Source organism: Triturus cristatus, chromosome 4_2 (assembly GCF_964204655.1).
Source record: "Triturus cristatus chromosome 4_2, aTriCri1.1, whole genome shotgun sequence".
Taxonomy (NCBI): Eukaryota; Metazoa; Chordata; class Amphibia; order Caudata; family Salamandridae; genus Triturus; species Triturus cristatus.
The window spans coordinates 80,961,563-81,084,059 of record NC_140586.1 but is presented as its reverse complement, the minus strand read 5'-3'; the positions used below and the strand labels follow the sequence as shown (position 1 = coordinate 81,084,059).

The 122,497-nt window shown below is 45.9% G+C and overlaps 1 protein-coding gene and 1 long non-coding RNA gene across 2 annotated transcripts; both read right to left on the bottom strand.

Annotated features, from left to right (window-relative positions):
* Positions 1–1,343: 1,343 nt before the first annotated feature.
* FARSA (phenylalanyl-tRNA synthetase subunit alpha) lies at positions 1,344–59,276 on the bottom strand. The gene is made up of 13 exons (XM_085600629.1): positions 58,970–59,276; positions 40,684–40,821; positions 32,909–33,007; positions 31,373–31,491; positions 28,306–28,398; positions 26,918–27,046; positions 26,353–26,468; positions 26,121–26,205; positions 21,034–21,133; positions 18,133–18,301; positions 10,609–10,686; positions 2,716–2,830; positions 1,344–1,588 (listed from the first exon to the last, which is right to left on the bottom strand). The coding sequence occupies exons 1-13, from the start codon at positions 59,114–59,116 to the stop codon at positions 1,483–1,485; spliced, it is 1,494 nt and encodes a 497-aa protein (XP_085456755.1). The 5' UTR covers positions 59,117–59,276; the 3' UTR covers positions 1,344–1,482.
* A 15,526-nt stretch (positions 59,277–74,802) lies between these two features.
* Positions 74,803–77,847, bottom strand: LOC146833033 (uncharacterized). The gene is made up of 3 exons (XR_014960498.1): positions 77,779–77,847; positions 76,513–76,762; positions 74,803–75,552 (listed from the first exon to the last, which is right to left on the bottom strand). It is a non-coding gene; the product is annotated as an uncharacterized LOC146833033 (long non-coding RNA).
* Between the last annotated feature and the right edge of the window lie 44,650 nt (positions 77,848–122,497).

The following is a 122,497-nucleotide window of genomic DNA, read 5'->3' as shown; positions in this document are numbered from 1 at the left end:
ACTCTATAATAGGAGTGTTGGGCATATCAAAAACTGTGAAGGGCTGTCCTCACACACCTTCAAGTATCATGCTTCATCATTGGCAGCCCTGGCTCTCTAAAAACTCGGTTTGATAGAGGGCGGGCCAGCACCTGGAGACAGGGAGGCACTTCTAATCAATAAAGTGCGGTGCCATGAATATAGTGAGTGAAAAACCAATGTAGTACTCCAAATCACATTTAATCGTAGGGTGCATTACTTGGTATTAAAATGCTGGAATGTGGGAATTAGGGAAACTATTACCCCATCACCACTGTTTTCGTCAACATTTTTCTGCCTGTGGCTCTATTGAGTCCGCGGCATTCTTCAGAACGCAAGTCGGGCTCCTACTTTTGTTAATATGACACTAGATATTATCTCTTTGCTAGAGCGGCCTGTGTCTGTCTCTATCCTATGGTTGCAGTTCTGAGATACCCCAACATAGGGTCTTTAATGCCCCATGGGAGGAGAGCTGAGGGACCCCTGTAGTCACACTTGCTTCAAGGTGCGTCCCTCGCCATACACCTATGCATGTCCACTCCTGCTCCTCAACGGGGCACATTGTCGGGGAGCAGGAGCGGACGTACATAGGGGCAGTACTGTGCTTTTAAAGAGCCAATGTAAAAGAGTGTCAAAGGGCACAAATAGGTGAAATGGACACACACTGAGGGGCAGAGTGCACAGAGCAGTGCAGGTAACAGTATGAGGCTTCACATGTCTGTAGGCCCTGCTACAAGTATAAATATGCACGAGTAATGGGATTCCTACTCCAAACCCATACATCAACGATCATAAAAGGCTGCAGACAGTACTATGCACTAGAGAAAGAAAAAACTGCAAAAAATTGCAAATACAGAGAGCATACAGCAGTTGAGGTAACACACATTTTTGGAGAGATGAGCTCTCTCTTGCACCCAGGTGTAATCTTACCATTTGCACCACTCACTGTTTCTTTGCCACTGCAAGCAAATTCTGGCAGGCGATGAAGCAAGATTCACCCAGGTCTGCTGGGAGAAGGCTGAATGGGGCAATTTACATCGAATCCTGCAAGAACAACTCCCTTGGACCAGCCCTGTGACTTGTGAACACAGATTCCACATATGGTTTTTGGTTGCTACCAAGGTGGCGGTCCCAATGACCGGAATATAGTATTGGAAAATGCGGGAAGGAAAACTGTGATACAAGTTACAAAGCAAATACAAAAAACAAAAACAACAAAAAAAGACTAGAGTTTTATGCATGGGAGGGCAACCTCAAGTATTCGTAGAGTGTATCAGGTCCGAGAATCAGCTACTAGCAAATGGACAAGAGGAATTCACAGGAGATGATAGCAAAATTTTATTAGGAATAGGAAAGCCATCTGTGAAAGATAGATTGTTCCGGCTGAATAAATAATGTCTGTAGCTCATGGGGTTCACTGCGTGCAGGATGGGGTACACCGGGTGACCATGATACTTGTGGGTGCTATGTGTCCAGGCGACATATGGGGCTGTCGTAGACCATCTGCAGGTTGACCTTGTGACCCACCAGCTCCCGGATGTTGTTGATGCCATATTTGATCATCGTGGGCCTGCAAGAGAAGAGATCAGTTAGAGACAGGCAGAAGACTACCAGAGGAGAAACCTCTTCCTGCAAGTGAGCAGAGACACATGATGTTAGGGAAGCTGCTGCTCCTGGATACACTGCAGCATCCCAGCACTTGGGCACGGCTCCACAAGCGCACCATAACCCCGGCCACTAGTATTCCTTTTCAGTCGTCTTCTAGAACCAACACTGTATACTCAACAGCACCTTGATCTTCCCAGGCCTTCAATGAAGGGACACTTTTAATGAGGTTTCTCTCATTTCTAGCCTGCAGCATGCACTTGTTCTTTCAGTTCTGGGACTCCCCACCAACAATTAAACCCACATGGAGCCACCTCTACAATCCATGTTCTTGTGAGGGACCTGGCACCAAAGTAGTATTAAAACCCTTTATCGCATGAAGCATGCAAAGGGGTTTTACAGCTACCGAGCACTTTAACGTCCCCTATAAAAGGTCTGAACTAGTCAGCCCTATGGACATAAGGGAAAAAGCAGACCAGCCTCTCTGCAGGGGTTTTATTTACCCACAGGTTGGTACTGCTAGGAGGTCAGCAGACGTGGTCAAGAATTATTTCTTAGAACCTTTCTCAAGCCTGCCAGTCTTCCAATAGCAATGACAAGTTTGCAAATGTATAACATTACAATGCATGTTTTTACCACGCATGGTAAGTATTTATATTGCAAGTAAAACATTTATATTCTTTTAGTTTAATATTTTTAATTTACTCCCAATCTACCTTTATTACTAACCACCACCCCTAAATGTAATATTTAATTATTTCCTAAGATTAACTCCCTGTATGAATTGTAATTATATATATACACACATATATACACACACACACACACACACACACACACACACACACACACCCCCCAAGCATACATACACAGAGACACACACAGACACACTGCCTGCCAGGGCAAAAATCCGTATCCCAAAGGAAACAATGGTAAAGGCATGATGGTAAAGAAAGGCATGCATGGAAAAGGCGGTTTCCTCCATACGGTAGGATTCTGGGAGACTGGGCATCGTCCTGGGAAGCCTTTGGTGTAGAGTGGTGTGAAAATATAAGGAGGCAATTGGCAGGAAGGAGCATCATTCCAACTTACCTTTCTAGGGACAAACCCCATGCGATCACAGACACCCCCTCTGGTAGGCCCATGGGCAGCAGCAACTCTGGCCGGAAGACACCCGAATTACCAACCTCCACCCACTTGCGTAGTCCTGCCAGGAAGAGAGGAAACAGAACAGGTCAGAATATCTGGAGAACGAGAGTACTTCCATTAATAGGAAATAACCAGAAAAAAACTCAAATGGCTAGTGTGGGTTGAAGTGCAGTTTAAAGGTATAATCTTTCTTAAGTCCCGATATCCTGTAATGTTTAGTGTCACTTTTAAAATGTTTAGAATATTTTAAAGCAGAACCTTCTGTATATGATTTTCTACAGTCCACTGATTTGCAAGGATCCAGGTCTACTTTTCAAAAGGAAGGGGCGTGGAACTGATGGTATGTTTGCAGAGTGATGTCAGCCTGGTTTCTGCACACCTAAAATGCCATTCTGTTCAGTCATTCCAACAGGAAGTAACGAACTGTGGTATCTCTTCAGCAACATGACGTCAGATTGTCACATCCCACCTTGAGGATGGCCTTGAGACCGGGACATTACTCCAGGAACCAGATATTTCAGACCTGCAACATTCGGGGACCAGGTGCCCTTTTGAGGCATCAATCCCTTACTATCCATAACCCAAACTTTGCCACCACACCATGACCAGAATATCAGGCATTACATCATTTTAGGAACGTGAAATCACTCCCAGAATCAGACGTCAGGCTTTGACAACTATCCAGACCGCAGACGTCAGTCGGTAGCATTAACCCTGGAACTGTCATACTGACTCTCGCATCACTAACTGCAGGGACTGGACGTCAGACTATGACATCACTTCTGGAAAATGAAGTCGGACTACAACAATACTTAAGGGATCTGAAAGGCTAGGCAACAAATCAGAAAAGGGACGTAAAAACCCAGCGAAGGGAGACATCAGGTTGTAAAGTTAGAGGAAAACCAACTATTTAAATAAAATTCTGCATAGTAACTACACAAAATAAATACCATAACATGCAACATAAAACAAGAGTTAGTAAAAAGCTTTGTAAACCTAAACGAAGACATGCTCCGATTCTAAATACAAATTCAGAAACTAAACTTGAGTATGATGTATTCACAAAATGTACTCTCAATAAACACTGCGATTGAAAGACGGTAGAAGTTGGATTTTAAGAATTTCGGAAACGGGTTCACAGGTCGGCGGTCTTAGTTGAACAAACAAAAAGTCATGTCCCTGAGTAACATAGGAAAGTTCGCAAGAAAATAGAACGAGCCTCAACGCAGACTGCCTGAGAAAAAAATAAAATGTTGTTTCCTCCTTATTTTTGGGAAATGTGGCAGAGCGATTCCTAAAGGTTCCTACTTCAGAAGGAACCTCAGAACTCACCTATTCAGAACTGAACAGTGTCTGCTCCTCTCTAAGTCCATACTGACTATCCACACCCTACCTCCTTTGGTAATGTTTTTTTTAGCAGGCGTTCCTCAGAGCGCTTCGCTGCCCATGTGGCAAGGTCTGCTCTATTTAAGTTTTTTTTTTTTATTGTTTGGGCATATGAGCCTTCTACAGGTGTGTGAACTGGCACGCTGTGCGCTGGACAGATCCTGGCACACAGCTGAAACTACTGCACTGGTTACCCTAGAAGCAATGTACTATGACTGAAATAAACTGCTGAGTGAAAATTTAATAAAGTATACACAAAGTGATGAATAGAATGCTTGAACTCATCTCAGCCACTGGTAATAACTCGGGCCACATCCCAGTCCATCGTTATTTTGCACACTATGCCACCTCAGTTTGGACCCAGCTATTTGTAAATCAGTTTTGACCCTGCTCAACGGTAACAGTCCAGGCCGAACTGATGAGCCCATAATGCCTCCGCAAGACTGGTCCTCGACCTGCCAAGGCACTGCCACATCTCCCAGCACCTGCGCACACCCCACTGGCTCCCCATCGAAGCTAGTCACCTTCAAGATGATAACCCACGCCCACAAGGCCCTCCACGACACCAGACCAGCATACCTCAACAGCGGACTCAAATTCCACGCATCCCAGAGGACCCTACGATCAGCCCAGCTCTCCTACGCGTGATTCCCCACACCAGAAAGACCAGATCGGGAGACCACTCCTTCTCCTTCCTCACAGCCCGAGCCTGGAACGCCCTTCCACTACACCTCAGACAGACAACATCGCTCCCAATCTTCACAAGAAACATTAAAAACCTGGCTCTTTGACAGACCCCCCCCCCCCCCCTTGATTGCCTGGAGTCTGCTAACCCCCCCCCCCCCCCCCCCCCCCCAGCGCCTTGAGACCCTTACGGGTGAGTAGTCGCGCTTAACAAACGACTGATTGATTGATAACAAGCATGAACCGGTCCTGGGTTGCTTGTGTTTCCGGTTCAGGGAGGACCTGGCTTTGCAATTCGGGCTGCGCTGGACTGTTCCCCTAGGAGCAGGGTCAAGACTGATTTGCAGCCTGCTACAGAATACAGTTTCAATTGTAGTCGAAACCACAACTTGGTTTCAACTCTCTGAAGTCAGGATGCGCTTCCATCATTCCCCGCTGGAGGGTCTTATTCGATGGGATGGACGTTTTGTGTGTGTAATCTTTACGATATGAACGATCGAATTTGGAGTGACTTCTGGTGTGTATTTAGGATCCCTTGTGGTTTTACCAGTAGTCAGACTCAAATCATGCAGCAATAAAAAAATAAGAATAATTTCTACACCTGTCAATTATAAATCACAAAGACAGTTCTGTCTGCAGTGTCAAGTGCGGTACAGAAGGATGCTTGGCGCTCAACTGCCGGGAAGAAAAGGGAAGAAAAGACAGATGGGCGCTGTCGGCCCCAGGCACGTCCCTCAGTAATCTTGCCAGGATTAAGCAACTTTAATCCTCGTAGATCTGTGCGGAGAAACTCTCTTCCCGGAAAAGTATTTGAATGCAGCACTCTGGGCCAATAAACGAGTTTTAAATCCTAATATAGGGATTCCAGAAATAAGCAGCTAGGTTTGGATAGCGAATAAGGTAACTCACTCAAACTACTAACTGCCACTTTTAGTCTACAAAGCTTGCATCGCTAGGGTGCTCGTTTAACCGAGAGTCCACAGAGCGTGTAAGAAATGTTTGTCATACATACCCTCATTCCGAAGCTCCGCTAAAAGGGAAATTTTGCGCTTGACTGAGTTTTCTTCTAGGAACGGGGGAATAACGTGTTGCAAGTGTTTTTGTGACCGGCACTACTGTTTCAAATATTCCTCCAAGTTTTATCCGGAAGCATTTGCAGGGGTCAAAAACTTGGGAGGGAGTGCATTCAGCACCTCACCTGCATTTTAAAATCAGGCGCAAATGACATCTACACCTAATTTTAGACAGACAAAATGAAACTGATATAGGTAATAGTTGCTTACATCACTGCCATCTTGTGGACTTTAAAATTATTGCAGTTAAAATGTTCTCTCGCCTGCTTAAAACCTTAAATTGCTGTGGCTTTCCCCCTCAGTGCTGAGCCCTCAATGTGCTGCAGTTCATGCTCAAGTCTTATTTCCGCAAAAGATTGCCAGCCCAAATTTGCATCCATCCCCCCCAAACATACACACACGTTAGGGATTCCAAAGGCATCCAGAGTCTGTGGTTCCCCTTGAAGGGAACCAGGAAAATTGCAAATATGTGACTTTTTTTTTAAATATAGGAAAAAAGTGCTGTGCAATAAAAGTGTGCGTGTTTCCCCTTAAAGTGGCATCAACAAAATGTTTGCTGTGGTAAGGTGACACTCTTTCAGATACAGGGTTGTTAAAAACAATTCCACCACAAGTTTTGCAATATTCGAGGTGATGATCAATATTTTCAATTTCTATCCACTTGCCATTTGTGGGGGAATAATGTGTGAAACTCAGTGAACCTGGAAAACTATACATTAATGAAAATTAGACAAAATTCTGAATACAGGAGTAGGTCATTTGTGTAAATTGCTCATAGTTTTCCAAAAGAAACTAATTGTTGAAATAAAGGAGTATAAAATAGAAAAAGGTGACAATATAGCTGTCATTTATGGCGCCGACGCCCTACACAAGTGATATACTGTTACATCTGTCACATTCTTTCAACTGCAAAGCTATATAAGGTTAATCAGTTGTCAAAAACACAACACCCATAGCCATCAACAAACATTAGGTTTATAATGATTTTACATTATATTTCAACCATGTAACAGTTTATAAGGTAAAATCTAATAAATAAAAATAGGTATGGAGGACACTATGCATTTTATGAAATGCGCCCAAGAATCTGAATTTAAGAATAGGGGTTATTAATACCACTCTGAATTAAGGATTAGCCATAACATAAGGTGATTTAGAGGGTGTTTTCCAAATATTTTCTATTGTGCTCATGACAAATTGAAAGTCAAAAATAAATGAGGCCCTACTGTTTTGTGCATTTCCACTTTTCTCCGACTAAAAATGACACCCAGTTTGTGTGAGTGGGCCTTTCACTTGTAACAAGAAAGGTTTCAAAACAGAACATGGAAACAAAGTTTTATCCATTTGATTTCAATCATTCTGGGTGTGTGGGTAGCTGTAGTATGTGGGTCCGGGTTTGGCAGGAATCCAGTGATACCTACAGACCCCAGACACTTAGGAAAACTAGGGACCAGGAGGAGACCAGAGTTGTGTGGCTTATACAAATTTTTCTTACTCAAAAGGACCTCCAAACTTAAAAATAATTAGTCTGTACAGTTAAATAAATTTCTCTAAACTAGTATATTAAAACTTACATTAAACATTTTTTTTTTTAAACTGCTGTACAAGTCAATATATAATTCATGTTGTAATCATAAAGTGCACGTGCCAAGTCCATTATGATTTTACATTTTTCAGCCTAGAGTTTCAAGCCTTCCTTTTCCTTACCAAGCTTACACCAAACAAATACCTACTAACACTAAAAACCACTGTTTGCTTGGTATCAGATCATAATAATCTTTCTGCTTCGTGGCAGGATCTGATACCAAGCAGACGACAAATGGGTTTAATCCATTTCTTCCTACATCGCGAATAGGCTGGACAGAAAAACAATAGGTGTAATTCATTCTCTATTGCACCTGAATCGCATAATACACATCTGCCCTCCTCCGCTTCGCCTGACACCCATTTCACGGTATTTCCCTTTATCTGTAAAATACCATAACGATATTTAAGGTATAAGGATTTAGCTAGCTGCGGCTGTATTTCATCTAGGAAGGGCTCAAATTTCCAAACGGTTTTAATATGGAGGAACCGTGATGTCAATGATCCCACAGTAGAAGAATGGGATGAAAAGTTGTGTATAAAATAAAAGGTCTCCTTTAAAAGCTTTTTTGAGGTCTTAGTCAGGCCAGACGGCTTATCCCAAAATTGCCTAAGTCCCAGTTTCAAAAACCAGTTGTGTATGTGCTTTAGCCAGGTCAGGCCTATACCTTTATTGAGACCTAGGATTTCCTCAAGCCCCACTCTATAATGTGCAAGCCCATCCGTGCACCACAGGTGAACCCAGAACAGCAATGATCTTAGGTTAGCCTGGTCATCCACGCGGTGAAAGTTTAAATCCATCAGAACAGGGGTCAGAGGTGTACGTATCGGGAGGCTTAGTACTTTCCTGAGAAACTTCTTTTCACCCACCTTGAATGTATCATTCGTCTGGGGGCCCCACAGCTCTGCCCCATACAGGCTGAGACTATGTATAAAAATGGACCCCACATATCTTCTCCTGGACCTGTGAGAATCAAAAGAAGGATTGCCCTACTGTATGAAGAACCTGACAGAAGACGACCTGTTTTCCAGTGGCCAGGATGTAAGTATTCAGTGAGAGGCAGTTGATTATCTGCAAAGGGGCTGGAGGGAAAAACTAGGCGATAATCTTAGGCTTTTCTGACAGACGAAATAGCTTTTTGTAAGGATACTTAGAAACACTTGTGCATGCCATTCTTGTAAATGCTAGGCTGAATTGGGTGATTAGTACTACATAAAAACACAAACTTTGATTTGAGGGGTAACCGTACTGCTGGCATGCCAGTCTGTCCGATCATCTAGGGTGGATCAGAGGGCAGATTGCCACATCAAAAATAAATAAGCACTGTGATCATTTAAAATCTGGGCCAATGCATTCCATCTAATAGCCAGATGAATATGAGCATGTAAAGGAGACAAGGCATATGACTCTTAAAAGATTACCTAATATGCCAAAAGCAGAATGCCGATGGTTCAGCAAAAATGTGCCAATTTGCTTGCTTTCTCACTACATGATCACGGTGTGAATGCATCCTCTGTCGATTGCTTATTCGCAATTATCAAAAAGCGCCGACAAGAAAGGCTAAGATGGCACTACATGATTAGATTCTGTGACCTGCAGGTTGCACACAGACCTCTGTTGCAGGCACACTACTCGTCTGAGATACTATACTAAAAATCAACCCTGAGACTGTCATGTTACAGATGCATTAAAATCATTGCACTACATTTCCAGGAAATCAATCATACTGAAACAGGCTACTTTTTAACACAGACAGAACTTCGACCTGCATTCTGACTCGTTATTTTCTTTGCTGAATTTACTATTTAAGGCAACTGCTCCTAAACGGACTATTAAAGTTCTATGGTTTGCATTTATTTTTGTCATTAAGTCAGCTCTAATTGTACATCAATAAATGGACACCCACTGGGGTTGGGTGCACTTGGGGCAGAGGGCACTCTGGATTCAGTGCACTCAAGTATCTAAACTAGGGTTAAGCCATAGCACCTTGGTTGAAATACCAGAGGCGCTCCTTTTGCACTCCATAAACTGCATACAGCATAAGCACATTGCACCCATTTTCTCAGTTCATCATTCATCCACCCTCAATCCCCCGCACTTTTTAAAATTAGAAGCACTGGACAAACATACACCAGAGTAGAACTAAACCAACGCCAATATCCTCAAGCCCACACTCCCAAGCACATATTGCTCCACAGAAATCAGTAACCAAATCTAGCCAGCCACTAGCCAGTATAACCCATCAGTAAACAGTACAGCAGTCAGCTCTGACCTTGTTGGCCACTCTCCAACATACCTCGCAGCTAAACCATAGTAATCACAACCAAGCACAACGTCAACAGACCACGGTCTGAGCAACGAAAAACTCAAAAAACACCCAGACTCCCAAAGGGATTAAGAACGGCACAATGGAAGGAAATCATAATACAAATGCACTTAAAAGAACACAACCAAACCTCATGCTTTTTCCTAGGATGTGGGTTAAATCTTCCAAAGTATTTCTAGAAGGGGCGTCGGATTATGAGGAACATTTATTTTCCTAGTTTTATACAAACTGTACAAATGGTGCAGATAAAAAAAAAAACAGGATGTGCAAAAATCGTCATTTTCCTTGTTTTTAATTTTTACAGCACAGTTAAATAATTTTTCACTCTAATGAAACACAGCCAAACTGGAAAACCCATGCACCATTTTTATCTGCAAGTTTAAACTTTTGCGCGGCTTCCTAACGAACAACGGTATTGCACATTAAAAAGAGCCTTCACTGTTTTGCCGAGAGGTTTGTTTTATCCAGATCATTTGTTAATGTTGAAAGACAAATGTGGTACATACACTTTCACAAGGAGTCACTATTTTCAGGTAGATGTGATAAAATGAAAAAATCTTAAGTCTTCCATGAACTTATGCGAAGGTTGAAAAAAAACACTCCTTCTAACACACATGCACTTACAGACACAAAAAGATAGGCGCCTAGACATGGCAGAAAGCTGTCACCCGTCCCTCTTGCACCCCAACATTCTCAAAAGGCTGTCCACTTTCACTTGTCTTCCGTGCCCACCCACATTCCCTTTGAAAAGCTGTGGTGTTGTTACAGTAAGCATGCCTCACCTTCGTGGTAGCTGAACACCTCCATGCTGGGCTCGGTGTATGGATTGTACGCAGGCTTGAAACGTAGCTTTGTGATCCCTACCAAAAACAAAGCGGTAAATTGTTAGACAGGCCATTCTCTTGCGCTGCCAGAAATAGTTTGGATATTAAGAGACTATGCACTTCTTAAATAACACTCCACTAGGCTTTCTCACTGCCAGGGGCATTGAATGAGGCTGACATGTCCTTCATTTATAAAATTAGTGTGGGGAAAAGGCGGGAGCTCTGATAAGTGTAGACCCAATAGCTGTAATGTCATCCTTTTTAGGTTTTGCCTATTGTTTTTAATATAAACTTACAAAGGACTTACATCCTGCCTCATCTCTTTCCTGGCTTCTCATTGGTTCCTGTGCGTGCTACTTACCTTTCCCTCCATTTCTACTGGCTGTAGCATATTTTCCTGCATTTACCAATGCTTGTTCCTCGTCTGCTTCTCTTAATAGTTTCCCACCGTCGAAATACTGTTAAAATCCGCTTTGATGGAACTATATTTTAAGTTTTGCCATTTACTTTTGTAGCATATTTATTTAACAATTTTTCACCCGGAGAGATTAAGTGATTTGCATGAAATCACAGGATGTTGCAGGGTACAGCGGAGACTCAAACCAGGATCCACAGTCCTCGAGTAAGCAGCTCTGGCGCTGCGCCACATCCTATCCGCTCCCGTGTTACCTGTCGGGGATCTCTTTCCTTCTCCCAGACAATGATTGATGAAAACAGCTCTTTGTTAATTACATAGGTGAACCGGATGCATTAACACTGCTTGTTTTACTATGTAACGGTTACCTGTAAATCGATCTCTTTGACGCAAACACAACTATCTTCATCTTATGACCTGCACTTTTCCAGCATCTATGGTTCATCAACATCAGGAAATACGCAACAGGGAAGAGTTTTCACTTATTTTCTGTAGGTTTTAATGGTAAACATTAACTGAATGATTAGAGCCAGAGAGGGTGTCATATTGTGGATTAACTTCAGTTCAAGGTATTAATGATACAGTCTTAGGTCTCCCACCTTTCATTTCAAAACCGACCTTGTCTAAGGCCCAGGATCTCTGTAACAGGCAATCTCTTTATGTTAATGCCTAAAAACATTTTATCATTTTTGGAGAAGGGCTAAGAACAAATCCTGCCTTTAAACAACTTGGGTTCACCTATTGTGAAGATGATACAGGAATATTAACGCACTAGGCGACACTTAAACCAGAGCGTAACATTTAGATATTGTCTGGCACCGTTTTAAAGTACAGCTCCCTTTTTTTCTTTTGTCCCAAACTCCTTGAAATATTTACATTCGACCATGATTGGGTCCCAAGGAGCTAGTGTAGTACCCAATCAGGGAACCCTCTAAAATGTCACACTTGTTTGCTCTTGCATTGCACGCTTTTGCAGGATCCACAGCTCTAGAGTCGATCTAAAAATTAAACAGATACCACGCTCCTCTCTTATTTGAGGATGACCAATCTGGTGTGATAGCTTCTGGGAATAGCATTAGAGACGACAACAACACAACCCCCCCACCTCAAAATCCTGAAACCATGTTAATTGGCTTGTTTATAAAAGGGGACTGGTAGCCTGCCACATTGAAGGCGTCTGCACAAAGATCTACGCTGGGGGACTTGGGACATTCCAGCAAGATCCCACTCAGCGTTGGTTGTAAACCCAACGGGCACTACAGTACAGCAGAAAAACTGTACAATAAAATATCCTGATAATCCCGATAAGCAAGGCCACTGACACTCTCAAGCCCGGGAACAGGTGAAGCACCAAGGAATAACCGCCAAAGAAAGTGATCTTGGTACTGGCAGATCAACTGCTACCGGAGGCTTAGTAAACTGCAAGTGCAGAATAGAAGAAAACAAAACAGCACTGCACTGTTCGGAGGTGTCAGACCTCTGCCCGCATGCAGACAAATGTGTACATCAGGAGAATAGATAAAAGAAGAATGCCATTCGCAACAAATATATGAGGGAGGCAGAGACTGGTGACTTCGGCGCAGGTGTCCCGCCTCGCTTTAGAAAGGTGAAGGTGAAACCTATCCAATAGGAACAGAGGGAAGCACAAGGTAGAGAGAAGTTTCTGCCCACCAGCTAAATAGAATCTTCCATCTACAAAAGCTAGGGGCCTGACCAGTTTCATGGTAACTCAGGTAATCTTGTTTATGGATTGGGATGGCCTGACAATGTGGCTACTGATTTCCGTCGTGGACAGCATGCAATATCTAATAGGCCATATTCTACGGGGAGGTTTATCTTTGTTAGGAAATTGACAGCACACTTGCTGCCGTTTATTAATTGTTCACAGAATCAGTAGGAATCGCACCAACGAGGTTACAGGTCAATTAATCCTTGATTTAAAAGCCAAAGATACAAACACTGTAAATTCTACAGAGCTTATAAACATAGATGTGAGGATGCTTATCCGAATGCTACCACTGATCCTAGAAAAGACCCATAAAAACATCCGAAAGGCAACATATTTGAGCTCATGGAGATACTTGCAGTCCTTGACCCTAGACGCTGAAAAAGCATTTGACCAGGTAAGGCAACGTCTCCAGTGGGAGATCTGAGACAAAATTAGATTTGGAACAACATAGTGAAGCTGTGCCTTTGTCAACTACGAAGCACCCAGGGTGGGCATATTGGTAAATTGCAAGATATTGGATTATATCTACTTGAGATTGGACAAGCAGGGATGCCCTCTATCCTCATTGTTATACGTCTTTGCAACAAAACCCATAGCAGGTAATATTAGGCAAAACAATAGAATCATCCAGCTAGAAAATGCACAACAAAGTTATTTTATTCAGGAATCATGTGCTATTCACCCTTACTAACATAGATGCGTCCCAACACGCCTTGCTACAGCACCTAGTGGATGAGTTAAAACCTACCTTTCATTCTAATCGATACCTGGGGTAAACCCAACAACCCTTTTGTTGATGTTACTCAAGTCTAAACGGATTGAGCTGAAATGAAATACACCTAATGATCTAACTTGGTGAAAGGCTTCATTTGTCAGGCAGGAAGTAAATCATTAAAATTAATGTGTTCCCCAGACTGCTTTAACTTTTTCAAGCTATACCAATATTTTCTCCCCAGGCTGCAATTAGGGTCCTACAACAGCAAATTGATTATTTTATCTGGGATAGTGGGAAGACAAATGTAAAGAGAACAGTTGATGGACAGAATGCAGATCAATGTAATACATTCACACCAGTACAGAGATATGGGCCTAAATACATCATTTGTTTGCTCACCATGCCATTCCAGTTTGAACCCAGCCATATGCAAATCAGTCTTGACCCTGTGCCTCATGGGAACAGTCCAGCCCGAACTGCCAAGCCAGGTCCTCCCTGGACTGTAAAGACAAGACTCATAAAAAGTCAATGGTACACTGACCTGGGGGGGGCGGGAATGGCAATTCCTGACATCTAGAGATATTACAAGGCTGTACACTTGATACTGCTCCAGGATAGGACCAGATTGCGAACAGACAAAAATGGGTCTATGTGGATGAGGTAAAGGCTGAAATAACAATTTAGGATTTCATGTGGTTGCCCAAACCCTCAAGAACAGACAACCTGTACAAAAGTACTACTGCATTCAGTCTCTGACACAGGGATTTCAGTAGACGTTACCTTTAAATTGCAGAGACAATCTTGAACATTGCTCCCACAGTTCAGTTATGCTTCAGATCATCTGGCGTTTTCTCGCCTGCCAAAGCCCCAAGAGTTCCCTAAGTAGCCACCTGGTTCGAATAGTATTGCAGTTTACTTAAGTCAGCAACTGGAAGCTACGTTAGTATTCAGCGAGTGCTGAACAAAACATAACACATTCTCTGCACCACAAGTTATTAGGTGCAGGAGAGTGGGATCTGCTTCACATGTTTACCCCCACTTTTTGCTGGTGTTTCACTGGTTTTCCACTTTAGTCTGGCTGGGACCCTGCTATTCAGGGCCCCAGCCTAGCTACTTCCTCTCTAAATTGATTGCATGTACTTTAGGTACACTCCAAATTGGATTCTGGGGTCCCCTTGTGAGTCCCTAGTATATGGTAAACTATGTACCCAGGGCATAAGTACCCCAGAGGTCTACCAGGGGCCACCCCTGGAAAGCCCTCCAAAATGACACCACAGGTCTGCTACTGCAGCCTGGGTAAGGTGGTGTATACACCCCTTACTGAGGTATAGGTTCACTATACCTCACCTATCACTGCACATAGTAACCTATCAGTCACCCCTATGGCAGGCCTTATCAATCCTGAAGGCAGGGTGCTTGGTTATATGCGAGAGGGTGCCCAGTCATGAGCTGAGCCCCTCTGCAGCCTTCAGAATCTCTTCTCCGGGGTAGTCAGTGGTGCAGCCTGACCATATACTCTTAAGTGCATTATATCTTCAACGGTTAATGCTAACTTTGGACTGTCTGCACATGTCGTGTTTGGTGTCAAACACCTTGGAATTATACCCCCACATCAAATCTTGATATGAGGATATGATCCCACCCTTCTAGAGGGAGAAACATGGCAGTACTGGTATACCCGGTAGAAATCTAATAGAGCCCTGGCATCACAAAATGGATGCTGCAGCCACAGACACGGGTCTGGCCTCCTGCTGCTGACCGAAACTCCGGCAGGGGAGGCCTGGACAATAGGTTTCCTGTCACAAAGAGGTGTAACCACCTCCCAGACAGGCTTATGTGTATTGGGGCTGGGTGGGAGCACTCTGAGTTCTTTGAAGACCTGCACTTGGGGCACATTTGGTGTCCCTGTGCATAGTCCAGCTCAAACCGGTTCAGGGGCTTCCAGACCCTGCTCTGGCACGAAACTGGACAAAGGAAATGGGTGTAGCCACCCCCCTTTCCAAACCTTCCCATAGGTGGGTCCCCAGAGCTAGTCCAACCCCTTTCTTAGGTACAAGTAAGGAACCTCTGTAACCAGAACTTTAGATATCCCTGGACGAAACTCTGAAGCTGAATCCTGGAACTTCGATGCTCTACTGAAGACTAGAGGACTGAAGAAATCGCCCTTGGGGTCAAGGAGGGACAACAAAGCATTTTGCCGGTCTGCATTTCCGAAGCTCCCGCCGGACTCCGAAGTATTTACAGCCCAGGAAGAGGATTTCCAGACATCTCAGACGCCGACCCGAGTCCCCAGCAAAGCGGAGACCCGCAGCCCTCGTGAGTAGCGTGGAACCGGAACTCCTGGTCACAGTGCACTTTTGCAAGTGCATTGACTTCTCGACGTCTCTTAAAGTCATGCTTGGGGTTACTTATAGCCCCCACCTCGAGCAGAAGATCCACCGAAGATTGTCGGCCTAGTCACCCTGAGTGACCCGTGGGCCGCCATTTTGCGTTTCCTCTCGAGGTCCCTTCGCGATCCCTGGTCCGTCGACTGGTGGGTCCCTGTGAAGGTAACTTTGATTTTCCTTTGGCTTTCCTGGTTGCTCCAGACGTGCCCTGACTCCCAACCAAGTGGCGAGTCCCTCAGACCTTGCTGGTCTGCACCGAAGCATCTTTCTCCTTTCTGGGGGGGTTGCTGTTGTCAAGGCTTGTTGAAGTCCAATCCGGGCACCAACGCTGCAGCACTCGACATACTTTGTGGGACAGCTTGAATCCAGCTCCTGGTCGTCCTCGACGCCTCCTGGTCCTCGTGGCTGATGAGTCAAGCTTCACCTTCTTCACCTGAAATCACCCGACATCGGTGGGCATCTGCCTATCGTCCTCCTCGTCACTGGCAAGTGACCCCGACTCTGTCCCCTCTGCTTTCAGGTTTTTCTCGACTTCGATCCAAGCTTGGATCTCTTCGGACACTTCGCATCTTCCCGGCAGCAGCACTTCTTTGCCAGCTCCCATTGAAATAGACGACACGACCGACACCATTTGACACCTATGCACCCGGCTTCCCTGGGTGAGGTAACACGAGTACTCCGGTGCTCCCGTGGGTGTTGACCCTAGAACTTCCTAAGTCCCAAAGGGTATGGGCCTGACTCATTTCTAAGTGTCCCTAATCTTTAAAAATCTAACCGCGACTTTCCCCATAGAAGCTAACGGGAGCTTGCGGCTGTGTTCACACACTGCACACGGCCCCCGTGGGTCCCCTGTATCACTACCGTGGGTGGTTCCTTGGGGTCTCAGCGATTCTACAGGCTCTAGGCCTTGTGTCTAGTTAAGTTGTGGTTCTTATACCACTATTTTAGTATATGGTTTGGCTCGCCCCTAGGGCCTGATGTGTATCTGTGCTATTTTACTGTCATATTTGAAGTGTAACTTATGTGTTTTGACCTCTAGTCTCATAAAGAGACTAGGAGGGTGTGTTTAGAAATAAATACATATATTTTATATATATACCTGGTGTGGTGGTCTTTCATTTAGCCATTCAAGAGATTATAGACTGGTAAAACAAACTGCTTTACATTCCTTCAAGACTTAGCCTGAGGGCTGCTCTCCATAGCTACCACTAGGATAGCTTTCAATAAAGGTTGTCTTTAACCTATAACCAATAAGGGGTTGTTTGGACTGGTACAAGGTGCCCACTATAACTAGTGGACAGCATATACCAGGCCAACTTCTCACATTAGGGACTCCACAAGCTTTTACTCTGGTGCAGCTCCAGACTATATGCAACGCTTGGCAAATATGTGTCTTATCAAGTTCCCTATACAATTCATTTCCAGAATCATTGTGCCGATTTAGATTTCCTTGACAAAAGATTCTCGGAGACTGTGCATCGAGGTAGAAGTTTTTGTAGATGTAAGATGTCCTTGGAATGCTGGGTTGCGGCAGAAGGGTCTCTCAATTTATCCAAGTGTAAACTTCACTTTCATTCTTTATAGCTAAACATTAAGGTGTATCCAACAATCTCAAAAGCGCAACAGCCAAAATGGGGTGAGTGACAGTAGAGCCAGACAGTGTTTAATGTTGTTTAAGTCTTTAATAAAAAAATATTTTAACCACTTCTCCAAACTCATGGCTCCCATAAGAGCCTCTGGAATTACGCATCAGGGTAGAAGTTTTCAAGAGGGAAGATTCACTGGGAATGTGCATTCACACAGGCGATTCTGTAGGTGCAGTATTCTACGGAACTGTGGTTGGAAGTTTGAAAAAGGTAAGATTAGTGGTGCTGTGGTTGAAGGTAGAAGGTTTTCTGCAGCTACATCTTCAGCCTTTATAAGTGAGTCTCTAGGAGCAAGATCCCCTTTGCATCTTATTTTCAAGTGCCAGGTCTTTAACTCGCTGACATCACTTGTAGGTCTGAGGTTCTGCAGAGATAAAACTACCTTGGATACTGCATACATAGCAGGTTCTAATATACTCTGATCTTACGAAAAACAACACATTTTTTTAGGGGCTAAGACTTAAACCTCGAGGCTTCCCCAAGAGCACGTGGGATGGTTCTTCTCACTATCTCAAAAGCAGCAACACTGCACCCACACACTCCCCAATGTCAGACAGAGACAGTTAATTGGAGCACAGATGGTATATTACCTAACTTATTGAAGAACTCTTTCAGTATGCCCATAAGGTCACCAAGGGTCATCCCGTAGTCTGCCACCACGCCTTCAATCTGGTGAAATTCTGCCAAGTGTGTAGCATCCAATGTCTCATTGCGGAAGACCCGGTCGATGGAGAAATACTTAACAGGAGTGAAAGTTTCCTGCATTGAGAAAAAACAAGAGAACTTAATAAAAAGGATCATTAAATTTATTAAAAAAATAAAATAAAGGATTACATAACAGAAGTGCTGCACACATTTTGCTCCCTTTGCTAGGGGTAAACATCATTGTAGTCACTTTCTACCTCAACTGCGGAAATAAATAAGCTAAAATGTGCTTATCCTTCTTCTGAAACAGGGCACACTGGTAAATTAGAAATTAAAAAATAGCAGTGTAAACAAAATATCAGTAACAACATCAATATACACTACATATGTAGTATTTATGGAGATGAGCGTAGTGTAATATGCCATTTATTGCTATTATTTTGTGTGGGGAGGGTCTATGACTCAAGAGAGGTAAAGCGTCGAGTGGGTCTTTATGCACCTTCCCTTCCTCAGCAATAGTGGTAAACTGCCTAATGTACTCTGCTCATCAGCATGCATGGTTTAAGCTTTGCTGTTTTTCCATGTACTGTAGTTAAACGCAGCTCTATTTAACAATAATTGTAGAACAAGGGGTTTTGAAATATGCAGTGAAAAAGAATCACCGTTCCTAGATCTTGTGAAAAGAACCTGTGGTGTTTTCTTTGGAAAATGTTATCCTATAACAGAATATTTGAGCCATTAATCAGTGTTTTCTCAAGTATGTTAGGTTCTGCTCTAATACTAAAATATCTGAATCTGTGTAAATGTTACATATAACATGTATTATTGGGTCATATGTATTTGCACTGCACATGTGTATATCTCCCGAAATCTATATATATTTATTATACCCAGTGCCGTTTGCCACTGGATGGTTATAAATAGGATCACGTTTCCACAGGTAAAAATCTTTGGTTTGCTAGTAACTTTAGCACCATTTGTTGAATATTCAAGACCCTTTTTAAAAAACAGTCTCATCCACCTCAGCTTCTTAGAAAGATTTGAACCGTCAAGCAGGGCTGAGGAAATAGGGTTCCCAAAATGCGTTTGTCCCAAGCAATATTCCATAGGTGATACCGCAAAAACGGCAGAATAGAATTACAACAAATTTCGCAGAAAGCTATAGCTTTATTCAGTAAGCATGTTTTTTTGTGATTCGAGGTAAAGGTCAGATTTTTCAGAAATTAAGGCTTAGAATTTACTTATGTATCACACCGCGGAGCATGCGCGTATCTGACAGTTATAAAGAGAAGATTGGATTGGCTACCACCACATCAACAAAGTTGTAGCGGCGGGCATTTTAGGATTCAGGGTTAGTCTACTGTCCTCATAAAAGGTATTTAAAAAAAACCTAAAAGAACATATAGGGAGCAGATTACTGATACCCGGACCCCCCCCTAGACCTCGTACCCTAAAGTAACTATAACTCACAATGCACTGCTTGTACCCCCACATGTTACGTCACTCATGATATGTTCAATAACTGCATTGATAACATCCCTAATGACATCTGAAATAACATCATTGATGACAAAACTGTGCTTGGCGGGGTCCCGCATTATAGTTACGTTAGGGCACGAGTTCTACTTACTTCAGATAACTATAACTGGTGAATTTCAGTGGTTTTGTTAGTTTAAAATGTTATGCTTTAACTGACATTTTCATCTAACTAGAACATCCCTTTAACCTTTATTTTTTTTCCAGTGAATATATATGAGAGTGTGATAAAAAAGCCCTCCTTCAAGGACCTAATCAGAACTATTTTTCTGTTTTGTGTGGGGAGCCATATAACTTCCTGAAAACATTATTTTATAGTCAACTCTGATTTCAAGCTACGGTGCTCCTTATCTAGGGTATGGCAGGAATGTCACTATTCTGGTTAAGAGTAGGAACACACTCATCCTAGTAAAAATATCAAACAGTCATGGTACTAATCTCCCAAAGTGTGGTAGTATTCATAAAGGCAGCAGAAACAATAGTACATTAAGGCCAGTGGAATAAGGTAACTATAGGTGTTGAGGAGAGGTGGGATGGGATCACACGGTATACAGGTTTGTGCTCAGGTAGAAGTCACAAAACTACAGTACCTTATTGGGTGGGGAAAGAACAGGACTCTCAGGATGCAGACTTTTCTAAAATTAAATGAAAATGCAACAGGTCCCTCTACAGCAATTTATATCCAGAATGTGCTTCCTGTTCTCCTCCAACGCCACTCTGGTGGCTAAGGGCAGTTTAAAAAGTGAGGTATTTTAAATTAGAACAATAGTAATAAATATTTAAAAATATAATATTAGGACAATTGTGGAAAAATTTAAGAATAGAATCACATCTATTTATAGAAAAAAAACGCATAATTTTACTTAAAAAAAATAAAAGTAGCTCTTAATGTAGTGTCATATTTTGCAGTACATAGAAATTGGAACATTGGTAAAGAAACAAAGGCGATACTGACTGCCGAAATGTTGTGTGTCCCCCGAATGACTGTATTAGGGACAGATTCATGGGAGAATCTCCAGTAGAAGATCACTTGTGTCTGCACAGTCCCAATAAGAATTATCCTGGTTGTGAGACCGTGGATGTTATACAGTAGGAGAGCAGAATAGCAGAGTGTAGGGCTGGGTTGTCTTTACTTGCCAACAAGCGACTCTGTTTTTAGGTGACACAAACACACACTCTCTCAAGTCCTAGACTTAAGGTTTTCAGCAACGTAGAACTACCCCCAACCACCACTCCAATGGATGACGAATCGGAAAATGCTCAACTTATATGGCGATTTTGCCCAATCGCCAGTGCCCAGAACAGCGTACCTGCTGAGCCAGCTGATAGAGCATCCGAGCACTCACAGCTGTTGTGTGTGTGCGTAGAATGTTCTTCCGCGCTTCTTCAATAGTCCAGTTATACTTGTACCTGTCAAGTAAAAGGGACACCGAGTGAGCCTGCACATCAACTCGCTACCTTACCCACGTAACTGGTCCTTAACGTTCATTCATCCCTGCACCCCCTTAACTGCACCAACCATCTTTAACATTTTACAGACTGTGCCTGCCAACACACCATGAAACAGAACAGCTCACCTCTGAGTTACTAATAATATTGTTACTGGATTTCATTGGTTCTATATTAAACGCTTTCTGTCTGATCAATCACTACAACAACATTACAGTGTGAAAAGCCATGTCAGTTTTTTATATAGCTTTAGACAAGCACCGTTTCTTGAAGAAATTATATGGTGTTTCTTGTTTCAGCTATTTTAAGTAGAACAGTGATGGTATAAAATGGCTATGTTCCTTAGATTTTTCAAAAAAGATATTTTTGAGTAGTTGAATCAGAATGCATCAATTTATACGATATAAACAAACATTACTGTATTCACATTAAGAGGATTGGGATTCTCAAAGAAGTGGGACTTCTGAAAATCTACAGGGGGTAAGTCAAATCCGGTCCCATCCCATTCCTAAAGAAGGGCTTCAACTAGTTTGGCTTCTTGCTGGTCAACCAGAAATGTCGAATGAAAATTAAGTGGGTGCATGAGCTTCATGAAGTTGCAAAAACTATCAAGAATCGTCCCAGCTAGAAGGTGATACATCAGCTTGTCAATGACAATATCCATTTAAATGTAATGAGAGTATAAGGTTTCGGTTTACAGCCCTTGTTATCAACTTAAACCATGAAACTTCTAAAGCTGGCCAATGCATTGTAAATCTGCCTTGCCAGCCTCCAAACTGCTAATATGTTACTGTTTCCGCAGTTTTGGACACCAAGGCATCTCATCACAAAGTGATACAATCATTGTTTTAGTTAAAACAATGGGGAAGATCCACTCAATTTCTTAAGCGTTACTTAGAGCATCGCTTTTCAACCTATCTTACAGTCTGTAAAATGAGGCGGAACCATCATAAGGTTGAATGGAATTTGCCTTAATTTGCGTGCTTCACTGTTTAATTTAAACTTCCTTAAGTTGAGCAACTCATCAAAAAACATCTGGAAATGAGCACACTCGTAAGTTCCCTGCTTTTGAGCACATATTGAGAGAACCTGTTCTTTAATACGTTTTACAACCAGACTTCAGTCTAGTTTCAAATTCCCTCTCTTGTACTTTTTACCTTATCCATGCAGTTTTAGTCTGGAACTTCCATACAGCCTCATGGTAAGTCACATTGTTGATGTTTCCATTATGATTAGAGAGAGGCCCCACATGTCAGTCAGGACTTTCACAGTTTCTGAATTACATTTTGCATACTCTTTCTGAAACCTTCTTGAATGCAAGTGCCCAATCTACAAGTATCTTAATCAACAACTCTTAATGCCAATGTCAGACAATGATAGATCTCTTACTTCTTCACCACCTTCTGCTACTAGTTCCACCCCATTCTTCCTTATTTTGCTGCAGCGTATCGTTTCAACCTTCTCTTATCAATATGTGTTGCTTCATTTTCTACACATGGATAAAAGTATAATTCTAACATTTTTGTTTATGCCTAAATGCCATAAGAAGACAGTCTATGGACTTAATTTAGTTTTGCAAATGGGAGCCTTTCCATAAATCGGTTCCTACCTGGAGACAATCATTAGGGCATCAACCCCACTAAACCCACGGTTCCTAAACATAATTTAGAGGTAGGGGGACAGGTTTTCGATGATGGAGCCCATGTGCCACAGGACCATCAGTTCATGAAGGTCACAAGGCCTACCGTGTTTAGGCTGGACCCGATGATTGTTTTCATGAAGCTCTCAAGAACAACAACAAATCATCAATGGCCCCACACGCATGATAAAATCTCCCAGGCAGCACCATAACATTTTTGCTCAGAATAGCCACTGACTTTTCAAGTTTGTTTCTGCAAAAATAAAAAAAAGCCTACCCAGCATTACATATTTGACAGAAGTCCTTCCGCCAGGTTAACAGGAGCATTTTTGTACAAAATGCCGGGTCAGAGCAATGAAAAACTGAAAGTATGGTAGCTTTGCTGCTGCAGGTCAGGCAGAAGCATGGCATTCACCAGCTCAGTGGCTCAGAACCATGCCCATCCCTAAATGACTCTCTAGATCTGCAGTGCACACCTCCTGTGCAGGTTTTCCTCTCAACATAGCTAGCACACTCAGTGCTCTTTCCTACAATGATGCAAAAAGAGGTTCTTGGGACTCATAAGCTTGGAATAGTCCTTGCTGGTGGTACAGACCTATTCAAAGCTGTGAATGTAAAAATGATGTTTGAGCAGGAAAAAGTACAGTAAACTGTAGCTTTTCCTGGCTGTATCCTAGGTCTCTAGTAATATCCCCACTCCCTGCTGTGTCAGATGTTTAACATCACTTTTTCTTTTCGAGTATGCAGTTCCTGGTGCTTCCGGAGCAAGCTGGATTAATACCCCAACGTTCAACTGCATTTAACCATAGAACATTGATGGCGATTCTTCACGGAGTACATCCTTGGCAGCCTTCGGCGGGAGTACTCCCTGATGCTGAAAAAGCACTTGATTCGTTGGAGTGGCCTTTTAGGATGGAAGCGTCCCATTGACTGGGGCTTGGAAACTATTTTTTGGCACTCATTACACTATAGTACACTAAACACAAGGCCAGAGTCCAAGTGAACAAATCGTACTCTGGGTCCTTTTGTATAGGAAGAGGACCTCGCCAGGGGTGTCCCGTTTCCCCTTTGGTTTTTGCTCTGGCTATAAAGCCACTAGCATGTTGTGTGAGGGAATTGCATACTTATGCCTGTGCGGATTACGTGATATTATATGTCCAGCAGACTGAAGAGAATCTATCTCCCATCAACCCTGACACTCTAAGCTTCAGGGGATAGTCTGGGCTGCAAATTAATTGGTCCAATTCTGAGGTACTTCCAGTTACCAACTTTCTCTTTGTGCCTGTAATGGACTACCCCCTGCAGTGGAGTCCTACTGGTGTGTTGTACACAGGAGTTTGGGTTAATCACAACCACGATCTAATAAGAGGTTATTTGGACACAGCTCTGGAAAAGCAGAAAACGAAATATTGACAAATTGATTCGGCTCCCCATTTCTTTGTTGGGGAGGATCTCTCTGATTACAATGTTAGTGGTACGTAAATTTCTATATTTATTCGCAAATATACCCGTTTCTCTACCACTTCACATGGTAAATAGCTGCACCAGGTCCTTCTACGGCTAGTGTGATGCAGTGGCCAACCCGAGTACGTTGGGAGGTGTTCACAAGATTACTACAGGAAGGTAGTCTCGCTCTTCAGGACTTTCAAACATACGATCTAGTTGCACAAGCACACTACTTGAAATCGGAGCTACATATCAGGTAACAACTGGACAAGTTAAAGTTGAGCAGCTATCCCCTCACCCAGTCGATTTAAGAGAGAGTGAGGGCTCGCCTCATACAGTGAAGAATGATGTTGTCGACGTATCATGCCTGATGGGATCTAGCGAAACTACTGGTACTGGATAGGCTGCACTCACCTCTACTACCCCAAAAGATAATCCATTGCTCCCACCCACTTTGGAAAAAGTAGTCAAGGGACTGGTGCGCACAATTGGACTGACAACACTTGGCGACCTGTTTGAAGACAGCACCATTCTATCAATGCAAAGCTTCTGTCGACGCGACAGCACTACACCTCCAGCTGTGCTATGCTACCTTAAACCGCGCTCGGCAGCCACAGCAGGGCTCCCCACATTCTCCGATGTTTCCCCTGAAATGGCTCTTCTCATGGTGTAGATTGTCAGGGTTGACATGGGGCACTCAATATCCTTTTAGCAGTCCACCATCATGTCCTGTACTGCTGATACTCTCTCGGAGGCCAAACGCAGGATGAAGGATTCTTTGGGCCACTACTTCTCAATAAGATTTGGACAAACTGTTGAGCACAGGGAAAGGATTCACCACTCAACTACAAGCAGAAGCTGATAGATTTTAAATACCTCCATCAATACTACTACCCTACTGAACATATTGCTAATTTTGGTGCTGGTGAGAGGAGTACACATGTGCGAGGGGCGGCTAAGCAGGTGCAAATTTCCTACGCGTCTTGGAATTGTATTCCAGTTTTAGCAAGGAGTATTTGAGACTATAGGTGAGATGTTGAGGCCCACCCTCCTCTGATTGCTTTACTGTGCGACACTTCTGCCTTATCTACTACAATCTAGCACCTGGCATCCTTGATACTGGTCCTGGCAAAGAGATGAGTGGCTATGGTCTGGATGCAGAGAATGCTACAGACAGTAAAACACTGGCTTCAATATACATCATACTGCTAATATATGGCAGAACACTATGCAGAGGAAATACACCCCATGGTCCACCCAAAGGACATTATGGCGCACTTTCGTTCTTACCTTCCACGATTCACTTACACCGCCTACACCCTACAAGCCAAGGTCTCAACTGAACTGATATCCTGATGTACTGGATATTTATTTTTACGTGTCATAGACCTCTTCTCATATGTACTATGTCGACCTTCTCTTTTCTGTTCTGTAATCACACCCTATCGTACTTGATGTAATAAGACGCAGTGATTTTGTTTCTTGTTATACAATAAACATCTAAATTTTTTTAAAAGAATGTCCTCGTCTTCAGCAGAATTTGCAAAGCTGCGTAATATTTTTAATTCTTTAGCAAGGCTCATGATGTGCAACCTTGTCCTATACAAAAATGATGAATTGCAGTTTTGCTAAATGTTTTTGATGGACAGTTTTGCAAGGGAGAGTAAGTACCATTTATAGAGCGTAGTCACAGAGCCAACTGTTTCAAAGCACTGACTGGATGCAGCATCTTCTCCATCTGCCACACACACAAAATCCACAAAGTGAAGTGCGTTACAGTGCGCTTAAGTCAGCAGTGCAAGGGTCCCTGCTACTGCCTCTCAAGCTAAGTCTCACTCTCCGGCACGTGATGCAATATCTTACCCTTGAGAGCCATATCCTCCTTCTGAGTGAACCTTCTTCACCCTCTCCAGATATTCCATGGGGAAGTCTGTGGCATTGGCTGGATCTGGGTGTGAAGGAAATTGCGGTTAATGCAGACGTACTCCACTCTGGTGTAATCCAAAGATAATTCCCTGGGAGTTTGTGGAACTCCCCTAGAGGAACCCCCATGATGTGCATCTAGAAACCAAGCTAACACCAAGGAAATGCTCACCAAGAATGAAAAAGGTATCGTGCTGATCTCGGGCCGGATGCTGCTGAGGCTGGAACAGTGCATCAAAATTCCAGAATGAGCTCTCAATGAAGTTATTGGTAGGCATCTCTGTGAAGCTAGAAAAATAACACAAAAGCAATGGCAGACAAGTATTAGAAGAGAGAACTTCATACACAGGGAATGTTAATGAGCAAAAGCGTGATGAGTGGAGTTGGAGAGTTCTACTAATTGATAGACTTCGGTCTGATGAACCCTAACTCCCAGTGCCCAGCCACAATTTTTTACTGGCAGAGGGTGTTCAGCAGCAAACAGACAGTGGGGCAGTCAGGATGCCTTTAGAAGGAGAGAAGTAAGTCTGTGCTACCAGATAAAGGGAAATATATAAAAACCAAGCAAAAAAACCAAAATAACTTAACATTTTGCTTCTCTAATACAATCGTTTAAACCGGGCTTGGGTAACACTGGGTACTTTGCTACCCAGCTGGGCTCTGCAGACTAAAGTGCAAACCATGCAACTGCAATGGATGGGAACAAATAAAGATTCGAATGTATTGTAACCCCTCACCCCATTTCCAGAAAGATCTGCCGGAACTGGGTGCGGACTTTCAGCAGGGGGTGGAGGTGACCACACTCTGGCATGACTCCCAGGGCATCAAAGTTATACGACTTGAACTTCTTATCACGCCAGGAGCCACTGCGGAGGAAAACAATGCAGAAGAGTATGGTTCAGCAGGGTGCTGTACAGAGTATTCCCCAATAAGAGGGTCAAAATCTCCATTGGCCCCTTGATCTTCCAACTATCACCTTTTGCACTGGCTGTATACCTTCTTAACCTGTAAAATAATGAGTACCCCTCCAACCTGTACACCATCTACTAAACAGACCCACATTCCTCTAAACGTCATAAGCATTACAAATCAGAAACTAAGGCCAAACGGCTGGGGCAGAGAAGGCGCCAGCACCCCCCAGGAGCCCTGCCAATTTTAGGGCACTTCATTTCTTTTCTAAAGACAGACGGTCAATGTCCCTAATGCTCCTTGAGTTGTATCCCAATGCCTGGGGGACATTTTAGCATTTCTCCTCACTGCCTTGGTGGACCAAGAAAGTGGGCAAACATGACGCAAGAGAAGCCACCCCAAACAGGGTTGCCCCTCTGGAGCCCTCATGCCAGTAAAGCTAGCAATGGCTCTCCAGTCTGGAAACTCACCTTCACTCCAACCTCTAAATGAGGCAGGAGATGCGAAAGGTGGGTAGCTGGGATGTGACCAATGTTTTGCCAGATGCCCTGTTCATACGTCCCATAAAATGAACCCTTGAATCTCTTAATTACATACATTGCCCTGGTTGCATATTTTTACTGTGCTTACTAGCACACGCTCAACTTTCCCTTCACCAGTAGAGTGATAAACCTTGGCCAAGTCCATAGCGTGAGAAAAAAGACCAAATAATAAATGTGATCCGCTTTACAGAAAAGGTCTACATGGGCCAATGAGATGGCTACAGTTCTTAGACAGGGTAAAAATGGATGAATAAAAGTGCTCCAATATATAGAAACAGTTAGTAATGACCCCTGACAGGCTATATGTTCTCAACATTTTTTAAAGCTTGTCATTGAAAGGGTGGAGTTCTCAGAAAACGTCAGGGTTAGCATAGTATTACAGTTCTTTAAAAAGGTCAAGATTCGCAAATGCAAGGGCTACTTTTTTTGTTTATAGAAAATATTGCTAGCCAAACAAAGATTTTGATTTCTTAAGCAGTAGAGCTGGCCAATGAAAAGACTACATTTCATAGAAATGTTGGCAATTGTACTGACCATTTATTGGGGGGCGGGAGGGTAGGGGGGACGACAAAATCTCTTTTAAAAAATGAAATCCTAAATGCTGTGTGACTGGTGTCAGTTACCTCACCCCTTAATTCTGAAAGTGTTCGAGATTGGCTCTTGAATAGTCTCACCTGCTTATCATCTCTGGAGTGAGGTCAGTCTCTTGCTTGGCTACAGTGGTGCTGAAGGCACTGCCCTTCTGGATCCAATATGTCTTGATGGTTCTAGTAAGATAAAGCGGGCAGAGAAAACTCAGAAAGTCAATTCAAGAGAACAAATTGGAAAATATTCACATAGTCCAGAGACAGCATAAAAGTAAATAAAAATGTGTCAACATAATGTGGCCTTGGAACTGGAAAGAAGATAAAAGACACATGCTAACCGAAAATGGAGGGTTAGACCAAGGCGAAAGCATACGGTGCTTTGTGACAAATCAGGTCCCTCAATATGAAATCACTGGCAACAAAACCCATCAGCTCATTAACACTTCCAGGTAGCCTGCTGATGCACTTTAGAGGGTTGTGTGACAGAAACAATGTGTTACAGCGCATGCTGGTGCCACGCGGTCTTAACCACGTATTTGCCTTTACCATGAAATATGTGTTGTTAAGGCATGTATGGCAAAGACATATGCGTGGTTAAGACTTTTAAGGTAAACGCTACCCCCAACCCCTGCCCTGAGACCTAAAACTACCCCCTCCCTCCTGAAAACCAACCCCCTCGAGCCCTGAAAACTTCCCTGCTCCCAGCACTAAAAAACTACCCCGACACCCCCCAACCCTAAAAAGTATCCCGATCCCTGCCCACCACCCTGAGCCCTAAAACGGCCCCCCAAATCCCTGCTTAAGACCTAAAACTACCCCCGTGCCCTAAAAACCTCCCCGATCCACCAGCCCTGAAAACAACCCCAGCCCTAAAAACTACCCCCCAACCCTTCAAAACTATCCACACCGCCTCAAAACCTGGCCCCAGTCCCACTTACCTCCCCGTGTCCTGCCTCCTCTCCCAAACCTTCCTGCTTCCGCCCCTTCAAGGCAGCAGCTAGACCGCGCACTGCCTTAACCACGCATATGCGTGGTTATTGCAAGCGTGACAGCGCTTGCGATGTTAGAACACGCGTGGCTCTGCCCGCGTAGATCCGACCGTTTCCCACTTTGGAGCCTCAATGCAAGTATGTTTCATGTTCAGTATGTGGCACTAATATTTATAATATTGGAAAGCACAAAGGGTTCAGACATCAAAGCCCCCAGAGCTAGATGTGCATTTCAGAAGAGCTCTCCACTCGACCACTAATTCACCCTTTGTAGAGATTCTTACCCCACCATTCACTAAGTTAGCTGCAATCTATTCTTTCAGTGGGCCTGGCATTAGGTTTTCTTGTTCAGTGCAAACTCTAAATTGAAGTGCATCTTGCGTCTAGTTTTATGTTCCCATAAAACGTCCAGATTGACATCACTGGGGCGCATGCCCCTGAACAGCCAAGCATGTTTCCTAAATGGTACCCACCACTACCTGCTTTAATACAAAAGCAGGACCTCAGCACAAGTGGCCAATTGTAAGCAAGATCCAGGCACCTTTGTCTACATGTAAGGAGCATCCTCGCACACGTCTTAAATTAAGTAACTTGAATCAGGGATATTTGTTTCACAGCTTATTGTACAATTTCTGAGATAAGGGACTGCACTACTACCAAAGTATGAGCCCAACTGTTAAGAGAATTATTATAAAGATAAATAATCAACTTTATTAGGTGATAAGCATCAGAGTTTTAATAATAGGAATACCTCTACAATCATGTCAGTGGCGAGCGGTACATCACCTGTCTTTTTCACACCTTTCAGATTCTTAAGCTGGCCAGTTGATTAAGCTCCTTGCATTGCCCACCACAACCAGTTTCCCATATTACCTACAAAACAAGCTTCCCATCACAGCAACACTTGTGTTCTGTATACACTGCTAAAGGAAATTATGTCATCAAATTTTCCTCTTGTGCCAACTCTACAAACTGGCCACCAAAGCCAGCTATGCTCACTGTCTACACGCACAACTACACCACACTGCTCACCAGTAGTTATTTCTCACGCAGTCCACTCATGCTACCTTCTCACAGCAACCACACGAAGCAGTGGGTGATGCCTTTTGACAACTCATCACGCCAGTGTGGACTCTTTATTCACACTACCCATAAGTCCCAGCTCTTCACAATCTCACACAGCACATTTCCTAAAGTACTTTGCCAGCAGCGTTAATAACCTGCCCAAGAATGGGGAATCAGAGTTATGGAGTTGGGTTAGAAGAAACGTTGGTACCGGATCTTGCCTACTGTTGGTATAGTACATTGCTACAATTTATAATGCCAGGTTATTAAATGTTTACTGTACAATGGATCCTTGCGATACATACTGTGAATAGCTAATGTTTGCTGTGTTTCCCTAAGCAAAGAAGAGTGATGGAACAAAGCGATGTTATTAGGCACAAATGGTTTCTTATTGCTTACACAGCGGAATGTTTGATGAGTGTGGACTTCTAAGACAACATTTATGCTGTCCCTCTTGGTACAATGCACCTAAACACAAAAATCTGCCTCACTGTGAAGGGTGGCACCAGGTAACATGGACAGAGGGATTGTGGGCCACAAAACACAAAGGACATTGATTTCAGTTGTTTATGGGCATGCAGCTGTTAGGCCATTGACAGCGCTCAGATCTCAAGGTCTGAACAGTGATCATTTAGGAGTGATCAGTTAGGAAGGGTTAGTGTTAACATACACAAACATGAATGCAAAATGCTGCAGCGGGGGGGGGGGGGAGGGGGGGGAACTGTCCATGGCTTAATGAAAAACCGTTTGCGCCAGGCAATATCCAAACACCTTCAATCTGTCTGACTCGGGCAAGTGCATCTTCAAGGAGGCCCAAACACACCACATAAACAAAACACTGCACCTCTCTTGCTGAAATCCACATAGCATGCTGCAAGTTGAAAAGAGCAGACAATCTGCAGACCAAATACCACTGCAAATATCCATACAGATACACGGAAGTATTCCTTGAGCCTCCTCCATCATCGTAAGAAAAACCTAAAAGTGAATCAGTTCACAGTGGTGCATTTAAAGAGACTACTGAATTATAAATTAAAAAAGTTTTGGGGAAATGCTCAGTCAGATGTGCAAAGGTTCTTATGCACAAAAGTGTTACTCACACTTCGCTTAGGAGCTTGCGTTTCTTCAACTCATTCTTCTCTTTCTCATCCAGGCTCTCCGCCTTGCCTTCCAGTACAAGGAGCAGCTTCTCCTTTACTGAATCCTCCACACTGTCAACCTACGGGTAGAGAGCAGAGAGGCAAGTGAGAAGAGAAAATATGAAAACAACTATTTACAACGCCAATGGGCTGGACTTTGCACACCCTTTCTCCAAAGCCCAGAAAACGACAAGACTCATCCGTCCTGGGCTTTAGAGATAGGGTTAGCTAAGCATATACTCAAGATTACATATAACGTGTACTGACTTGTATCTGTTTCTCATTTTGGAGTCTGTAAAGCGTCCACTCAGATGGAGCAGAACAACAGCGAGGCCAGTAAATACGCAGCACATGTCCATGACCCCAGACAGTACTGACCATCCCTCTTCTCAGGCAGTTATGTGCCAGTGCACCCACCACCACCAATTAAAACAGCATACAACAATGCTCAGAGTAATAATAAGCATCAATTATCACAGACAGTACATAATCCAGTGGTCCGAAGCAGTCTATGTGTCATTATATGTCTTAGTGGTTACCTAGTAGTAAATATGGCCATACACAGTTTGAAGTATTACCGGTTCCATGCAGTAACGAGCATTAATGGCCCCAAACAGAAATGGTGTGCCCTTGAGGTCAAATCTAAAAACAACCAGTGCCAGAATTTTCCCCAGTCCCGCCAGCTCTCAGAAGCTAGAGACCTACATGCGAGTGCTCCAGCCCTACTGGTCTTTCACAAGCAACTGTATCAGTAATACCAGCGTAACAAATGAACCTATCTGACATGTGAACAACTTTTGACAAGTAATAATAATGTTAGAAAGCAGCAGGCTTGACAAGAGCATGCCTCAGACCAGGTTCTACCGGCCTCTCTGAGGCACTGGTGTGATTTGGAATGGACAGGAAACCAACCATACTAGTCTCCAGGAGGCATCTACCTGTCAGTAGCTGTCCCGAACCCCACTGGAGGTAGGTCAACCACTTTTGATCTAGAAACGAAGATGTGATACACAGCACATCAGAAACATAAGGGTCTTTGCTGACACTTGGAGACTAGTTTCAAGCACAAAACTAGATCACGATCATACTCGGGTTGCTGCATCTGCCTTCCCCACAGTGGCAAGCTAACTCATAAACAGCTGCGGGAAGACACAAACTTTGCCTTAAGGGCAAAATGGAAGCAACAAATTTCCAAAGATTAAAAACAAACACAATCTCACACGACTTCCACACTGACAGCTTCGGCATACAACATTTTTTAACAGTTGGTCTGTCCGTTTTGCCTTAAGAGGTTTGTAGACGAGTGCGTTTGTTTATTACAGCACATTGCAGTTTTTTCATTTTTTCTACATAATTCAAATATCTGGTGGACTTACATTCACTAAACCCAGTAAATTAAAGGAGAATTAAGTGTGATTGTATAATGTATTCGAAAAGGTTTGCGAAGTAGAGTAACAGATGACACTATTGGGAGGATGGCACATGGAGCGCACTCACCGCCCTGAAGATCCGTGGTCCGCCTGCTGCGTTCTTATCCAATCGTATCCACTTATTAGACATGGCCTTGCTAAAGCCAACCTTTCCACTTGGCAGTTTCTAAATTCCAGGGTGTATGGAGGGGGTGAAAGGAAGAAATTAAAAACAATGAGATGGTTAATAGTAATAGAGTTGGTAGCACAGACAAATGACACAATGTCCAACCATTTTATGTTAGCAAACTTTTCCAGCAAAGTGTTAAACAGGAAACAACCTCCACCCCCAAACTGCGCAGAAACACTCCTCCGGGAGCGAGTCGTGTGCTACACCAAATACCAAAATAAATAAATAAAATATGTACAGAAGAACAAAGAATATGGTTTTTGTCCTTTCAACAAAACCTACACCAAGGGGTATAAAAGGCTTTGAGTTTTTCGAAGAACCTGTTTCAGTTTCACTACATCTCGTTTCAGCATTTGTCTAGTCCCGGTGAGCCTGGAAGGGTGGTATTCTGCAGCAAATCTTCAGTTTTTACCAAAGCTTCACAACAAAAGAGGTTTTCTGAACGGTCCCATTTATTTTATCAGATCAAGTGCATTATCAAGACGGTGACTAGCAGCTACGCCGCCACCTTCACAGAAAATAAGTGTAGGTGCGTGCTGATTATATTACACTCTCCAGGTACCCTTTTTGGTGATAACTTGGTTTGTGTTTAGTGTTCAATCAGCGTCTGGAGTAATAAGTATTCATCTGTGTTTTCCTATTGCAAGGTACCTCCTTTGAAGCTCAGAGGCTCATTCAAGGTAGGGGAGGTGTTCTCTCCTAGTACTCTAAAACCTAGAAGAACCTTCAGTTCAGATGGTCTGTATTTTATCGGTTTGTGCGTGCCAGAGTCCGAACAGTGCTCTCAAATGAGCAATCCTTCTGCAGGGCCAGCATAAAACTATATGCGGACCAACCAGACGATACTTATAAGAAACATGATGTGCAGCCTGATGCCTTGTCTACCCACTTTAACTAGTTTTGGGTTCTCACAAGTAATTGCCACTTTGGTAACTGCTTGGCTGGAGCCACAATCCTGATTAGCTAACTATTGTTTTACATTTTATCATAAGGTTAGGGTGGGATTTGTCTGTTCAACGAAATGTGCTCATTTTTTCAAAATACTCGTAATTTTGTCTTCAGTTAACAACAAACAGCTCCATATTGAAATCAGGGCATAACTGTACAATCTGCCACCACTAATAAAAAGTAAATTTTTATGAAATCGTTTTTTTTCGAAACAATAGGTGTTGCTCTTCATTATTAGTTTCCAGATGCCACTTGTAGACATGCAATTAAGTAAAGCACCCATATAAAAGCTCTTCCCCAGAAATGCATTTGGGCTTTTTTGCTTGGGTCACCTTTGGTTCATTCAGACTTGTCCCTAAAGTATTATGCATTTAAAAAACATACGAAGCAAATGAACTAAAATGTATATATTTGGAATACAAATGAGCTTTCACTAATGATCGTCTTGGAAAACTGTACAACGAAGATAGTCGGATTAGATCATAGCTGTCCACTGGGAGTCAGTCTACACACTAAGTAAGGGTTGCGTGTACCAAGTCATTTTCTACAACGTCAATTCAAGAACAAGATATGAGTTACTGAACTAAGGGACACCCATTGGGCCTTTAGAATAAAGAAAGCGATGTCACAAAGCATATCAAAAAGTCAAGGTGGGAAATGAAAGGTGACAGAGGTAAGTTTCCTAGCAGATGATTGATGGATCCGCAAATTATGTCAATTGAAGGTTCCAAGCAGGAGCAACACAGACAAGCTCCAAGCAGAACCTGCCGCAAGGTTTCACTGCTTTCAAGCACCGTCATTTGGCAGTTAATCCAAATAAAGTAACAGGGAGGGAAGAGCGGCACTGCACGCATGTACAACTGGGCTTCACTACTTCACAATGAAAACCATAAACAAGAGGCAACTGCTACGGCAAGATGAGCATTCAATCAAATGAGTTTATAGCGTCATCCTTTAAGAAACGCCTTAAAAAACAGAGCTTACATACACTTTTAGCAGCAATTATCAAGAAGAGGTGTACGATTCCTATATAATACATTCATTTTCACAATATAATTTAGATATCTAGGGCCTGGAAGGGTTATTTTGAAGTCTCCGTTTACATCCCTAACCATTCATTATCCTGAAACACTTCAAGTGCAGTCTTTCAAAGACTATATTTCTTTCACTTCTGAAAATCTGCTGGCGGTCCCTTGTTGCAGACAACCCCTCTTAGATCACTGTTACTTTTTTTCTGAGGTGGCCCAATAATAAAACTCTGGGCCTCTACCACTCAAAACCGTTGGTTTTCACTGTTACTCAATCAACTGAAACCTCGGCTGTTTACAACTAGCTTTCTCTTCGCCAAAAGTTCTCATCTTGACTGAAGCCCATTTTCTCTGCTATTGCAGTCTTCCGAGATTTCTATTTAGGGTAACCGTCTGCGCTACATCATTTGGCCCTACAATTGAGTGTATAATTTTTCACAAAAATACTAACCTCCTTAGTGCTACTTTGTTGCATTTCCCGTCTGTGCAAACCTAACCCAAGAGACCCAGCATAACTCCCTGCAAAACTCCAGATAGATGGAGGAAAATCAAGGAAAATGTGGCATGCCTAACACCTAATCATGAGGCAGATTTCCTAGGTAAGCCACTAGCTACACACTGCTTTTGTTTTTATAGAAGCAACACAAAACAATTATGGACGGAATGCTGAACCTTGTCAAACATTCACCCCCAGTCACAGATCTGGGTTAAATCCATTGTTCTTTTGCTCACTACGTCACCCCAGTTTGGACATAGCCATATGCAAATCAGTCTTGAACCTGCTACCCCTGGGACTAGTGCAGCCTTAACTGCCAAGCCAGGTCCTCCCTGGAACAGAAACATGCATCCTGAGACCAGTTTCGGGCCATCACCCCTGATCAGGAAGGTTAGCTTGAATCCAGAAGCAGTGAGCACGGGACCCATGTCTGGAAATACCCTTCCCACTCAGGGCGACTATATCAACACAAAAAAAATGTTGGATGGAATGCTGAACATTGTCAAACATGCACCCCAAGTCACAGATCTAGATTAAATCCATCGGTTTTGGCGCACAATATCTGGGTCCAAACTGGCTTGGCATGGTGAGCAAAATAAATTATGGATTTAGGCCCAGATCTCTGACTGGGGTCATTATTTGACATAGTTCAACATTCCGTCCATCAATTGGTTTTTTTGCATTTGTTTTTTATAGTGCATATATTAAATTATCAATCAAATTAGCACTCAAATATATGTTGAGACATTCTTTATAGAGATCTGTAAAGCATTCTATGCATTTCGGTAGGGCTGTGCGGACTAATTTTCAACTATATTATACTAAAGATATTTATTGGACTTTTCGAAGTCGGGCTCAAAGGAGAGTCCTGTTCCCCTTTCAAATGACTCCATATCAGATATCGATTATAATAGACCGCATCCCCATAGTAAAGATTCACAGGTGATAGTCCTCCTTGACTCCTTTTTAAATACTTTAAGTCCAAGTAAGCAGGTAATCGTTGGTGGAGATCTTAACTGTCAATATGAGCCGATATTGGGCTTGGATAGCTTATTTGAAGAACAGGATACAGCTAATAATGTCCTTTCATTAGAGTCCAATAATATGGTAAACAATTCAAGGGCAGCTGTGCAGATTTTACAAATTACGGTAAACCATGAATTAAGGGCGTGCAATGGCCGTTTTCAGTCTGATAGACCAGCGGCCCCAACTTTTGGTAGGGGAAATTACAGATCTCATATAGACTTTTTAATGGTTTCTATGAATCTATGGTATCTAATAATAGATTTCAAAATAGACCATAGAACAGAGAGTGACCACTTCCCCCTCCATTTATGGTTACATTCAGAACCTTTCGCACAAAAAATAAACATGACAGACACGTTAAATGTCCCTGTAGGAGAATACCAGGTCTCCAATAATAGACGTGCCATTAAGTGGCCCCATATTTTGGCCAAAGAGGAAACGATGATAAATATATATAACTCATTTGCTGATATATTGGAGGGAAGCCATATGCTTGCCCTAGGTACCCAGGATGTCCTTAACTTACATTATAAACTTGTAGATGCACTGATTCCTCATTTAAGTAAAAGCTACAAAAAGGACCTGAGTCAGAAAGATAATCGTTTAGCGACAACAAACCAATGGTACAATAAAGATTGTCGCAATGCTAAAATTGACCTGATTCAGGCTGTAAAAGTAAAGGACGCACAGGGAATCAAAGATAGTAGACTAGCATACAAAAAGACATTGTCCCAAGCAAAAAAAGCCTGGGATGATGCTCTCTGGGATGACCTTTTAATTGCAGCCCATCAGAAAGAACAGGCCACTTTTTGGAACCTAATCTCCAAAGGGAATAAAAAAGGCAGATCATCTAGGGACATATATCTCGATGAAGAAACCTGGTGCAATCACTTCTCTAAATTATATTGCAACACAAATGAGGAGATGGCTACGGATGACATCGAGATAAGTAGATTATTTGATAATAATACCCGTCTACACTTTAGCCTTGAAGAAACTGTTGAGGCACTACAGGCTATTAAAACGGGCAAAGCACCAGGTCCCGATAAAATCCCCGGTGACTTGCTAAAGCATGATGCAGGAATTTGGGGACCCTACATTAATTTTTTATGTAACTCTATAGTGGCTGGGACACCTATTCCTGATACATGGAAAGGGGCTGAAATTGTTACAATTTTTAAGAAAGGGGATCGCTACGACCCAGCAAATTACCGCCCGATAAGTTTAATTGATCTTTTACAAAAAACTTTCGCCAGACATATTTTAAATAGACTTTTATAGTGGATAAAAGGGGAACAGATTTTAACTAAATACCAAGCAGGATTCAGGCTAAAAACCAGCACAGTAGACCAAGTATTTAGATTTATGTGTATTTGCTGGAAATATATTAATATAAGAAAGGGAAGCCTGTACGTAGCATTCATTGATCTAAGGGCTGCTTTCGACCTTGTACCCCGTAAATTACTTTGGTCCACTCTCAATGATATTGCAGTCCCCAGTGAGCTACTCAGGGAAATAATTAGACTCCACACAGGAAACTATGCTAGAGTTAGATGGGGTAAGGGAGGAGAAATCTCAAAAGAGATCCCTGTGGACCGGGGCGTCCGTCAAGGGTGTGTGCTGGCGCCCACACTCTTCTCTTTATATGTTAACAATATACCTAATTATCTAAAAGATTGTAAACATGACTCCCCGAAATTAGTAGATGAGGTAGTCACCGCACTGCTTTTTGCCGATGACACAATTCTCATCTCGCAAACCCCGCAAGGCTTACAAAACCTAGTAAACACTTTTAACAATTACTGTCTGGAAAAGGGATTAGAAATCAATTCATCCAAAACAAAGTACATGTCCATAAACCCTCAGAAATCCTTAGGAAAGAACTTGGCCTTAAATAACCAGAAGCTGGAATATGTCGAGAGTTTTAATTACCTGGGTATTATGCTGGATAGTATACCCAACTGGAAAGGGCAATTGGAAAAAAGTAATTTAATTTTAAAACAAAATTCAATGCCCATCCTAAAGGTGCACGGCAGTAGCCAATCTAAATCAATTACGCCGGCACTTGAATTATTCAAAGCAAAGGCCCAATCAGCGGCACTTTATGGCGCTGAGGTCTGGGGTTATTCCTGCAACAACACCTTCAGGAAGGAAGAGAACACCTTCATACGCAGGTTACTTAAAATACCAGTAAGAACACCGATAATTCCAGTTCTTCTGGATATCAATTTTAAAAGAACTGATCATCAAGCCACACTAAGGCCATTACTCTATTGGATTAGATTATGGACAACCCCTGAGTTGAGCGACTACAAGAATGGACTGCTAGAAATAATCAGGATCGACGAATATAAAAGTATCCCCTGGTTAAAACATATCTCCCAGTGGCTCAAAAAGCTTGGGTTTTCTCATTTTTGGGAAAACCCTCAGAATATGTTACCAACCTCAAAAAATCTTTTGAAATTTGCATTTTGGGTATACGTAAAGAACGAAGTATCCACTAGTACTACACTGGGTACACTGTCACAGAAATTCTTATCTGTTAAGGATACTCCTATATTCGAACAATTCATGGATGAGATAAGACCACCATTAGCTAAAACACTGTATCTACAATACAGATATGGAGTTTTACAGATTGCTGCAAACACTAGTAGTTGGAAGGGCAATGAAGATGAAAGTGGATTGTGCACTTTTTGTGCACAAAAAGCAAAAGAAAATGATGCACACGTACTGTTTTTCTGCCCAGCTTACAAAAAGCCAAGAGTTCGATGGATCAAACCCCTGTGTATAAATTTGGGGTTTAGGTTCTTCAAAGAGGCAGAACGTACATTCAAAGCAAATACTTCACAATTAATAGTCTTTGGTCTAAGTAGATTCTTATTCAATGTATATCTCATAAGGAATAAGAAAGGATGCAAGCTATAATACTTAAAGGCTAGTTAGTTAACGTTCTTGCTTGGTTTGATATTATGAATTTTACTCCTCCCCCCTTTGTAAAATGTATTATAATAACCTTTTATATATTATCTGGCTTTTTAACTAATTTATATGTTTTTAGCACAAGCTGTGATAGAATTGAATGTGACTGACCCCCACTAATATTGCCTGGAAATTTTGGATTGTGTATCATGTTTTAATTTATGTTTGTTGCTTTTATGACAAAAAGTCGAAATAAAGCTGAAATTGATTGATTGATTGATTGATTGATATCGAACTCTGGAAATGCAAACTACAATTTAGAATATCAAAATGTCTGCGGCCTAGGTTTAATACAGAGTACTCATAAGCCCTTGTTAGCTGAATGAAAAAGAAAGTGTTTGTGTTTTGTTGCAACTCAGAGAGGGAAATCAATAAGTGGACCTTCCTCATCTTGTGCCTCAGAGTAGCCTAATTATTGGAATCGCTCAAGATCTTATTATACAAGTTTTCCAGGGTAAGAAGAGTCAGGGCGATAAACAATTATGTGTATGATAATATTTAACTAGTACCCTCAAAGCCTATTGGTCTAAGACAAATGTGCTAAACCATTCAGGGTAAGGATATTAAAGCCAGGCAAATTTAAGAAACCAATGGCTGTCTATATTGAAGGCTCTATTGACTTCAATAATGGCCTATCTTTGTTTCTAAATCAAAAAAGGTCAGATGGCAAGGGAGCCTTCATTACTGTCCGCTTTAATTTCTTGCAATGAAAATAAAGTAAGTGCAATATGAAAGAAGCCCGTGCCTTCTAAACTTTATGTGACATAGAAACAAAAAGAGGAGATAGTGAAGGTAAAGAAACCGTCAAAACAAATAGCCTTTGGATTCTAGGCACGCCCAGGGAGCACTGATGAGAAGGGTGGGGGAAAACGAGTGGGAGACAGCAGAAAAACAAAGGTGTGGGAGGAAGGAGCAACATGGGTAGGAGAAATGGAAGTATGAGATACATGAGAGACAATAGGTCTATTTGATAGCTACACAGTCAAAATCCACGCTAAAATGAAATGGGATGGCAGTGAAAAGGTTTCTAGAAAATGGAAGGCTTCTAGGAGTTGCATGTTAAATAGTGAGGGGGTGGGCTCCTAAGAGAAAGGAAGGGTGAAATGTATTCAGGACAGGGAGAAGAGTGAGGAGAGGGAGGCTACCACTTGATGAAGAAAGAAGCTCATGGATGTAACGTCTCCATTCCTTACCATCAGCTCACTCTGAGCCATGCCCTCAGCAGGGATACTCTGAAATACACGGGCTTCATGACTTCCTTCATCAGCAATTTCCTTCCCTTCAGTCGTCAGCTCCCAGTGCTTGGAGGAGCGCTGCTCAGCATTGATGATCTGTAGCAGAGAAATAGGTCAACACAGAGAAGGACTGCGGAGCATCACAATTCCCATGTTCTCTTCAGTTACCTCCACTCCCTGGTACTATTCAGAAACCTCTGCTTCCTATTTTCCTCAGAATACTTCTTCTCACCCAGACCTCTCCCTCTCATGTAAAGGAATACAGCATGACAATTGTTTCCAAAGTAAAAATGTGAAATACATTATCTATTAGTCTCTCCGGCATTTGTTTCAGATTCCAGACAATTTCAATTTTCCTGCATTTGGTGTTGAAGTTAAAACCCTAAACACCTTTGTAAGATGGATGTGAGAAGTTGGCCTGGTATATGCTGACCACCAATTAAAGTGGGCACTTTGTACCAGTGCAAACAACCCTTATTGATGATTAGGTTAAAGACAACCTGTATTGAAAGCTATCCTAGTGGTAGCTATGGAGAGCAGCCTTCAGGCTAAGTCTCGAAGGAATGTAAAGCAGCTTGGTGTACCAGATTATAACCTCCTGAATGACCAAATGAAAGAAGAACCACACAAGGAATATATAAAATATTGGTATTTATTACTAAACACTCTCTACTAACCTCTTTATGAGATTAGAGAACAAAGCACACAATATTAAATCACTAGACCGACAGTAAATAGCACAATACACAGTGGGCTCCAGGGGGAGACCAAACCATATAATTAGAAAGTGGTATAACACCCACAAGTTGACTAGACACAGTGCCTAGAGCACGCAGAATCGCTGGGACCCCAAGGAACCACCCAAGGTAGTAACAAAGGGGACCCACAGAGGACGGGTGCAGTGTGTGAACACAGGCGCGAGCGCCGTACAACTCTATGGGAAAGTCGTGGTTGGAATTTTTCAAGATTAAGGACACTTCGGAGAGGACTTTAAGCAAACCCAGTTAAACATAGAAGGTTCTAAGGCCAAAACCCTTGAGAGTACCGAGATATCCGTGTTACCTATCCCAGAGGAGCAGGGTGCATAGGGGTCAAGTGATGTCGAAAACCTTCGTAGTTTTCAATAGCGTGATGCGGAAAAGTGCTGCTGCCGTGCAGATGAAGTGTCCGGTGTGATCCAAGCCTGGATCGGAGCGGAGAATAACCTGAAAGCAGAGGGGACAGAGTCTGGGTCACTTCACAGTGACCAGGGGCACGATAGACAAATGCCCACCGATGTCGGTTGTTTCAGGGGAGAATAGGTGAAGCTTGACTCTGCAGCCACGGGGACCAGGAGACGCCGATGACGACCAAAGTCTGGAGGTGAGCTGTCCCACGAAGAATGTCGAGTGCTGGGGGGTCAGTGTCCAGATTGAACACCAACAAGCCTTGTCAACTGCAACCCACGCGGGCAGAGGAAAGATGCTTCGGTGAGGACCAGCAAAGTCCTGGGGACTCCCCAAGCTACGGAGAGTCAGGGCACATCTGGAGCAACCAGGAAAGCCCACGGAAAGTCAAAGTTTCCTTCACAGGGACCCACAGGTCAACGGACCAGGGATCGCGAAGAGACCTCGAGCTGAATCACTAAATACCAGCCCACAGAACACTTGTGGAGTGTAGGCCGGAAATCTCCAGTAGAATTACTGCTCGGGGTCAGGACTACAAGTTGGCCAAAGCACAGCCTCAGGAATTGCCAAAAGTATATGCTGCTGCAAATGTACGAGGTGCACAGGGGTTCGGGTTGCACGGTCCCCACGAGGGATACGGACCTCAGAATTGCTGAGAGCACAGATCAACCTCAGAGACCTCGGGAACCCACCTCCTGTGTTGCAGAAATCTTCGGAGTCCTCATGGGGCTCGGGAGATGCACACCGGTGAGATGCGTTTCAAGTGCCTGCCTTGCAGGGGAGTAACTCCTTTACTCCAAGGGAGATTACTCAGTCATCCAGCGTCGTGCAGATTGTGGAAGTACTTGGTTTCTGTAGCAGAGTTTAGTCCAGGTAAAATCTAAAGTCCTGTTGTCAGGGGTTCCTACTTTATACCCAAGGAAGGGGTGGGACAAACTCTGGGGACCCACCAATGGGAGGGTCAGGACAGAGGGGTGGCTACACCCATGTCCTTTGTCCAGTTTCGCGCCAGAGCAGGAGCAAATGGCTCCTGCAACCAGTTTGAGCTGGACTATGCACAGGGACACCAAACATGCCCCCAGTGCAGACATCAAAGCACTCTCAGAGTGCACCCACCCATGCCCAATACACTAAAGCATGTCTGGGAGGTGGTGACACCTCCCTGTGACAGGATGCCTATTGTCAAGCCTTCCCCTGCTCGAGCTTGGCTCACCAGCAGGAGGGCAGACTTGTGTCTATGGCTGGCAGCATTCATTTTGTGATGCCAGGGTCGAGAAAGCTGGTACCGGGTGTACCGCTGTTGTCCTATTTCTCCCTCTAGGACGGTGGAATCATACCTCTCCCGCCAGTTATTGGCGGGGAGGTATGATTCCAAGGTGTTTGACACCAAACACGACATGTTTCCATGTGGCCGTTTTAAAGTTAGCCTTTACAGCGATGTTATAATGCACTTAAGTATATATGGTTGGCTGCATCGCAAACAACCCGGGAATATAGGTTCCGAAGGCTGCAGAGGGGCTCTGCTCATGCGGGAGCACCCTCTCACATAAAACCCAGAACCCTACCTTCAGGATTGATCAGGCCTGCTATAGGGGTTACTGATTGATAGGTTTATATGTGCAGTGATATAGGATATAGTGAACCTATATCTAAATAAGGGGTGCATGCACCACCTTACATAGGCTGCTGTAGCAGACCTGTGGTGTCATTCGGAATGGTCTCCCAGGGGGTGGCATATTGCTGGAGCCCGAGAGGCCTCTGGGGTGCCTATGCCCTGGGTACATAGTATACCATATACTAGGAACTGATAAGGGTACCCCAGAATCCAATCTGGAGTGCACCGAAAGTACATGCAATCAATTTAGAGAAAGCAGCTAGACTGGGGTCCTGGATAGCAGGATCCCAGTCAATCTAAGTCGAAAACAGTGAAACATCAGTAAAAAGTGGGGGTAACTATAAGAAGCAGATCCTACTCTCCAACACAACCTCCCCCAAACGTAAGGACATTAAACTAACTTTGACCAGTTGAGACTTCATGTTGTAAGTGGAAATATCTGGAGAGTCCATCTGCATTTGCATAGTCACTCCCAGGTCTATGTACCACTGTATAGTCCATCCCCTGTAGGGAAATGGACCACCTCAAAAGTTTGGGGTTTTCACCCTTCATCTGTTTTAGCCATAAGAGGGGCTTATGGTCTGTCTGAACAATGAAGTGAGTGCCAAACAAGTATGGCCTCAGCTTCTTCAGAGCCCAAACCACAGCAAAGGCCTCCCTCTCAATAGCTGGCCAACGTTTCTCTCTGGGGGTCAGCCTTCTGCTAATAAAAGCTACTGGCTGATCCTGACCCTCATCATTCAATTGTGATAACACAGCCCCAACTCAGATCCATCTGTTTGGACAATGAATTGTTTGGAATAGTCAGGACTTTCCAGAAGGGGAGCAGTGCACATGGCCTGCTTCAGGTCATCCAATGCTTTTTGACAGCTACTTTCTTTGGCATTCTCTTGTAAGTTAAGTCATTCAAAGGGGTCACTATGGACCCTGACCTTTGATAAACCTCCTATAGTACCCAGTCAGGCCCAAGAAAGCTCTGACCCAAGTCTGGGTGGTTGGAGCAACCCAGTCCATGATGATCTGGATTTTGCTCTGCAATGGTTGAACCTGACCTCCACCTACAAGGTGGCCCAGGTATACAATTTGACTCTGTCCTATCTGACACTTGGTGGCCTCGATAGTGAGGCCTGCTTTCTGCAGGGCCTCCCAAACATATCTCAGGTGGACCAGGTGATCCTCCCAGGTGGAGCAAAAGACAGCAATATCATCAAGATAAGCTGCACTATAGGCGCCCATGACTGTAAGGACTTTATTCACCAACCTTTGAAAAGTGGCAGGTGCATTCTTCAAACCAAAGGGCATCACCACAAATTAGTAGTGCTAGGGGTTGAGAAAGCTGTTTTTGGCTTTGCATCCTCATCTAGTCTGATTTCCCAGTAGCCAGCTGTCAGGTCAAATGTGCTCAGAAACTTGGCTGAGGCCAAAGTATCTATAAGCTCATCTGCCCTTGGGATTGGATGGGCACCCGTCCTAGTGACTGCATTGAGACCCCTGTAGCCAACACAAAACCTCATCTCTCTCTTACCATTCTGGGTGTGAGGTTTGGGTACCAAGACTACTGGACTAGCCCAAGGGCTATCTGAGGGTTCAATCACTCCCAAATCCAACATCATCTGAACTTCAGTCCTAATGCAGTCCCTGACATGGTCAGGTTGCCTGTAAATCTCATCTTTAACAGGCAGACTGTCCCCAGTGTCCACTTCATGAGTGCACCAGGTAGTCTGACTTGGAGTCAGTGAAAACATATGTCTAAACTGAATAAGAACTTTTCTGCAATCAGTTTGCTGCTGGACAGTGAGGCTGTCTGCCAAGGCTACACTATCAACTGAACCATTATCAGGGTTCTGTGAGAGCAGGTCAGGGAGTGGATCACTCTCTTCCTCCTGTCCCTGATCAGTAGCCATGAGCAATCCCATGTCTGCCCTGTCAGCATATGGCTTGAGCCTGTTCACATGGAGCACCCTATGGGGGCTCCTGGGAGTTCTAAAGTCCACCAGGTAGGCGACCTCTCCCTTTTGCTCAATAATGGTATGAGGGCCACTCCACTTGTCTTGGAGGGCTGCCGGGGCCACAGGCTCCAACACCCATACTTTCTGTCCTGGCTGATAAACAGGCAACACAGCCTTTTGGTCATGCCAGGCCTTTCGCAATTCCCGACTAGCCTCAAAGTTTTTGGGTGCCTTCTTCATGTACTCAGCCATCCTGGAGTGGAGACCAAGTACATAGTCCACAATATCCTGTTTAGGGGGTTTGAGAGGTAACCCCCATCCCTCCTTCACTAGACACAATGGACCCCTAACTGGATGTCCATACAGAAGTTCAAAAGGGCTGTAACCAACCCCCTTCTGAGGAACGTCTCTGTAGGCAAAGAGAAGGCAGGCCAAAAGTATGTCCCATCTGCGCCTAAGCTTTTCAGGGAGACCTTTAATCATGCCCTTGAGGGTTTTGTTGAACAATTCAACTAACCCATTGCATTGTGGGTGATAAGGGGTGGTACATTTGTAATTTACTCCACACTCCTTCCACATAGCAGTCAAGTAACTAGACATGAGGTTTGCACCTCTGTCTGATACCACCTCCTTAGGAAAACCCACAGGTGCTGTGGTAGTACTAAGGGGAATTGCCTCTGGATACCTAGTGGCATGGTCCACCACCAGTATAATCTGTGCCCAGATAAAGTTTGAGGTTCTATGGGACCAACTATGTCAATCCCAACCCTCTCAAAGGGAACCCCCACCACAGGTAGTGGTATCAGGGGGGGCCTCTGTAGTACCACCTGCCTTACAACTGGCTTGACAGGTGACACAGGAGCGACAAAACTCCTTGGTGTCTTCAGACATGTGAGGCCAATGAAAGTGAGGGACAATTCTGTCCCAAGTCTTGTTTTGGCCTAGGTGACCTGCTAATGGGATGTCATGTGCCAGTGTCAATAGGAAGCCCCTAAACTTCAGAGGTATAACCAACCTCCTGGTGGCACCAGGCTTGGGGTCTCTACTATCTGAGTAAAGGAGTCCATCATCCCAGGAGATCCTATGGGACCCACTGGCACTCCCAGCTGCTCAGCAGCAGCTTGCTGTCTGAGGGGTTCAAGAGAGGGGCAGCTCAGCTGCTCCTGGCTCAGATCTGCCCTGGAAGGGTGCCCTGTCCCCAAGAACTCAACCTGATCAGGTTCAAGCTCCTCTGAGACAGTTCCTACTTCAGGACTAAGATCATCTCCCTCAAGAGACTGTTCTGTACTGAGTCAGGGGGAAAGACACTGCTTTACCCCTACTGCTCCTCCTCTTGGAAGGCGCCTGGTCCATTTTTCCGGGATCCAGGGCCTGTTAAGTGGAAGACATTTTTGCTTGTGACCTAGTCATAGCAAACACATCTGCAGGGATACCCAACATTTCTGCATGAGCCCCGAGTTCCACTTCAGTCCAAGCTTAAGTTTCTAAATCATTGCCCAACAAGCATTCAACAGGGAGGTCTGCACTTACCACAACCTTCTTAGGGCCAGTTACCCCTCCCCAGGTGAAATTAACAACTGTCAAGGAATGTTCTGTTCGGACAGTGCTAGCATTGGTCACTTGGAACATCTCACCAAGTATGATTTGCTCAGGAGCCACAAAATCTTTTATCACCATTGTCACGCTTGCTCCTGTGTCCCTGAATGCAAAGGCCTCTTTTCCATTGATCAAAGACTGCTGTCTGTATTTGCCCAGATTACTGGGACTGACAAATAAGGAGGCAATAGCCATGCCTCCATCACAGATCATTACAGCCTGAGTGGGAACTCTGACTAGGCCAGAGTCTACCTCAGATCCCAGGGTTAACCCCACTACACCCTTATTCTGAGTACCACCACTTGGAGCTGAGTCCTTGGACTTGTTACAATCACTTGTCCAATGGGTCTTCTGTTTACAGATTTGGCACCATGGCTTTTTCTTGCCTTTTCCCTTGTTGGATTGTGACTCACCAGAAGAAGATTTTTGGGGCCCTTGAGAAGACTTCTGGTCTTTACCCTTCTCCCCACCCTTATCAGAGTTTTTAGAATCTCGCTTCTTGGAGTCACCAACTTGGTTCTGAACCTTCTGCCTCACCCTGGTTCTGACCCATTTGTCTGCCTTCTGGCACAATTCTTGGGGAGAGGTCAGATCAGAGTCCACCAGGTACTGATGCAACAGCTGGTTTTGACAATTAAGGATCTGCTCTCTCATAATTAAATTGTACAATCCTTTAACACACACTTTACTGCCAAGTAACCAGCCTTCCAGAGCCTTAGTAGCACAATTTACAAAGTCAACCTCGTCTTGAGTCTGTGCCTTTTGGGTATCTCTGAACTTATTCCTGTATTGTTCAGTGGTTAAGCCAAACCCATCAATCAGAGCACTCTTCAAGACTTTGTAATTATCAGCATACTCTTCTCTAACAGTGAGGAGCTTGTCTCTACCTGTGTCTGCAAAGGAGAGCCGCAAGATTGCTGCCCACTGCTCCTGAGGGACCCTCTGTACTTTACAGGCCCTCTCCAGTGCAGTTATCCATTTGTGGATGTCATCCCCACTCTGGTAGGGAGGGACAATCTTATTCAGGTTCCTATGGTCATGAGTATGTTCTCTACCTCTAGGGACACTGTTGCTGCCACCATGGGGCTCTAGCCCCAACCTTTTTGAAGCTCTCTGAAGGTCCAGGGATTCCCTATCTAAGGCCAATTGTTCTCTCTCTCTCTCTCTCTCTTGATCCTGAGCTTAGCTCTCTCAAACTCAAGCAGTTGGCACTTCTTATCATGAGAGGACTCCCTTGTATGAGAAGCAGAGGTCCCTACAGAAATACCAGAATGATTAGATTCCTGCAAAGAAGATCTTGATCTTCTAGGTAAACTGTTAACTCTTCCAGTTGGGGTAAAGAGAGGGCCACTGAGGCCTTCTCCCTCACCTTCAGGAAGAATTGGATTGTCCAGGTTAGAATCATCTTGAATCCTCCTGGTCAGCATTGGAGTCTATGTCATAGAAGTTTTCACTTCCTGGCCTTTCCTCCTCTCTGCCCCACCCAACTTACCTGCCTCATCAGACCCTGGGGTCTTTCTGAGGTCATCTAAAAGCAAAGCCTCTATGAGGCGTTGAGTGTCTGGGTGTCTCCCTGTTTCCTAGATGTACACATAGTTCTGAATTCTTGGAATGAGAGATGGTCATACTTAGTTGGCAGAGGCCCACTGGCTTATGGCCTAGAAGACATACTAGAGTTGTGTGGTGTAGGTGCTGGAGCAGAGTTTTCTGTTTGAAAATTCGCTGGTTTTTGAAGCTCTGGCATGTCTATTTGTCATATTAATTTTCTAATTACTAATAATTAATTATTTGTCTTGTGCAAGTGTGTTTATATTAATCAATCCGTTTGTCCTAATAAGAGAGTGTTACACGTGGGTGCGCATAAATGTGCTGTTTAACAATAACGTGCGTGTTTTCATGTTTAAACGTTGCTATGTGCTGTTTATTTTTGAGCACAAAACGCTTTCCGAATTAATGCTTTTTCTATGTTGCAAGTGCTGGATAGATGCATACACATAAGGGTATTAGTGGGGTTAACACTGTTTAATCACTATGCTGTGGTAACGTTGTTTTTGTTTCTTTTAATTAAGATGGTCTATTGTGGCCTATGGTGGCCTAGTTAAAGATGGCCGATTTTGTAAGCCTGGCCTCGATTTGAAAATGGAAAACTGTGATGGAAGAGAGCCCTGCTGAATATGGTCCTGAAGTCAGCTGACCACAGTCCTTGCTTGCCTTGTGAAATTTTCCGTGAGGACATCAGCAGCCGGGGTAATCTTCGAGTGAAATGGAACGTCCTTGGCAGCCTTGGGAAAACAAAGGAGCTTTAGAGAAAGACTCTGAGCATTGGTCTCATTGCCGAGGAGAAGTAGAACTAACAAGTTACATTTGTGATTCTTGGTTCCTGTTCCGTAGCCTTTATTTTGTGATTTTTCCTGAGCGGAGATTTTCGAATGTAGCAATGTTACATCCATTCCTTCTCGCTCTGCTCAGCGGTCCAGCGGACATTACAACTTTTCTATGTATCTTTCTTTTGTTCGATTCAGTATAAGAATTGTTAGCCTAGAGAGGGTCTTCCCACTTGCCATTTGCCTTTGCCGCGTACCGAATCTGCGCTGCTGAGGATTGATGCTGAAGGGACTTCGTCTTGAGAGACTTTACCGAGAGACTTGTCCTGACCCGTTCTGACATTTAGCTAGAATAGGTAACTATGAGAAAAATGATTTATTCTGCTTGATTTTCATTTGACTAATTTTAGATAAAGCAATATAATTTGAACATGGTGTTGGATATTATTTCTTGTCAATTATTGTGTATTATATTTTGATTATTGCCGTATAGGTTGTATAGATTATGTTTATGGACAGTCTCAATAACCAGATCTTATCGACCTGATATTGATGCAGGGTGACTAGGAGTTTCCTTCCACAGGTTTATTGCTGGTAGAGTATCTGAGCGTATGTTTAGTGAAATGGGCCCTAGCGTATGACGAATGTATGTGCGTGTAACTGTGAGATTACTCTATCTGTGGTAGAGGGAATATTATACACACCCTGATCTCTATCATAGGCACCTAACTAACCTAGTGGGAGCTACTAAACTCTCTTGAGTTGGAGAACGGGTGTGCTAGACCTTTGACTTACCCACCTCTAAGTTCAGTAGAACTTACTTATTCTAGTCTTGATTTATATGTACCTAATACCTTTAGAGGTTTTCAATTAGTCACTCAATGAGATTATCTGGTAAAACAATAGCAAGCTTGAATACCAACCGCTGCACACCAATGTGAGAGGTTGGCCTGGTATATGCTGACCACCAAGTAAAGTGGGCACCTTGTACCAGTCCAAACAACCCTTATTGATGATTAGGTTAAAGACTACCTTTATTGAAAGCTATCCTAGTGGTAGCTATGGAGAGCAGCTTTCAGGCTAAGTCTCCAAAGAATGTAAAGCAGCTTGGTTTACTAGATTATAATCTCCTGAATGACCAAATGAAAGGAGAACCACACAAGGAATGCATAAAATATATGTATTTATTACTAAACACTCTCTACTAACCTCTTTATAAGATTAGAGAACAAAGCACACAATATTAAATCACTCGAACGACAGTAAATAGCACAATACACAGTGGGTTTCAGGGGGAGACCAAACCATATACTAATAAAGTGGTATAACAACCACGACTTGACTAGACACAGTACCTAGAGCACATAGTATCGCTGGGACCCCAAGGAACCACCCAAGGTAGTGACACAGGGGACCCACGAAGGACGGGTGCAGTGTGTGAACACAGGCGTGCGCTCCGTACAACTCTATGGGAAAGTTGCGGTTGGAATTTTAAAGATTAAGGACACTTCGGAGAGGGCTTTAAACAAACCCAGTTAAACATAGAAGGTTCTAAGGCCAACACCCTTGAGAGTACCGATATACCCGTCTTTCCTATCCCAGAGGAGCAGGGTGCATAGGGGTCAAGTGATGTCGGAAACCTTCGTAGTTTTCAATGGCGTGATGCGGAAAAGTGCTGCCGCCGTGCAGATGAAAAGTGTCCGGTGTGATCCAAGCCTCGATCAGAGCGGAGAAGAACCTGAAAGCAGAGGGGACCGAGTATGGGTCACTTCACAGTGACCAGGGGCACGGTAGACGAATGCCCACCGATGTCTGGTGTTTCAGGTGAGAAGAGGTGAAGCTTGACTCTGCAGCCACGGGGACCAGGAGACGTCGACGACGTCCAAAGTCCGGAGGTGAGCTGTCCCACGAAGGATGTCAAGTGCTGGGGGGGTCAGTGTCCGGATTGTACACCAACAAGCCTTGTCAACTGCAACCCACGCGGGCAGAGGAAATATACTTCGGTGAGGACCAGCAAGGTCCTGGGGACTCTCTAAGCTATGGGGAGTCAGGGCACGTCTGGAGCAACCAGGAAAGCCAACGGAAAGTCAAAGTTACCTTCACAGGGACCCACGGGTTGACGGACCAGGGATCGCGAAGGGACCTCGAGCTGCATCACTAAATACCAACCCACGGAACACTTGTGGAGTGTAGGCCGGAAATCTTCGGTGGAATTACTGCTCGGGGTCAGAACTACAAGTAGCCCAAAGCAAAGCCTCCGGGATCGCCAAAAAGCAGATGCTGCTGCAAATGTACATCGTGCACAGGGGTTTGGGTTGCACGGTCCCCACGAGGGATACGGGCCTCAGAATTGCTGAGAGCACAGATCAACCTCAGAGACCTTGGGAACCCACCTCCTGTGTTGCAGAAATCTTCAGAGTCCTCAGGAGCTCGGCAGATGCAAACCGGTCAGATGCGTTTCAGGTGTCTGCCTTGCAGGGGAGTAACTCCTTTACTCCAAGGGAGATTCTTCAGTCATCCAGCGCCATGCAGATCATCAAAGTACTTGGTTTCTGTAGCAGAGTTTAGTCCAGGTAAAATCTAAAGTCCTGTAGTCAGGGGTTCCTACTTTATACCCAAGCAAGGGGTGGGACAAACTCTGGGGACCCACCTTTGGGAGGAACAGGACAGAGGGGTGGCCTTTGTCCAGTTTTGCGCCAGAGCAGGAGCAAATGGCTTCCGCAACCGGTTTGAGCTGGACTATGCACAAGGACACCAAATGTGCCCTCAGTGCAGGAATCAAAGCACTCTCAGAGTGCACCCACCCAGCCCCAATACACTAAAGCCTATCTGGGAGGTGGTGACACCTCCCTGTGGCAGGAAGCCTATTGTCAAGCCTTCACCTGCTCGAGCTTGAATCAGCAGCAGGAGGGCAGATTTATGGCTGGCAGCATCCATTTTGTGATGCCAGGGTCGAGAAAGCTGGTACCGGGTCATATTTCTCCCTCTAGGAGGGTGGAATCAAACTTCCCCCGCCAGTTACTGGCGGGGAGGTATGATTCCAAGGTGTTTGACACCAAACACGGCATGTTTCCATGCAGCTGTTTTAAAGTTAGCATTTACGGCGAGGTTATAATGCACTTAAGTATATATGGTTGGCTGCATCACAAACAACCCCGGAATAGAGGTTTGAAAGGTTGCAGAGGGGCTCTGCTCATGCAGGAGCACTCTCTCACATAAAACCCAGCACCCTGCCTTCAGGACTGCTAAGGCCTGCTATAGGCTTGACCGATAGGTTTATATGTGCAGTGAATATAGGATATAGTGAAAACCTATATCTAAATAAGGGGTGCATGCACCACCTTACACAGGCTGCTGTAGTGTCATTTTGAATGGTCTCCCAGGGGTGGCATAATACATGCTGCAGTCCCTGAGAGGCCTCTGGTGTACCTATGCCCTGGGTACATGGTATACCATATACTAGGGACTGATAATGGTACCCCAGAATCCAATCTGGAGTGTACCTAAAGTACATGCAATCAATTTAGAGGAGAAAGCCGCTAGACTGGGGTCCTGGATAGCAGGATCCAAATCAATCGAAGTCAAAAACAGTGAAACATCATCAAAAAGTGGGGGTAACTATAAGAAGCAGACCCTACTCTCCTACAATGGACACTATGGAAGAAAAGTATCTCAGTCCCTACTTCAAATGGTCACATAGGTTACGGGTTCCATCCTCTGGGTTGTGCGTTGATTGGTGTCTGACAGTCTAGTTCTAGCATGTGGTCACTAAATCAGTATTTGGTGAGATTCAAACTGTTTTAGGATTATAGGATTAACATTTCTTCCCAGTGATATGTAACATTCTACTGCACTGTATTTCTGCAGGTGCGGATTCCAGTGCCTTGTGTGCTGCTTATCTTTAGCCTGTTATAAATATGTGAGGAACCCTTTTCTCCTCTTTATGGTTTCTTATGTAAGGATAATGTGAGGATCTATATGAATTGGCTGGATGTCAGAAAGTTGAGGGACTCTTTGGAGAGTTTAACTATTTGTTCTTTCAGTGGCTGGTAGTTACGGGCCTTTGGGTGTATTTCATAGACATGGCACCAAAATCTAAACATGTGCACCTGAAGATTACGTTATAAATAAACTCTCCCCAGTTCTAGCCTTCACTTTTGCAGTTTCGATGCACATAGAACATATCTGCAAAACTAGAAGTGCAGTTTCTGTACATAGTTTGTCCCATTCAGGACACTCATCTGTTGGTGTAAAACCGCAAACTGCATAACCATAAACGATAGGGAGAAAACTTGTGTTCCCTAAGCAGATCCTCCACCCATCCCCCTTTCCAGTCAGGCTTCACATTAATATTCAGAGGATTCCGTACCAGTAACTGTTTAATGCAAACCGCTCCTCCTTTTATTAAAACTAAATTCCCTCTACCATGCAGTCCCCTGCTTTACTCTCGTTCATAACTTTCTTCTCTTCTGTGGCATTCAACCATCGGATTTGTCGCTCTCTCCCCTCAAGACCCTTGCTTTCTTAGTCCCCTCTTCCTCCACCCTGACTCACCTCTGCTGCACAGATTTCACCTTGGGTATCAACCCATCTTCACAGATACTGCCCCAGGACCAGTCCTTTTCGCTAAAGATAACAATCAGTTCAGACACTTCCTAGTCTGTCTGCATTAATCCTTCATCCAGACATCTACCTCCACCAAGATCCTTGACTCCCTCAGAACTGAACCTTTTACCAGAGCCTCTCATCACCCAAAACTCTATACCTCACACCAGACTTACCTCCAAAATAAAGACTATTCACTCTGCCCCAAACCCTTCCCTATGATCCTAGACCTGTTGCCATACAGACCTCTAATTCCTCATATTCTCCTTCTCACTCACACCCTTCCTATTCACACAACACCTATAGTTGACAAGGTCACACCAATAATGTATAAATGCCCAAAGGTTGGGCCAGGGGGTTTTCACATTATTTACTGGATGAACGTGTGCGAGGCTTGTGTATTTCTAGGCACCTGCTTTCAGAAATACAAGGTGTGAAAGAGCGATCAGCATTTTTAAAGGGGACTGATGTGAGGTATCAGAGATATATATGGATCTAATTTAAAGCCACCTCTCATACCTTTAGAACCCAAGCAGAACATTCAAAGAAGAACATTTACTTTGCTGTAAAACTGTTCTTTTTATACAAACTCAGCAAATGTAACCCTTATTTAAAATATTATTTTATCTTTCATAAGGTCAACGCCGCAATATGTCGTAAATATGAATGTCCATGTCATTTACATTAATTAGGTACTCTTTGTATCTCCATTTGGGATGATATCTAGTTTATTACAGTGCGTAAACAATCGATAGGCCACTGCATGGCATAAATAAAAACAAGACTATAAATCTCTATATCCTTTGAATGTGGTTTACATATGAAAATATGCACCATATATAATCGCAAATCTACATACATAAATATTACACATTGCTAACTTTAAACATCACCCATGACTTTAAAGTAGATAAGATTGTGACAGAACTTCTTGTGTTCTACTGACATTGATGCACATTGCCTAGATATTTTACATCCATCTATTTATTTAGGACTTATTTTCAGGATTCAAGGGATAGCAAGCCTGGGTATCCGGCACTGGTTGGTTGGTGCTCAAAACCAATAAATAAGTTGCTTATTAACTGTTCTTGAATTAGAATGCCTTCTTTTTAGGTCTCGCCTGACCAGCGCTTTAGCGCTGCTCTGGCGAGACTTATAGTAAGCGCGTTTTGGAAGTGCAAACAGTGGCTTTGCAGGCCTCCAACTACAGTGCATGTGACCCGTCCGGGCGCGCGCACCATTTGGAGTCCTGCAGCCACTCGTTTGCTTTCACTTTCGCCGTGATGGAAACCCTTCTCCAAGCCCTGCCAAACATACCCCGTGCACCTCCTTCCAGATCTGTCCTTGCTAATAACCCGAACGCACTCGGACAATTTAAAGCAGAGTTGTATTTTTTTATTATAAATGACACGCTCCGTCAGGGCACCTCCTTCAAGATCTGTTATTGCTAATCTAATGGACTTTAATATTTGCTTCCGTTTCATCAAAAAAAAGCAAAACCATTTGGCAGCCTGCGTGCCCGACTCCACTCCCCCCTCCCACTCCCTCTTCGTCAGCTTCAGAGCACCCCGTGCACCTCCTTCCAGATCTGTCCTTGCTTATCACCCGAACGCACTCGGACAATTTAAAGCAAAGTTGTATTTTTTTATTATAAATGACACGCTCCGTCAGGGCACCTCCTTCAAGATCTGTTATTGCTAATCTAATGGACTTTAATATTTGCTTCCGTTTCTTCAAAAAAAAGGAAAACCATTTGGCAGCCTGCGTGCCCGACTCCACTCCCCCCTCCCACTCCCTCTTCGTCAGCTTCAGAGCACCCCGTGCACCTCCTTCCAGATCTGTCCTTGCTAATCACCCGAACGCACTCGGACAATTTAAAGCAAAGTTGTATTTTTTTATTATAAATGACACGCTCCGTCAGGGCACCTCCTTCAAGATCTGTTATTGCTAATCTAATGGACTTTAATATTTGCTTCCGTTTCATCAAAAAAAAGGAAAACCATTTGGCAGCCTGCGTGCCCGACTCCACTCCCCCCTCCCACTCCCTCTTCGTCAGCTTTGTTTTTTTTCCGCACATTAGAACGACTGACTCACTAACCTTCCAACCCCCCCCCCCCCCCCCCCACAAACAAACGGTTCCTTTTCCACAGCTTTCCGAGATTCCTTCGGGCGTGCAGCGACCTCCAGATTACCTCTCAGCACAGTGAGGAAAAAGGCTGCAATGTTTGTTTGGTTTTGTTTTTCGAAAAAAAAAAAATAAAGGGCCTCAGAAAAGGGTGCAAGCAGTAGGGCCAAAGTGAGAAAACATCACGTGTACCTTAACCTTTTGCCATATTTCCCACAATGGATTCGTGCCCAACAGGTTTCCAATAAAGATTACGTGCCACACACACACTTTTAGCATCTTGCAGGGATGTCTCTTTACGCGAATTCGCAGCAGTCTGTGATTGCTTGGCATGCACTTTCTCAACTTTGGTTTAGGTTTGTAAAGCCTTAGCCACGCTTACAGCGGCCCTCGCATGGCAGTCTTCCCCGCCCCCCCCCTCTCTCAGATGCTCCGACCCCTCCCATCCTGCAGGTGAAAACACGATCACACAACAGACATCAGGCGCCACAGATATCGAAACCAGACCGAGCCTTTAGGCTTGGTTAATGGCCCATTCGCAAGTGTCGGAATTACAGACAACAGGGGCGCTTGGAGAAAAAAAAAAAGAAAAACAGCCTTCCAATTGCAGTTTCCTGTTCTGATGACAATACAGGATACAGTGGCCAGATAGAAGTCTTTACAAAAGTAGATGCCGGCTCAGATAAAATGTTTTATAACACTTACGAGATTTTTCGTGGAGCAATCCAAAGAGTGCTCAATGTTTGCCGTTTAGAAGTTCATTACTACAGACAAGTTGGTTGTAGGAAAATCTACAGCAAATCCATTTTGCAGGCATTAAAACTACCTTTTTATAAATTGTTAGGCACTCTTTCGCAAATTAGGCATTTCATTCCATTACACAGGATGCAAGGTCAGAAATTGAACAACGCCCGTCGATTTCTACAGGAATAGTTCAGCTGCTTCTAGACTTGCTGTGCTGTTCGAGGCACTATGTGGGGTACCCTTATTGGATGTGAGTCTACATTAATGTCCGAGGAAATACAACGAGCCTTTATGCACTCAGGCCTCTATAGCTAACAAAGTAGGACCCTTGATGCCCCCGTTTACATGTAGGCAAGAGCGACCTTATGTTTGCGGACATGCTAATCAACCGAACGCACTCGGTCAATTTAAAGCAGAGTTGTATTTTTATTATAACTGAGAGCAGTCTTTAGTTGTTAATTTTGCTCTTAGTTTGCTTCAGACCTGTTTTTGGGGGGTTGAGGATTGTTTGTTGGCACACACCTACCTGAGGTGAAGAGTTTGGATTTTACACCCATTTTGGTCTTTGTTTCGCTTGGGATGCTTACCATGGATTTTTGCTCTCGTGGGCTGGAGCGAAACAAGAGTGTGTTTTTGGGGCATGCTTTGGATTCTGCAGATGTAAAAGCCAGAGTAGTTCACAAACAGAAGTGAGGGTGTGGAGATGGGCCTCACCCTCCACGTGTCTCTCCTCACCCTCCACACGTGTCTCTCCTCACCCTCCACACGTGTCTCTCCTCACCCTCCACACGTGTCTCTCCTCACCCTTCACACGTCTCTCTCCTCACCCTCCACACGTGTCTCCTCACCCTCCGCCTCACCCTCCACATGTGTCTCCTCCTCACCCTCCACATGTGTCTCCTCCTCACCCTCCACAGGTGTCTCCTCCTCACGCTCCACATGTGTCTCTCCTCACCCTCCACACGTGTCTCTCCTCACCCTCCACACGTGTCTCTCCTCACCCTACACGTGTCTCTCCTCACCCTCCACGTGTCTCTGCTGCACGCCTCACACTGCTGCACGCTACACACTGCTGCACGCCTCACACTGCTGCACGCCTCACACTGCTGCACGCCTCACACTGCTGCACGCCTCACACTGCTGCATGCTGCTGCACGCCACACACTGCTGCACGCCTCACACTGCTGCACGCCACACACTGCCACATACTGCTGCACGCCGCACACTGCTGCACGCCGCACACTGCTGCCCGCCGCACACTGCTGCCCGCCGCACACTGCTACACGAAACATTGCTGCACACCACACAATGCTGCACGGCACACACTGATGCAACCGGCACACTACTGCACGCCACACACTGCTGCACACTGCTGCATTACTCACTGCTACATGCTGCACGACAATGCTGCACGCCGCACACTGCTGCACGCCGCACACTGCTGCACGCCGCTGCAGGTCACAGTGCTGCATGCCGCACACTGCTACACGAAACACTGCTGCACGCCGCAACACTGCTGCACGCCGCACACTGCTACACGCCGCACACTGCTGCATGTCACACACTGATGCACGCCTCACACTGCTGCACTCCACACACTGCTTTTATGCGACTTTATGCTACTGACATTGTAAATTTCAATGCCTTATATTTGTTTTAAAACCAAAACAAAAATAAAAGTCATTGTAATTTTACAGTGCCAATAGCTCAAACTCTTATAAATGCGAGACCTATTGCATTGCAAATGCTTGTTTCCCAGGGAGTTTCTCCTTGGACCATTTTGGATGTGAGTAAGTGCATCTTGCAGGTATGCTCATCATTCTGCCTGCCAATGGAACTACTAAAATGACCTGGGCCTCGCCAATAATTTGGTAAACCTGGGTCCTGTGCAAACTTTACGCATCAAGCTCTAGCCCCATCTCCTTAAACTATTACTGACGTCTACCATCCAGACAAGTCCTTGTCTCACCTTAGGCAATTGCTTTTCACTTAAACCCGTCCTCTCTCCTAACATTCCTTCCCAAACAATTCACTTCTCTCCTCAGACTCCTCCCTTTCTCTATAGCAGTGCACCCTACCTTGTCCCATAGACACCGCCCTCCGTCACCCCTTCCACTCACCTCTCCCAAAGCCTGCAGGCTCTTCACAGCCCCCACCACCTGCTGGTGATCCAAACCCAGCTCAGCAGCCAGTCCTAGACTCTCCAGTCCCCCATCCTGGGCCTGGAGTCTTAGCAACAGCAGCTCCGGCACCCGGCTTTCCGCCATGCTAACTCAGAAAAAGACGGTGGCATGCGCACATACTGCACTGACAGGTCGCCGTACATCGCCGCCATCTTAGAACAGGATTCAGGCCTGTAAACCAACAGGAGTCTTGGGCGACAACCCGTACAAGAGTTGCATCAGAGTGTAGTCCATCTTGCAATAGGCAGGCTCCGTTCAAATGAGCCTGCTTCACCGCAATTCCAATAGAAGTTGCATCATTGTGGCGGCCACCTTGCAATAGGCGAGGTTCTCATTCAGTGTGTGAGCCGGAGCAAATGCTGCTAGCAGCCATCTTGAAATGGCAGAGTTTGTTTCACAATAGCGTTGATCACATTCATCTTTAAGGTTCATGATTCTTTATAATTGTGATCCTTATCTCCAGACTGTAATCCAATTTGTAAAGAAAACGATTTGCTTTTAGACGGCTATAAGAAGAAATCTTGTTTTTTTTGTTGCGAAAACTGTTTAAAATTTGGTTTTTACAGAGCTTCCTTTAAACTGCTCATTATCCCGTGTTGTTTCTTCTATCTGCACTCATTTACAAGAGAATGAAGAAACCCTGCAGATTATTAGAAAAATAAGCATTGACAAAGCCAATATCTTGCGGCAATCCGAGAGCTATTGGCGTTGTCAATGTGATTGTCTTACATAAGCGCATCACAATTACGAAAAGTCCTAAATAGGTAGACTGCAATGAAACACCAGTAGATTAGCAAGTGGCATGTGCATAGTTTTAGTGATCCATATTGATTTAGGGGTTTTAACAGGTGTTACCAAGAGGTGTTGTGCATGGTTTGAGAGTGGTGAGGGAATAAATATTGCACACCAGCCAAATGTCGGTTTCTCAGTTGGGACCAGGTGCACTGTAGTCCACCTCTACAGCTGGCCGTCAGTAATTACCTTCTTTGTCTAAGGGGTCCACTGTGTTGGCTGCACATGACCTCTGCTGTGGTCAGTGGGTGGTAAGGATGCAACCTTGGTTCCAGCGGAAAGTGTCAGTAGCCTATATTTATATACCATTTCAAGTGTTCCTAAAGTAACATCCCATCCCAATAGGATCATGTTGTTACACGTCCCTTTGAGGTCACTGGCACTGGAATGTGGATTATCGAAGGCGTTCTGCAGCATTGTAGCTTCCATTGGTGTAGTAGCAGGTGCAGTGGCTCCACGGCCCAGAGTCCTGAAGGACCCATTGAACCATGCTTTTTTCTGTATTTTATAATCCAAAAAGCAGCGGGAAGGCATTTCCTCTCTTCCAATGTGTGACCCATGACACACTAGTTCTCACCCTTCCATCAAAACATTACTCAGAGTATCCTGGACAGTAAGAGGAGAGATGTTGCTGATGGACAAATTAGAATGTAATATTTTCTCAACTTTTAAGGCAACAAACTCTTTCAGTGGGATGCTGAGTAACGGCTAGTGGGAGTCAGCATCCACCTAAACTGCAGCTGGGGCTCTCCAGTTCCACCAGAAGCAAGTAGGCACCCTTCCGTTAGACAGCGCTATTCTCAATCCATTTCAATCTATCCGTTTATCTCAGAGGGCTTTTTCATAAAGGCGTATTTTTGTATGGATTAAAATTGAGTCCACACTGCTTGTGCCTCTGATCTTAGGCAGGGCCGTTTGATTGTCCAATTGTCAGAAAGCTTCATGTAATATCGAATTGGACTGTACATTGTGTATGTGAGTGGAAGATCTCACATTTTAGAGTGTTTGCTATTTTATAGTAGGGTTTTCAACCTGTAAGGGTAATATCTCTCCTCTATACACCACCCTCTTCCCCCATTTTTCTTAAGAATGAACAAGCTCTGTAAATTTATGTGGCGCTAAGAAAAATGTAGAAACACAATTGAATGCGATCTACAAGGACTGCGTTTTTGATTATATGTTTTCGAGTTTGCACTATTTTGTGAAGTTAATTATATTTAATTATATTTATGTTGCACTGATTTCCTGAAAAGACATACAACGTAAACCTTAAGTCAGATCACTTCTCTTTCAGTGTTCCAAAGTGCTGCTTCTGGATCCACTAGATTTACAATCTAATCCCAGCACCCTCGCCCGATGGGAGTGTGTAATCCTATACAGATAATTTCACCTCATCATGCCATATTTTCCCATATCTTCAAAACATAGAGACATCTTTGACACTGACTGAATGTGTCTATAAATCACTGTATACATAAGTGGGCGCTTCATTGCTTGAGTGCACTCTTTGATAATGCATGCTATGGTGCTGGTCATCGGACTTCGGGTTCTAGATGTGGTTAATTGGAGACTATAATCAACAGCTCAAGCTGAGTCACACGGCACAAACTCATTGAAAACTGCTTATTACTGTAATTGTTAAACAAATTGTCCCTCTGTCCATCACCATGGAGATGATTGGACCTAATTACTTATCTAGGTTCACAAGGACACGTAACATCCATTCTCTACCCTCGGAGCATATTGGAATGGCAGCTTCCACCTCAAAACATTTCACAGGGGCATTTTACTTACTCATTCTTCAGCTATGGTCTTTTAGTAAATTAATTGGAGCTTCTTTATTAACATTAGTAGCCATTATCGCATAACATCACTAGGTGGTATTCCGACTGCATTGCTTTTCAAACTTCTTTTATTAAAAAGTTTTAAAACACGAGCGCTCGTGTAGAGTGCTAAAAACAAAGAAATAAGTAGCTCCTAAAATGGGAGCAGTGGATGGACACAAGTACTTGGTCCATCCTCTGGTGGAGGGTTAAACATAATAAGAGGCATGACGCATAAATGCCATTAACAAATGGAGACAAAGCTTTGATGATCTGGTGCCTGTCACGGAGCCTTGTGTTTTGCTTGCTGCGTACCAGGACGGTTGAAATTTAGAGTGAGGGAAGGGAATAGCGTGTGCCACATGTAGGGTTGCCACCTGGCCGGTTTTATATCGGTATGATCCAGTAGTGCAGTATTGTAAAATACAAAAATTAGGAAAATCATTTAAAGCTGGTAGTTTTTCCCTTGATTAATACGTGCTGTAAACAATAAATTCAAGAAGAAAGCACTTTTCAATATGTTCCACAGCTTAGATCCCTGGCTGATATTTATGGTAAACTAAGACAGAAAGGCCATGTTAAAAAAGATTACAGACCATTTTATAAAAGTTCTATTTAAGTATCATGTCTGGGCCTTTGCAAAATCTTAAAACGTGAAAAAATGGCCAGTATTTTTCTCTCGAAAAGGTGGGAATCCTAGCCACATGCCAACATGCCAAAGGCAGGCGAGTTCAGAGGCATGGGCATTGCTCAATGGTCAATGCTGAAAATAGAAAACAAATTAGACTGGGATCCCACAAATTGGGAATGAATTACAAGGACCAGACTCATGAAAAATGAGTCTGGCAGTCAATTTATACATTTTTGTTTTTTAAAACTGCTGCAGAGAAAGTAGGCAACAAGGACAAACGTGACAGTAAATCTGTTCTGATTTATGCAATTGGTTACAATCAGGCTGCATTTTAAAATATCTTATGGGTTTAAGATACCTGTGTTGGAGCTTGGGCCCACTCAAACATTTATCTCCAGAGTGGCGACCTTTCTAGCTGCATGAGAGGTAAAGGGAGGAAAACTATCACTTGTTAACATCTCAGTACAGTGCAATCAATGTGGTCCTGCAATAATCCACTCAACAACTTAATCTGTGTTTAGTAGGGTTTAATAATTAATTTAAAAACAAATCAAAGTGGACCAATCTCAACAGGATCATATAAAAGTACAGAAACACCAAGATAAGCCCAAATCTCCTGAAGAGATTTACCCTATATAGGACAAAGCAGACAACTAGCTCTATGAAGATGATGATGCAGGTGATCAGGAAAAATAATTGAACATTACATTTCATCAAATGATTCTCAGCCGTCGGAGTCTTCAGTAGAAGGCACTCCAACAATGGGTCAGGTAGCATAAGCCACACAAGCAGAAGTATAGGTCTGCTCTCTGTGAAAACCTAAGATGACTCTCTTTTCCCTCACTTTGTTGCAGTCAGAGTAGACAATCCCACATGAATTTCCATAGCTCTGGCACAACTGGATACTTTCACCACCTCGCCTACCGAAAATTAGCAACTTCGCTTGTCCTTGGTCATTCCTCACCCTCCCATGAGAACTCGCATTCTTGCTTGTTACCGTGCTTCTCCATGTCAACCTCGTCTTCTCATACCTTGCTATCTAAGCAAAACAAAACCCTCCTATGCTAACTAATGAGGCTTTCTCTCTCCATACCTGCAGTGGAAACAAAATACAAGTACACATATTTTACTTTGAAGGTAAATACAAATTACATGTTAGACTCTAAACGGGAGCATAGACTAAATTATTTTTTGAGGCCCACTCTAGTCAATTTAACAGTGCACAGGGTTACAGAACATGTGCACATTTCGATCCACACAATAAAGGCAGCTCCTTATTACATGTATGAATTCAGTCACAGCCGGCATAACTCGCGGGTGGGCGGGTGGGAGGGTTCACGGGGAGGGAGACGCACTGGGGAGCTGATGAAGCAGGGGAAAATACAAAACATTTTGTATCCCCTGCAAAGTTAATGACCTCATAACCTTAATTTTACTAATTATTTGAATGAATGTACTAATCAATCAATGCACCTTTAATTAGACACTACACGCGCGAAAACTAACTGGCATATGCAAAATCTAATTTACTTACAGATGTGAAATTAAACTAACATAGCTTTGTGCTTCGTGTAGAAAATAGAAGTAAAATTGCATATATTTCATGTGTAGTTAAATATATTGTGGCAAAGAATGCAGATGGTAAGTAAAATGGCTTTAAATGTTACTTAAGCTAGGTAACACCTAACACGGGTCATTAGAACGGTGGGTGATAAACAGAAGGGCTTATTTTCTATGTCTAATTTCTGCTATGTTGTTTTCACATTAGTTCCGTTCAGGCCTGCTAGGCCTCGCTGAGAAAATGGCCGCTGCCGAGAGAGAATGATCATGTGTGCTCAAGATGGCCCCAGTGCACGAGCAGAATGGAAGTTGTAGTCACGAGTGTGGCCTATGCCTGGAGTGAGAGATGTCAAGGTCGCACTGGCCTAGGACAAGAGTGGATGCCAAGATTTTTATACAAGAGCATGGGAACGGATGAGAGAAATTGGACTGCAGCATTCATTAATAATAACAGTTGTTACAAATGGTGAAACATGATAAGTCACAAGGATACATGGATATGTAATTTACGGAACCGGTTTAGGTAAGGAGGACAATGAGGTGACCATCACCACCCCTCCAATGGACCAATGGAAATTAATTACAGCCCCTAAAAAGTTTCAATTCTGGGCATAACAAGTTAGTGAAAGGGTATAAAAATTAGTGCTTGTGATGACGTTGTGGCACTTGCTTTTTCTATTCAACACAACACGCTGTCTGTTGAGACGATTTATCTCCCTGATGCTGAAAAGACTTTAACAGATTCTGAACTTCGAACTTTGATGGGAGAAAGGAACGAGGCCGTCGCGGGATTCAATCCTGGGGGGGAATACATCCGAGGAGGTTAGAGGGACAGTCAGTCAGTTTGGGAACCTATCCTATGATCTGCGGTTCATGTTCTGGTGAACCATTCTCGTCATCGCCCAAAGGCCAAGGGTAATGAGTATTTTCTGTTTCTTTTGAATCTTTAATTGAAACACTTATGAAATTAATGATTATAAATTGTCTAATAAATTTTACTTGTTCAATTTATTCAATGAATTTAGATAACATTTCATGCTAACTCAAATTGAGTCTGTGGTTATTAAAATTAAAAGTTATGATCTATAAAGGTTAACGGTTTAATTGTGATTGAGCTGGACTTAATCGCTTTCAACTGATTCCTACTAGTTGGTCCATCGACCCAATAATAACAGAGTACCTTGATGTTTAAACTGGAAAACTATAGAATTAAATGTCTATAATGTATATAGATATTATTTAGAAAAATAAAAGAAGGTACCCCATGTTGTCTTGCAGCTCGCCAGCTGTCACTTATCCGGAAAACTGAGAGAATGTGTGTTTTCGGTGTTATGGGCCCCACCGATGAATAAGTGGTGTGTGAGTTTTCCTGGGTTGGGTGACGTTGATAAAGGGTTTGCTGCATCAGAGCTCACTCGCGCGGGGGGGGTTAATTTAATAATAATAATAAAACATTAAACTTACCTTCCTGCCGACCGGGTTCCGCGTCGTCTCTGCTCCTCTCCTGCTTTCCTGCCTCCGGTAGGAACAGGAAGCAGGCAGCCAGGCTCCCAGCCCATAGCCAATCACAACGCTGCAAGCAGCATTGTGATTGGTCGGGATGCCGCCCAGCCAGGGGCCATGTTCTCCATGTGGGCTGCACTGCAGCCTGCATGGAGAAGGGCAGAGTGCACATGACTCCTCCCCTGCCCAGCCCTGCTAGCAGAGCAGCCCCACCCGCAACCAAACCCTCCTGCTTTCTCGCAGTGCGAGAAGCAGCAACATAAAATGATAGTTATTACAATTTTATGTTTCTGCTTCTTGCACTGCGAAAAAGCAGTGGGGAAACGCTCCTCCGACCTAGTGGAGAAGCCGTCCCTGTATAAATTGTAAAGAATTATGAAGATGTCATTCTAAATGCACCTGCATGAAATAAATTCTTGTTACACGTATAAATGTTTAACCATTAGTTTACACACATTCAAATTTAATAACCTTACAAAGGGACACTTTTATGTCAACTTATCCTGTCACATTAATATGTGTCACCTAAACGTTTATCAATTCTTGTTCTATACAAAAGTATGTCATGTGGAACCATTTAAATATGCAATGCTCCACTCCCTTTGGCAACGTTAATTACACAGAATATATACAAGTGACTACGCATGAACATGATGCACTGCTACGGTATCTAAGATGGGATCAAGATTGCACTTCTCCACCTGCTGCACAGATCTTTGTGCGGACAACAAATTTCAGGGGAAAATAATGATAAGATAAGCCCTGGTAGTTAACCGTTGCACCGTGGGCCGTGGTTCAGCCTGCAATGCAGCCTGCCTTACCGCCGCGGGCCGCAGCACCTCCCTCTTCCTCATGGGGATACCACAGTTCCCACTGTTGCTGTTTTGGCATTGCGGGTGTAATCTGTGATGCCTACTTCTTTTTTTGTGTTGGGCATGCCGCGTCTGAACACAGCAGCCTGTTGTAGGGTTTCAGGCATTTCAGGAATGCCCCAGCTCCAGTCTTGGAACTGCGGCTTCCAAAACTAACGCTCTGATGGAACCCTGATACTCCTACCTTATACTTAAGAGGCAATTCACAAACTTGCCGATGTTCATTTTTCTGCATTGGGGCCATCTTCTTGCCTTTCTTCTTCTCATGATTCCACAGTCTTGTTCCCAGAAGGATGTGGGAGGAGTTTTGTTAGACCATTCTAAGATGGTGACCTTGCCTATCTTTTTAAATAATTTTCCCCTATCCAAGATGGGGACTACTTACTTCCTGTTACATCACTTCCTATCACTGGGTATATAAGTGGCCAGATCTTTCATTTCCTTACGTTGCAACACTCCATGCTCTTGCTGGTGTGTCATCGCTCCTGTTGGTGCATTCTATTCCTATTTGGTGTATTTTGGCTTCCTGTTTGCGCTTCCTGTTCCTTTTTGGACTCCTTGAGTCTTTTGCTCTTGTCTGGAGTTCCTGTCTTCAGTTCCACTCTACTTGCTGGTATTCTCTTGCCTTTCTCTTGGCCTTCTACTTTCTCCTCCTTTCTGTTCCTGGAGTCTCCGCCTGCCTCAAGAGGCTTTTTGCCTTTGGGGTTTTCCTTCTTTGGAACTCCTTCTGGAAGGCACAGTCTGTTCTGGCAATACAAAGAAGAACAAAAGGTCAGGGCACTAGAAACCTGCACCAGTCAATCTCGTGTTCCATAGTGTGCCAGCAAGGGTGCGGTGCAAAGAGCCAGGGGCGTGACCTTCTTACGTCCCTATTATTTGGCAAAGCCAAAAATACAAGAAGCAGGAATGGCTCAGCACACAGCTATGATTGTATGTAACAGACAATTGTGTACGTCAATAACTGAAAATGAACAATGATACAATGTCTCCCAAAAGATTCACAATGGACTTTAGTTTCTTAATGATGTAATTTTCTTCATTCTTTTGTTCAAATTTTCTGATCTTAAAAGCACAGCATACATTTCATAGCCGACGCGGCGCGTTACGTCCCAACGGGACTTCTTCAAGGCTCAAAAAATGATGTGTGCAAAATCCAATGTGATGTTGAGTACTATATAGACAAATATTCAAAAGTCACAAATCTTAATATCACGATTCAGTCAGAAGACTCCGTTAATTCCTCAGTTGTGTCTATTAAGGTGCAGCACAATTCACATAAATGTTGAATTTCCTGTTCTCATTGATCGTGCTGGCTGCAGTGTTCTGTGTGGTGAGCTGTTACCATGCGGTGAATGGGTGGTTATCAGTGGTGTTCATTAGAGTGAGGAGGTTGGTTGGACTTCAAAGCTACAGTAGATGGGGGATAGCTTGTCATGGAAGTAGTTCGCCAGGGTTTCACAGAGTTCCTGGTCCTGGGATGGGGAGATTGTGTTCTCAGTTGCTGACAGGCAGGAGAACTCTCTGACGATGCTGAAGAGTTCCTTGCTGTGGTTGGTGCTTGCTTCAATGCGGTCTGCCAGGGTGTCTTTTTGCGTTTCCTCAAGGCATTGGTGGTATTTGTTGAGGTCAGACCTAAAGATGGCTCGGTCTGTGGGATCCTGGCTGGTGCGCTATCTTCTTTCCAGTCGTTTGCAGTTGTATTTTATAGTCCTGAGTTCTGGTGCATACCAACTGGCTGGTTTGACGGATTTCTTGGTGGCGATGAAGTTGGGATAAAATGAATTAACTATTTAGTTTATACACATTTCGTTTGATGAGTTAATGTGCTGGAACATTTTATTGTATGGGCTCTAGGTTAAAATTGATTTACATCTACTTTATACATTAAAATATTTAGAATATTTTATAATGATGAATCAGCTTTAGTAATTTTTATACTTTCCCCCAGGGAATGCTCCACCTTGAAGGCGGACCTTTTTACCTGCATGCGCTAAGTTACTAGTAGTAATGTTTTATCTGTAACTCCTGTTGTTGGAGGCTCCACCCCTGGTTTGAGTGAATGGAGACATGTAAGTCTACACTTAGGTGTAAATCTAATCTACACTTAGACATGGTGAATAGCAAATAAATGCAGGGTAGCTGTATTAGTTACATACTCATGACTAAATATACATGAGAATATTTACCTTTGTGACTAAGCTCTCATAAGATCAGCAGAAAAAGAGCTTTCAGAATTATCTCCTCTGAAATAGGTGCTTAGGCTCTGATCACATGTTAGTTTTCCTCAGTACAGCATCACATTGGGCAGATATTGTGTGCTTCCACTGAAACAGAGTCCTTGTATTGCACTTTTTGCCTTGTGGGAAAGTGCATGTTCATTAAAGTGTTTGGGGAGTTCGATTTATTCTAGCTGGCAGGTGTTAGGGTACTTCTATCTGCTAATTGATCAGTAGATTTTGTAGAACGCTTCTAGTCACCTGTGAGGGTATCCAGGCGCTGGCAGGTTCCATTTGATTTGCAAAATAGCCAAGTCTTCAGGGATTTTCGGAACTCTGGAAGAGATGGGGAGGTCTCTAGATGAAAGGGTAGCTAGTTCCATGTCTTTGCTGCTAGATAGGAGAAGGAGTCTGCATCTGATATGTCGGATGTGGGGGGCGAGGGTTAGAGAAAGGGTATTTGGGGTAATCATTTGAATGTCTTATGAAGCATGTGGAGGATGAAGAAGCAGGAGGAAGAGACAGAGTTGACATGAGCAATCATGGTTAGGTTGTTGTCCAGAATGATGCCCTGGTTCCTAGCATGGTCAGTTGGAGTAGGAGTAGGTCTGAGTTCTGAGGGCCATCAGGATGTGTCCCATGCGGAGCTTCTGTTTCCCAAAATCAGTATCTCTGTCCTGCGCGTGTTGAGATTCAGGCAGTTGTCCTTATTCGAGTTGGCAATGTCTATCATGCAGTTGTGGAAGTTGGTGATGGTGATGTCTTTGAAGAGGATGAGTTGTGTGTCATCAGCGTAGAATATGATGTGGAGTTCATGGGTTTTGGGTATGCTGGTCATAGGCATCATATAAGTGTGTAAAGGGTGGGGCTGAGCCAGGATCCTTTACTTACTCCACAGATGATTTCCTTGTGTTCAGAGGTGAGGGCAAACGTTTTGCGTTTTTCTGGTGAGGAAAGAGGCGACCCTTCTAAGAGCACCTCCTTGGATGCCTATGTTGTCCAGCCTTGTGATGAGTGTGTGGTGGGAGACCGTATCAAAGGCTGCCGAGAGGTCTAAGAGGATCAGAGTCACAGTCTCTCCTCGGTCGAGTAGGGCTCGGATGTTGGTGCTGTGGTTGCTGGAGAATCCAGATTGGGAGGAGCTGAGTAGGAGATTCCATTCCAGATATGAGGAGAGTTGTTGGTTGATGATTTTCTCAAATACTTTGGCCGAGAACAGGAGCAGGGAGATCGGTTGGTAGATGTTGAGTCTGCTGGGGTCTGCCAATGGTTTCTTTAGTAGGGCATTGACTTCTGCGTGTTTCCAGTCCTCAAGGAAGGTGGCCTTGGCAATTGAGGTGTTGTACAAGGTTGAAGATGTGGTGAAGGCATGGGTCGTTTGGGGCCCCTGAATGGACCGAGTTCATGATGAAGGCGATGTCTTGTGGGGTGAGGTGGCTCCATTCGGTTAGTCGGATGTCAGTGGAGGTAGCATGGTTGTTGTGTTGCTTGAAGACGTTGGTGACCTAGGGATGGGGTTTGAAGTTTCTGTAGATGTTGGTAATCTTGTGGAAGTTTGCAAGGTTTTTGCAGAGTTCCTGTGAGGTGGTAATGTTGTTTGTTGCAGCTGAGGGTTGGAGAATTCTTTAACGATGTTGAAGAGTTCTTTGCTGTTATTGGAGCCTGATTTGATGCGTGACACTAAGTGCTTTTTCTTCGATCCTTTCAACTGTCTGTGGTAGAGGTCGTGGTCTGTCTTGAAGGTGGTCTTGTTGGTTGTGTCCTTCCTGGTGCGCCATCTCCTTTCCAGTTGTTTACAATGTTGTTTAGTGGTTCTGTGGTCTTCAGTGTACTAGATGGCCTGCTTGGTTGACCTTCTGTGGGTATTGTTGCCAATGGGAGTGATGCTGTTGGTGCAGTTGGTGATCCAATTGCTGAAGTTTCTGACGTTCTGGTCTAGGTTTTTGGAGCAGATGTGATGGGTGATGTTGAGGGTATTGATCCATGTGTCCTTTAAGCATTTTCTCCAGCTCTGGTGGGAGGTATTGGACAGACTGGGGGCAGTGGTCCATGAGCTGGTGATTTATGTTAAAGTGAACGATGAAGTGGTAGGTCCAGGTGAGTTCCTTGGTGTGGCTGCACCTGATGCAGTTGCTAGAGGTGAATATGGAGTCTAGCCTGTAGCCTGCGGTATGAGTGAGGTTATGGCCAAGTTGGGTGAGTCTGATGTTGTTCAAGCTGTCGAGGAGGTTGGTAGTGTGGATATCATTGTGGCAGTCGAATTGAGGTCGCCGATGAAAATGTAGTTGTTGGAATCTACGCAAGGGGGGTGATGAAGTTGCAGAAGGCTGGATATGGTCCTGGAGGACAATAGGCGAGGGTGCCCCTGATGGTGGTGTTGCTGTCTGTTTGGAGTCGGAAGTTGAGAAGTTCCATGGCTGGGGCGTTGTCGTCATTTGTAGTGGTACATTGGACGGATTCCTTGTGTATGATGGCGACCTCTCTGCCATGGTTGTTGATGCGGTCACAGTGGGTGATCTTGTATCCTTCGGGTATTGTAGTGGCAATATCAGGTGTGGAAGTGGGGTTTAGCCAGGTCTCAGTGAGGGAGAGGGCGTGGGGTGTGAGGATGGAGATGAGGTCCCAAATCTCAGTCGTGTGTTTGCATAATGAGTGTGTATTGAGAATGGTGCATGCAGGTTGGTGTTTTTGTTCAGGTGGTGTCTGTGGTGTTTTTCAGCATAGGGCTGGTCGGTGGGATGGTGCCTTCTGTGGCAGGTGAAGTATCAGTTAGTGCAGGTGAAAGGTCGGCGCGGTGGCAGTGTTTGTTGGGGCGTTCGGTGTCGAGGGTGTAGAGCTTGCCCATGGTATATCTGTGGGGCGGGCGGGCAGGGGTCATGGCGGTGGGTGCAGTCCAGGCGAGGATGGGCGCAGATGGGCTTGACATTGGCAGCACAGTTGCACTGTGGCATGCATTAAGTAGGTCCTAGGGTGGCAGTGGTTTCTGTTGGTGGCAAGAACGGTGAGCGGGAAAACCCAGCCAGGAAAGCCTAAGCAGCAATGGTGTCACTGGATCAGGCTGGGATAAGCAGGAACTGGAGGCAGCAGGCAAATGGCAGCCTTGGTGCCCAGGTGCCTACTAGTGTGATTGCGCTGTGGGCTGCATTAAGTAGCTCCCGGGGTGGGTGGGGCTTTTGTTGGTGGGAAGAACATTGAGTGGGAAAACCCAGATGGGAAAACCTGGGCAGCAGCGGTGTCACTGGATCAGGCTGGAACAAGAAGGAATTAGAGGCCACAGACTAGGTGCCCAGGTGTCTATTAGTGCAGTTGTGCTGCAACTTGCATTAAGAAGGAACTGGGGTGGGCTGGACTTCTGATGGCGGGAACACCCAGGTAGCAGTGGTGTCACTGGATCTGGCCGGAACAAGCAGAAACTAGAGGCCACAGGCAAGTGGCAGGCTAGGTGCCTACTAATTCTAACACTCTAATGCTAATAAAAGCAGATTCTATCTTTCCACTGTTCCTCATGAAAATGAGAGGTACCTGCTCCATCTTCTATTATCAGTAGTTTCACTTTCTGTTCCATGACTGCATTGGCTATGTGAAGAAAATGTGTAAAAGTAATGCGATTTTGAGGTGAGTTAGCATTATATGCACAATTAAAGTTGTGAGTACAAATCTATGTTGCTTTGTTTTGCGATTACAAAATTATTTGCTTTTTGTTATTCAACACCAGAATTTCAGTAGGCTGAGAGAGTGATTTTTTATTGGACACTTCAATCAGACAATTCAAATTCTGTGCCATACTGCTGTCCTGGCTGAAACACTGGTAGGAGTGTAAGTCTCCTTTCACCACATTGTCTCATTATATTGTGAAATGCTGTTCACTAATTATAATGAAGGTGGAAGTTGTCTGGAAGGATCCTCTAGGTCAGGAGGATAGCTGCATATGTAAAGCAGAAAGAGCAAGGGTGCCTGTGATTTAAGAAAAGTACTGCTCTCACATGAAGGAGTGAGGACAGATGGGTAACATGAGACAGGCCATTTCGCTTCTGCACTGTTAGGGCAGCAACCAACCAAGTGCTTTGTCTCTGGTCCTCGCATGTGTAGGATGCTAGCTAGGGTAGGGTCTGTGCCATGACCAGACAAGGGCTCGTCCAACTGGTGCTTGTCGGCCTTTGGGAGATTAAGAAGGTCTTGAGGCACAAACCCCTGCTTAAAATGTTGGCTTCCTTGGGTCCAGCAGAAGGTGGAATTTGAACAATTGTTTAGCGTCTGCTCAGATTGCCAGCTTAGATTTCTTGTCAACTTCCTTTCTCGTTCATGGAGTGTATTTTGTTCAACAGCAGACAGTATCCATGCCTTAAGAAAAACAAGCATTTGCAATGCAATCGGTCTCGCATTTGTGAAAGTTAGAGCTATTGGTATTGCAAATGATAATGTTTTTTTCGTATGTTCATTTGCTTGCAGTGGAGTGGATGTATGTTGTTTGTAGTGATATTATGTTGTTTGTATTGGAATTGTAAATTATGGAATTGTGTGGTGTTTAGCATATTTGTGTTTTAGAATTATGTGGTATGGTGAATAGATATTGCTGAGGCTTGAGTGAAATATATTGAAAATAATATGGAGTGGGATCGGAAGTTTGAGTTTGAAATGGTGAGTGAACACTAGAGAGAGTAGTAGAAAAAAATGTGTGTGAAAAAATGAAAGAAGTATTGAGAATGTTGAAGACTTATAAAGAGGCCATGTTTGTGTGGGCAGTAGACACCAAAAGTAGAGGATGGTAGTGTGTGTTAGAGGTGCTAATTTTTAGAGAATTATTTGTCATCGAACTGCTGAAAGACATGAAGTGAACAAATATGAGAAATGATAGATTAGTGTGTGAGAGAGCGAGATAGTGTTGTGAGAGAGAGGGAGTAGTGTAAGTGCTAATTAGTTTTAGTATTTATTTGAAGCTAGAATGTGTTAGTAGGTAGTTTGGAGAGTAGAGGTGGATTTGGAGAGTTTGACGTGAGAGGGTAGTGGAATTGTAAGATGTTAGGGGGTAGTGGGCATGTGAGGTATAGATTATGGAAGTATTATTTTGGTGTTATTGTAATTGTTAGTTGTATGCTGGGATTGTGTGGTGTTTACAGTATTTGTGTTTTGGAATTATGTGGTATAGCGATTAGATAGTGCTGAGAGCTGTACTGAATATGTTGAGCACTTCACGCACCATCTCTGGCGATAGCAACTTGTGAAGAGGCCAGTCTAAAAGAGCAAATATGAGGACGAATTGAAGCAGAAAAATGCTAGAGAACTCCAGAAGACCAGCTCAAGGAGAACTTGCATCTAAACAATATTACAGGACTTTTAACAACCTCCTGCCTTGTAAAAGTATCTTTAAGGCTCTGCCACAGCCGACACAGACTCTAACTCAATACATTGATAGAATAAATAATAACTAACAAAGACCGGCTATAATAACCCACGAAAACACATCTCACCTGCCCGAATCAAAGTGCAAACAAAGCCCATCTTATTAGCACGGCTCCAACCCATTAACCCCCGTGGCAATTATTGCACCAGATTCTGCTTCACAGTGAGCTGGTTAAGGCAGTTGCTTCTCACCCTACCTAAAATCCTCATAGGGGCTTCCTTCTCACTTCACAATGTTCACATCTGTCGGCAGGCTGTCTATTTTTAACGCTACTATCCGCAGTTCCACCATCACTATGAATGTCAGTGTAAAACAGATGAGCCGTGTTCTGCATTTCAAAAAGCCACTCAGAACTTGGGTCTGTCAACTGAGCAGAGAATGAAAGACTGATTCTATAGCAAGTACTTTACACAGAAAGTGTGGTCTGGGATATTCACATAAGTAGGCCAAAAACGTCTTCATGACATTTATGACTGGGGACAGAGTCCTAAACATACTGTAGCCTGGGCAAGAAGAGCACCACAGAAATCCGAACTGAATCTTCATTCAGCATGAGACACCTCTATTGCTTTATGATGGACACAAACCAGTTAGCAGTGCTTAAGGAGTGAGACAAAAGATATCTTCAAAGAATGTGCATTTTTTTAAACTTCAGAGGAGCACTGATTCCCCATACGAAGGGAGTAGCTTGCAAGGAGTGAACACAAAAAATAAAGGCATACAGCAACCCAATTATCTATGGAACTTAGGTTGGAATGCAGGCTTTATCTCAAATTGTTTGACAAATCATTTTCTGTTAAAAGTGTGTTTATTCCAGTTGTTAACTTTGCAATTAGACATAGCACTAGTTCAAACCATGTCTTTACCTAAAAGATTTTTGAAGCATCATCCCCGGTAACGGCAGGATGTTTTGTGCTATTAATTCACTATGTAGCCTTTGTCGAATAGTGACGCATGTGCCATAATTCAACATTTTTTTTTTATATATATAATTCTTTTTATTGAAAACAAGCATTGGTTCATATAAACAATACAGAGGACACCAAAATGAAATATACAATGACGATTCGGGGGAGACAAAGATTACGTTAGGACATAACTTCACGGGGTGGAGGGAACATATGATTCAGGGCATTCAGGCGGCGTACAGATGTCACCCCGAAAACTATTCCAAGGGCTCCAGATATGTATCCACTTTTTGGGGCAACCCCTTGCAACATATACCGTCTTCTCCCGAAACATACACCAATCTAGATCTCTCTCCCATGCCTCTAGTGTATGTGGTTTTGCCGCTCCCCACAATTGAGCTATATTTCTTTTTGCAATCATAAATCCTAGGGTAGCCCATTGTGTCTGGTGCGTATTGAGGTCTGTGGGTTCCCAGATGTTAAGGAGGCAGCGCCTCGCCTCCGGTGAAAGACGGACATGTAGCACTGTGAATATTACCTTGTGTACCCTGCGCCAAAAACGGCTGACAAACTTGCACTCCCAAATTATGTGCAAAAAGGTTCCCAGGTGACCGCACCCTCTCCTACAATCCCCTCTGTCAGTAACACCCATGTGGACCAATCGCGGCCCGGTGATGTACACACGCTAAAGGATTTTTAGCTGCACCAGACGAAGGCGCGCCGGTATTGCGACCACTCTGGGAGATGATACCGCCTCCTGACAGTCTTCATCATCGATCTCAATCCCATCACTCACCCACTTCTCCTGCAGTACCTGAAGGGGGTCGGCCATATTGTTTATTAATTTTCTGTATATTAGGAAAATCGTCTTCAACTATTTTCCTTAAAGAAAATAATGATGCTATTATAATTTCACAAGCATTAATTAAACAAATATATTTGTGCCAAGGAGGATCCGAAATAGCGATGTGCGCTGCACAGTCAACTGCACACCGAGTGTAAGCCTAGACACATAGACACACTCCATGACTTATCTCTCCCTTATAAGCGTTACTAATGAAGTTGTCCAAGATCACAGTGTGCTAATGAAGATATGTTCATGTACTTTAAAAGTAAAATCAAGGCGTGGTTTGGGTTCTGAAAATAATTCGGACACAAGCAGGATAAAACCCGCTGCTATGCCCAGAGCTGCACGTACGACCCAGGTAGGAGAATTTTATGCACACCTCTGTAACTGGGACTAAAAACTGGTGATGGGAAAACATTAGACCAAGCTTTCTTTTCCAAGACAGTTGTGTTGCTCAACTGAACTATCACTGGAAAGGCCCGATTGTCTTACTAATTGGCTATTCTATCTACATACAACAATCCATCTTCACAAAGAGGCCTTAGACTTATTACCAATGCTTGTTTCGTTTTAAGTAGCTGATTTATGCATGCATGCCTGTGCAAACCTGTATGTACATTTGTGATTCGCACCAAATTCAAGACATTGAAAAAGTCTGCTGCCCTTTGAAAAAACTGAAAAGGGATTGCTTTCTACTTACAATGCATGTCATGGCTAAGCAAAAGCCCACTCTGCGTGTGTTTGCAATGATTGGTAACAATATGCCCTTCATTCAGCTGTGCCATCGAACCAGGCCCAAGAAATTGGGACTTGTTTCAAATCGATGCTTAAGGCATACAACATACACCATGTTGGACCAAACACCAATTGGAGGTGTGTGTTATGCCAACGCATTGGTATAAAACGAAAACAAATAAAGGTACTCACAAGCAGATCGAAGTGTTGTGCGGTGGGGGATAAAGCATGCTCTCAATACTACTAGCCTTGCCCCAGTTCGGTGCTGCAGAAGCCAAGCTAGTGTCATCACAAGGAGGTAGCCGACACATGGGCACTGGAGTGCCACGAGCAGAGCCCATCCGACATAGAGCTGTCGCCGCTGGTGCTGCTGAATGACAGGCCGACAGGGCTGGCCAAGGGAGAGCATCAGCAGGCAGATGCCAGGATAGAGGGCGCTGTACTAAAACATGAAGTGGGGTGCCAATGCATATTAAAGTTATACACAATAAACAAAAAGTAGTCCCCAAACCAAACACATAAAAACACTACAGCGTAAGTAATCTCTAGTTGGTCGGTGTTCCTCGTCATGTAACGGAAGTGATGTATCAGGAGCAAAAACCAATAAGGAACCAAGAAAGAAGAGCAATGCAGGAGTTAACCAATGTCAAGCGGCAGGCGGATTACACTGCTAAACTGATTACAGCAGGTCTTTCAGTCAGCGCATGCGAGCTGGCTAAGCTCGACCTAAATTAGTGCATGGCTGTTCATATCGTCAAGTACCATTCCTGACTTTTTAGCATCCTTTACCTCATTCACTCATCCTTTGCCTGGCACATGATGTCATATTAATTACTATGCCGTCTCTGATTACCCCCTTTTTTTGGTGTACATAGATACAGCATAGGCTGCTTCTATGGTTAATGATGGAGCTGTGTAGCTTCCTATATGTAGTAGTGTTTTACTCCTTATTACAATTATGATTTGCGTGTTTATCTTTCACATACCCTCACCCATCACACCACCAGGATCTGCGTCCTACAACACGATAACCACACCTCGAAGGCCTTCATGTACAACATGAAATCACATCTCACTGAGGTTAAAAACAATACTTTTCCAACTACAAACTCTATTCAGTGTACCTTTCTATCCATGTGGATGAGTTCCACATCAGGGTGGGTAGCATTATACAAATGCTACAATAAAATACAATACAGAAGGATGGTGTCTGTTATGGTGGCTAGTCATTATTCAAGGCTTGATCCGTTTACTATGAAAAGGTATGATAAAGGCAGTAAATCTTACATATTGATTGTGAAAACCATATGTTAAAAACAATACACATTTAAAGGTGGATTGTTATGATTCATATCAAAATATGCAGAGAGGTATTTGGTGACAAGGAATCTCCAGTGGTGGTTGCTCCTGGGAAGCAGTAGCAGGGTGGGGTTACATTTTTTTTTAAAGATCTCTTACCTGCCGGACGGCTGGCTAGCCAGCCGCGGCCTCTCTTCCGTCCTCTCTGTCCTCTTCCTGGGTTCTGTGAGAACAGGAAGCACCCAGGCTCCCCTAAGCCAATCACACTGCTGCACTCACTCACTCAGTCAGGGAATGGGAGCCTGGGCATGTTTGTTCTCCACCCAGGCTGTGGGTGGAGCGCATGACTGTTTGGCCAGCAAAACATTGCACACTTAGGAGGGTGCCCACCACTGCTCCACCTTGTGCTGACCAGCCCCACTCCACAAAACTGCCTCGGTACGGAAAAATAAAATGATACTAACAGCGCGTTATTATTAATTTATTTTTCCTTTATTGCCGTGCTGAAAGGCAGTGGGGCAATGCTCCTCAGCCTATAGCGCAAGAGCCGCCCCTGGAGGTTACCAAAGTCTGCAAGAACTTTGATATTGGTTTTCCTCTTCGGACAAAGCATGGCAGTTCCCAATTTGTGCGCCTCGGCACTCGTTGCGTCATCAAAACAAGCCAGGGGCGTGTAGTGTCGCGATAGTAGTACTGACGTGACACGCAATGGCGTGCGCGTCAGGTCACGTGTATCGATCCCCAATAAATATGACGTCACGCGTGCACGTAGGCAGAAGAGCCACGGCAGCAGTGACGGAGCAACAAATACATCCAAGTGTCCGGTGTCTCATTGTCCACGTGCGAGGGCCTGTGCAACAGAGGCCCGTGGTAACTGTCCCTAACGACACCACAAAGTGGCGACGAGGGTGGGCGTGCCCTCGCTATTGCTCCCTGCGTTCAGTTGGTGTGGCGGCCGGTGAGCGGTCCCCGCTCGCGGTGCTCGTGCCCCGCTGGAACGCGCTGCTGTCCCCGCGCCCCCTGGCCTGTGGCGGAAGAGCGCGGAGGCGTCGAAGCGCTCCCGGTCAGCAAGGTGAACGCGTGAGGGACGTCTGCTGCATCGGCGCCCCAGCGCGCTACTGTGAACACGTGCGCCCCGCCCCCGCTGGCCTGTGGCGCGCGGAGCGCCTTCCACACCCTGCCTCCTGCCTGAAGCTGCCTGAGTACTGGTGAGCCTTGCTTCTCGCCGCCAGCAAGTCGTGTGGTCGCGTGAGGGCCTGATTCAAGTGCTGCCTGAGGGGCAAGGAAGATCGCCACACCCAGCCTGCATGAGAGGCCCAAGTTTAATACGGGCAAAGCGCTGAATGATCCTCATATCCCTGATATACCAAGATCACCGGGGGAAGGTCACACACAGCCGGGGTGAAGGTCCTGCCACCCACGTGGGAGCCATATCTGGGAGCCATCACTGTCAAGGGTTGGAGGAGGTCTCGCCCGGCGCAAAAAGCGCACGTGACCAGGAGGTCTCGCCCGGCGCAAGCCACGCACGTGCGACATGGCAAACATCCCGCCAATTGAGCCATTCTCCGTCGAGGGGTCCCCATCAGCGGTAGCAGCCCGATGGAGAGACTGGGAGGATAGAGTGCGCATCTTCTTTGAGGCCACGAAGGTCCAAAGAGACCAAAAACGCGCAATGATAATTCACCTTGGCGGGAAGGAGATTCACAACATAGTGAAGACGCTTGCGGAAAACACCCCCAAGACGCACACGACGTTAATAGCGGCGCTCAACGAGTACTTCGAACCAATGGCAAACCGCGACTATGAACGTTTCATATTCCGCCAAGCACGCCAATTGCCGGAGGAGTCGCTCGACAAATTCTACGCTCGTCTAAAGAACCTAGCGGCCACCTGCGGGTTTCGGGATGAGACGGAGGAGATAAGAGGCCAGATAATACAAGGGTGCGCGTCCGTCAAGCTGAGGGAAAGGATCCTAGAGGAATCCGGTAAGCCCCTAGCTGATATCTTGACAATGGGCCGAACGAAGGAACTATCTAAAGCGCGCGCTGCGCACATGGAGGCGGCCCTACAAGCGCCAGTGAAGACCGAGCCGGTCAACGCAGTGGCAGTCAAGCCAAAACAGAGGTGGCCCCGACGAGGACCAGGCCCGGCCGCTCAAGAGCAACCCAAGTCCTGTGGGTATTGCGGTGGCTCGCTCCACACCCCAGCAGAGTGCCCAGCACGAGGGAGTAAGTGCAGGGGGTGTGGACGCTTCAACCACTTTGAGAAAGTGTGCCGGTCGAAGAAATTCCGAAGACCCCGCCAAGCCGTCAACACGGTTGAGGAAGGAGGCCCGGGGGCCAGTGACATGGACGATGATGAAGAGGAAGAAAAGGTAATACACAGAGTACACATGATAGGCACGGCGGCACGCCGGACTAGGAGGCTGCCGCAATGCAGCATCCGAGTAGGGTCACAGGAAGTCACGACGGTGGTAGACACAGGAGCCAGCATCAATATCATGGCCGCTGCGATGCACAGATCCATGCACCCACAGCCAGCACTCCATCCCTCGACGATCACGGTGTTCGCATACGGACAGGAGGAACCGTTAAAGGTGCGGGGAAAGTTCAGGACTGTGATATCCCATGGGACGCGGTCAATCACGTCAAATATCTATGTTACCGTAGACGGGCAAGGCATGCTCCTGGGCTGCCGAGCGGCAGAAGATCTGGGAGTGGTAACGTTCGCATTTGGGGTACACCAAGAGTCAGTACACCACACCTTGGAGGAGTTCGAGGAAATCTTTCACGGAATAGGCAAGTTCCAAGGCAAAGAGGTCCACCTACACATCGACCCCACTGTTCAGCCGATAGCACTCCGGCATCGCCGCATAGCGTTTCACCTCAGGCCACTGGTGGAAGCCGAGCTGAAGAAGCTAGAGGCGGCGGGAATCATCGAGAAAGTGTCCGGACCGACCCCGTGGGTGTCGCCAATTGTTGTAGCGAAGAAACCCAAGCAACCAGGCGCTGTCAGAATATGCGTAGACATGCGGCTCCCCAACGCTGCCATCAAAAGGGAGCGACACATCACTCCGACCATCGATGACATCGTCGGGGAAATGGCAGGCGCCAAATGGTTCTCAAAGTTGGACTTACGCTCTGGGTATCACCAACTAGTACTGGACGAAGCGTCCCGGAACATCACCACGTTCTCCACGCATGTAGGTCTAAGGCGGTACACGCGGCTGAGCTTCGGAGTGTTGAGCGCTGCTGAAGTATTCCAGAACGTGATACAAGAACTTATCGCAGGAATCCCCGGAGCGATCAACGTCAGCGATGACATCATGGTGCATGCCACGACCGTGGCGGAACACAATGAGAGGCTGGTGCAGGTGCTACGACGCATACGAGATGCAGGCCTTACACTGCATCGGGAGAAGTGCGAGTTTCTGTGTAGGAAGATCCAGTTCTTCGGCTACACCTTCTCGGCAGATGGTGTCAACCCGGATCCGGACAAGGTAAAGGACATCAAGGAAGCGGCCGCCCCCGCAAACATCACGGAGGTGCGGAGCTTTTTAGGGATGGTGAACTACTGTGGCAGGTTCATCAAGGACCTGGCGAACCTCACGGCGCCACTAAGAGAGCTCACCAAAGAGTCCACCCCCTGGACATGGAACAGTGACCAGGAGCGAGCGTTCGAAGAAATCAAACAGGCGCTCTCAGAAGCCACGACGTTGGCATTCTTCGATCCGGCCAAGCTGACACAAATTGCCGTCGACGCCGGTCCAGTCGGGTTGGGCGCAGTCCTGCTACAACGGAAGACAAGTGCCGAGGAATGGGCCCCGGTGGCATTTGCCAGCCGGTCACTTACAGAAACTGAGCAGAGATACTCACAAATAGAAAAAGAGGCGATCGCCATTCATTGGGGGTGTCGTCACTTCCACCTGTATGTCTACGGCAAACCATTTGTTGTGACCACAGACCACAAGCCACTGGTATCCCTGTTTGCGGGCACGTCCACTAAGCCGCCGCTAAGAATCGAGAAATGGATGTTGCAACTGCAAGATTATAACTGCAAGATCGAGTACCAACCGGGCGCCCGGAACCCGGCGGACTACCTATCTCGCCACCCTCGCACAGCAACTCCACAAGAGATGAAGGAAGCGGCAGAAACAGAAGAGTACGTCCGCTCCATCACTGCGCGGTCGTGTCCCAGGCCAGTGTCCATGGCCAGCCTGTCACAGGCCACCAGCGAAGATGAGTGCCTACAAAGAGCAAGAGTGGCGGTCCAAAACAACAGCTGGACCCGCGCCAGAGAGGAGTGGAAAAGTTTAACGCCTCGGGCGAAACAAATAATGGAGAGCCTATACAATGTAAGAACTGAGCTGACGGAAGACGACAGAGGATGTTTGTTGAGAGGCCACAGGTTGGTCATCCCGACGTCCCTCACCCAGAGAGTGGTGGATCTGGCCCACATTGGTCACCAAGGTATGGTCAAGACCAAGTCAAGGCTCCGAACCAAAGTGTGGTTCCCTCTCATGGACGAGATAGTGGAGGCCACCGTTCGAGAATGCCAGGCGTGTCAGGTAACGGGGGAAGTGCCACGGCCAGCCCCTGTCGTGATGGAGCCTCGCCCTAGGAGGCCCTGGTCGAAGATAAGCGTCGATTTTGGCAGCCTGCCGGACGGACGGCACACTCTGGTTGCCATAGACGATCACTCCAAGTATCCCGAAGTGGAAATACTGACTGTGTTGAGTGCCCAGGAAGTAATCCCGAAGCTTGAAAAGATCATGGCAACACACGGCATAGTCAAGGAGATCAGAACCGACAATGGGTCACCTTTTCAGAGCTAGGACTTCGCGGCGTACCTACAGACTCTAGGAGTTCATCACCGGCGAATCACCCCCCGATGGCCTCAAGCGAACGGAGAGGCTGAACGCTTCATGAGGACACTCAACAAAGTGATACGGATCGCCCACGAGAAGAACCAATCTGTGGAACTTGCAATCTTTACATTTCTCCGCAGCTATCGCCAGACGCCCCACTCTATCACGGGAGTAGCACCGGCCCATCTGCTGATGGGGCGGGTTGTCACTGACACCATACCGCACCACCCAGAATGGAAGCCCGAAGCTCCCAACGACAGTGCCATTGATGAGCACCGACGCGGGGCCTTTGCTCAAGTCGACGCCCGACGGCGGGCTGTGTCCTCACCCCTAGTCCCAGGTGACAATGTACTGATCCGAAATCGGATGCCAGGGGGCAAGTTTCGTTTGAACTTTGAACCACAACCATGGACAGTGGAGAAGGTCAGGGGCACGTGCGTGACAGCCAGGAAAGGTACCGAGAAGATAACGAGGAACATTTCATATTTCAAGAAAATCCCAGTGCCCCCTGGAACGGATGAACGACGCCCAGATGGTCCCCCGAGACACACGCCGCGAGAGGAGAGATTCTTAGAACTTGCTGAGCATGCGGACCAGGCAAGCGGAGGAGCGGACTCCCTGAGTCATGGAATTGCCGCACCGCAGCAAGGCCACCAGCCAGAGAATACGCCACCCGAGGTAGCTGGCGCGCCAGAGGCTGGAGATGGTGGCGCAGATGGTGACTCCGTGAGTAGGGGCCGGGGTATCGTTTCGGACTGTGGGGGACCGCGATATGACCTGAGGCCGCACCCTGAGCCCTCCTGTCGTTTACGAGACTACGTCAAGTAAGACTGTTTTGGTTTTTGTTTGAGAGGGTTTAGAATTGCAAATGTCTAGCGCAGGGCTGATGACTACGAAGGGACCTGCCGGTCATGTTTTAAAATGCCGTCACATGTTTTGGGTTGTTATTATTGTTTTGTGTGTTGGGGAGGAATGTAGTGTCGCGATAGTAGTACTGACGTGACACGCAATGGCGTGCGCGTCAGGTCACGTGTATCGATCCCCAATAAATATGACGTCACGCGTGCACGTAGGCAGAAGAGCCACGGCAGCAGTGACGGAGCAACAAATACATCCAAGTGTCCGGTGTCTCATTGTCCACGTGCGAGGGTCTGTGCAACAGAGGCCCGTGGTAACTGTCCCTAACGACACCACAGGGCGCCGCGAGCAGATGCGCTTTGCACATTGCATTCCTCTGGGTTGAAGGCACAGAGTTGTCTACAGTCTTTTAATGGTATTCAATAGTCGCAGTGCTAAATTCGAAAAAAATCCCGCTAGCAAAATGACTTCTCCCACAGAGAAAGTTTGGAAGATGATATAGCGCGAGTGGATTCTACTACGGATTTCGCTCCTTCTTCCGGGTATCCACACTTTTTCATTTCCTTTAACTGCTAAATTAGCCTCAGTAGTTCGCAGCTGGATTGGCAACAACGTCGAAACTCATATTCTTTCACTAGGTGGCGCTCAAACGCCACTCCGCTGAGCGCTACTGCTTTACCTGTCATCACTTCTCTCTCCACTGCAGCACTGGTCGAGCGAGACTCCTCTGCTGGTAAAGTAGTCTCGATGGACGGGAGACCTTACCAACTAGAAACTTTGTAAACCTATCCTTGAAAACAGCACTGTTGGTTCCTTGGATTGGATGCAACGATTCATAGTTATGTGAGGAATGATATTCAAGGACAGCAGTCCGGAATCACACAGGGTGCCCGCTGCCGGAAAGCCAGGCCTCAAACGCTTGAAATCCCAACCAGACCTCTCAGCTGAGGGAAATAGAAAATACCACGGACATGCTTTATTTACAGACACCTGAGCATGGCCAGCAGTTAGCTGTATGCCCCTTCCAGGGCTTTATGTGGGATGAAACAACTGGGCCGTCTCTCAAAGCGGCGTGTCCGATATAATCTGTGCTTAGGTTAGTGGGCCGCCCGACTGGTATTATTTTGCTGCTTCTGTCATTGCCTCCACATAATACATACAGCAAGTAACATCACACCTGCAACAAGCCAGGACTATTGGCTGTGTCAGAGGCTGTTAGTTGCATAAGATAAACATTCTGCATGCATACATACAGCTATGGCTTCGTTGTACTTAATATTGAAAATGCTTTAGCTCTTGTGTGAGAGGTTGCGGCGTAATGGCTTGAGCTGCCAACTTCGGAGGTGAGGAAGCTGGTTTTAGTCTCCGGTCAGCTCAACAGCATGTGTTTCTAGGCAAATCCCTTAATCGCTCGTGACTACCAAAAAAGGAATGAATATGTCCTTGTTGGTACTCATGTAAAGCACCTGGAATTTTGCAATATAGAACTGCAAAAAAATTAAAGTTACATCAAAAGCAGTGAACTGCTGCAGAGGTAAGATTTTTTTTCCATCCTGAGAGTGGGGGCGAGAATGGAGGGCCCGATAGGGACCCATCTCAGTACCTGCTTTTAAGGAGTGGCGGTGCAGAGCACCGGCAGGACCCGGCCCTACCCCAGAAGAAGAGAAGGTTTGCCCCTCCTACTGGCACTATCTGGCGCGTGCGCCATTGTGCGCCACAATCCTTTGACTTGCAATGCTCTGGCACCCAGGCAGCTGCATTAGAACCGGTCCAGCACTTAGAGAGTAGAGCATACTGATTTTTTAATTTTTTTTTTTTTAAACGTGTTTATTGTCAAATTGCACATATGTTTCAGGGCTCTACACCCCAGAGACAGCTGCAGTATCAAACTTTACGTTAGCAAAGAAGCAATCGACTTTTTAGGCAAAAAATATACCTAAGGCCCCCCCAACACCCCCCCCAGAGTCGCACAAAGTCCACAGAATGCTGTCCACTATTGTATATAGAACAGAAGAGCCTTAGCACACCCCCCCAGACCCTCCCCCACCCTGCACCAACACAAGCCCACATGTCCCAGCAATTACCCCAATGAAAGATCTTCCACAACAATTGGGGGCTCCAGCCACAGGCCTCGATAGTCCGCCCATCGTTTCCATATTTTATAGTGCTTACGTGAGCATCCCCTGGCTACAAAAATTAGCTGTTCTAGCCCCATACAAAAATCCAGTCAATTTTTCCATACTGTCACCGAAGGGGCCCGTGGGTCCTTCCACGCATTGGCTATATCACGTTTAGCCAAAGTGAGGCCCAGTAGCATAAGGTGCCTTTTATAAATATTACCCCCTATTCCCTCCATGAAGTGGAGCAGGGCGAACTGTGGTGTACGGGGGAGCTCACACCCCAAGACCTCCAACAGGCAGGAGAACACCCCCCTCCAGAAACGGTCCAGGGATAAACACCACCAAACAGTATGTACAAACGTGCCCTCCTCCCTACCACATCGCAGACACTCCGGGGAAGCAATCAACCCCGCCCTCCACAATCGAACCCATGTATAGTAGGTCCTGTGTAGGTATTTAAATTGAATGAGGCAGAGAAGCATCGCTATAGCTGCCCCCGCGGGGCGGCCAAGGCCTCCCTCCAATCCTCCTCCTCCAGTGTGCCCACGTCCTCCTTTCAAGCCCCTCAAATCCTCTGAAGTGTAGGGGAAAAATAAGTGACCCGGGATTGGTAGATCCGGGAGATCTTCTTTGTCTCCAGATCCCCCATGAAAACCTACGCTTTCAACGGGCTAAATTCAGGGAGAGATTCCAGGCCCTCTAGACTAGGGGACAGTGCATGGCGGAATTGGAGGTAGCGATAAAACTGGGACCGGGGCATACAGAATGCCGCCTGCAAATCTGAAAAGGACTTGAGTGTCGTGTCCCTCGTAACATCACCCAGGGTTGAAATACCTATACCATCCCTGCCCGGAAGCCTTGCAGGGCCGCTAGGGCGGGCAGGCACCCATTATGCCATAAAGGGGTTTCTCGAGTCAAGGTATTCCACCATCCCATGCGCCGTAGCGCCTGCCTCCAGATTTGGAACACTACCCGTGTGGCTGATGGCAACGCGCCCCATAGCGGCGCCGAGTAAAGAAATGTATGTAGCGTGTGAGGCCCCATAAGTCGGCGTTCCAACGTATATGCCGGGTCTCCCCTGTCCCCATACCACCACTCGTTAAGGACCAATAAATGTGAGGCCTGGTAATACGAGAAAATGTCCGAGGTCGCGAGTCCCCCACAGTAGGTGGATAGAAAGCATGTGCACAGCGCTACACACACTGCTCCCTCCTCCCACAGGAACTGCCCAAGCACAGAATTCACCTGCCGGAACCATCTGGGTGAGATCGGGTACAGGTGATTCTGTAGCTGGTATAGCAGCCGAGGAAGCGCTACCATCTTAAATATTGCTGATCTACCGTACAATGTCAAAGGCATACGCGCCCAGGTTTTAATATCTGCACGGACTCGCTCCCATATTGGTGCCAGGTTCCGCTCCCAGGAGATGGACGGCACGTCCGAATGGAACACCCCCAGATATTTTAGGCCCCCCACAGCCAACTGAATCGTGGACGCCCACATGCCTACTCTCACCCTGTCCCCCAGAACCCACAACGTGGACTTGCGGGGGTTCATATAGAGCCAGACATTTCCCCAAAGATCTGCATGATGCGCAGAAGCCGCAGTCCCGTTCTGTCCAAAGCCGTAAGGAAAAAGAGGACATCGTCCGCGTAGAGTGCGATCCTGTCAGACAGACCCAGAGCCCACTCAAAGCCCCTGATCTGTGCATCGATGCGCACCCACGCCGCCAGCGGCTCCATGGCCAGGGTGAATAAATACGGTGACAGGGGGCATCCCTGCCTGGTGCCCGGTTTGATAGACAAGCTGGAAGAGAACGCCCCCGCCACCCGCACCGATGCCGTCAGATCTGTATATAGAAGCATTAAGTACGACATGAAGCGTGGGCCAAGGTTAAGTCTGTGTAGTAGAGCGAACAAGTACACCCAACTTAGGAAATTGAACGCCCTGTCCATGTCAGCCAACAGGAGTGCCGCCGGCTCCCCCGTCTGTCGGATAGCCGCCATTGCCACATGCGCCCGCCTGATGTTATGTCTAGTCGCCCTCCGGGGCATAAACCCGGCCTGATCTGGGTGTACGAGTGTCGAAATGTGGGGTAGAAGGTGGTTAGCCAACGCTTTGGCCAGGATTTTGGCTTCCACATTCAAAAGAGAAATGGGGCGATAGGAGGCGTGATGCTCCGGGGGCCGGCCGGGCTTATGGAACACCACCACCTCCGCATGCCTCCAGTCCGGGGGGAGCCGGCCCTCCACCCTGGCCTCTTCCAAGACAGCCGATAGTACGGGGCCAGCTGTAAATTGTATCATTTGAAAAACTCGCTTGGGAGCCCATTGGGTCCAGGAGCCTTCCCGGAGTTGATCTCACCCAGGGCAGTGCCTAGTTCCTCGTCCGTCAAAGGTAGCTCCAGCCTATCCCGTACTTCATCTGACACCGCTTTGGGTGGCAGGTCTGCTATGAATTTGTCTATAGTAGGCTTCGGTAAACACTCCAGAGGGGCGTAGAGATCTGCATAATATGTAGCAAAACTCTCTGCTATGGCGATAGGGTCAGTAATCCGTACCCCCGCCTCGTCCAACACCCCAGGTAGGGCCTGAGAGTGAAAAGTGCCCTGACAAAGCCGATGCAGCATCTTGCCAGACTTGTCCCCCCATTGACATATCCTGCTACGCGTTGCCAGCCAGACTTGTCTGGCCTCGTCCATCAGGAGAGCAGAAAAAGACTGTTGAGCTAGAAGCAGTTGTCGCACAACCTGCCCCTCTCCTGTTTCCCAGCTCTGGCACTCAAGCGCCTCTACGTCCGTCTCGGCCCGCACCAACTCATCTTTGCGTTTCTTGCGGGCCGCCACGCACCAGGCTATGTCTACAGCCCGCAGAGTTGGCTTTAGAGCCTCCCATAATATCCCGGCATTAGAGACAGACCCCTCATTAATGGTTAAGTATTCCGGTTGGTTCAGGCACCTGCATTTTGTAAATGTTGAAAGATATAAAGCATGCCTTTTAAGTAAACGCTGCCGGATCAACTAAAAAGTAAGCTTTTCTAGCGTGGTTTCAAAGTAGCAAGGTCAACTCATCAGAATAACAAGAAAAACAAGAAAAGCCCGGCGGAGCGTGGCGCGTGCGCTTGGCGGGGGCAGGGGAGCTCATTCCAGGTGGGGGAGCGGGCCCTTTGAAGTATGCCAAACGGATTGCATAGCGGCACGATGCACGTGATTGTGCACGTGCTCGCCATGCAATCCACTTTTGGGAGCACTTTTGGGAGCCCCTTACTAGAGTCTTGCTAAGCGATCGCTTACGCGATAGCCAGGCGAGACCTAAAAATACGCGTTGTAATGGTAACGCAATGCCTTTGTATACATAGTAATGCTTTGTTCCATAGGGGGAAACACATTGGAGTTGAAACGGCATGCGGTGAAAAAACACGCGACGTAATAGTAATTGCGATGTAGAAACGACGTGGTAAAAACACACGTTGTAACCGTTTGCGATGTTGGATCATACATCCTCAACCGCCTACGCGTCCGACCTCTCCGCCGCCACTCCCACCATAAGCGAGCGCTCTGGCAGCCAGGAATCCCCACAGTAGGCCGCAGCTCCCGCCCCGACACTCCGCTCCTCGTCAGCATGGCCCGGCCCAGCCACCGTACTCCTTCCTTGCGGCTTGTCTCCAGCCGCTCTGCAGAGCCCCCGGGGGTCGGGCAATCACCCTACCCCCGCCGACTTCTTCGTTCACCCGGGGGGCTCCTCTAGAGAGCGTGCAGCACTCACGGGCGAGACTAGGAGTCACCCGCGGCACCCAGCTCTCGCCGGGACCATACCACGCAACGTCCCGGCTCCTGCGCAAGGCCGCCAGGCCGCTCTTCACGTGGGGCTCAGGCTCACTGCTCCCAGCTGTCTCGGGTGCCGCAATTTCGTCTCGGATAGCACCTGTAGGTGGTTGGTGCTTCAAAGTCACCGTCAGGATTACGGGGGTCAGGAGGAGTCAGGATAAGTGTAGGATAGAAATCAAGTTGGACGGAGCTCGCCTAGCACACGTCCGCCATGATGGCTTGCTAGGCCACGCCCCCTTTTTGTTTGTTTTTTAACTCTTTCTATTGTTGAGCGTACTGTTTTACTCACCCCTCCTGTCCTTGATATAGATGTATGTCTGTCGATGGAAACCCTTCCTCCTGGCCCCTGCCCGCTCTCTCTGGTCATACTCTGCCTGGTAGTCATCCTGTGTGGGCGCTCCGGTTTAGTGTGGTGTGTGGGGCCTTCCAACATGCGTATGATGCCGGGGGCTGGCCTAGGCTCACCCCTGAGAAGCTGCAGACCTCATGGGTGCTTTACCCCAACTGGCTGCATGCGAGTTAAGGTGTACTCCTAAGCCAGGAATGTTGGTGTTCGTATCACATCTCAGTGTGTTACCTACTCCGAGCATTCCTGTGCTAACTCTGCTGTCTTCACCCACTTACAGCCTACCCTGGGGAGGTGCAGACCAAACCATTCTGCGCCTGTGGAAAAAGACGGATTTTAATTTATGTGCACCAGCTCCTTCCTGCCCTCAACCTGAGCACGCCCTGGCACGCTGCATATTCAGAGTTTTTACACAAGTGACAATTCCCTTCAGCGCTGCCTACACCTTCGGGGATTTCCCTGTATGTTTTATCCACGCCTCTTGTAAATTACATATTTAAATCACTTACCCTTATGGGACATGATCATCTGTTTTATGTCAACTTAATTTTTCTGGAGTCTGGTGCCATTGTCCCGGATTAGGTATTTGCCTAGTGCAAATGCCTATGTTAGGTGAACTCTGCTCTTTATAAATGCCACCGTTTGGGGGCACAAACCTCCAAAGGGCATTGTCTGCGCTCCCTTCAGTCCAAGTAAGAGCGTTTACAAATGTCAAACATTGACTCCCTCTTACTGGCCGGTATTGCTTTTCTGCTCTCTCTCCTTGGGGTATGTGGTAAGCCTGTGGAAGTTGCTGTGCGCGCTCTGTTCTGCTTTGAGTACCGAGTAGTACTACACCTGTCTCCCTTTCTTACTAAACAAGTGTTCGGCACCTACAAGAGCAGGTCAGCAGACCTGACCCTAAGAAAACCCTATCCAATGGACAGGCAATGACAGCTCTCGACATTTATGTTCCTTCTTGAGTCAATAGTATATAAATGCATGTACAAATTATTTACATTTTGGAATTAAAAAAGCCCTTCTGTCCTTCTCTCTCTTCCCCCTGTCTCATCCCAAACCAATCTGAATACTATGACCTATCAAACTAGCACACACAACCACAACTTACAAAAAAAACTTTACTATTTCCCCTTTTCAAATCCATTCCTATCATTCTATCCCTACTCCAAACTCTGCTATACACTCATGAAATAAAGAGCACAAACCTAACACAACGAATGCACAAGAAAAATAATTGTCCTAACCTACTAACTACTAATCTTGGGTTCCAGAGAAGCGCGCGACTTGCCAAAAAGGTGCTTCAATGCCTCGTCTGGGGAAGTAAGACCTATATAAATACAATTACAATGTCAGATCAGCCCTCACGTCAGCCCTGAGAAACATGGCACATATAAACTGCTGAATTTGTTTATCGGCCAAAATTTAGGTCAAAGAGAAATCAATCATCTCCAGAAAACGTTCATCTCAATGTCATCTGATCAAAGAAATGGAACCCGCCTGTTATCAACCTAATGGAGCATTTGCAACACCCAAATGATAGCGCTGACTGCATGCAGTCATTCTTTGACTGATTAATTGAAATCAAACTGAATGACACCAATGAGAACATATCTTCTCCTCCAACATGCAGCTAGAGTTGTATAAAACAAAAAAATGGTTTTAGAAAATTCTATGTGCAGACCCCATTGTTGAAGAGTATTGTCTCTGAAATAACCAGTTAAGGTTTTTTTAATAAACAACTGTTTTATTTTTATTTTGTTACATCTATGATTATAATACTTTAATTGGCTTCATCCCAATTATTTTCACGGAGAAAATGAAAGTGGTCCCGAGGCCGGGTTTACATCCCCCCCCACCAGCCAAAAAAAGGTACTATATTGGAGAGCCGCGGCCAATGGTGAATAGGTCAAGGGAGCTTCGGGTTGAAAAAGTTTGGGAACCACTTTAGATTTGCAGTGTAATCATCCTTGTTAGGCCTCCTTAGGAAAGATAGTATTTTGCTTTGCAAACTGTAATTTTGTATACATTTGTAAGTTTATGACTTTATGCCTGATGGTTTCCTTACTGAAAGGCTCATGTTTAAAACAGAAGGTAGGCCTGAGTTGGTTATAGCGGCTAGCCGGTGATCTGGCTAAAGGCCAGATTGCCCCACTGGGAAAACGTAAATCTGATCTTAATCTGTTATTATGAAAATGCTTGACGTATACTAGCCGCGGCCACTGCAGGTAAAAGCAGTGGGGCGGTGGGGGCGGCTGAGGGGGATTTCGAGAGAAGACCACAAGGGAAAATTAAATAAATTATTAATTATCTCTCGTGGTCGTCTCTCAAAATCCCCCCCCCCCAGCCTGTCCCACCGCTCCACCGCTCTTACCTGCAGCGGCCGCGGCTGACGTATACAGTAGGCATATCTTATTTATGTTTAAAAGCATTTGTTATGGCCAAAAGGCCTTTAAGGGTGGATTGGTGGCTTACAATCAGACATTTTTCTTTATTGTAAGTGCAATTGGAAGGGAACTTTCTTACGTTTAGGGTTACAAACACTGGGTGTGTGGGAAGTTAGGTACAGATTCACTAACTTAATTGTCGTTTTTTATGATACCTTGAATGATGGCTAATCTCACGGGCGCTCTTCCGCTAAAGTGTTCCTTACCAGGCTGTTATGCACAGCCTGGTAAGGCACATGCAAAGGCTCCTTGTCCCGTGTGAGCACCGAACTAAGGCACTCAGACCAATCAGAACTCTGCATTGCCTGTGTGCTTCTGCTGAAGCTGAGGAGAAGGAGACACGACGGTGGAGAGACGGTCACAGTGGCTGCAAAGAGGTAAGTGGTTTTTTTTTATCCCTCCCAGCCCCGCCACCCCATTCCCTGCCAGCCGCTACTGGCTAATCTAACATATCTAACGGGTAAGTTTAATGATTCTCATATGATTGTTAATTTAAAGGTGCTTGAAGAATGTGCAACAACTGTTCCAATGAAATGTTTTATTAGGAGAATCCTTTGTTTTAATAACCATGCTTGATTTTTCTAAATCTGTGAATTGAAATCTGAAGTAAGGTTTCACGATTCTTTCTTAGGTTTGTGTGATAATACGTTTTCACATCAGACTAATGGCCTGATTTAGAACTCGGTGGACGGGTTACTCCGTCACAACAGTTATGGGTATCCCGTCTGCCATAAAATGAATCCCAGTACATCCAATGGGAGTTGTATTTCAGCGGACGGAATATCCGTCACTGTTGTGACAGCGTAACCCGTCCTCCGAGTTCGAAATCAGGCCCTAAGTGGATAATTGAATTACTATGACTAATTATGCTACTACATTGCTAATGTTAAATGTGGTTATATTTGCTAAAGCAGCTGTTTTTAGTTCTTAACATCCCTGAAGAAGCGACTGAATTGTGAAACAGGTGTTGGCTGTGTTTATGTACAGAAAAAAATCTATTAATTCATCTTGATGCTGATATTGGAATACAATTCATATTTGGATGACCAATGGATTGACTGCGTTGGACATTGATTTTTATCCCACACTATCAAGATATCATTTTCATATGGACAACATACCAGTGGGGTAACCAGCTTTTCTGGGAATTGAGCTCTGGGCTTATCCTGTCCCCAAAGTTTTCATAAATACAAATATATGGCAATACACTTACATAGAGAGGCTAAGTCTGCTGTCATTCACCATTGGCCTCTTCCTCTCTGCTTCCTTCCATGACAGCTGGAAGCAATGGATTAGCCCACTTCAGCCACTGGTCCTCTTGCCATGTGAATGACCGCAATATTCTGATCATGTGTGCATCTGCCTGAAAATGGCTGCTTCAGTGGCAGGGATGGTGGCTTAGTCCTTTAGGGTTCCATTGTCTTCTGTTACAGGTCCCCTTTTATTTCCTTCCTTCTCCTATTTTTATTCCAATTTTTAGAGCACTATATTGCTTCCCAAAAAGGTATTAACAGGTGTAGGAAGCTGGCTCTGTATATACCATGGGTACTCACAAACTTTCTCTCGGGGGCCAAATTTACAGTGTGGTTTGTGGCCGAGGTCCACACCGGTGGGGTCAATGGGGGAGGGGGGCGTTGCTAGAGCAACAAAAAAACTGTGACATTGAGATTGAACACAGGCCCCTGCAGCGGACGCCTTCGTCCACTGAGCCACCAGATCCGGCATACACACATCTCTCTCAATCAGTCTGTCTCCGTCTCTCTCTGTCTCCCTCCCTCTCTCTCTCTGTCTCACTCCCTCTCTCTCTCTTTCTCCCTCTCTCTGTCTCCCTCTGTCTCACTCACTCTGTCCGTCTCCCTCTCTCTCTCTCTCTCTCTCTCTGTCTCCCTCTCTGTCTCGCCCCTCTCTCTGTCTCCCTCTCTCTCTCTGTATCCCTCTTTCTGTCTCCCTCCCTCTCTCTCCCTCTGTCTCCCTCCCTCTGTCTGTCTTCATCTGTCTCCCTCTGTCTGTCTTCCTCCCTCTGTCTCCCTCTGTCTGTCGCCCTCCTCCCTCTGTCTGTCTGCCTCTGTCTCTCTCTGTCTGTCTCCCTCTCTCTGTCTCCCTCTGTCTCTATCTCTCTCCCTCTGTCTCCCTCACTCCCTCTGTCTCTCTCTCTCTCTCTGTCTCCCTCTCTCTCTCTGTCTCCCTCTCTCTGTCTCCCTCTCTCTGTCTCCCTCCCTCTCTCTCCCTCTGTCTTCCTCTGTCTGTCTTCGTCTGTCTCCCTCCCTCTGTCTCCCTCCCTCTCCCTCTGTCTGTCGCCCTCCTCCCTCTGTCTGTCTCCCTCTGTCTGTCTCCATCTGTCTCCCTCCATCTGTCTCCCTCCCTCTGTCTCCCTCCCTCTGTCTCCTTCCCTCTGTCTCTCTCCCTCTATCTCCCTCTGCCTGTCTCCCTCTGTCTGTCTCCCTCTGCCTCCCTCTGTCTCCCTCCCCCTCCCTTTCCCTCTCTCTCTGTCTCCCTCTGTCTCCCTCTCTCTGTCTCCCTCTCTCTCCCTCTGCCTCCCTCTGTCTCCCTCCCGCTTCCTCTCTCTCTGTCTCCATCTTTCTGTGTCTCCCTACTTCTCCCTCCCTCTGTCTCTCTCCCTCTCCCTCCCTCTCTCTCCCTCCCTCCCTCTCCCTCCTTCTCCCTCCCCCTCTCTCTCTCTCCCTCCCTCCCTCTCCCTCTATCTCTCCCTCCCCCTCCCCCTCTCCGTCTCCCTCTCTCTCTCTCTCTCTCTCTGCCTCCGTGTCTCTGTCTGTCTCTGTGTCTGTCTGTCTCTGTCCCTGTCCCTGTTTCTGCATCTATCTGTCTCTGTCTGTCCCTGTCTCTGTTTGTCCCTGTCTGTCCCTCCCTCTGTCTCCCTCCCTCTGTTTCCCTCCCTCTGTCTCCCTCTGTCTGTCTCCCTCTGTCTGTCTCCCTCTGTCTGTCTTAGACAAACATCAGTCTGCTATCCTCGTTCTACTTGACCTGTCGGCAGCCTTCGACACCATCTCCCATCGGATTCTCGAACGGCGACTCTGGGAGGCTGGTGTCAGGTGGCAGGCCTTGAAATGGTTCAGCAGTTACCTGAAGGATCGTAATACCATTGTCCAGATAGGAAATACCTCCTCTAGAGTACGTCCAGTAAAGATGGGTGTTCCTCAGGGCTCTATTTTTCTCCTTTTTAATCTCTACATTGCCCCCTTGGCAACAGTGATAAGAACGTATGGCTGTGATGTCATATCCTACGCTAATGATACTCAGATTCTGGTCACGCTAGGTCCTGACCCTAATGAAACTAAAAAATGCTTCATTGACTGTATGACCCATGTGGACAAATGGATGATATCGAACCATCTCCAGCTAAACGGGACCAAGTTCGAGATCATGCTCTTCGGGAAAGCGACTATCCACTGGACCCAGGACTGGTGGCCATCCAGGCTAGGTCCATGTCCCCCTCACAAGAATCTAGTCCGAAACCTAACTTTTTACCTGGACAATTGTCTGTCCATGAAGGGACATGTGAACCATATTATTGGTATCTGTTTCGGTGTAATGCGGAGCCTTCGAAAAGTTTTTAAATGGCTTCCTCTCGAGACCTGCAGACCCCTAATACAAGGTCTAATAATTAACAGGATGGATTATGGAAATGCCCTTCTGCTATCAATCAATTCCGATCTCTTAGACAGACTCCAGGTCCTTCAAAATACCACTGCTAGGCTGGTCCTTGACCGCCCCTATAGATCCTCCTCGACACATTGTCTGAACACCCTCCATTGGCTCCCTGTAAGAAAACGCTCTCTTTTTAAGACCCTATGTCTGACTCATAAGCATATGTATGATAAGGGTCCAAAGTACTGGTCGTCAAAATTACGATGGTACCAACCTGCTAGGGCATTGCGTTCTAGCAACTCTGCTCTGCTTACCCCCTTAAAAATTCGTACTGCTAGACAGGGGGGACACGCTTTCTCGTTCCTGGCCCCGGCATCTTGGAATAAAATGCCTTACGAACTTCGCAACATGTCAGACCACAGCTGTTTCCGTAAGAAGCTCAAGACCTGGCTCTTTGGAAATTAGACTTCGGTCCTGTTTTAATTTGTTTCAGAACAGCCTGCTAGCGCCATGAGACTCGCAAGAGTGATATGTGCGCGTTATAAGTACCCCTGACCTGACTTGACTTGGATGGGTCAACCCACGGTGGACTCGGACTCTGGAGCGCTGGGGAACCTCGCTGGGACCGGTGGGCCACTCGAACCCGGGCCGTAGGCAACCGGTGCAGTGGTGGTTCCAGGCGTCAGGTTTCTTTTTCCTCAGCAGGCTCGGCGTCTTTCTTTGGTGTTTCTTCTGAACAGAGCTGCTGTGCACAGGAGATCCGGTCTTTGTTGAAGGCAGTCAGTCCTCCCAGGGGTTCTGGAGGTCACTGGCTGCAGGACAAGACGCTTTTTGGTGCAGGATCTCTGCAAACACCAGACGAGCCGGTAGGGCTGGGGTCAAGTCAGTTGTTCTCTGCAGTCTCCTCTGCTGGGCATCTTCTTTTGTCCTTTTTTCTTCTTAGATTGCGGGAATCTGCTTTCTTGGTTCGGTGCTGCCCCATAAATACTGTATTTAGGAGGCGTTTTAGGGGTCTCGTGGTCAGTAGCCAATCGGCTACTGACCGTAGGGTGACAAACCCTTGATGTGCTCACCCCACATGGGGGAGTGAGCACAATCCCTAATCCTGATTGAGGAGTGCTTGCCGTCTGCAAGATGGCGGGCACTGAAGAGTGGGCTTCACCTCGCCTCCCCCACCTGAGGAGTGGAGTTGGCAGAGGTGGGCTCACCTTCTGGGCTGGCTAGTTTTTCCCGCCTGTCTTCCTGCCGAAAAGGAGGGGAGACCGGAAGGGGACCTGCTCCTGATAGCAGGAGAGGCTGGGGGTCACATTACAAAGGCTGCCAGGCCTTTGAAGCTCCCCGGCCACAGATGGCTCTTCCTGGCCTGGGGGAGGTGTGAACACTTCCGCCCAGGAAAGGCTTTGTTTCAGTGTGGCCATTATGGTGCTGTGGAGTTCGTAATGACAAGCTCCCAGCACCATATACTCTTAATGTCAGCACTGCACTTACAATGTCTAAGATTGGACTTAGACACTGTAGGGGTACAGGGTTCATGCACCTGTACCCTCACCACTGGCATAGGGCACCCATCTAGAGGGGTGACTGATCTATGCCAGTGCAGTGGGTTGTAGGCATGGCACACAAGGATGTGTGCCTTGTCGACTCTTCACTTTGTTCTGCACCAAAACACGCAGCCTGCAAAGGCAGTGTGTGTGTGTAAAGTTACAGGGCCTATTATGGAATACCCGCTGGTTTGGACAACGGACCCGGTGAAATACTTGGGGGTTTGGGTTCATTGTGACCTGGACGTTGTCATATGACAAAACTATGGGAGGGCGTGTGCCACACTAGACAAGCAAATCGACAAATGGATAGCACTGCCACTGTCCCTAGCAGACCGCATTGCAATTGTAACATGCATTGGCATAGCCAATAGGTCTCGCCTTTGGGACCTTATAAGTGTTTAGCGATGCAACAGTTAATGTTATTGCAGTAAGGATATTGTGCTGCATAACTAAATACTTATAAGGTCCCAAAGGCGAGACCTATTGGCTATGCCAATGCTTGTTACATTCGTTGTCCAGGAATCAAAAAGTGTTTTTTTCATGTTAAGCTAGGGATATAACCCTACGACGATAGGGATCCGTTTCAAGGCCAGGTTTTAATTACTGTCAGTTCTGAGTCACAGAGGGACCCGCCCCACTTAAAGCCCTGCAGTTCTCACCGTAACTAGCCTATAAGAGAGAGAGGAGAGAGAGAGAGATAGCTCTGTGTTTCTTGTGCACACGTATTTACATGAGTTCCAGCTTAGGTCTAAATCTCTCTGTGGCGAGATCTAAAAATCGGATCTGCCATTTTTGCCTTAGGTCACAAGGGCATGAAATAGAAACAACTCCAGAGGCAATATAGCTTCATGTAAGAAAATGGCAGCTTCATAGGTATCCGTACTGTGAGGTTAGATTTAGTCCGGAAGTCACAGCTTATGAATCCACCGTAGCTGCTCAACAGAAACAGAACTGTTTGATGTTGTTATTTACATACGTTCAGTAGGGTGTAAGTGTGAGAAGTTGGCCTGATGTATGATGTCACTAGTTATAGTGTACACCTTATATCAGTCCAAATACCCTTATGGTGATTGGTTGTAAAGTCAACCTTATAGACCAGCTATCCTAGTGGTAGCATGGACAAGAGCAGTCTTAGGCTAAACTCTGAATGGCATGTGAAGCCAGCTGTGATACCATATATAATCCCTTGAATACCAAATGAAAGGACACCACAACAGATATATATATAAAATAAAGTGTATTTATTCTAAGCAAACCCTCAGCACTCTTTATGAGATTAGAGGTAAGTACAACACAGTCTTATTTATGCATACATTAAGTCACACAGGTAAGTAATACAGTTAGGCCCTAGGGGCCACGCAAACCATATACTAAGTAAGTGGTATAAGAACCACTGTCACGGAAATAGAATAGGCCTAGGCCTAGGGAATCGCTGGGGCTACACTACACTAGCGTTAGTTAGGAAGTGGGAGGCCCACGGGATTCGTGTGCAGAGTGGAAACACTCACGCGTAATGCGTAAAAGTCAATAGCAATAGTACAGTTTAGAAAACGGTAGATTTAGGACACTTCCGGAGTAGCTAGGAAGTTGAGACTTGAAAACTAGACACTAGGATAGTCACTATCCTGATGAGCACCGGAGTACCCAAGTTACCTAGCCCACAGGCTGCGGGTGCATAGGGGTGAAGATGCGTCGTTTTCGTCGTCGACTCCTATGGATGCCTGAAGAAAGATGCTGACAGGCAGTCAGTGAAGAGTGTCCGGTGGATCCCAAGGCTGGGATCAAGAAGAAAGGAAACCTGCAAGCAGAAGGGACAGAGTCAAGGTCACTAGCCAGTGACCACGTGGAACCAGGAAGGAACCAGGCGATGTCGTGAAGATTTGCAGGTGAAGGTGAAGCTTGTCGCTGCAGCCAGGAGGACCAGGAAGCGTCGAGGACGACCCGGACCAGGAGGCGAGCTGTCCCACGAAGGCTCTTGCTGTCGGCGGCGTCGAAGTTGGACTAGGACTCACCAAGCCTTGGCAAGCGGAACCCACGAAGAACAAAGGACTTGCTTCTGGTGCAGACCAGGAAGGTCTGGGCTGCTTCTTCTTTGCAGAGAAGCGGGAGCCAGTCTGGAGGAGCCAAACCAGCGCAGAAGATTTCAGGGAGCGTCGTCACAAAGGCCACTAGCCAGCGGGCAAGCAACCGGACAGACGCGGCAAGCAGGAAAATGCTGAAGGGCCCCACGCAGGACTCATGGAGTGTGGGGGGCTGGTCTTCGGTGCAGATGGTGCTTGGGGTTGGGGCTTCTCAATCCCCGGTGCACAACTTCGAGGGTACCTCAGAAGCTGCGCTGTAAGTTACTAGCCACTTTTCCCAGATAGCCGGTCCCACGTCGCTCGTCGCCTCCACGGATCTCAGCTCTGCTGCAGATGTGGATGAGGGTCGGAGAAGTCTGGAAATCAAGGCTCTGGTCGGGCTCTGCAGTCGGTTCCTCGTAGAACGGTCGCAAAGCAAAGGGTAGTCTCTTGATGGTGCCTGTTTGCACAGGGTAGCCACTCCTTGGCTACAAGGGAGATTCTTCAGTCTTCTTCTTTCGTCGAATGTCGAAGGTCCAGAGTTTCTGTTCAGTTTTGCAGGTTCAGGATAATCTAAAGTCTTGAGGCCCAACTCCCACTCTTATACTAATCTGGGGGGCTGGGATACCTGCTAGGTCACGCCTTATGGGTGGGACCTGGGAGGGGGTGGTTACACCCACTTCCCTTTGTCCAGTTTCGCGCCAGAGCTGGGGCTGGAGTGCCCCAGCACCGGTTTGAACTGGACTATGCAAGGAACACCTTGTGTGCCCCAGGCATGTCTCATTCCTTTCAGCCCACCCTGCCCCAATACACTAAAGGCTGTCTGGGGAGGTGCTAGCACCTCCCCAAGCAGGAAACCTATTGTCCAGGCCTCCCTGGCTGGGATCACTCCCAGCAGCAGGAGGTCAGACTTGTGTCTGTGGCAGCAGCATCCATTTTGTGATGCTGAGGCTTTGGTCAGAGGTTACACAGCAAAGTAGGATTTTAACATGTCTCTCCCTCTAGAAGGGAGGAATAATATCCTCATCACCAGAAATGGTATGGGGGTATTATTCCAAAGTGTTAGACACCTTACACGACATGTTTTGATACAGCCCAACCATAGTTACCATAACCGTTTAAGATTATAAGGCACTTTAAGAGTATATGGTAGGCTATATCATAGAACAGCTATAAGGACATGGTTCCGAAAGCTGCAGACAGGCTCAGCTCATGCTAGAGCACCATCTCACATGTTACCAAGCACTCTGCCTCCAGGATTGTTAAGGCCTGCCATAGGAGTGACTGATAGGTACACATGTGTCTATATATAAGGGTAGATATAGGCATACTATATCTAAGCAAGGGGTGATTACACGACCTTGCCCCAGCTGAGTGATCAGCCAGTTGTGTCTGATTGGGAGGCCAGACCAGGGGTGGCATAATTCATGCTGCAGCCCCTGGGAGGCCTAGGGTACACCTATGCCCTGGGTACCTAGGGTACACTGTACAGGGTCCAATAAGGTGATCCTTACCAATTGGTTATGTACCTAGGGTACATGGAGTCCATTTTACAGAGAGAGCAGACAGCCTGAGGCCCTGAATGGCAGGATCTCAGGCCAACTAAGTCGAAAAACCAGCTAGACACTAGGCAAAAAAGTTGGGGGTAACCATAGTCAGATATCCATCTTCCTACACAACCCCCCCCCCAAACGAAAGGAGATAAGGCTGGCCTTGACAAGGTAAGCCTCTATTGCCTGAGTGGCCATATAAGGAAGAACCAGCACTGGCATGGTTACCCCCTGTCTCATGGTCCACTAAGCAATCCCTCATCCTAAAGGTATCATAGGGTCTCCACCATAGGGAATCTCTACCTTGGGTGTGTCTTGGCAAAGTAAAAGGCTGGTGTTGAGATGGAGTACTGAAGTGAGTGTCCTCAAAGTGAGGCCTCAGCTTCCTCCCATCATCCTCCACCATGGATGCCTTTCTTTCTTTCACTGAGTTGCACTGTGCTCTCAGGGTCAGCCTCTGGCTACCTAAAGCTGGAGGCTGGGTCCCTTTTGTGGGCTTACTGGAGGGACAGGTCAGGTTTGGGGCCCTAAGGTCCCATGTTTGCCTGTGCCCAACAGAATCCCTCTGGGGGGGGTCCCTAACTACCTGTAAAGGGGATCCCTCAGGAATGTTTTTACCCATCACCTGGCTAGGGCTACTAGCCAGGCAATCCTCATTCTTTTGATGGGGGGTTCTTGTGGACAGGGGCCCTCTTGGGGTCCACTGGCCTCCCTGACCTCTGCAGCCCTGGGCTGACTGAGGCAGGGTAGAGAGAGGCAGGCTACCTGCACCAGACTGGGTCCCACCTTGGAAGGGGCCACTGCCATCAGAGGCTCTGCCAGGCCAGGCCTGGCTACCTCTGGGGCAGTTCCTTCACAAGGGGTGAGGTCAGATCCCTGAGGAGGCTGACCTTTTCCTAATGTCTGGGGAGAGGGAGACTTTTCTTCCTCCCCACTACTCTCTGTTTGTGTGGAGTGATCCATAGTTTCAGGCTTCACTACACCTAGGTCAGTCTGAGTATAGGCTGAGACCATCACAGCCTTGCCAACCTTTTCAGGGAGGCACTCAGTTTGGGTTTGAGCTGTGACTGTCACAGCTCTGCCAGTCTCTACAGGGAAGTCTGTCTTTGCCTGGGCTGTGGCTACCACTGCCCTTCCAACCTTTTCAGGGAGGAAATCTACTTGGACAGGGGTTGTGGCTGGCACAACCCCACTACCCTTTTGTGAAAGGCCTACCATTTTAGAATGGGTGTCTTGTTCAACTCCAGCCCAAGCTGAGAGTTCTAAATCATTCCCCAGTAAGCAGTCTACAGGCAAGGTCGGAGACACTGCCACCCTTTTAGGGCCAGTGACCCCTCCCCAGCTGAGACATACCTCTGCCATGGGATCGTACCCAGAAAGTAGCCTTGGGCCCCCTTTCTTCAAAACCCAAACCCCTCTGGTGTGGTGTCCCTCAGGGCTCGGCCCTCAGTCCATTACTTTTTAATATTTATCTGGCTCCACTCTTTTCTCTTATTGCTAAATGGGGCGTCAAGGCGATTTCATACGCCGATGACACACAACTAATTTTCCCCTTCTCGGATGTTTCAGAGGCAGCCTTCAGCAATATGAAGGGATGCTTGCGAGATGTTGCCAATTGGATGAATGCAAACAAACTCAAACTGAATGCGAGTAAGACGGAGGTCATCTTCTTTGGCAAACATACTCGGCCCCCCCCAAGCCTGTGGTGGCCCTCCAAAATGGGTTTCCCTCCTCTATCCAGCACTAATGCGAAAAATCTGGGAGTAAGATGGGATGAGAGTCTTTCTTTCTCTCCACATATACAGCAGGTCTCTGCGTGCTGTCTCCATAAACTAAGAAACCTACGCAAATTTCTGTCCCTTCTGCCTGAAGACTGTCGCAAGACGGTGGTCCATGCTACAGTCACTTCCAGACTGGACTACGCAAACGGCCTCTACCTTGGCCTACCCAAATATCTGGTGCAACGATTGCAGATCGTGCAGAACGCGGCTGCGAGACTGCTAAAAAACATCCCTTTTAAACAGCATGTCTCTCCGCACTTGCGCGATCTGCATTGGCTCCCTGTAGCCTGCAGAATCAAGTTTAAAGCTCTAACTCTGGCGTTTAGAGCCCAAAAGGGGACCTGTCCCAACTATTTAAAGCTTAGACTCCCCAGATACTATCAGGAGAGATGCTTGCGCTCTAATTCACGACACCAGCTTTCTATCCCCCGCGCCAGGAGAGCCAGACTCGGAGGCAGATCCTTCTCTGCCTGCACGGCGACACTCTGGAACGCTCTACCGGCCAACATCCAATTGGCTCCAACGGAAGCCAGTTTTAAGAGGCAGCTAAAGACTTGGCTCTTTTCCCAGAATAACTAAACACTCCCTCCCCTTTCTCCGCCCATTCTGTCTGGAAAAATGATCACTCAGCGCCGGGACACCTCCTTGCGAGGTAGCTGTTCGCGCTATATAAATATCGGTATTATTATTATTATTATTATGACTGTTCTGTTTGCCATCAATGTTAGTTACCTGGTATGAGAAACCAGGCAAAAGCTGCTCAGAGGGAACTAGCCTATGGGCCACCATAGTGATGCTAGCTCCAGTGTCTCTGTAGGCCTCAGCTTTTCTACCATTGATGTAGGGTTCCTGTCTGTACCTACCCAAAGTGTTGGGACAGGCAGTGAAGTTGGCAAACCCCATGCCACCATCACAGACAAGAGTAGCTGCTGCAGGGGAATTGGCTAAGCCAGGATCCCCCTGTGTTCCCCAAGAAAACCCAACCAAATTTTTGGGGGCACTCCCACCACCTGGGGGATTACTGCTGACAGTAATAGGTGGTGTGACAGGAGTAGTTGGAGGAACAGTTTTGTTTTTAGCCTGTGGACAACTGCTGTCAGTTTTCCAATGCCCAGGTGTTTTACACACATGGCAGTAAGGCTTTTTAACTGTGGTAGAGGAGGGAGCTTGGGACCCACCACCCTGTGTGGAGTTTTGGGGCCCTGAGGAAGATTTCTCTTTTGCTTTATCCCCACCCTTCTCTTGAGGCTTGGTGGTATCTTTCTTTTGGTCACCACCCTGATTTTTAGGCCTAATCCTGGTCCTGACCCATTTATCTGCCCTCTTTCCCAATTCTTGGGGAGAGGTCAAATCTGAGTCTACCAGGTGTTGATGGAGAAGCTGGTTCTGACAATTATTAAGGATCTGCTCCCTCATAATCAAGTTGTACAATCCTGTATAGTCCTGCACCTTGCTGCCATTTAACCAACCTTCCAAAGCCTTAGTGGCACAATCCACAAAATCAGACCAGTCCTGTGTCTGTGTCTTCTGGGTGTCTCTGAACAACAACCTATATTGCTCAGTGGTTAAGCCAAACCCATCTATCAGAGCACTCTTCAGGACTTTGTAATTGTTTGCATCCTCATCACTGACTGTGAGGAGCTTGTCTCTACCTTTGTCAGAAAAGGAGAGCCACAAGATAGCTGCCCACTGACTTTGGGGTACCTGCTGTACTTTGCAGGCCCTCTCCAAAGCAGTCATCCATTTGTGGATGTCATCCCCATTCTGATATGGGGGGACTATCTTGCTTAGGTTTCTATGGTCATAAGACCTATCCCTATCTCTAGGGATGTTGCTGCCACCAGTGGGTTCTGACCCACACAATTTTTGCTCTCTAGCCAGAGCAAGCTTCTCCTTGGCAAGGGCAATTTCTTCCCTCTGAATCCTCAGATTAGCTTCCCTCATTCTGGCTTTATGCTCCTTTCTCTCAGGTGAAGTCATTCCCCTGTGAGAGGAAGCATTAGAGATGCTAGAGACATGGGAGTGGATGGATTCCCTTGAAGGGGATCTGTCCCTCCTGTTTCTCTGTGTAAGCCTACTTGTGGGTCCGTATGTGGGGACCCCATGCAAACTCCCATGTAAACTTAGGTTAGCCTGGCTAAGTCTTCCTACTTGGCCCTGGCTGTCTACCTCTCCATCTGAAGCCCCATCTGACTCCTCTGTGGTGGGTAGACCCTCCTCTGTGCCTAGGGCACCTGCCTGAGATGCCCTATGAGCATCATACTCCTCTAGGAGTTGTCTTAACTGAAGGAGGGTAGGGTTTGCACCCTGTTTTATTCCTCTGGAGGTACACAAGTGTCTCATCTCCTGGAATGTGAAGGTATCATATCTAGAGGGGATCTTTTGCAGACCTGATCCTCCTGAGAGAGCATCTACTTGATCTCCTCTCAGAGACATGATCTAGTGAGGGTGTGGTGTGTGCACCTACCTACACAAGTTGTATCTACTAAACCTCTCTAGTAGTTGTAGTCAGGGTGTGTTACTCCCTTCAACCTACAACTACAAAGTCCAGTAGGACTTAAGTATAATAATCTATGTTATATGTACCTAGACAATATCTGTGTGATCTTTCAATTTAGTATCTCAAGATTACAATGGTATTACAACAGCAAGCTCAGATCCCAACCGCTGCTCACCAATGTGAGAAGTTGGCCTGATGTATGATGTCACTAGTTATAGTGTACACCTTATATCAGTCCAAATACCCTTATGGTGATTGGTTGTAAAGTCAACCTTATAGACCAGCTATCCTAGTGGTAGCATGGACAAGAGCAGTCTTAGGCTAAACTCTGAATGGCATGTGAAGCCAGCTGTGATACCATATATAATCCCTTGAATACCAAATGAAAGGACACCACAACAGATATATATATAAAATAAAGTGTATTTATTCTAAGCAAACCCTCAGCACTCTTTATGAGATTAGAGGTAAGTACAACACAGTCTTATTTATGCATACATTAAGTCACACAGGTAAGTAATACAGTTAGGCCCTAGGGGCCACGCAAACCATATACTAAGTAAGTGGTAAAAGAACCACTGTCACGGAAATAGAATAGGCCTAGGCCTAGGGAATCGCTGGGGCTACACTACACTAGCGTTAGTTAGGAAGTGGGAGGCCCACGGGATTCGTGTGCAGAGTGGAAACACTCACGCGTAATGCGTAAAAGTCAATAGCAATAGTACAGTTTAGAAAACGGTAGATTTAGGACACTTCCGGAGTAGCTAGGAAGTTGAGACTTGAAAACTAGACACTAGGATAGTCACTATCCTGATGAGCACCGGAGTACCCAAGTTACCTAGCCCACAGGCTGCGGGTGCATAGGGGTGAAGATGCGTCGTTTTCGTCGTCGACTCCTATGGATGCCTGAAGAAAGATGCTGACAGGCAGTCAGTGAAGAGTGTCCGGTGGATCCCAAGGCTGGGATCAAGAAGAAAGGAAACCTGCAAGCAGAAGGGACAGAGTCAAGGTCACTAGCCAGTGACCACGTGGAACCAGGAAGGAACCAGGCGATGTCGTGAAGATTTGCAGGTGAAGGTGAAGCTTGTCGCTGCAGCCAGGAGGACCAGGAAGCGTCGAGGACGACCCGGACCAGGAGGCGAGCTGTCCCACGAAGGCTCTTGCTGTCGGCGGCGTCGAAGTTGGACTAGGACTCACCAAGCCTTGGCAAGCGGAACCCACGAAGAACAAAGGACTTGCTTCTGGTGCAGACCAGGAAGGTCTGGGGTGCTTCTTCTTTGCAGAGAAGCGGGAGCCAGTCTGGAGGAGCCAAACCAGTGCAGAAGATTTCAGGGAGCGTCGTCACAAAGGCCACTAGCCAGCGGGCAAGCAACCGGACAGACGCGGCAAGCAGGAAAATGCTGAAGGGCCCCACGCAGGACTCGTGGAGTGTGGGGGGCTGGTCTTCGGTGCAGATGGTGCTTGGGGTTGGGGCTTCTCAATCCCCGGTGCACAACTTCGAGGGTACCTCAGAAGCTGCGCTGTAAGTTACTAGCCACTTTTCCCAGATAGCCGGTCCCACGTCGCTCGTCGCCTCCACGGATCTCAGCTCTGCTGCAGATGTGGATGAGGGTCGGAGAAGTCTGGAAATCAAGGCTCTGGTCGGGCTCTGCAGTCGGTTCCTCGTAGAACGGTCGCAAAGCAAAGGGTAGTCTCTTGATGGTGCCTGTTTGCACAGGGTAGCCACTCCTTGACTACAAGGGAGATTCTTCAGTCTTCTTCTTTCGTCGAATGTCGAAGGTCCAGAGTTTCTGTTCAGTTTTGCAGGTTCAGGATAATCTAAAGTCTTGAGGCCCAACTCCCACTCTTATACTAATCTGGGGGGCTGGGATACCTGCTAGGTCACGCCTTATGGGTGGGACCTGGGAGGGGGTGGTTACACCCACTTCCCTTTGTCCAGTTTCGCGCCAGAGCTGGGGCTGGAGTGCCCCAGCACCGGTTTGAACTGGACTATGCAAGGAACACCTTGTGTGCCCCAGGCATGTCTCATTCCTTTCAGCCCACCCTGCCCCAATACACTAAAGGCTGTCTGGGGAGGTGCTAGCACCTCCCCAAGCAGGAAACCTATTGTCCAGGCCTCCTTGGCTGGTATCACTCCCAGCAGCAGGAGGTCAGACTTGTGTCTGTGGCAGCAGCATCCATTTTGTGATGCTGAGGCTTTGGTCAGAGGTTACACAGCAAAGTAGGATTTTAACATGTCTCTCCCTCTAGAAGGGAGGAATAATATCCTCATCACCAGAAATGGTATGGGGGTATTATTCCAAAGTGTTAGACACCTTACACGACATGTTTTGATACAGCCCAACCATAGTTACCATAACCGTTTAAGATTATAAGGCACTTTAAGAGTATATGGTAGGCTATATCATAGAACAGCTATAAGGACATGGTTCCGAAAGCTGCAGACAGGCTCAGCTCATGCTAGAGCACCATCTCACATGTTACCAAGCACTCTGCCTCCAGGATTGTTAAGGCCTGCCATAGGAGTGACTGATAGGTACACATGTGTCTATATATAAGGGTAGATATAGGCATACTATATCTAAGCAAGGGGTGATTACACGACCTTGCCCCAGCTGAGTGATCAGCCAGTTGTGTCTGATTGGGAGGCCAGACCAGGGGTGGCATAATACATGCTGCAGCCCCTGGGAGGCCTAGGGTACACCTATGCCCTGGGTACCTAGGGTACACTGTACAGGGTCCAATAAGGTGATCCTTACCAATTGGTTATGTACCTAGGGTACATGGAGTCCATTTTACAGAGAGAGCAGACAGCCTGAGGCCCTGAATGGCAGGATCTCAGGCCAACTAAGTCGAAAAACCAGCTAGACACTAGGCAAAAAAGTTGGGGGTAACCATAGTCAGATATCCACCTTCCTACAGTAAGCAACCTACATTAGACATATGACATAGGAGCTTTAACGGAAGAATATATATATCTCAACTGTAGGCCGCTTTCATATGCCTTTTCCTTTACTCTCGGAAAGTGGCGTGCTCGCGATAATGTATAAAAACGTATTGGTAAGTATGAACATGTTCCGACAAAGTGTGATGAACAATCACGGCTCAAACTCATTTCGACAGATGTACATAGGTAAAAGTGGAAATATTGCCATATGACAGCTGTATCACAAATTTTGTAATAACTTTATAAATAGTGAACCACTAAGAACAAAGAAACCTGGGTCCCGATGACAGAAAGTAAAGTAAAACAAGCATTGGCCGCTTTCGCAGCGATCGCCCGGGACTGGTGCGTATAAGGGAGGTGGGTAGGGCACGTCGCGCGCACTAAGGCGAGAGAGGCACGCGGGCTGGCAAATGGTGTGCACTTTCGCGGCCGCTTTGATGTTCTCAGTGGCCGCGCGGCTCACTGAGAACATCAAAGCGGCCGCGAAAGTGATCACGCAGGCTGACAAATGGTGCGTGCGCCCGGCGCACATGCACTGTAGCTGGAGGCCTAAAAAAAGCCACTAGTTTGCACTTCCAAAACCCGCTTACTAAAACTCTCGCCAGAGCAGCGCTAAAGCGGTGGTGTTGCCTCGTTTCTTATATTTATTCGCTAATGTCCTGATAACGCTAACACACAACTTTTTTAATACGTTGCGAACTTCTCTGCTTCGACTGATCTGGGGAGGTAAACAAGCCCGGGTGGGATGGGCTACACTAATACTTGATTATGACAAAGGGGGATTTAGTACACCGGACCCATACATATATTATTGAGTGCGCAAGCGCAGTGTGCATATTTTTGGTTACATCCCCACGCCTACACCCCACATGTGGCAGTTAAAGAAGGCGATGCATACCCGACCCCTCTATGTAGTCTTTTTACTCATGCGCGACGAGGTATTTCAAAAACAGAAATTAATATGCTGGATACCACAATCGCAGCATGGCAATCAATAGGCCAACTCGCAGATAAATTGCCTACATATGCCCCAGCGCTGCCTCTAAGGCATCATGCTGCTCTATCGGTGACGCAGGAAGCAGGCCCCATACGATTACTCAGTGAGGCAGGCATAACTACAATGCAGGACCTGTATCCGAACTGCACTTTTATAACCGCTGAGGATCTCCCGTATGTCGCTAACCCTTCTTTACTTTTTCAGTTCACTATCCATAGATTGAGGCTAGCAATGCAGTCGCATTACACTACATATCCATCGGAGCCTCCTGTGCTACAGTCTTTGCAGTTGATATTGACTACACCCACAAGGGGAAAGTTAATCACAAAACTGTACAGGGCAATCAGAGCAGAGAAAATCACGGGCCAGATAGAAGTCTTGCTAGATGGAACGATAGGTTGGCCAGCCCCGTGACAGTGGCGGAATGGGAACATGTCTGCAACCTTACCAGTAAGCTTACACCGAATGGTAACCTCCGGATCATACACTTCAAGTTTCTACACCAGACATACCACACGCCCTTTTGTTTACACAAGTATGGCTTGCGAGACTCAAGTAACTGTAAACACTGTGGCCAATCGGAAGCTGATTTCATCCATCTTGCTTGGGAGTGTGGGAGGGTGGCGAGATTCTGGAGGCAGGTGGTACAACAACTATAAGAAATGTCTGGGTCGGAATTGCAATGTACACCACTGGTATGCCTATTGTATTATGTTCCTCATGTGAAAGGGGCTCTGGGAAAATTCATACGAATTGCACTATTGATGGCCAAACGTCGAGTCGCTATTAAGTGGGAGGGAATGCAGGCACCAAGGGCTGACCACTGGCTTAAAGACTTGGTATATTGCAAAGAAAATATGGAATTATATGCTGAAGAACTCCCGGCGGTGTCCAAGCCCAAAGATATATGGGAGCCCTTGCGTCAATTCCTGCAGCAAAAAGCGATGGCAGCTACAAAATCTGACTGATCCCATGCATGGAACGTTTCATCTTTCCAAATGTACACTGGAGTTCTTGATATGATATATAATGCTTTCTGTCCCCCTGTGTTGATCAATTACATATTGGTTATCTTTGTTTGACTTTAAACGAGAGCTGCTTTGCATGGTAGTGACGCTGCTTAACTTTGCTTGAAAATCAAATTTTTTTAAATTTTTTTTTAAAGGTACAGGGCCTCTAAGGGTGGCACAATAAGTGCTGCAGCCCTTAGAGGTCTTCCCTGGTCACAGTGCCCTGCGTACCTGTGGTACCATTTACCAGGGGATGACCTGTGGGCAGAGATGCCAATGGGGTTAGTTTTGGGGAAAGAACACAGGCCCTGGGATCCTGATTTGCAGGGACCCAGGGCACATCAAGTGAAAGTGCATCAGTAGTCTGGCAAAAAGTGAGAGGGTTACTGCAACAGAAACCTACTTTCCTCCAACAGGCTTTTTGCTGGGGGCTCATTTCAGATGCAGTGTGCTGCATCACCACAGCCACTGTCAGTAAACCAGGTGACCATCATGGGATGCTATTGTCCATAGTGTATCATTTGGTTTACCATTTCAAGATGGATAATGCATCAGTTCTAAATGTAGCAGTCATTCGAGAGCTTTAAAACAATAATTTGTATTATCCTAAGCATATGCCCACCTGGATTAGACAGCAGTATATTTTATTTTTATACTTTTATTTTATATTATGTTTTCTTTTTTTCTATGTTTACCTTGTCATGGCTTGCACTGCCCCCTCTGCTCCCTTCCCAATCATTTCTACTTGCACCCACGCCCCTACCCACACCCCTACCACTCTCCTCCCTTGCTCGCTGTGACACTGGATTCAAGCTAGCCTGGCTGATGAGGGGTGAAACCCCAAAACCAGTCCCAGGATGCTTGTTTCCGGTCCAGGGAAGACCTGGCCTGGTAGTTCGAGCTGGACTGTTTCCATGAGGACCAGGGTCAAGATTTATTTGCATATGGCTGGGTCCAAACTGTGGTGACATAAGTAAGCAAAAGAACAATGGATTAAACCCAGATCTGTGACTGGGGGTGAGTGGTTGAAAAGTTTCATCACTCCGTCCATCATCTTGTTGTGTTTGATTTGTTATCCCTAAGTGGCCATGGGTATGCCCAGACATGGGTCCCTTGCTCGCTGTGCCACTGGATTCAAGCTAGCCTGGTTGATGAGGGGTGAAACCCCGAAACTGGTCCCAGGTTGCTTGCTTGCGGGTCCAGGTACGACCTGGCCTGGCAATTCGGGCTGGACTGTTCCCATGGAGAGCAGGGTCAAGACTGATTTGCATATTGATGGGTCAAAACTGGGGTTGCATAGTGAGCAAAAAACGATATATATAAAGCAATATCTGAAGTCTTTTGTAAGTCGAAATGTTTCATTCACCTGCAGCACGTCTATACGCAATACTACACAAGCACATGCTTAGTGCGCTACCTGGGTAACCTGTTAGAAATGTTAATGCTGCCTAGATGTACTCCGGTTTGCTGCTTTTATAAATGTGCATACCAAGATATTGTCTTTATATTACATGAAAAGTCCTTTACAGCGGGTTTGTGATACAAACTGTAACATCGTTTAAACTCTGGTCTATAAAAAGACATGACATACCTTGTTGTGAACTGTAACACGTAGAGCTGTAATTTAAACATGGCTTGTAATGTTTTATTCATGTTTGTGAAACCATAAACAAACAATAAAAAAAATTTAAAAAAAGACCTGTGTCTGGGGGTGAGTGGTTGAAAAGTTTCAGCACTCCGTCCCTCATCTTGTGTTTGCCATGTAATATGTGGAACCAGATTTGAATCTGGCCTCATTTTAGCATTCTCTGAATCCCACCACGGAAAATCACTCAGTGCAGAAGAAAAAAGCCTTTGTCTGTTGTGAAGCGCTCCTATTTTCTTGGGCAGTGTTTGCGCTATGTATAATTACTGAAAATGAAATGTGAATTCTGCCTGTCAACGGTGATCTAACCTCATCCTCCAAGAACTAAGGACAAAGCATTAACGTTGGATGTCAAAATATGATAGCCAACTAGTAACTACATTTCATAGTGTGAAGGTGGACCAACTGGAATTAATCCAGCTTCCCTCCTTGCTCAAATTGTGTGGCCTTGGGTAAATTATTTCACCGACCTTCCTTTTTGCTCGTTATCACATATGAGGGAACATTCAAATATGTGAGTTCAGGATGTGCGCTATACATATAACTCTTTTGTTTGATTAAGTAGGCTATAAGGTTGCTCCATGTATATTAAGATTCTAGTCCGCATATAGGGTACACACTGACTGGCCTCTTAGTTCACTAACGACATTGTCATCAGGGCAGGGGTCATGAATGATTCTAAGTCAATGTAGAAACACCCCTAATGCTTCACAATTCAGTGATATCATCTAATGTAGTAAAGTGAAATTCTACTGCCTGTCAAAGAAATACACTTTTTATGAATTTTGAAGACACCATAACATATTCTAACATGATGTTTGTTGCCTGATTTACAGGCCAAATATTTTCAAGGTTCAACTCGTGCACAGACTCTTAGGGACAGACTTGGCCCTTCCTGTTAATGTGTTGGCCTGCCCACTGCTAGCCACCCAGGTGTACTAAAAGTAAAGTTTGTGAATAGCATAAAAAATCGATAAAAGTATGTTCAGGCGGAGATGTAAATCGGTGTTCCTCCTCTTAAGGATCTTGTTTTGCTGAATAGGGTCCTCGGAATTCATATTTAACACAGCAATGCCCTCTGTTTGCCTGAAGAAGCTTTTGGGAACAGTTTAGACATCTCTCAAATATGTCTGAAGTAATATCTTCTTCTATTTAGAAGTAAGATTTTGTATTTCAAAGAGAACAAAATGCTTGCATTTGCTGATTATTCCAATTTATTTACTGGCCATGTGGGTAAAATGCTAGCCACTTAGCAAACGCACATGATTATTCGGCCAGGGCGGTGATGAAAGAGTGAGACACGCTGAAGCGGACGGGGCTAGTGATAAGGAACGGACGGGTTCATTACAGAAAAAAGCGTGACTCTCTTGGTGGGTATTAGGCAACTATTGTAATCTCTTGTTCTTTCCTGTTTGCAGTTGGTATTGTGAAATATGGGGGTCTTACAACTGATGGTTGGTGGGGGAGGGCTCTTGCACAACACCTGATTCGTCACTTCTGCATATATCAGAAAATCTCCCCTCCAATCAGAGCCCCCGCTGACCCAGAGCACGCAGGACTGGTACCAGGAGGCTTTCGATCAAAGGGTTCTTGCAGATAAAAGAACCCTTTAGAGTGAGACTCCGTTAAAGGGTCTTCGTCTACCGAGATGCTCGAGACTGACTGTGCGCCCCCGATTAGTGAGGCTGGAGGCGTGACAGTCCCGTCAATATTCACAGACTTAATTAAGTCTGCGGAGAATCGGCATATGTTGCAAGTCTGGCGCCTTCAAAGGCTGTGGAGTTGGGGCAGAGTCAACAATGAAGCAGGCTGGTGTCTGCAGAGGCGGGACGGCGGAGAAGGTGTCCGTCACTTGACAGGTTTAGGCTGCAGTTTCCGGCCTCCCCGCGTAGCTGTGGCAGAACTGGTTGCACGGTATCACTGCGCTTCCAAACTCCCCGCATGTACGGAGAGGAGTCATTTACATGTCTTCCCAGTCAGTGTATACGAAAAATTGTATGGCTGAGGCACAGTCTGCACGCCAGGCCAGTACGTGCTACTAAGAGGCCAGCAGAGCTGGGTTAGAGTCAGTTCCATGTCAGGCCTAACCCTCAACAATAGCTCGCACGGGGCTAGCAGACTGGTTTGCAGGAGCATAACATTTTATGGGGCAGCAGGTATAGTGGCACCGGGGACCAGAGGTGTGAGGGACCCATTGTACCTCAACCACGTCGTCTTTTTCAGAATGCAGGTCGGCCCTATCTCCCAGATTGCATTAGGGTCTATGGCACTGATTGTTTGCACGTGACCCAATGGCTTCCTCCAGTTTCTCGTGAGGCCTGCCTCCCCACAGTTCAAAGGGTGTCCAGAAATGTGTTTAGCGGCATACCCCTTGATTAAAAATTACTTCGAGGCCAATGTGCTTGTGTATGAGAAGGTCTGTGTGCTTATTATTGATTTTGTCTAAATTGACTGACCTTCGCTCCACGCTTTTGGTCAGAGAGAGGCCCGAGGCTTGGCTTAAGGTTGCTCGTTGCAAAACATGAAACCGGTTTCTGTGGTTAAAAAACACACACGCTGTTTGCTAACACTGGCCAACGTTTATCTGCCACAGATCACAGTGCCAGAACCTTAGGGGCCCACTCTACTTCAAGATTTTTGCAATGGTGTATGGCAACTTTGTGATAGGTTTTTGCAAAAACTGAAGTACAGGCCTGTGTGCTACAAGCTGCTTCAATCGAAGGGTTATGTTTAGCCGCAAATACGGGTGCAGTCAATCACTCTCTTCTTTGTAGGACACAGGGCTTTGGGTGAGTCAATCACACTCTTCTTTGTAAGACACAGAGCTTTGGGTGAGTCAATCACACTCTTCTCTGTAGGACACAGGGCTTTGGGTGAATCAATCACACTCTTCTCTGTAGAACACAGGGCGTTGGGTGAGTCAATCACACTCTTCTCTGTAGGACACAGGGCGTTGGGTGAGTCAATCACACTCTTCTCGATAAGACACAGAGCTATCAGTGAGTCAATCACACTCTTCTCTGTAGGACACAGGGCGTTGGGTGAGTCAATCACACTCTTCTCGGTAAGACACAAAGCTATCAGTGAGTCAATCACACTCTTCTTTGTAAGACACAGAGCTATCAGTGAGTCAATCACGCTCTTCTCTGTAAGACACAGAGCTACCGGTGAGTCAATCACCCTCTTCTCTGTAGGACACAGGGCTTTGGGTCAGTCAATCACACTCTTCTCTATAAGACACAGAGCTGTATGTGAGTCAATCATGCTCTTCTTTGTAAGACACAGAGCTACTGGTGAGTCAATCACACTCTTCTCTGTAGGACACAGGGCTTTGGGTGCAGTCAATCACACTCTTCTCTGTAGGACACAGGGCTTTGGGTCAGTCAATGACACTCTTCTCTATAAGACACAGAGCTGTATGTGAGTCAATCACGCTCTTCTCTGTAAGACACAGAGCTATCAGTGAGTCAAACACACTCTTCTCTGTAAGACACAGAGCTACCGGTGAGTCAATCACACTCTTCTCTGTAGGACACAGGGCTTTGGGTCAGTCAATCACACTCTTCTCTATAAGACACAGAGCTGTATGTGAGTCAATCACGCTCTTCTCTGTAAGACACAGAGCTACCGGTGAGTCAATCACACTCTTCTCTGTAGTACACAGGGCTTTGGGTCAGTCAATCACACTCTTCTTTGTAAGACACAGAGCTATCAGTGAGTCAATCACGCTCTTCTCTGTAAGACACAGAGCTACCGGTGAGTCAATCACACTCTTCTCTGTAGGACACAGGGCTTTGGGTCAGTCAATCACACTCTTCTCTATAAGACACAGAGCTGTATGTGAGTCAATCACACTCTTCTCTGTAAGACACAGAGCTATCAGTGAGTCAGTCACACTCTTCTCTGTAAGACACAGAGCTACCGGTGTCAGGGCTCATGGGAGGAGGTCTCATGGAACACTGACGACCCGCGCGCGAGCGCAAACGAGTAGACAGACTACAATCCCCAGGAACCTCCGCGGGCGGCTGACGGCCGTGACGTCATGACGCCAAGACGCGGAAGCAGACATAGAGCTTCCGGGACCCCTGCACGGTGCCGATTACTCCATGCCGAGAGCTGCGCCGAGATCGACCAGGAGGCTGGTAAGGGTGCTGTAAGCACAGCGCTTCCTATTCCTTGGACCTCTGCTCAGCCCAGGTATTGTGGCCATTCCCTCGTTGTTATCCCGTTGCTTCGTTGGCGGATTCCCTCTGTGGGTTCCATGCGAAGCGACTATCAGTCCTCTTAGTGGGGCAAACGTAATCCCAAACCCACGAGTATACTCCCCATTCATTGTGGGGGAATCCCAAAAGGTTCCGGTTCTTCCCCTTGGAGCCGTGCACCTTAGGCGCCTTTCTCCCGCGTTGGCGAACCGGCAATTCCCAGGTTCATGCGGGGAGAAAAAGGGCGCTATGTGAGTGGTGAGAAACGCTCCATTTTCACGAGCTGCTACTCTGTACTTTATTCCCACCGACTGTTGATTCTCTAAGCAGTCGAGAACTTTGGCTATTGTGCTATTGTACTATTTGTGCCCATTACGTAATGGGCGTGTTCCAGTTGCCTGCAGCCAGGGATGTTACCAGTTCTGGAAAGGAATACCTCTGTTGAGTAGGAAATGTCCGGTTCTCTGAACACTGGTTGTTTCTAGACATTTTTCCAATGATGCAATGCTGACGTGTGCTCCTATGATTGGTGTTTGATACTTACGATTGGGGGTATTCTGCAGGCACAGAAGTTTACTGTTTTCTTTTGTATCATTCGCAGCAGGGGTTTTGTGAGTGAGCTGGAGGACCGCTCCTCCGCTCCCCTGTATTACTGTGAGACACTGAGTATATGGTATGTTCTTATCTCAACCCCGATAGCGGGGGGTGCGCATTGAGGCCCTAGTGTGGTGGAACGCTTATATAACGCTTCATATCTTTGCTCTAGATCTCAGGAAGTGCTTCCCTATGTCTTGTAGGTTCCAGCCAGAGCAGCGTGTTATTTTCCTTTACAGGTAGGGCTCGGGCACTAGGATTGGGAAGGGGTAGGGATAGAGCAGCACGACAGCGAGGGTAGGGGTGTACTGATCTCATTCTTTCTTTCTCGTTACAGATCTCCCTCCCTGCTGTCCCCATCCTTTCCTTCCCCCACTGGACCACCTCATCGAGTCTGTGAATATTGTTTCAGACCTTGAGGGTGTCGAGAGGTGGACCCCATAGAGCAACGCACAATCCTGGGGATTCGAGGCCGCGACAACCGGTGAGTCAATCACACTCTTCTCTGTAGGACACAGGGCTTTGGGTCAGTCAATCACACTCTTCTCTATAAGACACAGAGCTGTATGTGAGTCAATCACGCTCTTCTCTGTAAGACACAGAGCTACCGGTGAGTCAATCACACTCTTCTCTGTAGGACACAGGGCTTTGGGTCAGTCAATCACACTCTTCTCTATAAGACACAGAGCTGTATGTGAGTCAATCACGCTCTTCTCTGTAAGACACAGAGCTATCAGAGAGTCAATCACACTCTTCTCTGTAGGACACAGGGCTTTGGGTGAGTCAATCACACTCTTCTCTGTAGGACATAGAGCTATCAGTGAGTCAATCACACTCTTCTCTGTAGGACACAGGGCTTTGGGTCAGTCAATCACACTCTTCTCTATAAGACACAGAGCTGTATGTGAGTCAATCACACTCTTCTCTGTAAGACACAGAGCTATCAGTGAGTCAATCACGCTCTTCTCTGTAAGACACAGAGCTACCGGTGAGTAAATCGCACTCTTCTCTGTAGGACACAGGGCTTTGGGTCAGTCAATCACACTCTTCTCTATAAGACACAGAGCTGTATGTGAGTCAATCACGCTCTTCTCTGTAAGACACAGAGCTACAGGTGAGTCAATCACACGCGTCTCTGTAGGACACAGGGCTTTGGGTGCAGTCACTCACACTCTTCTCTGTAGGACACAGGGCTTTGGGTCAGTCAATCACACTCTTCTCTATAAGACACAGAGCTGTATGTGAGTCAATCACGCTCTTCTCTGTAAGACACAGAGCTATCAGACAGTCAATCACACTCTTCTCTGTAAGACACAGGGCTTTGGGTGAGTGAATCACACTCTTCTCGGTAAGACACAGAGCTACCGGTGAGTCAATCACACTCTTCTCTGTAGGACACAGGGCTTTGGGTGCAGTCAATCACACTCTTTTCTGTAGGACATGGAGCTATCAGTGAGTCAATCACACTCTTCTCTGTAGGACACAGGGCTTTGGGTCAGTCAATCACACTCTTCTCTATAAGACACAGAGCTACTGGTGAGTCAATCACGCTCTTCTCTGTAAGACACAGAGCTACCAGTGAGTCAAACACACTCTTCTCTGTAGGACACAGGGCTTTGGGTGAGTCAATCACACTCTTCTCTGTAGGACATAGGGCTTTGGGTGAGTCAATCACACTCTTCTCTATAAGACACAGAGCTGTAAGTGAGTCAATCACGCTCTTCTCTGTAAGACACAGACCTATCAGTGAGTCAGTCACACTCTTCTTTGTAAGACACAGAGCTATCAGTGAGTCAATCACACTCTTCTCTGTAAGACACAGAGCTATCAGTGAGTCAATCATACTCTTCTCTATAAGACACAGAGCTACCGGTGAGTCAATCACACTCTTCTCTGTAGGACATAGAGCTATCAGTGAGTCAATCACAGTCTTCTCTGTAGGACACAGGGCTTTGGGTGAGTCAATCACACTCCTCTCGGTAAGACACAGAGATATTACTGACTGAGTCAATCAAGCTCTTCTCTGTAAGACACAGAGCTATCAGTAAGCCAGTCACATTCTTCTCTGTAGGACACAGGGCTTTGGGTGAGTCAATCAAACCCGATTCTATAAGACATAGAGCTATCAGTGAGTAAATCACGCTCTTCTCTCTAAGACACAGAGTTATCAGTGAGTCGATCACACTCTTCTCTGTAAGACACAGAGCTATCAGTGAGTTAATTACGCTCTTCTCTGTAAGAAGCATAGCTATTGGTGAGTCAATCACACTCTTCTCTGTAGGACACAGGGCTTTGGGTGAGTCAATCACACTCTTCTCGGTAAGACACATAGCTATCAGTGGGTCAATCGCACTCTTCTCTTTAGAACACAGGGTGTAGGCTGCAGTTTCCGGCCTCCCCGCGTGGCTGTGGCAGAACTGGTTGCAAAGTATCACTGCGCTTCCAAACTCCCAGCATGGACGGAGAGGAGTCATTCGCATGTCTTCCCAGTCAGTGTATACGAAAAATTGTATGGCTGAGGCACAGTCTGCACGCCAGGCCAGTACGTGCTACTAAGAGGCCAGCAGAGCTGGGTTAGAGTCAGTTCCATGTCAGGCCTAACCCTCAACAATAGCTCGCACGGGGCTAGCAGACTGGTTTGCAGGAGCATAACATTTTATGGGGCAGCAGGTATAGTGGCACCGGGGACCAGAGGTGTGAGGGACCCATTGTACCTCAACCACGTCGTCTTTTTCAGAATGCAGGTCGGCCCTATCTCCCAGATTGCATTAGGGTCTATGGCACTGATTGTTTGCACGTGACCCAATGGCTTCCTCCAGTTTCTCGTGAGGCCTGCCTCCCCACAGTTCAAGGGGTGTCCAGAAATGTGTTTAGCGGCATACCCCTTGATTAAAAATTACTTCGAGGCCAATGTGCTTGTGTATGAGAAGGTCTGTGTGCTTATTATTGATTTTGTCTAAATTGACTGACCTTCGCTCCACGCTTTTGGTCAGAGAGAGGCCCGAGGCTTGGCTTAAGGTTGCTCGTTGCAAAACATGAAACAGGTTTCTGTGGTTAAAAAACACACACGCTGTTTGCTAACACTGGCCAACGTTTATCTGCCACAGATCACAGTGCCGAGACCTTAGGGGCCCACTCTACTTCAAGATTTTTGCAATGGTGTATGGCAACTTTGTGATAGGTTTTTGCAAAAACTGAAGTACAGGCCTGTGTGCTACAAGCTGCTTCAATCGAAGGGTTATGTTTAGCCGCAAATACGGGTGCAGTCAATCACTCTCTTCTTTGTAGGACACAGGGCTTTGGGTGAGTCAATCACACTCTTCTTTGTAAGACACAGAGCTTTGGGTGAGTCAATCACACTCTTCTCTGTAGGACACAGGGCTTTGGGTGAGTCAATCACACTCTTCTCGGTAAGACACAGAGCTATCAGTGAGTCAATCACACTCTTCTCTGTAGGACACAGGGCGTTGGGTGAGTCAATCACACTCTTCTCGATAAGACACAGAGCTATCAGTGAGTCAATCACACTCTTCTCTGTAGGACACAGGGCGTTGGGTGAGTCTGTGGTAAATATTTCTCCTTTACCGGGACTGAATTTGATACAGGAACATAATAAAATAGCTCAATGAAGTGAGAGGCAGAATCCGTGATATTAGAGTTTCAGAATGGGCTTTATTCCAATAAGCGATTATAATCGGATGCTTCAAGTTCCATCACCACGGGAGTTCAGGAAGTGAAGTACATACTTTATTGACAAGCAGTAACTTTTATAATACATACATCATAATGAAGTGAATACAGTAGGCGTAACAATTGATAAGGACATTGACGTTTTGGTGTGTGTAGCCGAAAATGGGTGTAATAATGAGTAAAAAGGAACATGATTGGCTATGATGTAATACATAGGTGGATCTATAAGATAATACTTGGCATTGATGCGCGCGCAGCAGTCTGACGTGTAATTGACGTGTAACTAGGGGGTGACGAGGACTTGACATTTAGCTCTACGTGTGGAGACAAGAAGTCTGGGGGGTCAAGTCAACCTAATCCCAAATCATATCTACATCCTATGTTTAAAGAACTATGTTATCCACAAAAGAAGGACTCTCGGACAGAATCTATTCTATACTGACTGTGCGTGCGTGTACAAGCGTCTAGGTGTCTACACTGAATGCGAGGGGGTAGGAATATTCCATGGTAACAGGGCTATGAATTACTTGCATGAGGACAGAGAAGATGGGCCTTTTTGCTTGGTAACTGGAAGAATGTTTACTTAAGCTACTAGGCAGGAATGCATCGGCTGAGGGGGAAGCAGATAATTCGAAGGTGAAATACAGTTCTTGGCAGAGAATAGGCTGATGTCAGGCTTCGTGAGCCGCGCAGAGAATGAGACAAAGTTCATGGTCACGGATGCAGGCTTGAACTGGAGCTTTCAGAGACAGAAGGCAAAAGGAGTTCGATGACAGAATCAGGGCCTACTTGCCTGAACTGTAAAATGGCATAAGTGAACCATATAAAGCCGGTGGTCTTTCATATTTAGGAATGGAATATCCAGCCCATTTATGGCGGATCTGACAGAGGACATGTTGACGGTGGACGCACATGTGTTTGCGTCATTATTACTGAAACTGGAGGGAGCATACATGTACTTGCGACATGCACATAGAACCGTTGGGGTCCAAGATAGGGGACATAACTGACCAGAAAAATCCATATTTCCTCATTCCCTCCTTGTCCCCTTCTTGCCCTTCACGAGATATCAATCTTCATCAATCCATTTATCTGTTCATATAGCATCATTTGTTCTTCTTTCTTCTTCCGGGATCTTGAATGAAAATCTTGATGTGGAATGCACGATGTGGCACACAGACCACAAATTGCTGGTCCACATTGCAGACATAGACAGCAACTGAATAGTATGAGAAGGCTTATACCTAGGAAGGATAGAACTCTCCATCCCCAGGCTTATACCGTATTCCAAAACCAACTGGACCAAGTCCAAGTGCCTGGGTTCTGGTGTATCTGGCTTACTATCTTATGAAGGCGAGTGATGGCTTTATATACGGATGGCGAATTTTCTGGTATGAATACGCAGCAACTTGATCCGATGACCCTACAAGCTCCGCCCCTATCAGCCAGGATGACGTCAAGGACAAGACGATTTTGAAGCACAACAATCCGCATAGCAGACTGTTCTTCTGTTAAATTGCCTAAGGCGGAAATAGTTTCATTCACTACTGCTTCAAGGGTTCTAGTTAATCTACGTATTAGCTTACTATTAGTAACAGTACCTATATAGGGAAAGATGCCTTTATTGAAATCTACATACTTGTCCCATGCCGTCTCAGTGTAATCGACAATGGGGAGATCTCTCCGTTCTCTATTGTGTACTAAATGAATATTTCTGTAATAATCAGGAGGAGCTAGGAAAACAGGTGGCAAAAGGAATGCTATGTAGCAGGAACCATCCCAATCTAGAGGTAGACGCATATATGCAGTCTGACCACATATAAAGTAGGAGTGGCGAGAAGTTCTGAATGAAGATTTGCCTTGATCACTGAATTCTACTGTAGTAGTGCATTTACTATGGCCCATATGTATAGAACCAACCTTTCTTACACACAATTCACCCTTTGCTGGGAATACTGACATGGTGGGTAAGACTAGCTCAATTTCGGATACGACATTTAGAATCATGAGATTAGGTGTAAAATTACCTAATCCATATACTTCATTTTCTAGATCAGTTCCTGTTCTTTTGGGGCGACCCTCCTTGTCAGGGTAGCAGACTTTGAGTAAAACTAGGTTCAGGTTTCCCCATATCCAATGGTCTTGGTAAACTGCTGTGTCTGAGTCTATGGAATTAATTAAACTGAACCATGCTCCACAGGAGCCATTATGTGTAAATGGGTGCGGAAAGAATGGCAGGACTCCTTCATAATTCTGATAGGGAGGGAGTCGGCCACACACCCAACAATTGG

What these genes read in the sequence shown, in the direction of transcription:
- FARSA (XM_085600629.1), bottom strand. Translation starts at nt 59,116, where the DNA reads ATGGCGGAAAGCCGGGTGCCGGAGCTGCTGTTGCTAAGACTCCAGGCC. An exon ending in TCTATCAGCTGGCTCAGCAG is followed by an intron (nt 18,302 to 21,033) that starts GTACGCTGTTCT and finishes TTCTCAATGCAG; the next exon opens with GAAACTTTCACTCCTGTTAA. An exon ending in GGTGTTCAGCTACCACGAAG is followed by an intron (nt 2,831 to 10,608) that starts GTGAGGCATGCT and finishes TCTTCCTGGCAG; the next exon opens with GACTACGCAAGTGGGTGGAG.